The 125,393-nt window shown below is 35.1% G+C and overlaps 1 protein-coding gene across 3 annotated transcripts; it reads left to right on the plus strand.

Moving 5' to 3' along the window:
• Window positions 1-9,452: 9,452 nt before the first annotated feature.
• Window positions 9,453-97,323, plus strand: LOC149529685 (PPR containing protein). 3 transcript variants are annotated; one of them, XM_089808787.1, is made up of 10 exons: window positions 9,453-9,586; window positions 9,676-9,989; window positions 38,093-38,222; window positions 38,364-38,708; window positions 38,896-39,055; window positions 85,837-85,957; window positions 86,106-86,162; window positions 86,289-86,327; window positions 86,444-86,713; window positions 96,806-97,323. In XM_089808787.1, exons 2-10 carry the CDS (start codon window positions 9,777-9,779, stop codon window positions 96,905-96,907), a joined length of 1,437 nt encoding a protein of 478 aa, XP_089664913.1. In that variant the 5' UTR covers window positions 9,453-9,586; window positions 9,676-9,776; the 3' UTR covers window positions 96,908-97,323. The 3 variants fall into 3 exon arrangements, with proteins under 3 accessions (XP_089664913.1, XP_089664912.1, XP_089664914.1); XM_089808786.1 differs by having other exon boundaries at window positions 9,453-9,523; XM_089808788.1 differs by having other exon boundaries at window positions 9,453-9,523; window positions 86,289-86,362; window positions 96,806-97,299.
• Window positions 97,324-125,393: the final 28,070 nt, after the last annotated feature.

The raw sequence follows: 125,393 nt of genomic DNA on the forward strand, positions 1-125,393 counted from the left end.
AGCAAGAGCCGATCGCAGAAGAGAGCGCACCAAGGCATCAGTTGGAAAACCAATATTTATAAGCCAATGCATAAGCTAATTAACAACAATGGACTACTAACCTGATAAATATACAAAAAAACTAAAACTAAATTCAACTAGTGAGATCTATCAAGTATAATGTAACTCATGTGTTGACCCTCGACAAACAGTTGCGCCAAACTTTTGACAACTTTTTGATCTGTAATAAAAAAAATGAAGGCTACTGTAATTTCGTGACACTTAATGAATGACAACACCAACAGTCGAATAGGTACATTCATAAAAAACACAAGCATTAACAATAACAGATACTGCAGAAACCAATACATCCATTAATACACAGTCAAGAATAATAAATCAATTAGACAAGAATAGTAACTAGAAAAGACAAGTTTTCTTCTGGCTATTACAATGTTGGCAGCAGATTGAGGGATACATAGGATAGTTATAATTTGAGTTAAAGATGAGCCATCATTAATGAGTCAGCAACAGGGAGCTCAGCAGAGTCCTGCTGCTATTAATAGGGCTAAGCATAGCAGACCTGAAACATACGAAAGCAGTTGTTATGTAATTAAAAAGTTGACATGCTTTGGCTGGGTTGTAGTGCTTGCAGTTATGTTTATTAATGCCATTTGGAAAGTCTGTTTCTTATTGTGAAAAATACGCAGAATAAAAACTAATGGTTATAATAGTCATGTCAACTCTAGAAAAGGAATACATAAGAAAAGGCTCCAAATGAAAGCCTATATCATGAATCTAGATTTCAATTATAAGAAAAGCATGCCTACATGTTTCTAAGTTTCTAAACTATGTATAGTCAAATGTGTAGACTTCATTACAAATAAAGATAGATATAAAAGCAACATAGAGCATATTGGAAGCAAAAATTAGGCAAGTTTAGTAACTGTCTCAGTCAACTTTTTTCATAGGTTCAAATATTGTTGATGATTTAAAGCGTGGCCAAAAATATTCATACTACACAATTTTACCTTACTCAATATGGGCTTTGGCTTAACCATGACAAGTGACTTCGAAATTGTCTTTGTTACTAGTAGTCCTATGAGAGAAAAAGGTTAGAATTTGTAGGGAAATATATTAAAAACTATATCAAGACTATGTAAAATACAATGCACTAAATTCAATATATATTGTTTTGGCATCATTCATAATTAGATATCCAGCTTAATTAGATGCCATCATATTCCATACTTAATCCATTTTTCATTCATCAATATCTGAAGTCTTCATTATTTCACAACTGTATTTGCAATACATGCCTTGCATCATTCCATATTGTCATACACGCACTTATTACACTATGATGGATACTTGATATTGGACATATCTAACTTCATATTGGGAACAACAATTGTGTTACTCTAAGCAGCGAAATATTGTATTGCAGATATTACAAGAAAAATCAGACGAGATTAGAGGAAGATGAAGCAGAATCAGACACAACATTTTCTTGGTTTTGTGCAAAGCAGGGTTGTTTAGTGTTCATAACGGGCAAAATTCTTAGAAAGTGAGGGAGAGAAAAGATATCTCTACACATTCGAGACAATCTAGTAGCAAGGAATTTCAATTTACCTGCAATACCAAATGGTTAGAACAGTTACATATATACTTTTTACATATAGATTGTGTTAAATGTTAAAAGAAAAATATATAAGAAGATTGACATAATCCTAAAATAAGAGACGGATAATACATTAGGAGTGTAATTTGTAGTTACATTTAAAAGTTAGCTGTGTAACCATACAGTTAGCAAACCAGAAATGAAGAACCAGTATGAATTAATGTTCAACAACAGATCATTTTAAGAATTAATTTAATTTTTGAAGTATGTAATAGATTATCATTTTGTGACTGATGCAGACGGATGGGATGAGAAATTTAAGACCGAAAATAAAATAAAGAATTGTGACAAACATAATAACATCTTGAAACTGAGTTCAAATACTGGTTTTCATTAAATAGCAAAATATTAGACATTATGTTGTTGATAAGATGTTTTTTGTTTGTTCGCCAAGAGAGGAGACAAATTTCTAGTCATTGAATAGAGTTGTGTCAAAAACATGAACATAAGAGCTATGTGTTCGGAATGGCAAAGAGCAAAAAATAGTGTTTCTTATATAGTTCTAGGTGAGTAGATGAATCGAGCCTAACATCGTTCCTTATAACGTGTGTATTTATCACAAAATCTGATAGTATATCTCGGATGGAGGGGAAATATTGTTGCTGGTACATCTGCAAGGTCTCCAATGTGTTCAAGATGTTGATGTGGATCAAAGCCTTCAAGTGACAGAAAAAGTTAACTTCAGCGTGGCAGGTTCAATGGATCTGCAACAAATTGGAATATGGAGTTGTTAAGTGCAAAGAGTTGGAAGAAGAATCAAAATGTGATCAAACCAAAGGAAGAGAAAAATGAATTATCTTACACTGCTAGTTTCTCCCATAATGGAGATGATATTGTCATTCATTGCAATAGAGAAAGTCCCATGTATCTCAAATGTTCGAAGCAGGTAGACGACTGTTGACATATTTTGTTTGTAGGTGTGAAAAGGTATGTTTGCAAGCTGCGGCAAGTGTTGTTGAAGAATCTTCCCACTCATGGTACAGTCAACAATTTTATTTTCAGTTTCTATAGTACATTGTAGAAAGGGTCCATAAGCAAAATCTGTGTTTTTTCCACATGCAATACATTGACCATTTGTAGTGGTTGAGGATGGCGCCGACGAACTGGGCTGGTTGCATGTTATGCACAGCAGCTGGTAAGGTTGCAAATAAGCATTTTTTGCTGTCAAGGTACCAGTAACCTAGTATATGAAAGAAGATTCAGTTATGTTTTATATCATGACGTTCACTAAAACCATGTGCGCAACACATCAAAAAAAAATAATGAAGTAACAAATAATATAAAATATCATAGCAACATCACATTACCTATGCTCTTGACAAGTAATTTAGATATAAATTTTTAAAAGGTACCAGGACATATGCTATGGTGCCATTGAGATTGTTTCAATCCTAAGCCAAGTTGTAATCGTGGTAGCTTTGCATGTAGAAATATATGCCCTAAACGATATTTAAGTTCCACAAAAGAAATATGAGGCTCCCTTTGATCTAAACTTGATTGATGTTTTGTTTGTGTATACTGGATATCCCTTACTAGACACAGTTTCTTGACATCAGAATAATTTCACAAGAAAAGTCAATATCCTTCAATTAAAACTTGATTTGTGTTTTGTTTCGATACATTGTATCTGTTTTGTTCAGGTACCATATATGTTCTGTTACAACATCTAACAAAGAAGATTCATCAGACAAATATGGGGTCCTTTCCATTAATAATTTGGTTCTAATTTGTTGATGTATCTACTGAATATCTTTATTACATATTCTAGTACTCAAGATTGATAGGGGAAAATTGAGGTCATTTTGAACCTATTTTTTTTTTTATTCATCTGTCTACTACATATTCTTTACTACAAATAAAGTATAACATTTGACAATTCAAAGGAAAAGGAAGAGATCTCCCTCTTTAAAGCTTTGACTTATGTGTTGCTTTTGTATCTACAGGATATGCTCTAACATATACACTATCTTACATTTACTCAGTTTGAAACGGGATATATTTGATTACAATAGTTAACAGGTAGTGTTGAAAGGATGAATGATCTGGTGTGATGATTTCTCCATCATAATATCTCAAGAAAAGCTATCACAGACATAGTATATATTTGCTTAAAATAACTGCAGACAATTTAGAAGCATGACTGGGATGGCCTCACGAGTTATTGTTTAATGTGAAGATAATAATATTTATAAGAAAACAAGGGTAATGAATGTGGTATACAAATGTTTTCTTGTTATTTGATTCAATTAAATTCATATATCGTTCAATACTAATTTTGAAGATTTTAGGTTTATCGTGATTGGAAAATGGAGTTGACCCTCTGTGCCAAAGAAAGAGAAAACTAGATTAGTGTAAACCGAGTGATTCAAAAGTATGTCCAAGTATGATAGAAAAATATGGAGTGAAAATTGGGAACCAAAATATCAGTGAGTCAGCCTAAAAAGTAAGTCAAATGCCTACACTAGTGTCAAATGTGTATTTTTATGCCTAAAGCTGGAAAAAGTGTTGGATTTTTTTTTTTTTTTTTAATAATTACATTTAAGATGGCAGTTATCATTCTTGAAACAACAAACAAATATTGAAAAGAAATTAACTATGGCTAATGAGGTAGACTTGTGGTTTACTTAATGACGAACATATATACAGATTGCTAATACAAATAGGAAAGACTGAAACATATATTGCTTCCCAAGAAACATCTAACAGACTAAATATAATTGTTGGTTTACTTAAGATAGTTGCTATGATGGAATGCAGTATAATGCTATGTAAGATGTCTCCAATAGGGCAATACATCCAACCAGCATGATTAGTTAGAAATATATTCAATTTGGAACAAAATGATGGCATTCTTCTTCTTCATGTACACCTATCACGCAATGTAAATAAAAGTCACCTAGTCGTTGCCACCTCTCTGCAAGTACTATTGCCATCTATTTTCTTCATTGAAAACACATGTTCTTTCTTCATTAGGAGTGTAATCATTTCTATGAACCACTATTTCAAATACAAAATATAGTTTTTATGAAAGACTTTATGGAGGTTCTGTATCTTACTACTTTGGCTGTTTTCTATGTCCTTTATCATTTTGATGATGGGTTAGAGTGTAGGTTGAAAGGTTGATGGAAATATCTTCACATAGAAATCAAATTCAGAATTCACAAGTAACAAATTTCTTGGACTGTAAAAAAATTGATGAATTCAACTTTAAGTCTTACTTTACTATTTGAAAAACATCTAAATATCTAAGCTTCAAATTCCTTCAACTGAGGTAGAAGTAATGAAATTTGATAGAGATTAAAAATCAACGGAAATTGATTTGAATTAGGAGGCTGTAGAATTAAGTTATAGATCATTACATGGATATTAACACCCAGAAAAATATTCCATTTATGAAAGCAACCATGTATTTTGAGATCCTCACAAATAAAGTAATGAGATATGTTACAGCCATAACCTAACTTTGAAACAGATGGAACCATAACAGAACCATTAAAAGTAGCTAACCGCATTACGAGTAGATGCCAAAAAAAATGCTGACATAATGGCAAAGGAAAAACAAACAAGAAAAACCATTGTTCTTCAGTTTCTGTAACATCGTTCATTAAAAAGATGATTCATTAATTATCAGATAATGTGATGTTAAGTAAACTAATTGCATCATAACCAATCTATCTTTCACTACTACCTTTTTCTTGTGCACCAGTATGTCCAATAGTGATAGCATGTCGGCTTGGAAATAAGAGAATTAGCTTTAAAATAAGGGGCTAAAAGAAAACTTAAGGCTTTCAAGGAAAATGTAGTGGTATTAGAGAATGAAGATTTGTGGAGATCCTATCTTTTACATCTGTCGCTTTGAGCTAATGTTAGTCGGAGTGACTAACTATGAATAATGTTGAAGGAATTTTAGGGGGTAAAGAATTAAAATGTCACAGTTTAATTTGAATGCCCCCTTGAAATTGGACGAAATATACATCAATAGGCTTCTAATAAATCTGTTCTCCTTGGTTGGAAGCATTTTCAAAGTTTTCATCTCCCATAGAGGATGCTTATATACCTCAGCTTCTTTATACAGTTTCAAAGATTCACGAGTCTATAATCTGATAGACTCAACTCTTTTTGCTTATACTAGTATTCTCTCTGGATTTTATTTATTTATACAGATATCAAGCTTCTTTTCAATTACTTATTAAATATGCTCGGGCATGACATTGTTGTCAAATGTATATTTATTAAGGTAAATGCTTATTTCTATTACAGTTTCCTTTGACACAGTCTTTCTGTGTAGAGCTTTTAAAACTAGTATTGGTTTTTGATATATTTTAACCCTCATAGGAAATATTAGCAATTGTTTGAGTCATGTTCATTCTGAAGTCATAGATGGGAAATGCATTCAATTATGATTGCTCATGAGAAGGGGCTCCATTATGTCAATAGGCTTGATAAGTAAATTTATTTAAAGTTTCACTATAAAGATTGTTCTAGTAGAGATGTGTTTAAATGGATCTTATTTCAAATATAATAGATTAAAATGATGTATCTTAGCAAGTCACTTGTACGAACAAACTTTATGATGCAAGTTTTTATTCCAATGTTTTCAAGTAAGTTTAATAGCATTGTCAACCTTGGCATACTCCTTAGAATGGTAGATAATGATACCAAACTAATCGTCAAAATTATGATTTGAATAGAGAATATAAATCTAATAACCTTATGATAGAAACTCACCACTAAAGCTTTAATCCTGTAGGTGCAGAAACATCTCTCTGAATTTTGTATGAGAATGCAAAAAATAGTCCTAGGTTTATTACAGACCAATAAAATAATCAAAGGAATATCCACAGAATCCCTTTCAAGGCATAAATAAATAAAGTAAACTATAGGAGACAAGACATAAGTCTAAATCCTAACAAAGGAAAGAGAAAAGAACTTAAGGTGAAAATTAATTGTTTTAATTATGGAGAAATTAGAAAATTTTATTAATGTAATTGGTGAATCTGAATTGGAGAATTAATATTTAAAACTTAAGCAATTTGTTTTTAAAAATCTATGTTTAAGAAAATATATTAAAATAGGTATATTAATTAAATAATACTAAGAACAAAGCCAATTCAATCCACGTATCTAATACTAAAAATGATATTTAAATATTTAGTTTTCAAATAAAAATATAATCTATCAAAAAATTTACAAATATATAATCTAATTTTATTAAAACATTATTTTCCAAATCTTAAACTAAACTTACAACATATTCATTAAAACAACTTACACATAATAATAATAATAATTTTAAACTCTATCAATCTATTAGTTTTTAATTGGACTGAAGTAAAATATTTATTTTAAAATTATAAAAACAAAATTAAGCTTATATTTCTACCGAGTTTAGAATTGAAGTATAAAAAAAATTCTCCCTTTCAATCCAATTCCAAGAGAAACGTCCATGTTTAGTTCTAATAGATGCATCCACTTCTTAACATGAATAACATAAATAATCCATATGAAACTATCACCAATCATTTGAGCATTTTTTCCCACATTTAAATCTAGGTGTGTTCATGAATCTTATGCATAAGGAGACCCATTTAAATCTAGTTGTCTTCATGAATCTTATGCAAAAGAAAAGCCATCAGGGAAGGAAGTCAAATTTCTATTGCTGATGGATTCACAATATCCAATGAACCTTAGTGGCTAAACAAAGGCTTGTCGTCCCATACTAGTGTCTGAAATTTTCCATTGCATTTAGTGCTTGCAAATTGTTAGTAGTTTTGCCAATGAAATGATTAACAACCACTTTTGAGGATCCATTAAAAGCTGTAACGTATATGTTTTTGGACATAATCATCTCCAGCAGGTGGATTATATCCCTATTTAAGAGAAACCCAGGGTCATTGATGCGTAGACAGGTACCATGGAAAATAAACTTATGCATTCCACAATGTTTTTTGATGTCCCATATTGGCGATTCTTTATCCATTTTAAAACTCAAATTTCATTGTGCTAGGATAACACAATTTAATAAAAGGTTTTTATTTCCATGGGCAAAATTGTTGGAAGAGTGATGACCTTGGACTTTGCTTTTCTTGGAAGAAAATTCCAAGAAATTGAATAGAATTTGCAGCTTCATGTTGTCAAGAAAATTTCTGTCATATTTGTATGGCTTCCTTTTAATTTAATTTAAGTTTATTCTGATTTACTTTGATGTATTAATGTTAAGGCTACATAAACTGTCTCATTATCTGTGTAATAACTGTTGTATTTTATGAGCTCAAAACGAGCAATGTGCTTTACATCACATGCCCTCTGAACTGACTTCTTCTAGAATAATAGAATGTATGTTCTTATTATTCAATTGAATACTCTATATGTTTAGTTTCTTTTTACATAAACAGAATAAGTTCATAGTATATTGATGAAAAAATGGGGTTCTGAAGAAATTACCGTGTATGGACCTAGAGAAGAGTAGAAAGACATTAGTTCTAAATTTAATGGGAATCTTGGTTCATATAAGTCGTGACCCACTTCTAGGCTTCCTAGACTTAATTGGAATCTTGGTTCATATAAGCCATGACCCACTTAAAGGCTCGCTAGCAGTTGAGTGTAAATTTGATGGTTGAAAGAAGAAATAGAGATTTTGTGTTACAAAAAGGCTTGGTTTGGATGACTTCTTATATAGGAGCTCTGCAACATTTATGAAATGGTGATTTTCACTGGAAATAAGAAAAAATTCACTGATGGAATTCATGAAAACAATTTTACCCCAATGGAGGGATAATTTCAAATCCCTATTTTTAAAAATATGCAGTACCCTGATCTGAAAACCAAAGTATGTTAGTTCTAGAATATCCTTTTATCAAGAAAAAAGCATCCCTGTTGTCTGATGTCAGTTCTAGAGTGCCTTTCATATTTTTTGCACTAGCATTTAAAGTGCATCATAGCTTAAGGATTTTGCAAAGATTCTATTTACTTTTTATAATATTTTACAAATTGTTTGATACTGTATCTGATACTCTTATCTAATATAAAATTCTCAGGTTCTACTTGTACTTGATACCGGTAACTCCTATATCACTTCGGATCTCATATTGACATCTGGTAAGGTAAATCCATTGTCATACCTTCTTCTTATGCATGGATATGTATTAATTTTTGTTGTTTAATATGTTTACATATATTCATTTTTCATATAGAGTAATGAATGTCTTTGATAGATACCTTTACAAATTAAATACAGTTAATGCTTAATGCAATTTATGTTCTCTAAATAGTACATGCAAAACAAGAGATAGCAAGGAGTTTTAATCCAATTCTAATATTTGATTTCTGTACTGAAGACTAATCTTCTATAAATCATTTCATAGACTAATGATTATATATGGATGTAAGACTTAAATTTCCTTTCTGAAATGATTTTTGTCAATTGTAAAAATAATTTATGTGCTAAAAATCTATTTGATCTATTATTTATGTAATAGAATAGTACCAACTTTAATAGACTATTTTAGTTACGTAATACTATGTTTATTAACTAGAACTAGCACAAAACTGTTAATTTTTTCCTAGGATAGCTGCTACTACTATAATCTTAATTTCACACCCATAAAATGCTAATTGAAATGAATAAAACCCTCCAGAAGAAATGAACTACCTAATTAAAATGTTTTTAAATTACCTGAAATCACTTGCAATTTTGGAACTACAAAAAGATACTCCATAATGATTCCAAATTCAAAATTTTGTAAACTTTAATTTTTAAACATAAATATGTGAAGCGAAGTTATGTGCATGTAATCCGCGACAGGTAAAGTGAGGCCGAGGCTGGGGCGACGGCAGCTTTGGAGATCGGTAAACGCTGGCACGGTGCGGGTTTGGGGTTGGGGTTGGGTTTTAGCATCCATTCTATTTTAACACACACAGACTACGGTCTCTTGCTTTCCTGCTCTGCTCTTTTCTTTCTTATTCTTCTCTCTCTCGCTGCTTCCAATGACAATTATGGGTTTTTTTTTGCGCAGAATTACCAGCATAAAAACGGATCACGGTGGCTTCAAATGCGAACATACCCAATTCATATCCATCCTTCACGTCGTTGCTGTGCCAGGCCAAAATAGAGGAGATGGGAAGCCGGCTAGGTCCGGTCCATTCTCCTCATCCTTGCCATTATAATCTCAACACTGACGCTTTCATTCAAAATTCTTCCTTGCACGATCTTAACACCGTCACAGTGGAGGGCGGCCGGAGCGCCGACCTTGATGCCATCAGTGATGTCGACAGGGACGCTGTTACTGCTGATAGCTTAGACAATGACGACGACGACGACAATTCAGCTGTAATTATATAACCCTCAATCTCTTTTCCTCTATTCCACTCAATTAATTCACACCATTACACGGAGTTCACACATTTAAGTTGCTTTGTTCTATTTCCACTGACGGGCTTTGCCAAATGTGCATTGTTTAGTTAGGATTGGCGGTCTGAATTCATATAGGAGATACATTTTTTCTTTTCTTCAGTCGATCAATAAATATGCAGAAACATCTGTGTGGGAACTTGTGTTTACATCTGCAGATTGAGTTTCCCATTTGGGTTTCAGGTTGTGGATAGTCTTGTCTGGTCCATCTTTCTTACAGTAGTCTGATTTGCTTTTATCCTCTTATGCTTTTTTTTTGTCGTATTTAACTGCACATAGTCCTTAGTATTCCAATTGCAATGCTCTTGCGTATGATTGAAATTTGCAATAGAGAAGCAACAGTTAACTCTGCCACATTTTAAGAAATTGTATCTTGACAAAAAGTGTTTCTTTAGGACCTAATGAAAATAGATAAACGTTACTCATCCGAATAGTTACTGGAGTTTTGCAGACGTTGCTGTTATCTTAATTAAATGTTTTGCTAGCATTCTCAGACTATGGTAAGAGGAGGAGATATTAAACCCATGACAACCGTTTCAGTAATCTGCACGATCAAACTGTTTTCTTTCAAGGAGAAGAGGCAATTAAGAATCATTTGCCGCAACCTAGAAGTTTAAAGAAAAAATATTGTAGAGAGAGCCGCATGCAGGGATATCATATCGTAACTTCAAGGCAAGTTTAGTAGATTGAATTAATAACCAAGAGAGTTCCAGCGCTAAAGTTTTTAGCCATCATGGAGTAGAGAACCCCCAGAAAACTTAGATGTCTTGCAGGAAAGTTTAAGTTTTTTAGCACTAGAAGCCAGCTTCGGCAGAGGGATGTGCCCATGTGATATAATAGATAAAGCTAAAAGTTTTACAACGGATGATGAAAACTTATGTGTCAGTAGAATATTACAGGCCGCTGCTTTCATTGTTGCCATTCTTTACCAGCAGCCTGCCACTTGGTTCTATCGTGATCTTTACTCGCCAACTACCACTCGGTTCTGTCCTGAATTTCAGTAGATGAGGCTGTTAAGCTTTTTTATGTATCAGCTAGGAATTGAATTTGGGAACCTCCATTTGCTGCTTGGGTGCACTATCACTGACCTACAGATCCTAATGGTGAGCAGTCACTCTTTCATCCTGGTGTGGCTCATTTGCCAACACTCCTCGAGCTACGTTGGTACATGGGGATCCTAGCATGGCCTTACTGTGCTGACCTGGGCTCGAGTGACATCTGAAAAAATGACAGCATAAAGTTATAAAAAAAAACCTTTTTTGCACATATAACACCACAAAATTAAATATACTTGCAAAAGCATATCAAGGTGCTCAAACAACAAAATACAAACATTGAGAGAGTTTTGAGAATATTTAAATAGGTCGTAATGGATTGGAAATGGATTTATGAAAAGTTTGAAGGTTTGAATAATCAAATGAAGATTTTAGGGGAAAGTATTAAGGAGTATTGTTTCCATAATTGAAGTCTCCAAGGATCTCACAACCATGGAGATTGATAAACTTAAGTGGCATTTTATCATCTTCTGAAGAAAAAACGAAAATATTGAAGAAAACTTAGAGAAAACATTTGCATCTAAGGCTAGCTATATGAGTACAAAGAACAATTTTTTAAGAGACATGTATGTAGAAATGACACTTGTCCTAACAGGTAACATGAAGGAGAGTGTAGTAGCACCTTTGAAGGAAGGGTTTTGATTTCTGAGTTGACAATTCTAAGGAAATTAAGGTAGCAGTACAACTTCCTACACTAACCTTGAGAGGGGGTTATGCAAAACTTTTCAGATCTATATAACAGGTATAGAAACTTACTAGAAATAAACATAAGTAAGATGCATACCACAACATGGTGATTTACGTGGGAAAATCCTTTTGTGATAAAAAATCCACTCCCAAAGCTGTCCAATATATTATTCAGAATCCAACAACAGATTACAATATATATGCAAAGTGAGCTTCTTGTAGGAGCATGACCAATGACGATCCAGAGACATCTCAACAGCTATTGACTCTCAGAATGCATTACAATGCACAACCTTAATATAAAGTCCTCACAAACTAGGGTTGCCTTATAGGGAAAACAAAGCACGCAAAATATTCATCATCAGATTCGTGACCTAATGATGAATAGTCAAGATTTACAATGATAAATTATACATAAAACATAACTCCAGTGGCGCTGCTCTTGTAAACCCCTGTTGGGGTGTGTGGCACTTGGACCCATGCTGGGGTTGTGGGGGAGGTCAATTTGCAAGGTTGAGGCACCACTCTACTAACAATAACAATGTTAGAGGCAAATAGTTACGTCTGCTTCTGTCATTCTTTTCATTCCTTCTCAAGATCCCTCAGATGTTCATCCAATGAAAAATTATATATAAACATGGCTTTGGTGACACTGCCCTTGTAGACCCTTGCTAGGGCATGCAGCCCTTGGCCTCCCAGCTGGGGGGGGGTTGGGGGCGCAACAAACTTTTACTATTGCAAGGTTGAGGCACTTTTTTCCTAATAACAACTTTAGAGGCAAACAGTTACATCTGCTGCTCTCGTTCTTCTCAATTCCATCTCAAGTTTCCTCAAATGTTTATCTGTGGAAAGATTAGAGCATGCACAACTGCTAGACTAATGACCACTCATCATCAATTGACATCATTCTGTTCGAATTTTTGAAATTCTAGAACTTGCAGTTCAGTAGGATTGCTTCACGGTCCAGCTTGTTTAAGTCTTATGGCGGCCGCCAAACTTTTCTTGTTTGGAATGTGCAACATTCATATTTTTTAGAACTTCTCATTGTCTATTTTTATGGGCCTTATAAACTTTGAATTCAAGCTTTATCCTTTCTGCCTTGTGTTCGTGAATACCTGAGCAGTGCATTCAAGGTGTATTTCTAGCTGCTGTTTGCCAATTTGCTTCTCTGTTGGGTTGTTTAGTTTCTATTTTCAGGAGTTGCAGTTGCTTTTGTTTGGGCAGCTTAATTGCAGAAAGATGATGACTTGAAACATTTAGCCAGGGCTCTGGTACATTTTACTGCAGCATGGGAATGCTTTATTATCATTGATGTTGCTGTTTCCATGTGCACATAAAATGAATTCTTTAAGTGGATGCTTTGTTATTTTAAGGTTCCATTTTATTGTCCAGCTCGTATGCATAGCCACCAGCTACACTTATGGAATCTATTCTGTTATGTTACTCTAATAATTTATAAAGATTTAATTCTATTAAGTATGAACTTTCATTTTGTTGTCCTGCTCATCTGCATAGCTATCAAGTACACTTATGGAATTTTAAAATCCCAAACCCCTCAGCATAAGGTGTTATAAGAATAACATCAAGGAAATAGTGCTCCACTGCCATGCTCTCCTCTCTTTCTCCTCAGCCACTCTGTGTAGAGCACATAAAAAATGTAAAATGGAGGATGGGTAATGTGCTTGGGTATGTCAATATCAATGTATCAATCCATGTTAAATTTCAGTGCATGTTATGCATATTTTGCATCCTAGGGTTTGAAACAAGTTGTCTAGACTTTAATTTGACCTTCAGTCAAACTTGCAATTGTTAGTGTAAAAGTTGCATACACAAACTTCTGAAAGTACGGACTATAAAACTAATAAATTAAACTAGATTTTTTTAATTTAATGCACGCATTAATCATCTATGATGATCCGAGTAAACAGGCGGTGGCGTATCGACAAATGTCATTATCGCTTCGCCGCCCACCAGGCCATGAGGCTTTCCCAGGGGATGTTTTCTATTCGCACTCCCGTCTATCGGAAAGAGCCGCAAGGTTGGAAAATTTAGAGTACAAAAGGTGGCTGCCTCAGTGCTATAAATAACGTATAGATTGACATTCCAAATCAGCGGAAAGCACCTTATTTTTAGTTTGCCTCTATTAACAAAAATGCATTTTAAAAAACGTTGGCTGCCTCAATATAAGCAATATAAGTAACACCTAAATATAACCCAAAGGCAGTTGTTTGAAGAAACTAATAGTATCATTTTACTGCTAAATTAGTCCTCAAATTTCTGCCTAAACTATACTCATAAAAGCACTCAGCTGAGTTGAAAAAAAACACTTTGAGATGAAGTCTAATTTTTTGGGTGTGCTGTGCCCAGCAACACTGAGCGACAAAAATCTAACTCTCTCTCTTCTTGAAAAAGTTGCTGTCCATCAATCTCAAATTCATTAGTATTTCAGATATCCCTCGTGATAGGGACTTTGTCAAAATGTTTGCACCTGCTCATTCAAAGGAACATATTGAAGAATTACTTTTTTTTCTTGAACTTTATCTCTGAGAAATGACAATGAATATCTATGCGCATGGAATAATATCAAATATATCAGATAGCTTGATTCAAGATTGATTGTCACAGTAAACTATGCAACTTGTGAAGTACTCTGCTTCAGCTGAACTTAGCGCTACAACTATTTGTTTCATGTTGAAGAAGGATATCATTCTTGACCATATTCAGCAACAAAACTCTGAAACACTCTTCCCAGCTTTGGCATCACTCGTGTAGTCTAAATCCACAATGCCACGTAGCACAAACTCTCTCTCCAACACACTCAAACCATAATAAATTGCCTTCTTCAATCAAAATTTATCATACAACAGCTGTTTACAATGCAAGGGCGATATGATGAATGTCTCCATATATAGTAGCACAGTGTTCAATGGCTATTGTACGAAAACATTAATCGTAGGGCAATAATATATTCCTTTATATCGATAATGTCTCTTATTCACCTTTAATAATCTTATTTCAATAGTTCACCAATACTTTATGCTTCCCATCAAATTTCCAGTTTCCTAGTTATTGCATCTATTTATGTTAATAGATATTTTAGCTTAACTAATTCTAGGGGACTTGCCTGATAATTCCATGAAATTCTAGGTCCCCAAGCATTTACTTGCTTAATTGCTAGATGAATTCCCTATGCCATCCGACACGGGGTCTCACATTGATGTTGCATCTTCTTCCGTCTTTATGCATGTCTTTCTCATTTCTTCTCCGAGTTGCTCTTGATTTACAATTCTTTTTTCTTTGATGTGATTCTTGAAAAAGTTGCTCTCCATCAATCTCAACTTCATTATTAGTATTTCAAACATCTCTTGTGATAGGGACTTCGTCAAAATGTTTGCACCTGCTCAATGTTCCAAGTCTTTTTGGGATTTTTACTGTGTTTCCCTTGACTTGAGAAGACTTCTCTTATACCTTGTCACACGTTAAGATTTGAAAACTGATGCATGAGCCTAACATCTTTCATCTCAAATTTGGATGCCAACTTTCTCTTACACCTACTACGAGATTTTCGACCTCTCTTAACAAAAGATCATCTATATATCTATATATAGAACTTAAAAAACAAATCAAAATTTTCAAATAAGTAATAAAGATTAGCATCTGTGACAGTTTTAGTGAAGCACAAAATTTAGCAAGCACTCATTTGAGAGTAGCAAGAACACGGTATTTTCTTTAGCCCATAATACATGGCCATTTTCAGCCTGCATACATGTGTTTCCTAGCTATGCACCTGGTTTATAAAAATCTCTTCCTCTCTTAGAATACTGTTTTTAGTATTTACATCCATTTGATATAAAGCCCAACCAAAATTGAAGAAGGGAAAATCTGATCCTCCTAAGCCTTTGAGCAAGGTTCACAACCATGATGTGAGCTCTGTCAAGCTTCAAATCAGCCAAAAGGAGGGAAGTCTCCACTAAAACAAGAAGGAAGCTCCTATGAACTCAAAGAGTCCATCCACATAATGGTGAGAAGCATACCCTCCCATAGGAGAAATACCTAAAACCTTTATACATAATTTATAAAGGAAATAAATTCCCATGATACTTCAAACCCTCCCATAGGAGAAATACCTAAAACCTTTATACATAATTTATGAAGGAAATAAATTCCCATGCTACTTCAAACCCTCAAACTCTACCAATGGAGTCTCTGATCTTTTTCTCTCACCATTTTATGCCAAAAAGAGAAAAATGAAATAAAACATAATGGGTTCCCTTTATAAAAGAAAGAAACCATAACTCATTAAGGAATCAGAATTAACTCAATCCTAGCCCAATAGGTCAACTTAAAAGCCCAATTAATTATATTAAAGCCAAAAAGGCCAAAAAGGAACTCCAAAATGCATTAAACATATTTTACTTACTTAGAAACTGAATTTCATTTCTAAAAACTTATATAATGAACTAAAAATCATTAGAGGGACTTTAAGCTCCAATATTTACTCAAAGCAAAAGCACACTCTCTTGAATTTTCTCCTAGAAGTTTGGAATTCAACTAAAATTCACATAGATGCCAAACCAACTATATAGAAGCAAACTCACTCACATGAGCCACATGTTCACCAACTAGGCCATTGAGATTAGGCAAACTGCTCACCACATGGAAAGAGGTCTCAAGCTTCCAAATGATAGGGTGAGATGTCAAGTGATACCCATGCTATTCTCCTGCACATATATTCCACTGGCCATACACTTGAGAATCATGCACTCAAGAGACACACATTAAAATCAATGATTGAGATTATAGTTGAAATACTTGTAGTGGACATCTTTTTGCCAAGGCCCAAAAAAAACTTGGCAAAAGCTTAACAACTTCTCGACAAAAAACTCAACTTAAAAATTTGCTTAAATTTAATTGGAAATGCATTTTTTAATTTTGCAAAGTTCAATGAGTAGATGCATCTAATGAGTCAGTAATTGAGTAAACAAAAGAACAAGTTGAGTCTAGATATATTTAAATGCAAATTGGCTACAAAAGACGTCCTCATGTGGAATGCTGATGGTTGGTAGCCTAATCGTTTGAAGCCAAATTAAAATAGCAATTTTTTTGGTTGTAAAAATATGAGTAAATACAACATCAAAACAGTTTACATCTTCCTTTTCCCAGCTGTAGTAAAATTAGGTGGAGAGGTAGAGCGTCTAGTCCTTGGAGTCCATTATGGCTATGCCTCCTCACTTGGCAAGACTAGTTGTGGTTCAAACTCCATCTTGGAAAAGGTGGTGGAAAATCTTGTTCTACTTAGGACATGCCATTATTAAGTTTCTACAAACCTAGATGCAGCAAAAAGGAGATAGGAGAATGTTCCACCACTTGTTGAGGATAAGAGGATGTGGTGGGAGTTTTGGGGACAAGGGAGACTTGGTAAAGTGGGTATAAAAAAACATCAACTTCATTTGACACGATTTCCCCATCAAATTCAGACATTAGCTGATGTGCATTGTAATATTAATCATGCTATGATAGTATTTGAATTATGAATAAAACCATAGTCAATAATTGCTGATGCTAGAATGGATCATAGAGCATATAATAGCAAGAGTGCTTTGCTGCCAATAGACCACTTGTTTTTATTTTCAGAATATTTCGAGTGACACAAATCTGTCTTCAATTGATGACTTCACAAATTTGGACAGATAGGCAAATTAGGTTGAAAAGTTACTCCCACTGAAGCTACAAATGCAAGGCTAGGGAGGGTCTTGTACCTCCAAAACAACACACTAGAAAACTCTAATTTGAATTGGAATTGCAGATACACAAAAAATAGATAGCTCGATGACAATCAACAAAATGCCTAACCACCTCCTTATAAAGACCTCTAAGAAGAGTCTAGAACATTACAATAGGCTAGATTGATATCGTTTTATTACTTTAGCCCCTTTATTTTATTTTTTAATTAATCAATTACATAATTCCTTATATATTATTATAAGTTTTAGGACCACAATTAATTTAGTTTTATGTTCAATTTATTGGGGATTTTACAATCCTCCCGGCCTAGAGATTGCTTGTCTTCAAGCAATCAAAAACTTAATCTTGAGAAACTTGATAGGGGCGAATCATGAATATGTTACAAAGTAATTAGTAAATATTTGCTTGTTATTAACAGAGACCGAGAGGTTTATATATACAAAAGAATAAAATGGCATTTCCTTAGGAAAAGATCATAAAGAATACAAATATTCTATTCTAGCTAAAAGAAAGCTAAAAAAGCTAACAAATAAGTATAGCTAACTAAATATTAGAAACATTCTAATATTTACAATAGATTACAAATAGATTACCATCAACTAATAATAGACGTTTATCTATTATCATAATACCGTCCCTTAAATTGTTAATCTATCCACAACACCAAGCTGTCCTCTGAATTTGACAAACTTATTAGGACCAAGAGGCTTGGTGAGAATGTTTGCAGTCTGATTTGTGGTAGGAACATACTGCAAATCTATTGTACCATCTTCAACCAGTTGTCATATGTAGTGACAGTGAACATCCACATGCTTGGTTCGTTCATGGAAGACTGGATTTCGGGCTAACTTGATAACGCCTTTGTTATCAACAAACAGAGTAATCAGTCTTGCAACATCCGACGAAGCCAAACAACTTCACATCCTGCTTTAACAGTCCCTCTGTAATTGACCTCTGTAGAGAAGAGAGAAACTGTCTGCTGCTTCTTACTAGCCCATGTGACAACATCGGATCCCAAACCGAACACATTCAAAAGTTGACTTGTTATCGTCAATAGAGGTTGCCCAATTTGAATATGTGAACCCACTGAGTCAAGGATTAGAACTTTGAGAATAAAGAAGTCCATACTCTGAAGTGCTCTTCACATAACGAAGCACACGCTTTGCGGCCATCGAATGATTAGCCTTGGGAGCTATCATAAAGTGTGAGATGTAGCTGACTGCGAAGCTAATGCCAAGCATAGTAGTAAAGAGGTAAATGAGGCTGCCTACTAGTTGCCTGTATGTAGTATCATCAACGGGAGGAGAATTAGACTTGACTGATAACTTGAGACCTTTCTCCATGGGTGTAGATGCAAGTTTGCAATCCTGCATATGAAATTTGTCTAATAGAGCCATGGCATATTTGGACTAAGAGACGAATATACCAGGATACTATTGCCAAACCTCAACACCTAGGCAATAATGCATGAGCCCAAGGTCAGTCATATCAAAAGACTGGCATAAATTATGTTTGATTCCCTGAATCAAAGATGCTAAGTTGCAAGTGATGATCGAATCATCCACATAAATAACTAGAAGGATGATGCCACTGTTAGTAGTCTTGATGTAAAAATTTGAGTCTGAAGAACTCCTCATGAAGCCTTGATCACTGAGGTACTTATCAATTTTAATGTACCATGCCTGAGGGGCTTGCTTCAAGCCATAGAGAGCTTTTACCAATCTAAGAACCTGATGGTCTTTACCAACAACCTTGAAACTAGGAGGCTGTGTCATGTAGACCTCTTCATGTAGATCACCATTTAGGAAAGCACTCTTGATGTCCATCTGATGGATGTTCTAGCCAAATTGTGCTGCCATGGCTAGGAGTCTAGGACTAATCTGATTGTGCTCATCTTTGCAATAGGAGCAAACGTCTCCAAATAATCAATGCCTTGATGTTGAGAAAAGCCCTTTGCAACTAAACGAGCTTTGTACTTATCCAAAGTACCATTAGATTTGTAAAATAATTTGCAGCCAATGGGTTTCTTCCCTGGTGGAAGATACGGAAGTACCCAAGTTTTATTCTTCAACAAGCTCTGGTGTTCAGATGTCATGGCCTATTCCCACTTTGGAATTCCTTTAGCCTTGGAATATGTTTGAGGTTCAAACATATTATGAATGTCGGCCATGCGAGCAAAGTTAACAAACTCTGTAGGTTTACTCTTTTTCCAAGCAGTTCTCCCATCAATGAGCTCATCATCACAAAGATCAGCAAGTGTCCAACCCACCACTTAGGCCGGAAAGGAGAACGATCAACATCAGGAGATGTTTGGTGATCATGTTCCTCATCAAAAGAATTTGGATGAAACTCAGGTAAAGCATCTACAAATCGAGGTGATCCTATAGGAGAAGTTGGAGATCTCTATATGGTGATCACAACTCCCAAATCGTGAGCCTTCATAGGCTGGTTTGCTGGATTGGCAACAGGAGAAACAAGCATGAATGGTCCTCCCTGCTTATCAAAGACTGCATCACGATTGTATAGGAGACGAGATGTCTCAGTGTCGATCAAGCAGTAGGCTTTGTGAAGACTACTGTATCTAGCAAGCATGAGTTTTTTACTCTTGGCATCCAACTTGGTGTGTGATGCATCAAGGATCCAAACAAAAGCAAGGGAGCCGAAAACCTTCAAGTGACTGATTTTGGACTTGCGACCTAACCAGGTCTCTTCTAGAGTTTTACCTTTGACCACTACTATAGGTGACCAGTTCAAAAGATAAATTGCAGTGTTGACCTCTTTTACCCAAAACTGTTCGAGCATGGATCAAGCCATCTCGGTGATTGTTCTGTTCCAACGTTCAACTACACTAGTTGTTCAGTTGTGGTGTGTGGGGTGTGACGTTTGATGCAACGAGTATCCAAGAAGCGAGAGAAATCATTAGAACAAAATTCCCCCCCCCCCCTTGTTTGCTCTAAGAGTAATAATAGATTTCCCAGACTCTTTTTCAACTAAAGTTTTAAACTCCTGAAATACAAGAAATGCATCCAATTTCTTTTTAAGGAAATACACCCACATTTTTCTATTGAAATCATCAACAAATAATTGAAAATACCTGGACCCAAGAACAAAAGGAGTGGTCATAGGACCGCAAATATCAGCATGAACAAGCTGAAGTACCTGAGAAGCTTGCCATGAATTGCCACTGGTGAAAGGTGTGCGATGTTGCTTCCTAGCCTAGTATGCATCACAAACTCCAAGCTGCTGAGTTTGAATCTTTGGCAATCCAAGGACAAGCTCTTCCCGAGCAAGCTGTGAGAGAGATTGCACATCTAAGTGCCCATATCGCTGATGCCAAAGTGTGCTGACAAAAGACCGCCAAGCAGCCATAGCTAAAACCTGCGTATCACTAGAATTAGTAAGTCGAAAAAGACCATGATTCTCAAGACCCACTGCAACAATAGATTGAGTCACCCTATCAGTGATGGTACATTGATGTGAACTGAAGGTGACATCCAACTGTGGAGAATGTCGCAGCAATTGACTGATTGAGAGTACATTTAGTTCCATCCTTGGAATGTCGTACACATCGAGTTAAATGAGATTCCTCCCAGTAGACTATTTGAATGTTGCCTTTGTTGACAACAATGTACTCTTCTCCGCCACCAAAAATAACAGAATCTGTGTAAGGTTGGTAGTTAGTGAACCAATCTCTTCGATGGGTGAAGTGACGAGAGGCACTTGAATCAATGTACTAGGCAGACGACTTCACATGATCTGTAGGTCTTTTAGCCATGAAGGTGTAAAAGGTAGATTTCGTCTACTTAGCATTGTTCGCTTTGGGCCGTGAACCTGATTGCTTAGATTGGGCAACTAAGCACTTCCGGCATTCAATCTTTATGTGCCCAAATTTGTGGCAATAGTTGCATTGAATGTTCTTCTTCCGGGAGCCGTTTGAAGCTGCACTAGAAGATTTTTGCTCAGACGACTGTTGAAGCTTGCCTTTATCCTTCTGAAAGGATTTAGCATCAAAGGCTTGCTCTGTGGAGGTGGAGCTGGAACTGCTATCGAATTGTTGTTTCTACCAATCTTGCTGAAGTAGAAGTGTGCAAAGATTAATGAACTTCAATCAACACCAAAAGATGTGATGTTGAGAGTCTTGATAAAATGCTCATGAGACTTTGGTAAACCCCTAAGATTGATAACCACAATGCCCTCTTTCTCCATCTTGCGATTGATGGCAAGCAACTGATCATGGATTTCTTGAATCCTATTTAGGTGTGCCTAGAGCGAGGTGCACTCATCTATGATAATAAAAACAGAGTGTTCTTAAAGAAGAAAGCTCTACTTTTGTCAGAAGTCTCACGAAGACCTTTGAGATGTGTCCATATCTCGACAACTGTTTTGCCGGATGGAATTTGAGAGAGCTGATCATCAACCACGGATAATTTGAGAAGCATCACCACCTTTCTTGATTATTTAAATCCCATGTATCCTGATCAATACCAGGAGCAGTCGGATGCTTCGTAACACCTAAAACAATTTGATCGGTATTTTGATATTCAAAAAATGCTATGGTCCATTGCTTCCAAGCATAATTTCTACCATTGAATTTGGAGTTGTGCTCGAGCATAACTTTTGTCAGAGATGCCATGGCTCATTTTTCAATGAAAAATGTGAAAATTTGCGAAGACTCTTTCGAGGCAAAAAATGAAAGACCTAGAAAATTTGAAGGATGACCTAGAAGAGAGTTCAAAAAACCCAGAAAGAATATGTTGTCGATTTCTAGATTCGTTGGCACAAAAGTCAAGGCATGCCAATCGAGGCACCTAGAAAAATCTGACGACAACCCAGTTGAGCTCTCGAAAAACCGACCAAGAATTTGAAATCAAAAAATTTTTTGAGCTCAAAATTTAGGGTTTCAAAGAAAACCCTTGTTGACAGCAATGGAGGCAAAAAATTGCAGAAAAAGACGATTTCAGGTAGAAAATGTTCGATTTCTTTTACAAAGAATGGTTTTATGCCAAAACCAAGGTCACCGGGAGATGGGGAGACTTCGAGGTCTCTAGTATTGGTACTGGTACTGGTACGACAATTTTTCAAATAGGAGACGGGGGTACTTGGAGACGGCAATTTTTTTAAAAAAAAAAATTAAATTTTTAATAGTTTAAACTTAAAGAGTCTAATACTAAAAGTAAATACAAAATTTGAAAATAGTAGTGCTGTAAGACTAAAAGACTAAAGTAAATAATAATAGTGTTGTCACATTAAAAATTAAAATAGATTCATAGAGTCAAAGATTTCAAAACTCACATGATCACAATATTGTATCTCATAGACATTTGTTTTTCGAATATTGCATATGATCACCATCATATCAGATTGATAATCGCTGAGATTATCATTACATATTCAAATTTTAAATTAAAAAAAGTATAGTTTGATGCTGAATTGCCGATATGCAAACAAAAATGAACACTTTGTACAATAAACAAAAAACAGAAATATATCTAGTATTAGTATGTCAATGGTACTATCATCTACTCCACAAGGTTGTGATCATCCATCTCAAGATCTTCAACTATCATGCTCTCCAAAAAATCATCACTCTCCAACTCAGGTTCCTTTGATGGTAGTAGAACTGGGGGCAAATCATTAAGGCCATTTGGGTTAACCTCTTCTTCCACCATGGCTGCAACATCTCCATCATGTGCAGTTTGATCCCATTTTGCTGAGGGATCTTCCATATATGTAGGATCAACACGAGAGAGAAGGCGGAGTGTGCTATGAATGTACACCAAGTTCTCCGCTTTCTTTGATCCCAATGGGTTCTTCTTCAATGAATGAATAAAACCATAAGTGCTCCAATTCCTCTCAGAAGCTGAAGAACTAGCCATTTGTGACAACAATCTTATTGCAAATGATTGCAACTCAGGAGTATCACCTCGTGATAGAATCCAAAATAGTAGGAGATATAATAAATTATAATATAAATATCTTGGAAGTTCAATCGGATATTTGTAAACATAAATATCTATAGAAATATCTCAACATAAATATCTACATTTTTAATTTAAAAATTTAAAAATTTTTGGTTGTTCTTAGTGGTTTTAATTATTTCTCAAATATTTCTAATTATTGTTGGTTCACTTGGAATTTAGAATAAAAATAATTTTTTAAAAGCGTTTCTAATGTTTTTAAAGTTATTAATTTATTAAATAAAATATTTTAAATGATTTAATCATTTAAATTATCGGTGGTCTTAATTTTTGCATTAAAAACATTTAAATGAGAGCTAAAATATATAAAATAATATAATATTATATTTTACATTTATATTTTATTAGGAGACTTCGGAGAGACTTCACTTTTTGGATTAGGAGATGGGGAGACTTCAGGAGACTTCGTCATGAAGTCTCCAACCTTTTTTGAGGTCTCCGGAGATGCAAAAAGTCTTCGAGACGTGTCTCGGTCTCCGAGACACAACTTTTAGGGGGGAGACGGGTCTCCTGGTAACTATGGCCAAAACGTCACAGATTATGAAGAAATCAACACCAAAAAGTGGTGTTACTGGCACGTTTTTGAAGAAAAATGATAGAAAAACGCAGTTGTAAAAAATGTTTTAAAAAACGTAGGAGTTTTCTTCAGATGATGACCATGAAAAAACGACAACCTTTCTTGTGTATAGGTGTGATTTGTTCTTCGAAAACAAAACCAAACAAACCCTAGTTCGAAGCAAATATTCGAGACAAATAATGTCGAAAATAGCTTCTAATAATTTCAGAAAGGAAATTATTATTTTCGAAAAAAGCCCTTGCTCTGATACCATATTACAAAGTAATTAGTAAATATTTTCTTGTTATTAATAGAGATTGAGAGTTCTATATATAGAAAAGAATAAAGCTATGTTTTCTTAGGAAACGATCATAACAAATAGAAATATTCTATTCTAGCTAAAAGAAAGCTAAAAATGCTAACACATAACTACAACTAACTGAATATCAGAAACATTCTAATATTTACAATAGATTACAAATAGATTACCATTAACTAATAATAGACATTTATCTATTATCGTAATAGAATCTCCCTTAAGATCCTCTTCATCTTTGATTTAAACCAATTAAATCTTATCCTTGTAGTCAATCACAGCTTAACCCATCTTGTACCTATCTTCCTGAATCTATCTATCCATTAGTTGGCAAGAAAAGGTGTTCTTGGAGTACTCTACTAGCAAATGAGCTCTCCAATCCTCTAAAACCTGAGAAAAGGAGCATAGGGCGGGTATCCTCAATATCAAAGTCATATACCTAAATCTCATTGTGTCTCAAAATAGCGTCCATCCTCTTTGCTAAAATCTCTCTTAGATCCCTATTTGACAGTCCTCGTGGCACCGCCTTTTTGCTATCCACTTTGAATGAGTATTCCATCTTCTTGTGGTCTCCATTCATTGCATGCCCAAATTCAAATCCTTGTCATCCAAATCCAAAACAGAAAAGTCATTTTTCACTGTGTACTCCCCCATGGTGATCCCAAGTTGCAGGATTATATGAGTAATTGGTAGTAAGTTCCTTCTGCCACTTTTTCCTCAAATCCTTCATTCTCCAATGTGCGCAATCCCCTTTTGGTGACAAGTGATGAGTTGATGAAATTGATTGTGTCCCCACTAACAAGCATGACCTTAAATTGCTCCCCTGAAGTGTGCCATGAACCTGAAATACAGTGCATCGAAGTTCCAAAATGTGTAGCAATGGAACCTTTCTTCTGCACAATTGTGACAATCCTCTCTACATGATTAGTTTCTCCCTGTTGCACTTTGGGCTCTCTTGTTCTTTCTTTCTTGCTATTGGGTACCACCTTCATGTAACAGATCTTCCCTTTGCTAAGATTGATGACCCAATTCCCAAGGCTCCTTGCAAGTTTAAGAAAGCTTCTTCCTTTGGAGCTCTTGATGAGTGGCCTCATCTATCGGGGGCTTATTTTGAAATGGCTACTCATTCTTGTCCTCTTGCGGAAGAGTTGGCTTGGGATGTGTGTAACTTTTGGAAGATGTTGATGAGGTAACCATGTCACATGCCTTCTTGATTACCTCAATGAGTGTCTTGGGGTTAAAGCCCTTGACCCAATCCTTTAGGGGTTCTACGAATCCATCCACGAATAGTGATGGAGCCTTAAGTTTTGGAGAAATTCGAGCCTCCATTTGAGCATTCTTCTGCATCTTTTGTTCTATAATCTATTCTATATTTATATTCGCATATGTATATTAGGGGCAGAACTTGATGACTTTTTCATGCAGCAATGAAATAATGCTACAAGTCAATGTCTTTGCAAACCTGTTTTCTTCAACATGATATGAAGGTGAAGTAATAATACTATACTTAGAAATGGGTCGCATGAGCAATATGTCTGGAACTTTGAAGATTGAGATATACAACTCGGTTGAAAATCAACGTTTCCATTCACTGTCATCAGAATTGAGCATGAATGTTACCTCCTTTGTTACTACCATACAAATCAGAACGCAAGGAAATTAATGGCATCCCTGGCTTCACACATGTGCATTATCAATTCCTAAAGACTTGAAGACTTTTCAATACCTTCCCAAATCACAGATTGACATACCAATAATTTCTGAACAATGTTGTGGCTGCAGATTATAATCTGGAACTATAGAAAATGAAATGGACAGAAAGAGGAATGTTTAGCTTTCGCCTATCCTAAACTCAGACAGAAGTACACATTCAGCTCTCTACACAACTATGACAAAACATTGAAAGTCTGAACACTTGGAACCCAAGGATATATTGTTCCCCTTTAGAAACATGTTGGCATATAACACTTCCTGGCTGTAGTTGTGATGAATACAGAGCCTACAGGAGCCTACAGGAGTTGGCTTTGTGCCAAGGATTTGAATTTTATGAAGATGAAGGTGTGAAGTATTTATTAAAACCTATGTTAATGGTGTAATGACTCCACTGAGAAGGGAAGTATGAACAGCTCTGAACATCTGAAAGTATTGTCCGAAGCAAACAAACAATTTATATATTGCATATGTGTAAAGATATCCTACTGTTTGCAGAGCCAGCAGACATAGGGATTAAGCCATGACAAGATGTGAAAGTTGCCATCATATCAAAAGATGGAAGCAAGAGACACATGAACAGGAGTTGTGCTTCATTGTAATTATTGAAGACCCGGTCCAGTCAATCCATAGTCCTAAGATATTCACATACGATGATGACTTCTAAATTCTCAGTGTCAATAAATTCGACGATGCTCAGTGGAAGTGATTGTAGGATTCTTATGGAGAAATTCTACTGCCGACCTGAGACCATAGTGCCTGGAGATTAGCAAAGAAACCATTAACTCCTTGAATGCTTGTGCATGCGTGAATGGTGGGTGTTGCCAGTATGAGAAATATAACCAGAACAGTTGTAACCTGCCCCAATGGTTTCGTTCGAACCCCCCAGTCATTTACAGCATGCGCACTTACTGTCAAAGTCATCAAACTCAAAACATGTTCTACGGTCTTAATTCCGAATGCGAAAATGGCAGAAGCGGCACATTTATTAAATAACAAAATTTTAACAAGGCGTATACCATTGATAATGCGGGCAAAGATTATCATCGATTAATATAAACATTGCGGATGAAGTTCAGTTTTTTTGATTACTCAAGATGATCGGTGATTGATTGAGAATGAAAAATACAATAAAGTTAAAAGAAAAATTAAAATAAAAGAGGTGCGATTATTATTTTAAAAAGATAAGACTCTTCATTATGAAATGTAACATCCCTTTATAAAGATGTATAAGATGAAAGAATCCGGGGAATAAAAGAAGACATTCGGAAAACACATTCGACAAAAAGGACTTTAGTAATAAGGAGGTTAAATATGACTGTAATATAAATTCATTTATTTTTATAATAAATAAAAGGCCCTTTGTTTATATATATTAAAGGTATGGAGATTTAAACTGCAGTTGATTCATCCTTTATAATCAATTTTTAATCTTGTAAACAGTTTTGGTTAGATAAGTGGACAAGGTCATTTATGGCATTTTAAACTTGATCATCGCAGATATTGTGAAATATTTAATTGTTTCCGAATCTGTGTGCAGTTTCTCTCCCTACCATAGGAGTTAAAGTGCAATCTAGACTAGTTTAGAATTGCGTATATATATTTGGTCTGTCGTGTCTTGATTATTAAACTGTTAACATTTTAAGTGCATAGAACATTATAAATTTGTATGTTATAATCGTTATTGTAATTGAATTTGTTGCCCGAATAAGCTAAAGCACTAGTCTTTTTATCATTGAAGTATCAGATTTATATTTTAAGTAAGAAAATCTATAACTTCTTACAAACCTCAAATCCATTGTTAAAAACTGTCATGCCCAAAATATAAGGGCAACACACACACAACAGTTTTAAAAAAAAAAAGAAAAAAAGAACTGATTAACTAGTCTCTTCCAATAACTTAATAACTTGACTGACATTACAAATTGAATCATTTAACTTTAGGCTTAATGTCATTAAATAACGACTTTCAACTTCATTCTAAGATAATTACATCCCGATCCATAATCTATCCTAAACAAAACTTATCAATTACTAGAATACTAACATTAAGAGAAATTAGGACTCTAAAAGATCAATTAAATTTAACTATCCAACTCATGCTAACTACGTTTTAAAACTTTAATAAAAAATCTAAACTAACCTTTAATATACATACAATAGAGATAAACTTTATTATCAATTATACTATCTACATTTTAATTTAGAATTATCTCCAACGTATTCATAACATTCTAATTTATATTATTCTATCATTTACAATTAAAAATTGAAGACTAGGATTGATTCGAATAAATCTATAAGTTAAACTAAACTTTATTTAAAACTATAATAAATTTAAGTCCAACATTAATAATGCCAATATTAAAATTGATCTGACTGACTCACAATTATATAAAACTAATTAATAACATAGAATAAAATACAACTATAACAGTAGAGGTAACTAAATTAAAACTAACTAATTTAGTAACACTAAACTAAATCCTACTTTTAATCTAACTAACCTTATCACTCAATATCATAAAATTTTAAAATTAATGCTAGCACTAAGTAATACTATATATATCTTACATAACAAAACTTAAAACAAAACACACTACCTTAACAATAATTAACATGTCCTACTAATTAAGTCGAGCACATTAATTTAATTATAAAAAGGACATGTTCAAACTACTAACTGACAGTAATTACATTACAAAATAAGCAACTAACACTAAACTAAATATCCCAAAGCTGATTACACACATAAACCCTATACCCTACCTACTTCCCTATACTCTTGGCCACTTGGCCCCCCTCCCCGTCCCACATCCCAAGGAGCTTGGGCGGTCTCCAAGGCACTTAGTGCTGTCAAGTCTGCCAGGTGCGCACTTATCCCCTCTTCCCTGACGTGCAAGCAACTTTCATAAAGCAAGCGCATAGAAATGGAGGAGTTTGGGGGGGGGGGTATGTGGAGTTATAAAGTTTTTTTTCTAAAACATGGTACATCTTTTATTACAATAATAGATAAGACGTCTATTATTAGTTAATGGTTATCTTGTAAATATCTTAAGCTTTAGTTTGCTTTCGTTTTTTGCTTTCTCTGGAATAGAATGTTTCTATTCTTTACGATCGTTTCTTAAGGAAACATCGTCTCATTCTTTTGTATAAATTGACCTTTCGGTCTCTGTTATTAAAAGGCAAGTATTTACCAATTACCTCGTAATATGGTATCAGAGCCAATACTTGAATTTTTTTGAAAAAATTATAATTTCATTCGAAATTATTTGCTAAATTTTTTTGAAATAATTCCTAAGGTTTTTCTCAAACAGCTCGTCTAGGGTTTCTGATTTTTGAGAAATTCATCCGTGTAGCTAGGTTTCTATTTTGAAAATCACAGAAGTTTCTTTTTTTAAAAGTCTGCAAATCACGGGAAGAATTTCATCTGCAACTCCGTTTTTTTTCAAAGAGACCCGTCTGCTACAAAACATTTGAAAATCATTGCCGTTTTTTTTAGAAATCGCGGATTTTCTTTGGCGACAAATTGCAGTTTTTTGCATTAGTTATAGTAGATCCGTGGCCTGTACTCGCGACTGGTTGACATTTTAACTCTGCAACCCGTGAGATTTTTTTTGACTGCAAACTCGTACTCACGGCTTTGCGTTTTTTAAAATGCCTGCTCCTGTCACATCCGCCACCGTTTGGAGGTCACACTCTGTGTCTAGTGTCGTCTCAACTTGAAGTCACGATCTGGGAAATAGATCTATCTTTTTTTTTTCTTCACAAAAATCAACATTTTTTTCTGCAAATCCGACCTCCCTGGTCGCTGACTGTTATTCTGCTCGAAACCCTAATTTTTTGACTTCGAAAAAATATTTTGTTTACAGATCCTTGGTGGGTTTTTCGAGAGCTCAACTGGGTTGTCATCTGTTTTTTCTGGGTGCCTCGATTTTTGAGCCAACGGATTCAGAAAACGACAGCAGATTCCTTCTGGGTTTTTCGAGCTCTCTTTTGGATCATTCTCTGATTCTTTTGGGTCTTCCGTATTTTTGCCTCGAAGAACGTGCCTTCACAAATTTTCACAGTTTTTCATTGAAAAACGTGCCATGGCATCTATGACATATTCTGCTCGAACATAATTCCAAATTCAATGGTCGCAATTATGGAACTTGGAAGCAACGCATCATCGCAATCTTCGAATATCGAAACACCGATCAACTTGTTCTGGGTGTTAAGCAACGTCCGACTTCTCCGGGTCTTGATCAAGATACATGGGATTTGAACAATCGAGAGGCAGTAATGCTTCTCAAACTATCCGTAGCCGATGACCAGCTTTCTCAGATTCCATCCGGCAAGACAGCTACCGAAATCTGGACACATCTAAAAGGTCTTCATGAGACTTCCGACAAGAGCAGAGCCTTCTTTTTGAAAAACACTCTGTTTTCTATTGTCATGGATGAGCGCACCTCGCTCCAGGCACACCTGAATCGGATTCGGGAAATCCGTGATCAGTTACTTGCCATTGATCGCAAGATGCAGGAAGAGGATATTGTGGTAATCACTCTTCGGAGTTTACCAAAATCCTATGAGCATTTTATCGAGACTCTCAACATCACATCTACTAGTGTTGATCTAAAGTTCACTGATCTCTGCACCTTGCTGCTTCAGCAAGATTGGTGGAAACAACAGTTCGGTAGCAGCTCCAGTTCCACCTCCATTGAGCAAGCCTTTGCTGCGAAATCCTTTCAGAAGGATAAGGGCAAGTTTCAACAACCATCTCAGCAGAAGTCTTCTACTCCAGCATCCGATGGTACCAAAAAGAAGAACATTCAATGCAACTACTGCCACAAGTATGGTCACATGAAGGTTGAATGTCGAAAACGCTTAGCTGCCCAGTCTAAGCAATTAGGTTCGCAACCCAAAGCGAACAGTGCAGAGCACACTGAGGCGGAATCTGCCTTTTACGCCTTCATGGCTAAAAGACCCACAGATCATGTGCAGTCATTTGCCTGGTACATTGATTCAGGTGCCTCTCGACATTTCACTCATCGTAGAGATTGGTTTATTGACTACTAGCCTTATTTAGATTCTGTTATCTTTGGTGTTGGAGAAGAGTACACGGTTGTTGGTAAAGGCAACATTCAAATTCAGTCTGTTGGGAGGAAGCTCATATTTCTTGATGTGTACTACGTTTCAGGGATGGAACTAAATCTACTCTTGGTCAGTCAGTTGCTGCGACATTCTCCACACTTGGCAGTCACCTTCAGTTCACATCAGTGCACCATCACTGATCGGGTGACTAAGTCTACTGTTGCAGTTGGTCTTGAGGATCATGGTCTTTTCAGACTTACTGATTTTGGTGATTCTCAGGACTTAGCTATGGTTGCTCGACGATCTTCCATCAGCACACTTTGGCATCAGCGATATGGGCACTTAAATGTGCATTATCTCTCACAACTTGCTCGGGATGAGCTTGTTCTTGGTTTGCCAGAGATTCAAACGCAACACCTTGGAGTTTGTGACGCATGTCTGGCTGGGAAGCAACATCGCACACCTTTCCCCAGTGGCGATTCTTGGCGAGCTTCTCAAGTACTTCAGCTTGTTCATGCTGATATCTGCGGCCCTATGGCCACTCCTTCTGTTCTTGGGTACAGGTATTTTCTGTTGTTTGTAGATGATTTCAGTAGAAAAATGTGGGTGTATTACCTTAAAAAGAAATCTGATGCATTTACTGTATTTCAGAAGTTTAAACCCTTAGTTGAAAAAGAGTCTGGGAAATCTATTATTACTCTTAGATTAGACAATGGGGGGGAATTTTGTTCTAATGTTTTCTCCAGCTTCTTGGATACACATGGCATCCAATGCCAGTTCACCACACCCCACACGCCTCAACAGAACAGTGTAGTTGAACATCGAAATAGGACAATCACCGAGATGGCTCGTTCCATGCTCGAACACAGACATGTTCCGAAGTGTTTTTGGGCAAAAGCAGTTAACATTGCAGTTTATCTGTTGAACCGGTCACCCACAGTGGCGGTCAAAGGTAAAACTCCGGAAGAAGCCTGGTCAGGTCGCAAGCCCAGAATCAATCACCTGAAGGTTTTTGGCTCTCTTGCTTTTTGTTTGGATCCCTGATGCTTCACGCACCAAGTTGGATGCCAAGAGTCAGAAATTGATGCTTGCTGGATATGGCAGTCTTCACAAAGCCTACCGCCTTATTGATGTTGAGACATCTCGTCTCATATACATCCGCGATGTAGTCTTTGATGAGCAGCGAGGACCATTCATGCTTGTTTCTCCTGTTCTTGATCCAGCAGACCAGCCTATGCAGGTTCATGATTTGGGAGTTCGGCTTCCATTAGGTCCACCTGATGGGAGGGCTCCAGTAGCTCCTACAGCTCCAGTCCTGCCAGTGATACCTGTACAGACACCTCCGGCTTCTCCTGCAGGATCACTTCGTTTTGAAGATGCTTCACCTGAGTTTGATCCAGATTCTTCTGATGAGGATCCTGCTGATCAAGCATCTCCTAGTACTACTGTTGGTCATTCTCCTCTCCGGCCTAAGTGGTGGGCTAAGACACTTGCTGATCTTCATGATGATGACCTCATTGATGGGAGAACTGCTCGGAAAAAGAGCAAAACTACAGATTCTGTTAACTTTGCTCTTATGGCCAACATTCACAGTGTGTTTGAACCTCAAACATATTCCGAGGCTAAAGGAATTCCAGAGTGGGAACAGGCCATGCAATCTGAACACCAGAGCCTGCTGAAGAACAACACTTGGGTCCTTTGTGATCTTCCCCCAGGGAAGAAACCCATTAGCTGCAAATGTGTCTACAAAATCAAATACAAATCAGATGGTACTTTGGATAAGTACAAAGCTCGTTTAGTGGCAAAGGGCTTTTCTCAGCGTCAGGGCATTGATTATGAGGAGACCTTTGCTCCTACTGCAAAGATGAGCACCATCAGATTAGTCCTAGCCATGGCAACACAGTTTGGCTGGAAGGTCCATCAGATGGACATAAAGAGTACTTTCCTGAATGGTGATCTCCATGAAGAGGTCTACATGACGCAGCCTCCTGGTTTCAAGGTTGTTGGTAAAGACCATCAGGTTCTCAGATTGGTAAAAGCTCTCTATGGTTTGAAGCAGGCCCCTCGGGCATGGTACATCAAGATTGATACGTACCTCAGTGATCAAGGCTTCAAGAGGAGTTCTTCAGAGTCAAATCTGTACATCAAGACTACTGACAGTGACATCATCCTTCTGGTTATCTATGTGGATGATCTGATCATCACTGGCAGTTCGGCATCTTTGATTCAAGGAATCAAACAACACTCATGCCAGTCTTTTGATATGACTGACCTTGGGCTCATGCATTATTGCTTAGGTGTTGAAGTTTGGCAACAGTCTTCTGGTATATTCATCTCTCAATCCAAATATGCCAGGGCCTTGTTAGACAAATTCCGAATGCAGATTGCAAATCTGCATCTACACCTATGGAGAAAGGTCTCAAGTTATCAGCCAAGTTTGATTCTCCTTCCGTTGATGATACTACGTATAGGCAATTAGTAGGCAACCTCATCTACCTATCTGCTACTAGGCCTGATATCAGCTTCGCAGTCAGCTATATTTCACGCTTTATGACAGCTCTTAAGGCTGATCATTGGATGGCAGCAAAGCGTGTGCTTCGTTATGTGAAGGGCACTTCTGATTATGGACTTTTGTATTCTCGGAGTTCTAATCCTAAACTCAGTGGGTTCACAGATTCAAATTGGGCAGGCTCTGTTGATGATAAAAAATCAACATCTGGATATGTGTTCAGTTTGGGATCCGGTGCAGTCACATGGACCAGCAAGAAGCAGCAGGCAGTTTCTCTCTCTTCTACAGAGGCTGAATACAGAGGGACTGTTAAGGCAGGATGTGAAGTTGTCTGGCTTCGTCGGATGCTTGGGGATATGCAGATGTCACCAGCAGGACCGACTACTCTGTTTGTTGATAACAAAGGCGTTATCAAGTTAGCACGGAATCCAGTCTTCCATGAACGAACCAAGCATGTGGATGTTCATTGTCATTACATACGACAGTTGGTTGAAGACGGGATTATAGATCTGCAGTATGTTCCTACCACAGATCATACTGCAGACATTCTCACCAAGCCTCTTGGTCCTAATAAGTTTGTCAAATTCAGAGGACAGCTTGGTGTGTTAGATAGATTAACTATTAAGGGAGGGTATTACAATAATAGATAAGATGTCTATTATTAGTTAATGGTTATCTTGTAAATATCTTAAGCTTTAGTTTGCTTTCATTTTTTGCTTTCTCTGGAATAGAATGTTTCTATTCTTTACGATCGTTTCCTAAGGAAACATCGTCTCATTATTTTGTATAAATTGACCTTTCGGTCTCTGTTATTAAAAGGCAAGTATTTACCAATTACCTCGTAATATCTTTCTCCCTAGATGCCCACATAATAAAGCTGACCTCACACTCCAACTTCTCATCACACCTGTGTTGCACCGGCCTGGATGGAGAAGTTACTAATTTTTTTGTGTTTGGTTGAGTGAAGGCTCAGGCCCCCAAATGACTATGACAGTCTGCCCCACGTGATCCAAGATTTGGGTTTGAGACAAATTTAAATCTTCATTTGGCATGATTTCTTTCAAGGTAATTTATTGCAAAAAGTTTTATTGGTGGAGTCCATGGACAGGATGCTAAAAATATATATATATATATATATATATATATATGTTTTAGTATTAAAGAACTTGCTAACACCAAAGCTATTTATTATTATATTTAAAAGATTTGCTAAATAGATTTTTAAAAAAAGGGAACCAATATAGAATATGCTCTGTTGTTTAGTGAATTAATTTTTTTGTTTGTCATACAAATTCCAGAGAGCAAAATGCTCTTGTAGGTGCTTTTTTTTTTTCCCCTCTATTTTTTTTTGTTGAATTCCCAAAAGTGTTTAGTTTTAACGAGGGGGGGGGGGGGGGTATGTAAATATATATCTATAATTTTGTGTCATCATCTTTTTTTTGAATACAATGAGGTATATATATATTTTTGTATCTAATTGGTTTTGCCACTTATATAGTTTATCAAGGAAGGTGGTAGATTTGTTTTCCTCAATTTAGGATTATTTACTTTCTCCTAATGCATATAACATTGAATTGAAAACTTCAATGTATTCAATTACCTTTCCTTAACATGAATAAACTTAAACATTGCATAATTGAACATCACCATGTGATCTAATTCCACATTTCACATATCCATAAACTGAAATAACATAAGATACAATGCAAGGGGTTTCTCAATCTTTTCTCTTATATTAATCAACCTGGTTCAAGGCTACATCGGGAAAGAACCAGTAACATCTTTGCTAAATACATCACAATTTAAATATATTTTTACAAAAAGTTACAATTCAATTGAATTCTCTTCTAGGTCCTTCACAAGGGATTCTTTTCCAATATCTTCAATGCATCAAGGGAATCATGGAGAGACAAGAACTAATATGGAGGTAAAACAACATAATATGATGAACAATTCAAGCATGCATTTCCAACTCGGTTTTGCACAATAGGTTCAACATTGAACCAAAATAAGGGGGGAGGTGGATTTTCTCAATAGGAGACGTCAATCACCATACCATAACATAGCCCTTTCGGGGCTAAAATTCAAGAACTTCCGTTCTTTTACAAATGCCCTTTCGAGGCCAATGCAACAAGGATTTACATTCCTTCTTTTCTACAAGAATTCAAATTTTCATACAAGGTATGTGATGACAAGTAGGGGCCCATACACCTTACCCTCTTTCCCTCTTCTCACCATGAGAGGAGATTCTACACTATTGAGGTCCAACTAAGGCCCTTCTTCCCTATCTAAGGGTGAGTAATGCCAAAACAATCCCCATGAAATCCCCTCAAAATTTCAAAGCAAAGCATAAAAAAGACATCCAAGAACAAGTTAAGATTCCTCCCAAAACACCCTCAACACACATACAAGCAATACAAAGATCATCACAATGCCTCATGCATGAATCAAGCATGAACAATTAGAAGAAACATGATCAAAAGAGTGAAAAACCCCCTACCTTCACAAAAAGTTATGGTAAAATGACAAGTTGAGAAGAGCTTATCCTCCCTCTCTTTCAATCTTCAACTTCTCTTTAAAAACTAGAGATAGGGTAACAAACCCAAAATTTCTCCAAAATGCCTCTAAATATGACCCTAACTCAGCTAGGCTTCAGGTAACCCCAAGGTGGAGTTTGAGTCACCAACTCATGGAGGAGACAAATCAATTTCGCAATCAGCCAAAAGTAGGGTTTTTGAGTGACCCCAAAAGTCAACCAAGGAGGCTAAGGGGGTGGAAAGTACTCCCAACCCCTACCCTTACCCCTAGGGCACTTAAATTTAATGTTTTTAGGTCTTAAAGACTTAATAGAACCCAACAAAAGCTAGGAGAGTATTAAGACTATATAACAACCTTCAAAGAAAGATAATACAAAAGAGTACAAATTGGCAAGGGGTATAGTTCCGTCTTTCCATTAGGTTTTTCGGCTATCTGTCCTGCACACTCATTGCACACATCAGTAGTCCAAGAAATCACAAGCATTATGTAAATTACGTATAAGAAAAAACATACAAATTAAAACATCCATTTTTCTAATAATCAATTGTTTATCTAATTCTACTCATATTTTCGACCATTTAAAATTGCATAATCAAAGTGTTAGTTTTGCATTCATTTACTTCATCATTATACATGTTCATACAGCATTAAATGACGAAATCAAGTATCTGAAAATAAAGCATCACACATCATAAAATAGCATAATAATGTTCAGTGCATCAAATAATGTCCCGACATATCGAGTCATGAGTATCAAAATGATAAAGTATCAACTAAGCTACGATGGGTTGGTGCGAGGCCTCACAAAAACCTTGTACAAAACATTCATTTCAAACTATCACATAACTCCATATTAATCGAGTCCAAAGACCTTGCCAGCCGAAGAATTCACCAAAGCTTAAATTTACTCTAGAAAAGCCTTGAATCAAGCAGTCAGCGTTTGAGGTGAGGATCTACCCACCGGCGTGTAGTGGAGTCTAAACTGCTGGGGAATCAAGATGGTTCTTGTTTGTTGGCCAGAATTGATTGTGGAATCCCATTGGAGAAGTGACAGGCTCTTGGATTTTCAATCTGTGGTTTTGGGAACCAATAGATTGGTGACTCTTCTAGGGAGAGTTGCTCACAGTAAGTATTGTGAAGTGACCTAGAGTTTTAGATTTCATAGACTAGAATCTTGTTTCAATTCTGAAGCTGTGATTGTCTTTTTTATTATTCCCTAGATAGCCTTGTGAAGACAATAGGCTCAGTTTTGAGATTTCGTTTTGCAGATATAATGGAAAATTCCTTTTCAAATATGTATTTAGTGAAACATTTTTTGAAATGTAAGTCCCTTGGGACAAGAATGAACTAGATATTGACATGGATGAAAACTTTGTATACTTTCAGTTAGTAGATGATAACTGGTCATCGATAATGGTGGTTGGCAATGGTTGTTCACGGGCTTTGAGAATGTTGTATTAGAAGTAGTAATGTTTTTTGATAGCTACTTTCTTCACTTCTCATATTCATTGGTTGATTTTTGGGAAAAGTATCCCCTTACCTTATTTTCTTTGTATTTTTGAACAAAATTGTGTATTTTCTCAAGTCTGTTGCTAGATGGTTACAATATTTTTCATTTCCACTTAATGGCACAGGACTAATTTGATGGTCTGTCAGTGATGTCTTGCTGTTAGTCTCACATATGTGATTCTATGTTATAACCGTCTTAACTCTTAAGTGATGCCGAGTGTGTATCACAAGCCTACCTGGAATCCTTGTTGTCACATTTTTTCAATTTATTTAGTTGCTGAAGCTGAGCGTAGATGATAGGCACCTTACAATGCTATGAATAATGAGAACTACTGCTTGTCAGGACTGTGTGCACCAGTCATATGGAAGTTCGTTGCAGCTACAGGGTGTTGGTGGTGTAGAACCGGAGCATTCTTTGTCCCTTGAAAATGAAGATTCCCCAAGGTCACCCTATGGTATCCTGACAATTAATGGTAATTTTACTTTTCTTTATCAAGTTGGTGTATTAGAGATAAGATACTTCAATAAAGCTTTGCATATGTTGGTTTTCAATTCACTTTAGTTGTACTTTTCGTTTTGTATAATTGTTTCCATTTCTGCTTGACTTGGATCAGATGTTATACCTATTGAATCTGCAAGAGCACGATTTTTACAACTCATTCTGGATTATTTTCTCCGACCTCATGTTATTCAAGTCCCTGATTCACCAGAGTCTGCTTACGGTAGTCCCAATGGGAAGGATAAGCAAAAGAAAAGAAAGTCAAGAGAGGCACAAGTTGAAGGTGATCCACGGTATGTCTTGCCATTAGCTTATGTTGCAAACCTCTATGAAACTCTTGTGAATGAAGTTAATATGAGGCTTGCCACCTTGGATGGTATTCGTGAAAAGTCAATGGGTGTGGCACTTGAAGCAGCTGGTGGTCTGTATAGAAGACTTGTAAAAAAGTTTCCTCGGAAAGGTACTGTTTGTTAGTTGTATATTCTCTTCTTGCTATTGAACTGTGCTTATGCGCATTTTTAATGGATTAATGGTTAGGGGGTTTCTTTTCTTTACATCTATATGGATTTATTAACTTTATGTGGTCTTCAAACAATTTATCAAAGCTTCTTCTTTGATTTGTAATATACATTTTGAATCCATTCTAGGGCCATGTACCTTTAAACGAAGAGAGATGGCATCCGCCTTAGAAGCCAGGACAAAGTTTCCAGAACTGGTTACAAGAGAAGAGAAACGTGTACGTTTTGTAGTGGTTCATGGATTGGAGCTTGTAGAGCAGCCAGACATGCCTCCGGAAGATGCTGATTGGTAATCAACTTGTATTCATTTTCCCCATGTTTAAATTGATAAGATTTGGGAATGACATCAATCGATGGGTCGTGGATAATATCATTTGTGAATTTCATTTTAGATTTGGAATGATAATAGAGTTTGTAAGGCGCTAATGGACATGCTAATTATTGGAAATGTATTGTTAGTGTTTACTTAATGTGAGTTGTTAACAAAACTCATGTAGCTATTTGTGATTATTTGTTTGTTTGTTGAGTTGTTAAAACAGTTCTAATAATTGGCGAGTTGTTCCTATAATGTAGGAACTAAAACATCTATAAATATGTAATCCATTGAATGAGAAATAGAGAAGTACCGATTATCTTACATAATATTATTTTTAGCTTCTTTCATCTCTGTCCCATATTTCTAGTATGGTATCAATTTTACATAATATTATTTGAGCTTCTTTCATCTCTGTCCCATATTTTTAATATGGTATCAGTCTTACATAATACTATTGTAGCTTTTTTCATCACTGTCCCAGATTTCTATCTGGTATCAGACTGCACACATTGTTCCTTGGACCTGCACAATAGATTCATGTGAGATTGTCAGTAGTTTTGATTGTCTAGTCCATGGTCTGCTAGTATAGATCTTCATCAATTGACCAATGCCTGGATCACTACATTAAGTATTAAATTTCATGTATTTGAGAGGAGGTTTAATAGAATTCACGATTATTCCTGTATGGATTACTGAGACTTCAAGATAATAAAGCCATTTGAATTCTTTGGAGAGTTTTTACATTGTTCTGTGAAGTACTGGCAGCTCCAATTTCTGGGGTTCAACATAGTCAATGCTGTCATTGTGCTTGATTTGGAGCCCTTTCTACTGGTGAGCCATTTCTATGGTATGCACAATTAAATATTGCAGAGTACAGTTGTTTCAAATAAAATGATATTCAATAGCTGTGAAATTGCTCCACGGAAATATAGATCGTTGTAAGTGCATCATCCAAGTGACAGGGAGCATTGATAGAGTTGTGTTATATTTTCCTGAATTATCTAATCGTCCAGAGCTCGCAGATCAAATCTTGTGGTTTCTCTAACAGCTGCGCTGTCTTTTCACGCACAACAATTGAGAATCTTTCTAGCGAGGAAGGAAAAATATGTTTTTTTATCATTCTTCACCTCTGCACACTGTCAATTTAAATCTGCACTTAAAATGATTATGCATCTATTTTGGGTCAGTTCTACTTGAAGGGTCAATATCAAACCAATTTAAAGGCAAATTTGGCATTTTCTGAAAAATAGAGGTAACAGTGGCAGTTAAGTGTAGAGATTTGTATTTTGTTTGTGACTTAAACAGAGTGGCAAGAGATGGTAAGAGATGTTGTGAAGCCCTTGCTTGTGTGGCAACTCAAAGGTTTAATTTTGGGTGACAGGGCAGATAATGTTATGATTAGGTGGTTGGTGCAGTGATGGGTGCCCATTGTTGTCTTGGTTATATTGATGAGTATCTTATAGATTGTTGGTTTTTGGGTCTTGACAACATAATATCGTTCTTTCACCATTTCCTGTAATTGGTTGCCTTAAAGTGCAATTCTACTTTGGTATCCAATGAAATGATGTCATGGATGATGTTTTATAGAAAGACAATCATTAACACATATGGAGGATAAGAGTTGAGTGATTGTAAGTTAGATAGATTTTACTTTATTGTCAAAGTTATTTTATTGTATCATTTTGTTTTAGAATTGGGTCTGTTAATTCTTGTGTCAAAAAGTCAATAATTATAAAAAAACATTTGGCAATTGGATTGCATGATTGCTGGTACCCGACACTCTTAAAAAGTTCATATCAAGGTGGGGATGAATATTCCATCCTCACAATTGACAAAATAAGCCTCAAAAGCCAAATATGCTAAGCAAGTGGCAAACTGATTGTTGGTAGGAGGCAACAAAGGAAGGACTCTCAATGTCCTCTTGTCAGTCACCAATGATGGGGTCGCTCATTAGCTTTGGTGGTATTTTATTTTTATTGTTAGTGTTCATGTAATGTGAGTTAACAAAAATCACATAGCTACTAGTGATTATTTGTTGAGGTTTGTTTGTTTGTTGAGTTGTTCAAACAACACTAACAATTAGTGAGTTGTTCTTATAATGCAGGGACTAAAGCTCCTATAAGTATGTAATCCATTCAGTGAGAAATAGTGAAGCTCCGATTATCTTGCATCATATTATTTTAGCTTTGGTTGATTCATCTCTATTCCATATTTCTAATACTGATCTCTATAAATCATATTTTATTATAAGTAAATTATAATATAATGCTGGTCGAAGTATGATAGAGTTCATTTTTGAACTATGTTATTGGGATTGCACCTTGGACCCTCCAATCAGGTCCGGGTGTGAACCTGGTTTGGGTTTGCACAATGGTCTATGTGCAGTCTGTACAAGTTTTGTGCTTTTACCTATGGGTTTGTGGGGTACTGATCATTGCGGACCCATGCGGACGCGCAAGTCCAAGCGCGGACCCTGTGTGGACCACATACAGAGTGATAGGTCCAAGCACGAACTGTGCAAGGACTCGATGGTACCTAGCTCAAACTTGGGTGCACTTTGTGATAACTGCCAAGGACCCAGGGCCAAAAAGGTAGTGAGTAGGCCCAAAAACATATTAAACTATTTAAAAATAAATATTTTTATCCTCCAAACCTTAAAATGACCCTAATATGGAGGGCTACGAACACATTTCATTCCACATTTGCTCTGTCCATCTTACAAGTTTGAAGTGAGGTGATTATATTGGAAGGAGATCAATTGTGAAGTTGCAAATACTTTCCAAAGAGCAGATTTAAGTGGTTTTTTGATAGATTGTTTCAAGTTTTTGAAAAGTTATAAATTTATTTTAAGTTTTTGTAGAAGTTTTTCCCCTCCATTTTTGTTATAGATTGCAACATTGAGTAGTCAAAGCTCAGTGTGTGGGTCTCAAAAATTTAAGATTGATAAAAGGCTCCTCTTTGGAAATACACTACAAGAATTTCTCAATGCCTTGGAGGTGGGGGGCTTATGTGGAGATGTAATTTTTGCAATGCAAAATATAAAAGCTCTTACTACCGATTAACTCTTCATTTTATGGGCCCTTTGGGTAAAGGGATTATATGTGTGAGAGACCGATGGGGGGATAAGAAGGGGCTGCCACTTGGACAAATAACAATGTTCATTAAAGAACAAGAAGATGTTGATAGGTTAGTTGCAAAAGGAAAACATAGTGGTTATAGTTCCGGTTAGAAAAACCCAACACCACCACCACCACCCACTCAACATGCCTCTAGACAACCCTTATTGTCTATACCTTCTAGGGAGGAGGATGAAGATGTAGATGAACCACAAGTCAACACTTGCAAGAGAGGCCCACTAGATTAAGCACTTCAAATGAAGCAAGAGAAGCTGATGAAAAAATTGCACATTGCCGTTATGTGAATGGTCTTCCATTTAACGTAGTAAGGTCACTCTATTGGAGGGAGATGGTGACAGAAATAAATAATGCACTTGTTGGTTAACAAGGTCTTGGATTTGAAAAGGTGCCCACCACCTTATTGTATAAACTTAGAACCCCAGTTGAAACCATTTAAAGATTCTTGGGTCAAAACAAGTGTATCTATCGTCTTTGATGGATGGAAAGATTGTAAAAACCATCCTTTGATCATTATTATTGCCGTGACCCCAAGGGGGCAATGTTTTTGAATGCGGTTTACTGTGGAGGGGAAGTAAAAGATGCAAAGTTTATTTCCCGGATTCTCATTGATTCCATAGAGGTGGTAGGTAGTGATAATGTTGTCCAAGTAATTACAGATAATGCAATTCTTTTTAGGGCAGCAAGTGCTTTGGTAGAGGCTAGATATGATCACATCTTTTGGACTCCATTCACTGTACACTCTTAATTTGGTGATGCAAACAATTGGCAAACAAGTAGACTAGGTGAAAATTTTTATGGGGGTGAGAAAATTCAGATGTTTGTGACAAATCACCGTATGTCACAAGCAATTTTCGTAACTTTCTCTAAATTAGAACTATTGAAGGTAAATTTTTAAATTTTAATTTATTTAGTTTCATTTATCATTATGTCATGTTTTGCAGTATTGACTTAAATAATTTGTGTTGTTTACATATTTTAAATGTGTTACTGACTTACTATTAACATATTGTTAGGTGGCTGAAATTCGTTTAGCCTCCCACACAATTGTCTTGAGACGACTTGTGAAGGTAAAGAAGGCATTGCCACAAATGGTGATTAGCAACCAATGTGGCACTTGGAAGTAATCCAGTGCAACAAGGGCCCAAAAAGTGAAAGCAATGATATTAGATGATGATTGGTGGGGTTGTGTGGAGTATGTCTTCAAAGTCACTAAGCCAATCATGTACATGCTTCGCTTTGCTAACATTGATGATCCATGTCTTGGGAATGTTTGTGATGCCATGGATACCATGTTTGAGAGGATGAAAGTGGTAAATTATAAATTTTATTTATAATACGTTCCTCTTTTATTGTTTATTGAGAGATATCTAAATTTTTAATTACCATAATTTACATCAAGATAAGTTGCATGAACATCATTTGATATCCTTGGTGATATAAAGAAGAGAGAGTGATGGAAGCAATAGTTATCCATTGTTGGAACAACATGACTACACCTCTTCACCTCCTCGCCTATGCCCTCTCTCCCAAATACTATAGTGTAGAGTTACTTGTTGTTCCTTGTAGAGTACCACCATATAGAGATGCTGAGGTTGCTAGTGGGTACAAGAGGGCACTTAGCAGGATCTTTAGTGATCCGAAGGTGGGGGTAGTAGTTAGGAGAGAAATTGGATTATTCATCTCAGGAAAAGATCTTCTCCCTTGTGCTATAAATGACCAGAATAGGATGGATGTGATTACATGGTGGTACCTCTATGGTCCAGATCATGTGTACCTCCAACCTCTTGCCATTAAGATCCTCTTATAAGTAAGTTTCTTTATTTTTATTTCACTTTTTTGGTAACTTGCATTATAGAATTTAACACTTGAAAATCTTTACTTTATCTTGTATTTTTATTTTTTATTTTGTTTGTTTTCTCTCCACGTTGCTAGCTCTTATGTTGCTGAGCAGAATTGGAGTACCTCTTTATCCACTCAGTTAAGTGTAACCAGTTGGCTGCCAAACAAACCGAGGACTGGATGTTTATTCACACCAATTTGCGTCTCGTGGCATGCAAGGATCCAAAATATAAAAAAGGGGCAAAGAAGTTGTGGGATGTAGCACCTGAGTCTATTGACTTGGATATGACTGTTTAGGATCTTGTTATAGCCACTTTCTTGATGTGGATGATGATGTGTTCATGGCACTTGTTGGATTCAGTGCTAGCAAGACCAATTTAGGTGATAATGAGGATATACTAGCAGCTAGGGAAAATAAAAAATCCCTATGATTTCTTTGATAATCTGATGATCTAGTGCTAGCAAGATCAATTCCGGTGATAATGAGGATATACTAGCAGCTAGGGAAAATAAAAAATCTCAATGATTTTTTTGATACTTTGATTGATGTTTGATCAAAACTTTGATCAATGATTATTAATGAACGTTAAACTGTGAATCATGCTTTAACTTTAAGAATTTTATGAACTATATTTTATTTCAGTTATTTAATGCAATGATTTTCATAATGATAGAAATGATACAATTGCGTTGTAATGTTTATCTTCGGTTTTTGGCATTGATCAATGATCAAGCATCATGCTATGAAATGATTTAGTTCTAAAGTTTTGTATATTCTCTTATTTTTTGTTTGTATATATATACAGTGTTACACCGATGTGGGGGGACATCGGGAAGAGTTTTTGGGTGCGGGAAAAACGGGCCTCAATTTGGGGACGGCAGGGGAACAGTGACAGGGTGCAGAGGGGGGGGGGAGGTTGCATAGTATACATATATGATTGAAAATGCTAATTATGAAATGATACTTCAATATAACATATCAAATATAGTTGAATATAGAAAATTAAAATGCGATTCACGAACCATTAGTTCAAAATTGAAACTTCATAACCATTGAACTTAGTAAAATTGTAAATACTAAATCTTTTAAACATAATAATGATAATGATAAATGAAAGATATAAACCATTGATAGCGCGGTGAACCATGTAAGTCAACCATTGACTATCAAATAATCAAATGACAAAGATGAAAGATTCGAAATTTATTGTTCAAATATGAATTAAAAAAGTTCCCATGCTTGAAAAAATAATAAAAAAAAGCAAATAAGTTTTTTTTTTTTTTTTTTTTTTGACTTTTCATGCAACATGTTGGCTGCACCCCTCACACACCTTGGGCACACCTCAGGCGCATCCCCACACCCCAAACACACTTGTGTCCTCATGTCCCACCTAGGTGCTTCCACTGTGTGGCTATTGTGCGATCACTTTTTGGCCATGGTGGGGGTACTTGAGTGTGCGATGTACGTACACACACTTGATGCATGGGGTTTTTAACTTGGGTGTGCGCACCTGGGTTACACTGTACACACACACACACAAACCCCTATGAATCCTAATGGGAAAAAAATTCCTTAAACCCATGAATCAGGTTTGTACCTAGACCCATACCATAACTTAGCTTTTGAAGCTTTGGCATCTTGTATTGCCCCTAGGTTTGGGATTATCCACCACCCTGCACTCAATTTTCTTTTTGTGTCATTTAAGGAAACAACCTTTTTGCATGTCGTGTCCTCTCAAGTGAAGTCTAATGAAGATCTTATCCTATTAGTTCAGTTTTTGTTAAGTTAATGGGGTGGTGCATGATGGAGCCCTTAATTTCTTTAAAATTTGGGCCTCCATTTGTGCATCATTTCTACACTTCCTATCTTATATCTTATCATTAATATTAGATTCAAATATATCTTCTCATGTCTTTGTGTTACAACCTCGTTGTGAGTTTCACACAATCCGTAAAAAAAGTCATGGGTCTCTTTACTTTAATGAATTGCGGAAAAAACAAACTCACATTACTAAACGAGATTACCCTTTTGTGAACTTTTTCACCCAACTTTCATCTCAATTGTAGAAGAGATCCATTCCTGTAGCTTCTTTTCACCTTTGCAAAAATAATTACTCTATCATTACTTGCTCTAATTTTTTTTGTTTCACTGATATTATTGAACACATCATATGCTCACCAGTAGACACCACATCAAATACTTAGATTAAAGAAGCTTTTTATATACCAAATTTTGCATTCATACCTGTTGGGTGGATATTTTGCAACCAACAGTTTTGGGTAAAAATCTAGTCGCAAAATAGGAAAACCAGCCACAGCGTGTGAGACAAAATCTCTCCTACCTTAAAGGGAAGACTCCTCCTCTCACCATTTCTTAGATCAACTCAAGGTAAGAAAGAAGTCGAGAGATTTTATAAAATGGGTGTTACCAATATCCTTTCTTCTTATCTTTCAAGAAAGAATCCACTTACTCATGGGGCGAGTAATGGGTAGGGTGAATCTCTACCTACACTTCTATCAAAAGTTGGAAACATTGATACCAATAAACTTTCACTAACTCAAAGGCTAGCTGAAAATGTACCGGTTTGGCTCTAAGTCTAGTCGTACTTTTATATGGAAACACTTTACAATTAGGGCACAAAGGCTCCTAAAAGTAAGAATAACTAGCTATTTTGCAAATTAAGAAGAAAATATAAGCTACAGGCAAAGCTTCTAGCTATACACTTTCACAATTGCTCTTGGTCAAAGCTCTGGCTTCAATTGCTTCTTAACTCTTTTCTATTCAATTCACGTGATACAATTATCAATAACACCAGATAACATGAATCAAAGACAACTTGGATGAACTATAGACAAAGCTTACAATTCACACAAATAACAATCTCACTTAATCAAAGTTAAGTCTCAAATGCTCCTTTGTATTCACTCTCTCTCAAAATAGTGCTTACACAAACAAAGTTATGCTGACACAATTTCTCCAAAGTTCTCTTGCATAAAAGATAATGATAATTTTACAATGAGGAGGCACTCCTTTATATAGGCAGAGAAGTTGAGAAAAAGGTGGAGGAAAAAGTGGGAGCAACTCGACCAACTTTGACCTAGTCTAACTACAAAAAAATAAAGGTTTACATGCGACTGCACATGCAACTCGCATTACATCCTTTTACATACATGTAACTCGCATTACTTGTAATTATGCTTTTTCATGTAATGCGTACTTTACAACTACAAACATGAAAGAAGAAGAAGAAGAAAGACAAAACAATTGAAACAATCCTAGGGATTGTTCTGAAGGGCCTTGTACTTGGCAATGCAATCCCAAATGATCACAGGATCGGAAGTTCCTGTACTTTGTACTGCTGTATTCACCTTGATAACCATGGCGTTGCGTCTTTTGATAACCTTTGACTTTGATGAATTGTCTACTGTCATTGAAAACTTGATGTGATCAAGCTTTTCTTGTTCAAGTTGTCGTGAAGTCTCCTTTGTAGATCAACACAAATTGGATTCTTTGACAATTTAAAAACCTTCTTGACGATGTCCGGATGTACACTTGGAACAACTTTCCTTCAGCGTCTTTAACTCTTAAAAAAAAAAAAAAAAGTGCTTGGTGCATGGGAATGCGTGTAATGGAGATTGCTGATTTCCAAGACGTGACTTAGGGTCTTCAAGACGTTATTGCATGAAAAATGATTACATGTAAGTGCAACATGTAACAAGGGATGGAAGAATGAGATGGAATGCAAAGGCGGATGGTGAATGAACTTTTACATGTAAGTGCGGGTGATGGGATGAGGTGCAAAGCATGGAAAGATTTAGAAACATGTATTTGCTCATGGAGGCGTGAATGCATATGCCAGGCGAAAATGTAATGAAGGCGAGTTTAACAAGTTTTATAGTCACTTTTGGGGAAAAGGAGAAATTGAAGTACATGGGAGATGAAAATGACATCTTTTTTGATTTTTCAAAATGTGACTTTTAAACAAAATTGGACCTTATGGATGCAATTACACGTAACACATTTCGTGTAATAGTGTCGTGTGAATGGAAGCGAAAAGTGAGATGGGTGAAAAGTGAAATGAAAAATGGGATTACATGCATATGCGGATAGCGAATGAGATGAAAAACATGTAATCACATTTCGTTGAGTGAGAGATGAAGTGTTGTGACATGGAAACATAATGTGGAATATGACGATGCTTTCGCATGTAATGAAGCAAAAACAAGTTCTTGGGAAAGAACTTACAATTTTTCCAAGTGGAGGAAACCAGCAAGCAAGCACAAAACACAAAACACAAAAAAAATAATGTCCCTTTGGAAAATAACTCAAGCATGCCAAGATGCAATGCACTTCAAAGCTCAAATTCGAAATTGGAACTTGGTAAAGAACAAAAAACAAAGCAAAAATGCACTTTCGATGACAAAGATTTTCACAAATGGCAACCATCTAGTGATTCCATGCATAAAATCAGCAAGATAAACATGAATTAAATTGCAAGAAGGAAAAAGTCCACTTACATGAAGATTTAAGTGCCAAATATGAAGGAAAAAGATGCTCCAATGTTTGAAAAATTCTTTAAAATTAGTGAAGACCTTTTCCAACCTTGCAAACTCGAATGGGAGAGGGTAGCAAACAAGGAGAAATTGTTGCAAGATGCCAAAACGTGCCCTAAAACTTCTCCAAATTCCAACGTTTTTAAAGATGAAAGATTGCAATACGTTTTTTGGAAGAAATGTGTCTCACCGAGAATCCCAAGTTAAACATTTTGGTGTTTAAACACAAAAATATGAATCAATATACAATGTAATCACTCAAAAAGAGCAAATCGATTCATCTCCATGCAAAAACGTTGATGAAAAATGGAGATTTTTGGAGTTTTTACAAAACTGTGCCCTAGATTTGGCCTTCCAAAAACGATTTTCAGCACATTAAACTCATCTTTGATGCAAGAAAACTCATCACCAAGCCAAAATGCCTTGAATGCAAAAGATTTCGTGCAAATCCATGAAGAAAATCTTGAGTTATGGCCAAAATCGGATTCTTGGGAAGCAAGTGCACATTTCCTTCTTAGAATCAAACTTTTTCATGGACATTACACATTTTAAAATATGCTCTCCTCCAAAATCGGACTTTTTGAAGTCATATGCATGTTTTAAAATATGCCTTTAAGTGAAATCACACTTTTTGAAGTGCATAGCATGTTTTAAAATGTGCTCATGGGTAAAATCGGACCTTTTGAGTTCACTTGCACATTTTAAAGTGTATCTCACCTTTTTGATGCTTAGGCATAAAAACTTTACTTTTCATGTCATAGCATCAAAAAGGTCCACTTATGGTGAACACTTAATGCAATGACATGAAAAGTGTCCTCCAAAGTGAATTTTATATGCATTGGCATGAAAAGTGTCCACTTTTCATAGTTTTTACATGCAATTGCATATAAAAAGTCCACTTTTAAAGCCTTTTAGTCATATAATTCACTTAAAATTTATAAAAATGTCACCAAATGGGTCAAAAATAATATTCATTTATCATATTATTAAATATAATACATAAACATCATTTTAAAGTGACATTTAAATAAATATTTGATTTTTAAAACCAAAAATTTAAAATGAAACTATATAGTTATATAGTTACTTTAAGTGGAAAATTAAAAAGTAACTCAAAATTATAACATAAAGTGCATTATAGTCACTTTAAGTTATAAATTTAAAGTAAAAGTAACTTTAAAACATAACAAAAAGTGAGTATAATGTTATATTTTTCAAAAAGTGAAAGTCAAATTCAAAATATAACATCATATTTTTAATTCGTGTAGTTGCACCTAAAATGTCCACTTTTGAGGCACTAAAATGGGCATAACTCTTGACTGGCAACTCTGATTGACCTCTAGGTTAGACCAAATCGAAGGGAAAAATGAAAGGCATGACATGAGCAAAACCAAAGGACTAAAAACAAGCAAACGCAAACTCAAAAGAAAAGAATGGACTGTGAAGGCTTCAAAAATCAAGCAAAGGCTCGACAGAAAGCAAAACGGAAAAGACTTGACGAAGGCCTTCAGTAAAAGGATTCATTATATCAATTGGTACTAATTGGTTGATCAATACTAACCAATTAAATAATGAACTAAACTTAAAGAAATGCGAAACTAAGCTGGAAAAAGTTTCATACTGTTACCTACATTTTGTGGTGACAAAATGCAGGACAACAATACCCACCGGAATACACCAAACTCTTCAGACCAAATGCAACTATGGGTGCCCATGACTTGCTTCAAATCTCTCGAACTTACATAGAATGTTAACAACCATTGGAAATTTTTGCATTGCTACAAACAATATCCAATCAAGGGTCAAACAAAAGTACGGTGTGAAGGCTCAAGTTGATATGCAACATGTAGCATAGTTCATGGCTAAAGTGAACCATGCCATTATGAAGTATTAAAAATGAATATAATATAAGTCAAGTGCAATCTAAAAAAGGGATATTTAAATAATTTAAAAGATATATGATTAATATTAATTATATGCGAATAGGTGCAATTCATGTATGTCTTTTCATTTGAAAAATCATGATTTTAAATTACAAAGGGATATAAGTAGCGGAAGGGTATTGAAGCATAAGATATAGAGCAAGAAATAACAAAACACATCGAGAAATATTCATGAGAGATATATTTACTTGTAAGGAGAAATGTAAAATATTAAAGTATGGCTTTATTATAAATTTATACATTATATTTCAATAATAAATAATAAATTCCTTTTGCCCATATTTATTCAAAGTAGAGAGATTAAAATTATGATTAAGATTCATCCTTTATGATCAGTAAGAAGATTATTGAATTCTTCTGACAAGGTTTTTTGCATTGGACTTTTCTGCATTCTTTGTTCAACAATCAGAGATATTGTGAAATAAATAGGTGTTTCCTTGCCCCTGTCTAATTGGACTTCCACTGAAGAAGATAAGACCTTTTTGGAATAACATTGGATTGCATATAAGGTTTGTCTTTTGTAGTACTTAGGAGTAGTTGATGATATTTTAATCAAAAATTATCTCATAAAGTTGTACGTAATAATCTTCATCGTGGTTGACTTTGTTGCTTGAATAAGAAAAGGCACTGGTCTTTTGAATCATTGAAGTACAATTACTAGATTTATAATTGAAGTTAGTAATCTATATACTTCCTTTTTGAAAGCACCGAATTAATCATTGATAAACATTATACGAAACATTCAAACTATTTCAAGCAATCACAGAGTATTGATCGAGTTTGAGGATTTTGCCAGCCAAAGGACTCACAAGTTTGAATTTGCAATAAAAGCTTTGAACCAGGTGATTAGGTTGAAGTAAAGGTTCACCCGCCTTGGTGTAGTGAAGCCTAAAGTGCAGGGGAATTTGAATTATTCCCATTCGTTGGTCAGAACTGATTGTGGAATCTTGTTGGAGAATTGGCAAGCTCTTGAATTTCTAGTCTGTGGTTTTGGGAACCAACAATGCAAGAGAAAATAATTTAATAATATATTCAAAAAGGACAACTTTAAGTTTTATTATTAAAAGGATTGTTTTAAAAGAGAGACCAAAATTGATGTAAGGAATGGGGATCAAAAGGTAATGTATTTTATATAGATTCTCCCACTCACTTTTCAAAATAAGAGCTTTGTTCGAGCTTGACTCCCTGCCTTGAGTGGCGAGAAGGGTTGGAAAGAGGAGAAGTTGTTTGTTAGTTTTCTCCATGATTCTATGTAACTTTGTCAAAGTGGAGTCTTCATTATAGTTCTAGAAAGCTACTTTAGTTTCCATAGTTGTTCATAGTTTCTTTCCCTAGCTATGAGCATTTTGGAGCAAGTTCTTTGGAGTAAAGTGGAGTTGATTATGGCACATTTTACCAAAAATTAAGCAAGAAACTTTTAATAAGGCTTAAAATTTAATCTAGACAAAAGAAAACACCATTTTTTTAATAATACAATTAATATGTATAATTTTTAATATTCATAAAAAGAATTTAAAATATCAATACTAATGTTTGAACATATCTATTTGAAAACATAATAATATCTATGCTTTTATCATTATGCCAACATTTCAAAAACCTAAAAGTTCTATAAATTTTGCTTAATTCAAAATCTTTAAAGGTAGAAGTGATAAAAATGAAAATTTGTTTGATAAAATTTAAAAAAATTAAAATTGAAGATTGTTTAAAAATGTCATGCTTATGCAAAACAACATCATGCAACTATTCTCCATTCATATCCAAATAAAACAAAGTCCCTTATCTTCCTCCATGTGGCAACCATATGGTGACAACTGAGGAGAAACCATGGTTAACATATTTTTTAATGGCAGGTAAGGCTCGGCCAAATTCGGTAAGCCATGGAGGCTAGTCTAGCTTGGTCAAATACGAGGACTAGAAGGACATGTGTCCTACGTCAGAATTGGGGAGGGTGACTAGTCCAGTCGGTCGGGATGATAGGTGGCACTAGTGTTGGGATTTGGATGAATAAGTCTAGTTTGCCTCTTTTCTCTATTACACAAAGAGGCAAAAACATAGAGGATTCTTTGGGTAAATCTGATATTTTAGTAAACCCTAATATTTCTCTTTTTAGTTGCTTGAGGTCCTTTAATAGTGATGAGAGAAATGACAAAGAGATTGATAGAATTCAAGGCTCCCCTGTCGAGAGCTAAACTCCCTTGTTGGCTTTGCTTAGGGGAGGCAGATACATTTTGAGATTGAACCTTGAGGGAGCCCTACTCTTATAATGAGCCCATTCTAGGTGCAGATCCAACTTAGGTTCAAATTTTTCGCCTATCTTTGATCGGTTCTGCTCAAACCCACCGAACGGGCTCTGTTCCTTTTTCTCACTCTATAGGTTTTCAAATTAGCCTTTACTGAAAAGGCTTAATCATATGGATAGCCAAGCCCTCAACAAGGACTTAACGCCTTGGGTAGACGATAACAACTTTTTAGTTCGATTGGTTGTCTGTCACAAGAAAGGTGAATTCAGTCTTGTGGAAGAGTAGGTAAAACTAGTCTTGTTGGTTCTTTGTTGTGAGACAAAATGGAACAGGGCCCTTTTTAGCTTTGACCACGCCAATCTACTACGCCCAGTCAAAGCATCATATATAGAGGCAACAACATTGGCAACAAAGAACACAAAGGCTAGGGCAAAGGCATAATTCACAGAGACTACAAAGACAAAGTTGTTGATCGAGTAAAGTATCCTCACATGTGATCCGACTCTAGTATGTAATATAAAAACTGCTTGATCGGATGAACGCAATGGTTATCAACATGCTTTGGAAGATCCTTGGCTAGAGGAGAGTGAGGTTTCCCTCCCTTAATGCCTTCTTCATTTCCTAATTTTCCTGAGCTCCACGATCTCCTGGTCCGGTTCTAGGCCGAGAATAGTTGAGCGACATAAACTACGCGATCTGCCTTTGCTATGGCTCAATAAAGCCTCATTACTAACTAACTACTCCATTGAGCCAGACCCAAGCTATACAATTCAAACTGTCCGAAACCATCAATGTGAGTATGACGTAGGCTCTGACAAAGAAATTACTAGATAGTTATCTTGAGATCATTTTTTCTACTATTTTTTCATTGTACAAAACAAAACCCAGCAAAATTGTCCTAAACCCATAAGAAATAAGAAATAATATCTTAAAAATAGATTTTATAAATATTCCTATCAAAACCTTGGAATTTTACAATTTGTTTCTCATGCAAATTAATTCTATGGCACTAACAAAAACATTAGTTCCTTGCCTTATATAAGGCAATGACTAATAAAATTTGAAGAGAAAAGTAGAAAAATAAAGAATAATAATATATTTTTCCACAAAGATAATACAAGGAGGAGCTGAGGAATGGAGAGGGTAACCAATGCATATATTTTCAATCCCATTTCTCATGAGATTGAATTTTGTTTATCATTTTTGCCCTACAACAAAAACACTTTGGAAAAGAATGGGTTTAAGAATAACAACCTTCCTATTCATTTTAACAATTGCAACCAAGAATTATGATTGCGCTAGACATTGTTAAGTTCTTCTAGTTTCGATGATTTGGTTGTGTGGGATTTCCAGTATATTTATATTTCACTTTGGTGTGAACTTTTTCAGTTTTTAGTAATATAAATGTTTGTGGGATATTTTATTTTTAGTGAGTTTTTGATATAAGGGGAATATTATTAGATGGAATTTTATCATTTTTTTGGCCATACCACTCTTCAGACTCAGTTGATTTGTTGTAGATTTTACATAACACTAAGGTGGTGGTATACTTAATACCTTATACTACCTTGGCCACAACTTTCTTGAAGTTTTATTTGCTTGCATGAAGCACCTACTGTATGTTGAGAAGGTGGTGATAAAATTGAGGAAGGATATATGTTAATTTTTGCTGGCTATACTTTTTTAAGGGGCACCTTAATGTGTATAACAAGCCACTGTTAGAATAATTAGATATTTCCTAATTCACTCTAGTTTGTTTAAGCTAAACTTTAGGTATCTAATAATTAATTCTTTTATTAATTATTATGATGCAACCTAGGTTAGACCTTTTTAGGGTTTCGATCTCCTTTATAAGGACGATCTCTCTTTGTAATTATTTAATTAATTCGCTTTTGATTATAGAAATTTCTCTTTTTGCTCATCAAGAATGTCTCATCTATGGATCCGAGAATTCCAGCTTCCATAGCTTTTGCTTTTCTCTTTCTGTGATAGGTGTTTGCATGCAGGTGATTCCTACGAGTTGTGGGGTTGATCTTTCATCCACTTCAACATGGTATCAGAGCTCTAGATCTTCATGTTCCTGTTTTGTTTTTGAGAGGTTTGGCATTGGTTTTCAGCAAAGTTACCGTAAATGCCACCCCTTGACTTGTGACACGCATATTTGCTGTATCAGATACAAATATAGATATGGTGCGACACAAATATGGTGGGAACAATGTGTCCATCCATTTTTAAAAACATGTTGTATTTTCAGTAGTGCTAGAATCACAGGATGCAATTTCAGATAAAATCGAGCCGACTTCATAAATAAGTTTTTAAAAATAGACTAAGTTTTTGAAAATAGATTGAGCCGAATATAGAAAAGCTTACAATTAACTACATATTTAGGGAAGAAATAAAATAAAAATTAGTATAAATAAACCCCAAAGCCGTTGAATGATACAACACTCAATCGACGCTTGTTTTGGCCTCCATCGATTTGTTGATCTGTTTTGGAGACTACAAAGATTTGTTTGGAGCTTTTCTTAGCAGTGTTGGGCATACGTCTGGTGGCTTCGTCAATCCTTGGTGCCTTCATTGATCCTTGGGGCAGCTTGGTTCATTCGTTTTTGCTGTAGTGTTTGGAGTCGACTGCGGGTAAATTATAATGTTATATTATTTTAGGCTAATATTATATATGGTAGATTTTTGTGAACGTTTGTGTTAAATTTATTCATTTGATTTTAGGTTTTCTTTTTAAATATTATATGATGTAGATAATCGTAGTTCACATTTTATTATTATAAACATTGAAATTATATATTAAAATTATAAATACTAAATTAATTATAAAATTGAATAAAGTATTAAATATATATGAAAAATTAATAGTTTAATATTAATCTTATTTAGTTTAAAAAAAATTAAATTTATATTAAATTTACAACTATTAAAGTTTAACTTCATATTTTTATTTTTATTTAGATTTTCAAGAGTTTATAAAAATCATTAAATAGTAATAAACTACCAAGTAAGAATGGTCCTTAAATAAAATTATTTGAAATTTTAATTTGTTTAAATTTAATATTATTTAATTTTCTAAAATGAGTTTATATATTAAAATTAAAATTATAAGAAACTTCAAGTTAACTTTTATTTTTATTTTTATTTAACTTTTTTATTCTATACAATTAAAATTGTTTTAGTAGTCATCGTTGAAATATGAAGTATATAATTTTGATGGACTTAGTAATATAAATCTAAATAATTTATTAAATTAAATTTATTTTGAATTAATAAATACTTTAGATTTAAGTTTTAAAGTAATATATTTTTAAATGAGATTTTAAATGAAATTTATTGAACATATATTATAGACTATTTAAGTTGCATTGCATTATATTATTAAATAAATTTATAAATTATAATTATACTTATTGTTGTATAAGCACAATCTAAAATTGTTTTTGTTTTATAATTTTTTTGCAAGAAGTTAATAATGGCATTGTCTTCATGTAACATTAGAGCTTTAGAAAATGACAAGTGGATCAAATCAAATCTTAGATATCCATTATGGAAACATGTAACCATCCTTGAAAAATTTCAAGGTGGTGGAGGTTTTAAATGGAGGTGTCATGAGTGTCTAATTGATTATAATGGTTCTTATACTAGGGTTCATGGCACTTTTGTCACATAAACGGTACAGGATGTGAAGTGTGCCCTGGTTCGAAGGTTGATGGTCAACCAAGGAAGGGATTGTCAAGTGAGAAGATTGCAAAGTATCAACAAGAAGAGGATGAAGCTAATTATCAAGTCCAAATGTCAACTCAAAGGTCAAGTCAAAATAGACCTTTGCATCCAACTTCTGGAACATCTACTGGTCAAAAGAGGAGCATTTTAGGACCTCTTGAAAAAGCATTTAATTTGCAAAGTCGAGAGAATACAAATCAGAATATTGCACATTGTCTATATGCGAATGGAATTTCATTTAATGTGGTTCGCTCCCCATATTGGCAAGAGATGGTTAGGTCTATTAATGAAGCCCCAAAAGGATACAAAAGCCTTGCGTACAAGAAGGTTCGCACTACCCTTTTGGCTAAAGAAAAAGATATTATTGATAGGCAGTTGCAAGTGATCCGAGATTCATGGAAAATTTCAGGGGTTTCTATCATTTGTGAGGGATGGAAGGATGCTAGAAATAAGCCACTAATCAATGTAGTTGCAATGAGCTCGAAGGGGGCAATGCTTTTGAGAGCAGTGGAATGCAAGGCTGAAGAGAAAGATACACAATTTATTGCCAACATTCTAATTGAAGCAACTGAATCTATGGGGCCAAAAATTGTTATCCAAGTGATCACAGATAATGTAAAAGTATGTAGAGCAGCTGGGTTAGTCGTGGAAGCAAGATATCCAAACATTCGGTGGACCCCTTGTGTAGTTCATTCTTTGAACTTGATTTTACAAAAAATTGGCAAAATTCATTGGATACAAAATATTTATGAAGAAGCCAAAGAAATTCAAATGTTTATTAGTAATTGTCACATGTCACAGGCCATTTACAGACAATTTGCGAAGCTAGAGCTATCTAAGGTAAATTTTTTGTACTAAAAATATTCAAATTTTTTTAATTAAATGTCTTTTATTTATTAAAATATATGTAAGTTTAATATATTTTTAAAAATCGTTATTATTTCATTGAAGGTAGTTGAGACACGCTTTGCTACACTCTACATTGTTCTTAAAAGGCTTGCAGATGTCAAGCAAGCCTTGAAAAGTATGGTGATTAGTGACATTTGGACAGTATGGAGACAATTAGAAACAAATAGAGCAAATAATGTCACAACTTTAATTCTTAATGAAGATTGGTGGGCTCAAATAGATTATTTACTATCTTTCACTATGCCAATATTAGGTGACATCTATGATTGCATAGACACAATGGTGGAGCAAGTTAGAGATATTTTTACAGCAAAAGAGCAAGATCCATCTCAAATTTTTTATAAGCAAATATATGAGATAATCAAGAAGAGATGGGATAAAATGACAACTCCTTTGCAACTTTTGGCATATGCTTTAAACCCCAAGTACTACCATGCTGATATGTTAGCATTGCCAAATAGGACAGCCCCAAATATGGATGTTGAGGTCGTTGAAGGATATAAAAAAGCTTTCAAGAAAATGTTTACAGATCCTAGTGTAACATACGAATTTTCATAACCAATTTTAATCTCAAATTAATCTAATTTCACAAGTAACTGATTTCATTTCGCACGACAATGAATTCTACCAACTGATTATAACTATTAATGTTTGGTAGCTTCTGTGGGATAACTCTAAGGTTATTCATATAATTATAAATGAGATATAATTTTATGTGAGATATAAACTTATTATATGGGAGAATATATATATATATAGTTAAGTTTATATAAAATAGTTATTTGATTAGTGAATAGACATGTCCCATGAAGGGACATGTCTATTCATGACCTATGTTCAATATAAATGAGAGGATGTTGCATATGGAAAACATATATCTGATTACAAGGCAATGCCATTACATATTGCAGCAATTCCATAAATTCAACATGGTATCAGAGCAGGTATATGTAATGGCATTGCTTTGTAATCAGGTATATGTTTTCCATATGCAACATCCTCTCATTTATAATGTTGAATTTATGGAATTGCTGCAATATGTAATGGCATTGCCTTGTAATCAGGTATATGTTTTCCATATGCAACATCCTCTCATTTATATTGAACATAGGTCATGAATAGACATGTCCCTTCATGGGACATGTCTATTCACTAATCAAATTACTATTTTATATAATTTGATTAGTGAATAGACATGTCCCATGAAGGGACATGTCTATTCATGACCTATGTTCAATATAAATGAGAGGATGTTGCATATGGAAAACATATACCTGATTACAAGGCAATGCCATTACATATTGCAGCAATTCCATAAATTCAACATGGTATCAGAGCAGGTTCGATTATAACATATGATGTTCAATTCTATGACATATAAATATGATTGGAGAGATAAATAAATTTGTAGACCGTCTCTTGTAGGCCAACTATTTTAGATAGGCCATTCAACCTCCCGGCTGGGTTTTTGTTTTATAGAGGAAGTGCAATGATAGAATTTATATTCAAGGTTTTTCAACGAACAATGAAAAATTATTGAGAAAGCACTTACAAACATGCACTCTAGATTCCATATACAATTAGCTGCTTGACTATGCGTGGATTATAGCGAGTTTATGTAGACATGACAGAGCACTAAATTTATTTCAGTTGCAAAAAGAGACTATTACTCATAATTTTCTGCTTCTTGGCTGCCGTTTTAGTTTGGGCTAACATTGTTGTGGAAACTGAATGGCAGAGATATACATTTTTGAGAATAATACTACAGTAAGCATCATGAGCTTTAGCAAGTGTATAATGGATATGAAATCTCATCTGCTGGCAGACGTTTTCCAAAACCAGGATATCGTGTTTGTGAAGGAGTAGGGCATGGTGGTAAAAATTGTTTAATAAGCACTTGAATAGGGCCTATTGTTATCTAATATGCAGAATAAGCTGCACTAAATCCTGAACTAATTTGGCAATTGTTCGTTGCAAATGAATGCTCTCTATGTGGAAATGAAAGAAAAAATAAAAAAATATTAAATCTAATTTGCAGCAGTCAGAAAATTAACATTCTGATCAATGGTCCAAAGATTAGGTGCTTTCTTATTTCCATGAAAGAAATCCAACTACCACCGCCTACCACCACAGGCTAAAAAAATGTGATCGAAGATTTTCAACATGGAATATTAAAAGGTAAAATAAGGTATGAGTGTAGTTTTAATTTCTATAGGTCATTATATTTTATATAAAATTAAGCATTATGCTATCTTATTTCTATTATTGAAAATAGAAAATGAAGAGTTATGTTGTTAAGCATGAGTTAAAATTACTTACATTGGAATTAATGATAACATCCTTGCTTATGTTTCTATAAGAACTATTTGTCTTGAGTAGAAAATCCACCAATTATTTATTTCTTATGAATACACTTGAATATAGATTGGGAAATTTGTCAACTTAGATTACTATGTAGCATTAATAAGAAAATGATATGTTAAAATATAGATTAAGGTAGATCTATATTACATTGAAATGATCTTATTATGGAGAATTATTATTCTTGAGTATTTTATTCAACTACTGAAGTCTCTCTCTTATATATACATATCAGAGCTTTATCAATTCTCATTTTATAAATGTGACATTCTTATTGTAGATTATTGAATATTAATCTATATAAAGTATAAATCTATGCATTTATAGAATTGAGAGTTATAAATCATGATAAATATATTAATAAGATATATTGTTGTTAGTATCAAGAATAAGATAAAACTACTAATATTCTTATTTGATTTTTCTATGAGTTATTTGCCTTGATCTTTTCCTCTGAGAATGTTCTTGCAAGAAAAAGAGGGAGATTAAGATTCAGAGGGAGAAGACTGAGGATACTATTTAGTTAACCTTCAGTCAACCTGATCTTATTGATTAAGAGGGAGTAAACCATGCTGAGATGGTTTCTATAATGTTCAATAAGTTGTCACAATTATGAGGACTATGACTATGTATGGGCCTATCCCCTGTGTGCATCATGAGGAAGTGACGACTTCGAAATGATAATCACTTATATTTGGAGAAATTGTTGTAAGGTGACGATCTTACAATAACTTGTATTATGAGATAAAATAAATTGAGTAAATGGTGAATGTCTTGTATCTCAACATTCTGGGAGGCCATTACTCTTAGAGTACTTGGTGAATATCATTGATATTCTGGGAGGCCAATACTCTTGATATCAAATGTGATATCAAAAAATGTTTATAGTAAGTGGTGAATATCACTGATATTCTGGGAGGCCAATACTTTTGATATCAAATGTGATATCTAAACGTTTTGAGTAAGTGGTGAATATCATTAATATTCTGGGAGGCCAATACTGTTGATATCAAATGTGATATGTCGATATTCTGGGAGATCAAGACTCTTGATATCGAATGTGATATCATACCCTGGTTTGAGTAATTGATGAATATCATATGTTGATATTCTGGAAATCAATACTCTTGATATTGTATGTGATATTAAATTGTGAAAAACTTTTGAGATATCCTTATATTACCAATGGTGTAATATTTGTCTTGTGTTTATCCTCCCTTGCTAAGAGGGAGTGTTAATGTTTGGTAGCTTCTGTCAGATAACTCTATTATAGTTATTCATATAATTATAAATGAGATATAATTTTATGTGAGATATAAACTTATTATTTGATTATTGAATAGACATGTCCCATGAAGGGACATGTCTATTCATGACCTATGTTCAATATAAATGAGAGGATGTTGCATATGGAAAACATATACCTGATTACAAGGCAATGCTATTACATATTGCAGCAATTCCATAAATTCAACAATAACTGAAAGAAACTTTTTAAATCAATCTTACAAATTCATTTGATTTCACGAGAAACAAAAGGAGATATTAATGTATTGCTAACAACTAACTACTTCTAAATATTCTATTGAAAATAAAGTAAAGGTTATAAATTGAAATGCTGATTCAACATAAGAGTAAAGGTTTTCTCCATCTTGAAATGAAATTATCTATCTATTCTTTTAGAGGTAAAAAGTGAAAGGAACATACAATATAACAAAGAATCTCTTTAACTTGTTGTCCAAGCCTCGGCATTGGTGAGAGGAGAAGCATTAACATAGGCTTAACCTCCCAACCGCGGACCATTACTTTATCCCACACATTTTAAACTAATAGAATGACCCTCCCTACCCCGGGATCGGGCTTGGGATGTTCATAAGCCCAGCCATCTGAGTAATCAGGTGGGTTGAAGTCCCAACAGTTATTCTCCAAAATAATTGAAGCATTTGGACAATCAACAAAGATCACATGTTCGACACATCTGCCTAATTTCTACCCTTGCCAAGGATTTCAAATTGGGTGTACAAATCGGATCTCCACCACTCGACTTGACAACTTATGTTATATCTGAGCTATTGTAGTTTTGTTTATTATTATTCCTTTGTACTGATTCCATTGTTGTTTATGCAGACTCTCTACACCTCCTCACCTTCTCAGGCTACCATGCTGGTCATTCCTAGGTGCACACGAGCTGTAATCTCTATATTTGCTTTACACCTCTTCACCTATAATGGCATTATTGCTGGTGAGTTCCTTGGTGTTGGATTCCATGATATTATTTCATTTCTATGTGATATAAATGAAAGGAATAAATTCTGGGCTGAGATAATTATTCAAGCATGAATGACTCACTATCATGATTATATAACATCATTGATATAATTGACAGATTCCATGTCCTAAAATCTGATTAATGTTCCCTTGGTTTGATCTGTAATAGACAATAGTATTATGGAATTGGTGCAACATCATGAACGATATATGAGCAAGATTGACAGCATTTGAACTTGGTCTGTACTTGAATCACAACCGACTTGGAACTAAGAGAGAATATAAAGAAATAAAGGAACATAGATTGGCAGCCTTACGTGACACTTCTGTTCTGATTCGGGTTCATTGTGGTTGGAAAAATGGACTCCGCTCCTTGCTCAGTATCCCACATATATGGAAAGTGAAGGTAATACAGAGAAAAATGGAATGCAAAGGTTTTTAGTTGGGTTTTACTTTGCGCAGATGTAGAGAATAGAGAGCTTGAAAGCAGAGAAGGAAGAAAAGACAAAAGACAAGTTGAGACACGATCATGAGACTCTATAAAAGAATTTGTTTGGTGCTTCATCTGCCATTGGTTACAAGAGACCTTTTGAATGCAAATCGATTTGGATTTTTAAAAGAAAGAAGAAAATAGAGGGAAAGAATAAGAAGTTATAAAGTTTGGTTTTATTATTTATTATTATTGTTCATTTTTAAATACGTTCATGTGTATGTATTGATAAAGTGGCATCATTAGATTATAGCTTATAATTTATTGGTGTCACCTTATTTTTATATACATATGTTCGTATTTAAGTGTGAATAATAATGATTAAATAATGAATTCATTAATAATTTCTTCAAGGTATGAATTATAGTTTAAATTTTTTATTGATTATTATATTGTTCCTTTAATAGCTCATGCCATTCCATAATGCAACATGCTGTCAAATCCTAGTATCCTTGGCAGGGTAGTCTTAGGTCAAACTTGTTGATTTAGATGACTGGACTATTCGACCATCCCCTTCCGATGATCCTGTCTAGCGATGCTTCTCCTCTCTTAAGTCTTCTTCTTGCAATCATTCAAACAAACATTCTTGCCAAGACATCAATTCAATATATATTAATTGTTAATTGAAAACTATTGTCTATCATCTAGTGACGGTAGAAATTTCATCAACGTATAAATAACTAACTCATTTCCCATGGTTAGGAAAAAAAATAATTTGATACAACGACAATAATTAACTAACTCACTTCACATGATCAAGAAGAAATATATTGATGCAACGGCCATAATTAACTAACTCACTTCACATGATCAAGAAGAATTAAATTGATGCAACGGTTATAATTAACTAACTCACTTCACATGATCAAGAAGAATTAAATTGATGCAACGACTATAATTAACTAACTTACTTCACATGATAATATTTCGTTAAACCAACAGCTATGATTAAAATAAAAATTTAGGGCAAAAATTTGGTATGTAACATATCCACCCCCTTAGATTTTTCATCCTCCTCGAAAATAATAGCAAATTTAAGTAGTACTTAGTCAGTTATATGGAAAGAAAAGAAATATTCAGTTTTCAATCTCAGAGAAAAGGTAGGGATATCTTTGAAAAATATCATGATAATCCTCTTAGGTGGCATTATCTTCAGTAGACTAGTCCCACTGGACCTTGCATTGCTTTACTTCTCGATTTCGTAAGCGTAGCTTACGTACCTCGAGTATTCTGAGTGGTCTTACCTCTACCACTCCTGGGCTCTCACACTTGCAGTAATTTCCAATCAATTATATGTTCATGGCGGGTAGTATACTTTTTAAGATAAGACACATGGAAGACGTTATGCATCCTGGCAGGGGTTGGTGGTAAAGCAATCCTGTAAGCCACTGGGTTAACAACCTCCAAAACTTCAAAGGGTCCTACATATCTCAGAGCTAACTTAGCATTCTGGCCAAACTTAATGGTACTTTTCTGAGGTTTAACCCTTAATAACACTTTGTACCCTACTAAGAATTCTCTGGGTGTTCTTTTGGCATCAACATAACTCTTCTATCTGTTGTTTGCTTCCTTTAACCTCTGACGAATCTGGAGTACCTGTTCCTCCATCTCTTGAAGCATTTCAGGTCCGACAATGACTCTATCTTCCAATCGATTCCAACTTACTGGAGTTCTGCACTTACGATCATACAAAGCCTCAATGGGAGCCATTTTAATGGTGGATTGATAAGAGTTATTATATGCAAATTCTACCAAGGGTAAGTATGTTTCCCATTAGTACTGTCAGTCCATATAGTATACTCTGAGGAGATCTTCTAATACTTGATTTACTCGTTCTGTATGACCATCTGTCTCAAGATGATAAGTTGAACTAATATTCAATTTGGTGCCCAAAGCTGTAAATAATGTCTGCCAAAATCTGGAAGTTATCCTAGCATCCCTATCTAAAATAATTTTCTTTGGAATTTTGTGCAAACTAAAAATCTCTTTTACGAACTTTTGAGAAATCTCGGGTGCTCCATTAGATAAATTCCCTGGTATGAAATGAGCAACTTTAGTCAAATTGTCGACCATGACCAAAATAGTGTTGTGTCAATTCTAGGTCATAGGTAACCTTGTACAAAATCCATGGATATTACGTGCCACTTCCACTCGAGTACTTCATTTTGGTGCAACAGACTTGCTGGGTACCGATGTTCTGCCTTTCCTCTCTGACATTCTAAGCATCCTGCTACAAACTCAATTATTTCCCTTTTCATCCCCTTCCAAAAATATAAAGGTTTTATATCAGACAACATTTTCATTACTCTCGGATGTCCTGAATACGGGGCAGAGTGAAATTCACCTAAAATTTGTCTTCGGAGTTCAGGGTCATTTGGTACGTAGATTCTGTGGTGGTATCTTAATAATCCATCCTCTTCTAAGCTAAACTCTGAATACTTAGGATCTTGCGGGTCTCTGATAAGAGCCAAGCTGATTTCTGTATAGAACTCATCATGCTCTAGGTATTGTAAAATTTGGTCCTTCAATTTGAAGTTTATGGTAGTTATTACCGAAATGTGCCTTCTCCGGCATAGGGCATCAACCACCTTGTTTTCCTTACCTTTAATGTAGCTTATGTCGAACTCATAACCTGCTAAAAATTCCCGCCATCTCCTTTGTCTAGCATTAAGATTTGGTTGGGTGAAAATATACTTTAAACTGTGATGATCAAATCTAAGCTCGAAAGGTTTTCCGATTAAGTAATGTCTCCACATTTGCAAGGCATGCACTATTGCTGCTAATTCAAGGTCATGGGGTGCGTAATTTTGGTCATAATTTTTCAGTTTTCTAGATTCATAAGCAATGACTCGTTCATCCTCCATTAACACACCCCCTAAACCTTCTCCGGATGCATCTGTTATAACTACAGATTGTTTTTGTGGATCAGGTACCCTCAAAATAGGTGCAGTGGTCAATTTTTCCTTTAGAAACTCGAAAGCTGATTGACACTTCTCTGTCCAAATAAATTTCTTTCCCTTTCTTTGAAGTAAAGTGATCGGATAGGCTATCCTTGAGAAATCTCTGACAAACTTTTTGTAGAACCCAGCTAACCCCATAAAGCTCCTAACTTCGGATACATTTCTAGGTATGGACCATTCCTTAATCGCATTTATCTTAGATGGATCTACTACTATACCTTGAGCTAATATAATGTGCCCTAGATATTGAATTTCCTTTTGGTAAAAAACACAGATAGTTTCCCATATAGCTTGTGTTCTCTTAGTCTTTGCAGAACTATTTCTAAGTGCCTCTGATGTTCTTCTTCGGTCTTAGAATATATTAAAATGTGGCATTGGTTAATCTGAAAGTCAATACTGTAAACTCATAATACCTATACCTAGTTCTGAACGCAGTTTTATGTATATCCTCATCTTTAATTCGCAACTGATGATATATTGAACTTAAATCAATTTTTGGAAATACAATTGCACCCTTCATTTGGTCAAAAAGATCATCTATCCTCGGCAATGGGTACCGATTTTTGATGGTGACTTTATTAAGCATCCTATAATCTATATATAGTCTCATAGTTCCATCCTTTTTCCTTACAAACAATATTGAGACTCCCCATGGTGAGACACTAGGTTGAATCATCTTCTTATCTAGCATATCTTGTAGTTGGATTTGTAACTCCATTAACTCTGTGGTTGTCATTCTATATGGGGCTCTGGATATGGGTTCCGCTCTTGGTATCAAGTCTATGGTAAAATCAAATGCTCGGGAAGGGGGTAGTCTAGGAAGTTCCTAAGGAAACACATCTTGATAATTCTTCAAATAGGGGTATTTTTCTTCGAAGGATTCTTTCAACTTTTGTCTGATTTCTCCATCTTCACAAATGTAATCATCCCCATATGTGCTTGTTTTAGACTCCCTTGTATCCTCAATCCTAACTGCGAAAATTTCACTGTCTTTCCTCCCACATCTCTTAAGTTGCATTGCAGAAATCTGTTTTGATCTAATTTCATGTTTAATCCTTGATATGCTTGTTGGTCTACCATGATCATCCATACAGTTTACAGTTTTGGCAAGACAATCTATTTTGGCCTTATGTTCATTGAGCCAATTAATTTCTATGATAATGTCGTATGACCCCAGCGGTGCTACATATAAGTTCAATTTCATTGAGAAATTTAGAAAGTCAACCTGAGCTTCAAATAGGCATTGCTCTACCTTAGCCCTTGACTGGTTTGCATACTCGACTGTCCATGGTTTTGCCATAAAACTAGATCTTTTCGGGAACCTACATAAAAACTTAGGTGATATAAAACATTCAGATGCTCCAGTATCAATTAATATGGACACAAGGTTCTCGTAAATCTTATCCGGAGTTTCGATGGGGCCTATTTGCTGCCCTGCTTGTCTATTATTCAGGGCTGCATGAATCCTTTGTTGAAAGGCTTGTTGCTGCTGCAACAAAGGTGGTTGTTGTGTTGGCTGATGTTAGGTTTAATGGGGCACTGTTTTATAAAATGATCCGCTCCGCAGTTAAAACATCCTCCCGTTGGTCCCTTCTTCTCATTATTCTGGTTGTTCTTATTCGTATAATAATTACTTTTGACATCTCTTGCTCCATTGCTCTTTACCTCAGGTTTGTTGCTTTTGTAGTCCTTAAATTGCTTTTCTGAGACCTAAAGTTAGTATTGTCTGAATTCCAATTTGTCTTCCTTTTGTTGTCTCGGATAGAGTCGTCCTTTCTAATCTTGTGTTGTTGTCGAACAACCTTTTCTAGGGCCTCTTCCATGGTTCGGGGAGCAAGAACATTAACAACTCCTATCCTATTGTTCAACCCCATGATGAATTTTCTCACCTTTAGATTAGTGTCTTGCTGATAAGGTGACACGTATTTAAGTAATCGTGTGAACCCCTCCCAGTACTTATGCACTGAAATGTCCCCTTGTTTTAAGTTTTGAAAATCTAAAAGCTTCTGATCATAAAAGGTCTGAGGTAGCCAACATCTTCGAAATATGCTCACGAATTTCTCCTAGGTGATTTCAGTGGTTCTAATGTTTTGCTTGACCTTAGTGTTCCCCACCAAGTTGCAACTTCTCCGGTGAAATGATATATTCCCCAAATTGCCTTTGAGGTCTCAGAGAAATTCCTAATCTCAAAATATTGCTCCATCTCAATTAACCATGCTTCTGCTTCCTCCTCGGACTCCAAACTGGAAAACTTAGGTGGTTTTATTTTCTTTATGTCTGTTGATAAATCACCTACTATTTCTTTCTTCTTTTGTTTTTCTGATCGCTTGGGAGAGGCGTTTTTGTCACGTTTAGGGACTTCTGTCTCTACTCTAAAAGTGAATGGGGTTTGCACCTCCTCACAGTTCTGCCCTATTTGGACTGCCATTTCACTCATCCTTCTTTCCATGGTTTCTAACTTTAATTGTGTTTCTTGCAAGATTTGGAGTAGCAATTCATTGGAAGATTGAGGGTTCTCGTGTATTATATTTTGGTTTTCTGTGTTCCCGCTGTTATTCATTTTTATGTTTAGGATTCCCACCTATTAATTTGCAATTGTGTTATTTATGCGGAAAGAAGAAGTCTAATAGAGAAAAAGTCTTATATCACATGTTTTCAAATAACTTAATTTTATTTTCATTGCTCCACTAAGCAATCTTATTTACAAAATTTCCTCTATTGAGGAAGTCTACATTCACATAGCATTTTAATCTTGCTTTGCAACATTACGTTTTGGTTCAGATTGGTACATATCTCGCACCATCCAAGATCTATGAAACTGTAAAAGAGGGCTGCTTTGCTGAGCATTCCAGCTTTGTATCAACTTGTTTCTATATGCCGCCTTTCTGACAGGAGTCCACCTGACTCTTTCCTTCTTCATCCATTGAATTGCCTGATTCAGGGTTTCGTTATCTCGGGGTACATAACAACAAGTGTAGTCATATTTAGTCATGTTTCTAATGAGATAGGGAAAGATGGGGTGCCGAGTTTTCTTGCGGGGGGGTTTTACGTACGAACATCCTGTAGTCAATTCAGATTTCTATCAGGGTTCAAGAAGGTAGGGTGCCCTAGGTTTAGTGTCGAACCCAACGCTCTGATACCATATGTAACATACAAATTTTCATAACCAATTTTAATCTCAAATTAATCTAATTTCACAAGTAATTGATTTCATTTTGCACTACAATGAATTCTACCAACTGATTATAACTGAAAGAAACTCTTTTTAATCAATCTTACATATTCAGTTGATTTCACGAGAAACAAAAGGAGATATTAATGTATTGCTAACAACTAACTACTTCTAAATATTCTATTAAAAATAAAGTAACGGCTATTTATATCAATTGAAATGCTTATTCAACATAGAAGTAAAGGTTTTCTCCATATTGAAATGAAATTATCTATCTATTCTTTTAGAGGTAAAAAGTGAAAGGAACATATAGTAATAACAAAGAATCTCTTTAACTCGTTGTCGAGGCCTCAGCATTGGTGAAAGGAGAAGCATTGACATAGGCTTAACCTCCCAACTGCAGACCATTACTTATGCCCACACATCCTAAATTAATAGAACAACCCTCCCTACCTTGGGATCGGGCTTGGGATGTTCATAAGCTCAACCATCTAAGTAATCAGGTGGGGTGAAGTCCCAATAGTTATTCTCCAAAATAATTGAAGTATCTGGACAATCAACAAAGATCACATGTTTGGCACATCTCCCTAATTTCTACCCTAGCCAAGGATTTCAAATTGGATCTACAAACTCGATCTCCACCACTCGATTTGACGACTTATGTCATATCTGGAACATGCATGAGCTATTGTAGTTTTGTTTATTATTATTCCTTTGTACTGATTTCATTCTTGTTTATGCAAACTCACTACACCTCCTCACCTTCTCAGGCTACCATGCCAGTGATTCCTAGGTGCACACGAGTTGTAATCTCTATGTTTGCTTTACACCTCTTCACCTATAATGGCATAATTGCCGGTAAATTCCTCGATGTTGGATTCCATGATATTCATTTCTATGTGATATAAATGAAAGGAATAAATTCTGGGTTGAGATAATAAGGCAAGCATGAATGATTCACTATCATGATTATATAACATCATTGATATAATTGACAGATTCCATGTCCTAAAATCTAATTAATGTTCCCTTGGTTCGGTCTGTAATAGACAACAACATTATGAAATCTATGCACAAAGGGTTATATGACTGGTGTAACATCATGAACGATATACGAGAGAGATTGACAGCATTTGAACTTGATCTGTATTTGAATCACAACCGACTTGGAACTAAGAGAGAATATAAAGAAATAGAGGAACATAGATTGGCAGCCTTATGTGACACTTCTGTTCTGATTCGGGTTCACTATGGTTGGAAAAATGGACTTCGCTCCTTGCACAGTATCTTGTGGATATGGAAAGTGAAGGCAATACAGAGAAAAACAGAATGCAAAGGCTTTCAGTTGGGTTTTACTTTACACAGATGTAGAGAACAGAGAGCTCGAAAGCAGAGAAGGAAGAAAAGAAAAAAAGACGAGTTGAGAGATGATCATGAGACTCTATAAAAGAATTTGTTTGGCTCTTCATCTGCCATCGGTTACAAGAGACTTTTCAAATACAAATCGATTTAGATTTTTAAAAGAAGGAAGAAAATAGAGGGAAAGAATAAGAAGTTGAAAAGTTTGGTTTTATTATTTATTATTGTTGTTAATTTTTGAATATGTTCATGTGTATGTATTGATAAAGTGGCATCATTAGATTATATTTCAACCTTTATCAATCAATCCTTATCATAAAAGGATGCGGTAGAGATATTTGGTGTTCTTTATGCACTTATTCTGATAATCAAACTTTTGTATACCATAAATAAAACCTAGAATTTCGGGTTCCATCACAACAAAGTGTTGATGTTCACTTCATGAATAGTCCTATGTTTGACATGGATGCAACATTGTCTTATGACAATCAGTTGTTTGAGGTTGATGTTGATCACTCACTTGAGTGGAGTTGGGCTCAGTTTTCATCATCTATTAAGATTCAGTTTTGTGTTGCGACAATTAGTAACGTTCCTGTATTCACAGATTTTGATGTGGCTACACCTATGGTTGATATAGTTGGCATGAGTGCATATGGTTCTCCCGTAGCTACATCTCTTCAAGAGATTGTTGATCTAAATTCCAGTCTAGTTTATATTATACTGGTGTGAACTAGGATGAAGATATTTCTTGTGGGGGATTCTTTTGATGATATTCTAACTCCTACATCATTAGCACAAGTTTTGAGTGCTATACTGCAGGTTATATTGTTGGTCCTGATGATGTTAGTGGTATGCAGTTGGTTCAATGTTAACAAGGGTGTCATGTACTACATTTGGGATCCAGGTGGAGTTTGGAGTTCACTGTTATTGTTGGATTGCTTGAGGGCAAGCAATCTCGGGAAGGGAGGACTATAATGTCCCCATTGGTTGCCAACATCAAAATTTTAGGGATTAGCTTAATATTGGATCCTTGTAAGCTAATGAGAATGGTTATGTCTTCTGAGGATTGATTCATCTCCAACATTGAGCGATTTATGGATTTGGCCTTCGTTCGATGTCATTTGGACTCCATTTGCCATACTATGTATAGAAAATTACGAGTAGCAGAGATGGACCCTTTCTATTTTTAAAAAGTGTATTTGGTCACATGGGGAATTATGAGGAGAGGTTCCTATTTTAGATGGCATGGCAATCAAACAAGTATTTCAAGAGATATTAAAGTACAAGTGATTTAAGTGATTTATTTAAATATTTTAATGTTATAAAGTTATAAAGTTACTTAAGTGACTAAAAGACGAAATTGGCTTTTAATCCCACATTGCCTAGTTTTCTGTGTCTTCCCTCATATCGAGGTTATAAAAATGTGGAGCTACATTGGGATTGACACAACGAATATATGTTATTAAACAAATCCTAAAAGGTTGCTTATTGTGATTAGATACTTCTTAAGGATGAAACCCCTTAAGGAAATTTAGTGAGACTGGACGCAAACCCAGTAACTCACCTTAAGCTTTTAGACTGGAGTTAACAACAACAGATAGAAATCAATAAAGAAGGGTTTCTGAAGATTTACAACAGTTAGTAAGGTACAAATAGTTGAAGTTGATAATTCCTAAAGCCGAGCATTGGTATATGACAAGTTCAGAAGTTGGGCAGGCAGATTAGACGTCCATAATCCATCAGCATAGCAGAGGGATGTAAGCGTACAATTGGCTGAGAGGAATTTCCTGAATCAGGTCACCTCCAACAATGCGTATTATAGTCAGCATGTACACATCATAACCTTTGAAAAGCATAAGGGACGACAGTGTTAGTAGCCAAAATATTGGTTACAACATCTGCATCTGCACTTATAGAGAGGTCATGGGTCATAGACATTCTGCTAAAGCTGATACCAGTAAATCACGATGAGTGTTGGAGCATTTGGGAGTTGACAGTTCCAGAACTGTAGCCATCGGAGGCATGCCATGGACCACAACACAAACTTGCAGTTGTCTGCGACTAACCAGGTTTCAGTTATCATTCTTCGTGTTTACAAACTTGAGTAGGGCTGCGTACACCACTTCCAGTTTAATAGAAATACTCAAGTCCATACCTGTAGTCTTCTTGCATATCTGAAATAAAGATAATTTGTTATTAATTGAATTGTGATTGCACATTCAATACAACTTAGTCTTTTCTTTGAGATCATTGCTATTGTAATTGATTTGGAAATGATGTGTTAATATGTGGGGAATAATTATTTACCTAAATATGATGCAATAATCACAACAGTAGTATCGACAGGTTCATTATTCAGTTTGCATGCAAACTATTTGATTAAATTTCAAGGGTCAGAAATTGATTTCTTTAGTCAGATTAAGGGCTAGAATAATACAGTGGTATCAGAGCTTAATTCCAAGATTACATTCCAATTGTTTGACAAAATATCTCAAGTCAAGATTTAATTCATTTTGATCATATTAAGACCAGATCATTATGCGTCAACACTGCATCAACATATCTTGTCAGCCCTTCAGGCTCTGTTTGGACCTACCTTAGCATTTTTACTCATATCTCGAGCATATGGACTTCGTTTTCCGAAAATGAGATATTGCTAGAAAACTGGTTTTGAGCCTGTCACAGTGGTACACGTGATTTTAAGTTTTGATGCTTTTTTGATGGCTTTTTCTGCTGTCAAAGTTTGGAGTTCCTTTTTGCACTCTGGGAGACATATCTTGAGCATTCGATCTTCGATTTGGGAATTCTTTATATTGTTGGAAAGGTATTTTTGAGCTCTTTCCAGTGATGCTGGTTGTTTTTCTAGATTCTACTCCAGACACATATTATTCAGTCTTTTGCATTTTTGCATTTTGATGGATATCTTGGTTGTTTTAGGTCTGGGGATTGATTGCGTTGCTTTAGATGATTCGTCATGATTTGTACTATCTATTATATTAGTCTTATGTCTCTTCTGGTCTCTATTTGGACATCATTTGTATGCATTCTTGCAAATGCATTGAGATAAAGTGCCATATTGCATTTGTATTTTGTTTCAGTTGTTTTGCCTTGTTTTGTCTTTTGCTTCGAGAAGTGTCATTTGAAGACACTCATGCAGATTATTGTATTCTTGGGATTCCCCATATCTTGTGCCTTATTGTACATGCACTACTCCGATTAAAGTGCCATGGGGGGTTGATGTTTTGTCTTTGTTTTCCATCTTCGTTTGTCCATAGAGTATTCCTTCTGTGACATTAGCCACATGATGTGTCTGAGATTGATCACCTCAGTACAGTACACACATATGTACTCTATTGTGCATCTTGAATGTGGTTTCTGGACATGTAGTTCTTTTGACCCACTTTTCTAGTTGCCTGTCACCTCACCCTTGTCTGCATGGGGGGGTTCTTCTGTTGTTTCTCATGCTTCCTTGGTTCGATGGAGTGAGCTATGTATTCAATATTTTTTCCTATGTACTAGGTGGATGCGGTGGCTGGGTACCTATCCATCTCGGTGAGATGGATCATTTACTAGATAGACACTCTTCTTTTTATTCCTACTTTGGTTGCAACCTTCCATGTTGGATAGATCAACTTTTTTAGGCTTTGGTATTTTATGCCATCTATATCTTCGAGTTCAGTTGTTTGCCTTTGTGTGCCTCCTGATTTGGTGTAGATTATAGTCTTCTCTACCTAGTAAGGTTCTATTTCAATGAAGGTTCTTTAGATCAACAGTTACTTTTGACATAGCTTTGCAATTTCTACATGTTTTAGTGGTGTTCTTCATGATCATCTTTTGTTCCTATCTTCTGGGACATTCTCTAGTTTGGAGGCTTTTCAGTCCTTCACTAGTTCTTTTGAGCATGTTTTTCATCTCTTTTTGGAATAGGGCCTTTTCCATGTGGTTTTCTCTATTTCTCCTCTTTTTAGAGATTTGGTTGTGCTTGGGTACCTCATCAAGCTTTGTTGCCGGGACCCAAATTTACTTTTAGTAGTAGTTTCTAGGTTTTTAGCTACTCCCTAAGTTTATCTTGAGGGTGGGTATTAGAGTAATTAGATATTTCCTAATTAACTCTAGTTTGCATATGCTAAACTTTAGGCATCTAATAATTATTTCTTTTATTAATTATTATGATGCAACCTAGGTTAGACCTTTTTAGGGTTTCAATCTCTTTCATAAGGACAATCTCTCTTTGTAATTATTTAATTAATTCACTTTTGATCATAGTAATTTCTCTTTTTGCTCATCAAGAATGTGTCTTCTATGGATGTGGGAATTCCAGCCTTCATAGCTTTTGCTTCTCTCTTTTTGTGACAGGTGTTTGCATGAAGGTGATTCTTGGGAGCTTTGGGGTTGATTTTTCATCAACTTCAATAGCCACTTCTTTATAGAAGCTCTCAGATATCGATGCGTGGCCCTAGGGCCTGGCTTCCGCATCCGATACGGACGGATGCGGAAGCCTCCGGGTGCCCTGCGGGTGCTGCTCGGAAGCCACCCGTAGGCATCCGGATGCGGGTGGAAGCTGAGTACCCGCATCCGGATGCCTGCGGGTGGCTTCCGGGCAGCACCCGCAGGGAATCTGGGAGCATAAAATCATAAACATTCGTTCAAAGTATTGAAGCACAAATTTTAACCGTTTTCGACTATTTCATTGTATAAAACGTTGTTCAACTTCATCGCAAAAACATTTTAATGGGTTTCGCTGCTAAAATATGTGAGAGTTGATCGTTCAAGGAGGCACAAAAGAAGCTGAGCTAGGTCGCACAACTTTTCTTTTCCTTCGCGCCACGTGACTTCATAATTTAGGCACACGACTCCATTTCTTTTGCCTTTTTGCAATCTTCTTTTCTACATGCAACTCTACATTTGAATTATTAGGTTCTGTTTTAGGTTTTCTTACGTGTCATTCCCATTTCATATCCGTATTATTATTATGTTTTTGGTTTACTTATGTTTAATATTAAGTAAGTATTATTAAAAAATTAAATATATATATATATATTTTATGTTCGATTTTACTTCACATTTCTTTCCTTGTATCATTTTCATGTATGTATTATTATTTTTCTGGTTTATTTTTTATTTTCAGAATATTTAGACTGTCAAAAATCTTATATTAATAATATTTAACAATATTACTAAAAAATAAATCATTTATTTAGATATAGTTTACATTTAATAAATAATTCAATCTTTTTATAATTATTTCAAATCTATTTAGCAAAGTAAAATTACTTTCACCTGAGCTAAATCAGTTGCATTTCTTTGTATATATATATACGTTTCCTCTCGCATCCGCATCCTTAAAAAAAAAAAAATCCCCGCATCCCGTATCCGCTTCCGGAATCTGCATCCGAAACGGTAACTTAGTAGAAGCTTGTAGTTGCTTGCTAGGTTTGGAAGAAATCGGAGGGGGGGGGGGGGGGGGGGGGGTGGTCAGGGGTTAATATTTATATTGGTAGGTTATTAATATATGATAATAGTAGTGGATTGTTGTGTAATTACTAATAACCCTTGTATTTCTACTGTTAAATTTTTCAGTTTCATGTCAAATATATTTTGTTGAACAGTTGGTGTGCAAAGTCTGAACTGGATTTTCTAATCATTATTGTCCCAAACGATTCCATCAAACATTTGACACGCTTAATTAAGAACATTACTTCATCATGCTGTCATAAAAAAACATACTGGCAACATATATTAAGTCTGAAATCATTGAACAAGAAACATAGGCATTAAACCAAACAGTTGGCATTTAATAGATGATGGTGGCGTTCAAGGCATCACACCGAGCATTTTGACAAACACTTGACCAGCATCTGCATAAACTTCAGAACTCGGACATGCAAATCTAAATAATTGCAATGAAAATTATCTGCAAACATATACTCTAAAACCATTTAACATATAATAACAGAAACTAGTTTTTGCACACAGCTTGCTAGAAATTCAATAATGATGTAGCCGCCTAGAATGAATAAAATGTGATAATGTCTAATGGAAGCCCAGAGAATGTCTAATGCTGGAATGAAACCCTTTCCAAGCATTCTTGGACCCTCCTTGATTCACATGACACCCTCAATGGCTCTCATGACAATGGGTAAGTACAACGGCTGCCCTTAATTATGTCTTACGCTGAACCTTGTGGCTGGAAACTATCAATTCGACCTGCTCATCATAGCTGAAGCTAATTCTCTAAATAATTATGGATCTTAAACAACAATCCCTTCACCATTAAATTCAATCATGGCCTCTTGCTGAAGCCATAGCATTGGAACAATCATTGAGTATTTGACCAACTTAAAGTGCTGATAAAACATTGAAGAATTTACAATTCTTCAAGCTCAGAACTTAAAACCTTTGAACCAAATTTCCCTTCACCCAAACACAACAAAATAAAAATCCAGAATGAATCCATTTCCTTTTGCCTTTGGCTTTTATAATTCCCAAGTAATAAATCGATAATGAGGCTTCATGAATACACTTATCATAACTTCAACTGTATTTGCTTTTGGTGCTTTTAACATTTAATTATATTCCCTCCTTTTGATGCACACCTTAAGATATACAACATACTTTGTTAGACACTTATATCTCCCTTTTGAATAACTCTTTATCACTATAAAGTATTCTTTTAAAATATCTAAAGCTCCCTTTCAAATAAGACCAGTTATTTTTATCAATGATATGCATTGAATAATTAATTATTATTTTAGTATAATAAATTTATAATGTTATAACACCATCATTAATCATTATTTCTCAATTATGACTTAATCTGAGACTCAACCCTTGTATCCACTATGCATCCAACCGTCTTACTAAAAATAGTAAGGGTCCATCTCTATGAATCCTTTACTTGCTATAATTAGTAAATCACTGTATCCCTGATCAACAAAGATGCCAAGGGTCATCACTGCAACTTAGGCTGGTCGAAGTTTCCTGCCAATTGTAGAAAATAAGTGACTTACTATAAATAGTAAGTGTACAAAATTGACCCAAATGAAGAACAGATCTGAACATTCCTGACTGATGAAGTGGGAAAATAGCCTTTAGACCTTCTATCCAAATGAGGGTTAAATAATAGACTAATCGCATGAACTATGATGCTCATGAAAAATGGAGAGCTTACAATCTGCCCTACCTAAGATTGCTTGACCCCAAGCAATCACAATTGCTGGGAAACTTCACTGAACTAGATATCCAAAGGAAAACTGAGAAACGTCCCAGACTGAAACATAACTACACCACCAACATAACAACCATTGCACAGAAATGAACCACCACCCAACTACCCAACTCTGCACACTGAAATTGTGGTTTTGAAACAATTCATGTACATGACAATCGAAATTGAACCTGCAAGTAATCCACACCATGTACACACTACAATACTCCTGAGTGACCTAAACTGGAACCTCGATGGATGTGTAGGCCTCCACAAGACACTGAAGATTGTCCAACCAAATATATCTGGATCCTAAATCCTGAATATATGTTTACCTAGGATTATAAAGGCTGGTATAATCCCAGAACCTTTTCACATCGACACATCATTAAATCCTAGACCACATGTGAATCAAAGAAAAAATGACGAGTACTCCTCACTGTGTAATTACAGTGAGGGGTTCCATCTCTGTCAATTAATCATCGCTGACAACTCTAGAATCAAAAGGTGGCTCTAAACTTGACTCCAAATAGCTAACTGGGTAGATGCCTTGCCAAGATTCCCCGCATACTGAATAACATATTCTCTGTCATGAAACAAGTGGAGTTATTCTAATTTAAATACCTCCAAAGCACTCTGGATGAACCTCAAATCACAAATATGAGTATTGGGCCCAACCCCATACTATCTCTTGGCTCTCCTCAAATTCTGCTCTGTAAAGAAGGTACTCAACATACTTACGTGTCAGTCAAAGTGAGATAAGGTTGAATAGACTTCCTCTCCACTACCATCAACTTATCCCTCTAACTTTGTGACTCAACAATCTGTTGATCAAAATCAACTGCATGGAATGAAATAATAGATTTTGCTTCCAGAAAAGGGAAACAACCCAACATGAGAACCAATTGACCAACTAGATGATACTCTGCATATGTCTCATGAAGATGTAGTGTCGAAAATTGTCACACAACTTATTGACAAATCCCCTTCTACATCACAAGAACTACCCAAAATATGCCCTGCATCTACTGTCAACAAACTACCCTTAGGAGAACTTGGCGTAACATGGTTTTGTACTGCTTTCTTCTGATGCACTCAACCCATCCATAGCAACTGCGCCTATAACTATGATGGATATAGCCACATCCTCAACACATCCATCACTACCACCTGTGGGTATAAGGTCATCATCAACTACTACTGTAGAAGTTTGTAGTATAACTGTAACTAGTAAAGACTATTCGACTCAACTCCACGGTAAGTTCCTCAACCTGTGACTGTGACTATTGAAGGACCAACTTGGTTCTCTCCAATGAGTCCGTAGTCACCTCAAGCTTATGAGTGAGCTTGTCAACCTCACCCTTTAGTGCATCATAGAAAACATAACCCCACCCGAGAAAATAGTCTCTGTCCCTAAGTTGCTGTAGGTAATTTTGTCTCATTATTCCAAGACCAGTATCACAATGCTCATTTGTCACAAGAGCGGTCCAACCATAAGTTGCCAATGTATGCCAAGAAACATCAAAATGCCAATCATACTGTCAACCACCTTTAGTTCCCCATCCTACTGATGTGCACTCTCAAACGTATTACTCATAGATCTGCACTGTAATATGAGGTTGTATCCACATCACTCTCCTCATGATAAGCAACATCATATGTGCAATCATTAGTGCACACATCATCAACTAAGGTACTTCTGCTGTGTACCTCAATGGATGACACGAAAGGCACTATAGAAATTGCTAATTTGATGGTATCTCCACACACTTCCAGTCCTAATGTAATTGCAATCCCTACAAATCCCTATCCTCGGACTTAATACCAAACAAAAGATTTTCTGATTTATTTACTAAGGTCTGATTTGAAAAATCAAACTCATCATGGCATGAGTCCACATCACATAAAGCATTATTAGTACCCAATTCTTGAGTAGTATCATATGGGAACTCACTGGTACCATCTTGCACATGTGTCTCCACTGCTATCCCATGCCGATGTAAAGTATCACTACTGCTACCGTCAAGGGTTGGTGTCATTTCCTTGGCTTCCTCATGATCACACACTCCTATCACATGAGAATGACAGGACTTCATGTGAATCCACATCACATAAAGCATCATTAGTACCCAATTCTTGAGTACTATCATGTGGGAACTCACTGGTACCATCTTGCACATGTGTCATCATTGGTATCCCATGCTGATGTAAAGTATCACTACTGCCACTGTCAATGGTTGGTGTCATATCCTTGGCTTCCTCATGATCAGGGTCCAGACACTCCTATCACATAAGAATAACAGGACTTCATGTGATTGTCATCGAAAAAATCAGTAATGACAACATGACTGTTGAAAATCTCCTTTGTTATGTGTAATCAGAACACTAGTGGCTGCTCCACTAGGTGAAGGATCAACTTACATATCCATCTTTCGATCTTCCGCCTTTATTAGAGTTTCATAAGTATGAATAACATCGCAAGAAACCTTATCTTCATGTGGCTGTTTGAATGCAACTGTTTTATCTCTGAACATCACTAGCTTCCCCCCAATCTGAAAGTCGTCATAAGGTGTGTTGTGCCCAACATCTACCTTAATGAGAGTCTGATTCTAAATCTGCATGGGATCAATTGCATGATGGTCACTAGCTGATGAAAGTTCATTGTAAAGATTTTTAGATGTCCTACCTGTAGAGACCTCTTGTTTCTCTTCTATTTGGTTTTGTGATGTAGACCCCTTAAAAATGGATGTCATATATACCAGGCTAATCTTCCATCCATCCTTTTTAAATTTTGCTTAATCTTCTCTAAATTTTTCACTATGGCATTTGATTGCTTCTTGGAAATAATTAAACTATTTAATTGGTTTCCTTTTTGAATTGATTTCCTAGATTTTGCCATAACTGAAACAACTGCAAAAGTTCTGGTTACTCAAAATAAATTGCCTGAGCTCAATGATTTTCAACCCCATCATGATGACAGGAAACCACTTTGATACCATTGTAATATACCTTGCATTTCTACGGTTAAATTTTGAGTTTTATGTCAAATGTATTTCGTTGAATAGTTGTTGTGTAAAGTTTGAACTCGATTTTTTGATCTTTCTTGTGCCAAGGAATTCCATCAAACACTTGACATGCTTAATTGAGAATGTTACTTCATTATGTTGTCATGAAAAACATACTGGCAACATATATAGAATTTGAAATTATTGAAAAAGAGACATAGGCATTAAACCGAAACAGTTGGCATTCAATAAATGATGGTGATGTTCAAGGCATCACACCACACATTTGACAAACCCTTGACCAACATCTGCATAAACTTCAGAATTCTGATTTGCAAAATTAAATAATTACAATGAAAGTTATTTGCAAACATCTACTCTAAAACCATTTAACATATAATAATGGAACCTGGGTTTTCACACATAGCTTACTGTAATTTCAATAGTGATGTAGCTGCTGAGAATGAATATGAGAAACTCAACACTAAGGATGCTGGAAGCCCAGAGAATATCTAACGCTAAAATGGAACCCTTTCCAAGCACTCTTAGATCCTCAATGGCTCACATAGCAGCCGGTAATTACAACGGCTGCCCTTAATTATGTCTCAAGCTGAACGTTGTGGTTGGAAACTATCAATTACACCTGCTCATTATACCTGAAGTTAATTCTGAAAATAATTATGGATTCTAAACACCAGTCACTTCACCATGAATTCAGTCATGGCCTTTCGTTGAAGACATAGCATTGACACAATTCATTGAGCATTTAAGCAACTCAAAGTGCTGATAAAACTTGGAAGAATATACAATTTCTTCAAGCTCAGAACTTGAAACCCTTGTTTTAAATTTCTCTTCACCCAAACACAATAAAACAATGATCCTTAACGAATCCATTTCTTTTTGCCTTTGGCTTTTATAATTCCCAAGTAACAAAAACGATAATGAGGCTTCATGAATACACTTAGCATAACTTACAAGTGTATTTGCTTTTGGTGCATTTGAAATATAACATTTAGTTATATTCCCCTCTTTTTGATACACACTTTAAAATATAAAATATACTTTATTAAACACTTATCTCCCTTTTAAATAACACTTTATCATTTATTGTGAAATATACTTTTAAAACATTTTGATTTCCTTTTAAATGAAGTCCACTTAATTTATCAATGGTATGCACTTAATAATTAATTCTTATTAAAGTATGACTTTAATAATTATAATGTAACAACTCCATCAATAATCATTATTTCACATTTTTGACTTAACCTGAGAGTTAACCATTGTATTCACTGTGCATCCAACTGCCTTACAAAAAATAGCAAGGGTCCATCTCTATCTACCCCTGACCTGCTATAATCAATAAATCTCTGAGTGCATGATCAACAAAGAATCAAAGATGTCAAGGGTCATTATTGCAACTAAGGCCGGTTCAGGTGGCCTCCCATGTGTAGAAATGCTTGAGAAATGACTTATATAAATAGAAGTGTACCAAAGTGACCCAAACAAAGAGCAAACCTGACATCTCTGACCTTTGGAGTGCAAAAATAGCCACTGACACTGCCAACAAAGACCCTCTATCCATCTAATTACCGTACAAGGGTTAAATAATAGACTAATCCCACGAGTAATGGTGCTCACGAAAAATGGGGACATTATATATGGGCTGGATGAGATGTATCATAACTTTCTCCATAAAACACAACTCAAAATTACCCAAGGAATTGGGTGTTTGCTTGTCATAGCCCATAATAGCATCTCCCAAAAGCCCCAGTTAGTTTCTAAATATGACAAACACAGTATCAATGAGTGCCTTTGTGAGTATGTTGCAATGCAATCATCATTCCCTACAATCAGAGATCCAACATCTCCACTAGAATGCAATGTTAAATATAATGTTAATGAATCTCAACATCCTTTGTTTATGCATGCCCAAATGGGTTATTAGAAATTTGAAAAGTAGCCTGGCCACAGTTGAAGATTAGTGGTGGTTATGTCTGTGGAAAATGAAGTCTACATGACTATTCTTGTATGCATGCTGCATCTTATACTGCACTCACTGCTCCTGCATCATCAATAGTTAGTAATGAAATCATGTTTAGCTTGTCATGTAACTAAATAAGTAGACCTAATCAAAGCTAATTACACAGCCAAAGTAGAACTTTGTATACCCTTTGACTCCATATTGATAGAACATACCAAGAATTCATTATTAACTCTAAAGTTCTTGATCACAATTGAGTAGTACCCTAAATGTACCTCAGTATTTGCTTGCTCGTATCCTAATATCTTGTTTGGCTCTTATATGAATTTGCACATGCATGATCATAAAGGAAATAGTTTGAGCCAAGTGTAGAAGACTCCCACAAGTTGCCTATACAATGTTAGTATCAACATGAGGTCTTATACATTTGGTACTGATATGTGGTAAGTGAAGATAAATTGTTTAAGGCAATCCACTTCAACAAATGAAGGGCATACGTAGGATGTGAAATAAATGTCTAATGTTCTAAGTACAATGCTTGCATCCAAAGCAAGTAAAGAAACAAACCTGAGTTAGGCACCCCCAAAGTATTCATTGATTATTTTGGACCTTTCATACAACATTTGGACATAACATGAAATCTCAAGCTCTCTCTTACCTTAAGGTCTGTATGTAAAAACCATTGTTCTGGGACTCTGTGAGTCCAAGGCAAAGGTGGCCTTTCCGAGGCAAATGGCCTCTGGATTTGGACTTGGCCAAGTCTTGTGGACTCGCTCAGTCCCGAGCCCAGGACTCTCCCGATTTTTTTATGTCTAATTTTTTTTTTAAAAATTACCAAAAAAAAAAAACAAAAATAAAGATTTTTCTGGAAGGTGTTTTTTTTCAGTGTATATTAATTCTGAAAATGATATTGTGGGGCTCACTGCCAATATTGGTTACTATCTGGGTTTCATTATGAAGAAGTCGCTTTCAGCATTGTAGAGTTCAGTAATGTACATATATTTTCAGATTTACATATATTTGTGTTAGAATTCTATAATGATGTATATGAGTTTTTCTTGTTTTTTTTAGACTTATGTGTTCATGAATGTTAGAATTCTCTGGTGTTGCACATAAAGTTATAAACTTTTAGACTTACGTGTATATGTGTTTCTGGCTATGTCCTTGATCATTTTCTTGGCAAAAATTTGTAAGCAAACTATAATTTTTATTAAAAGATTTTTCCTGTTAAAGGTTGTGTTTCACGAAACAAATTGATAGACATACTTGAGAGCCTTCTTGTTTTCTACAATGCGCACATAAGCTGTAACAAACATATTTCTCAATATCTAAGTCTTCCATGACTTTTCTTAGGCGTATTCGTAGGAGGGCATAGGCTACTATGAACCTAGCTGATATTTTGATATATGTTTTCAACTTTTGATTCTATGGATTTCATATATTGTAGACATTTGACAGTGATACTATGTTTAACTTTATATTATGTTATTCAGTTTTTTTCCTTCAGAAATTTGCTGTTATACTTATGCAATCTATGCAAAATTGTGTATGAGTGTTAAGTAACTTTTATTTATCTCAATTATTGTGTATTTGATGTTAATTGACTAAATGATGCATGAATTTTTTTTCAAATCATTAAAAATCTTTGAATTTCATGGGTTTTTTGATTTTCCGAGTCCTTGCCGAGTCCTGGCCAAGTACGGTCACCGAGTCCAAGTCCAAGTCTGATTTTGACTTTCCGAGCCAGAGGCGAGTCTGAGTCTTGTAACTATGGTAAAAACCCCAATTGGTCTCCAACTGATATGCTGATGGAAATTGAATGATTGCTTTTGCAATTTTGATGTTTTTTCTATTTTTGTGTTTTTCTGTATATATATGTTTTTTTTGGGAATATAAATGATTGCAAGCAAAATCCTGAAAGTAAATGATGACTTGAATTGAAAGAACAAACTCCTCTAATTGAAATACTTCTTTGCAAATGGAATATTGAGATTTACATAAGTTCGTTAAAATGTATGATTTGTATGTGCAATGAAAGATTGGCCTGCACTCCAAATGCTGGGTGGTCTGATGTTGCTCCAGAAGTCATTCACGTTTTCTATTCCCAAATCACAGGCCCAATGAAGTTGCCGAAGGGTCTCTTTGGAATCACAAAGGTTCTGGAAATAAAGCGCACCCTTATTAATTTGAATGCTGGCATGAAGGACTTTCTGCAGGCAGATATATGGAGTGCAGTCTTGTGAATCCTAGTCGCAGGCTTGTATGTTTTGATCGTAGCCTTGGTCTGGTAAACGTCAGCCCTCAAACAATTCACACAGGCTCTCATTTTGCAGGTGCTGTTCCAAGAAATAGAAAATTGCTGCTGGATAATGAATGGCAGCCAGTAAACTCTCAATCGACCTCAAATTGGGACACAGGTTTCAGAATTGGCAATTAATCTCACTTTATTTCAAGCACTGATTTTCAGAAAACTCTCTCCTTAGACACAGCTAAAACAGGAGGAAAAGCAAATTGTTTACCTCAACAATTTGCAAAGCAACTCCGAATTATTTTCCAGAACTCCAAAACCCTCAGCCAGATGATTACGAAATAAAATAATATTCAAGGATCAAACTCACAGGATGAATTTTACAATGCCTCCGAACAGATTGAACTTCCACAATGAATTCAACACTATCAGACTCTGCATAAAATCTGCTATACCTCAGCAGCAGATGAAGTACTCCTCTTAAAATTCAGACCCTTATACTTCAGCAAAGGTAGAAGATCACCAAACTCAGAAAATACTCATAGGACTACAAAAGCAAATAGATAATCAAATCGTCAGATGCTTTTCCATCAAAATGAGCTCATATTTATAACCCTTGTTGGCACAAAGTTTCCCAAATGCGACTTCACTTAAGAAGCTTCACCAACACAACATTATTTTATAACATTATTATAGTAAAGTGTTATTATAATAAGGAAACTTCTAATGAAAAATTAATAAATAGGAGCTCACACAATTAATAGTCCAATCCACTGCAGGCGATGACCAACTGCCAACACCACCCGCGCTGGCAAATATGGCAACCACCTGATTTAGACTCACTAAAAGTAGTAAGACTACCGCTGATACCCCCAAATCACCCTGTCAGCTCACAAGGGTCGCTATAATGAACTGACCTGAACATCTGCAGAAGCTTGCTAAAAATGGGGACATTACATCATAAAACAACTCCAGTAGTGTTAGCCATGTTTTGTATGGCTAGCTAGCAACATTTTTGGAACATAGTGAAAATGATGAAATGAGTCAATAAGAAGACTTGTTTTGTGTGGCTAGCTAGCAACATTTTGGAAAAGTTATAAAAATGATGAAATGAGTCAATTAGAAGTCTTGTTTTGTGGGGCTAGTTAGCAACATTTTGGGAAAGTTACAAAAACGATAAAGTGAGCCAATTGGAGACAAACAGTTGCGCTTTTTTTTTAACCACAAGACGTCCCTTTGTCTGGCACCCTTGTATCAATATCAATTTACTATGGTATTCTTTTAGAAGTTAATAAAGCATAGAATAATTTCTGTTAGTCTTATATGAAAAAATCAATTTGCTTCAGGTACAAGCGTTTGACAGGAAGGCATGAAGCAACTATTTGTGAAAGAGATTATAAGTTTTACTCAGCCAGGCATAAGTATAGGCGCACTCACAATTCTATTTCTTCCCTATCTGGGTTGACTGTACGTGTATCCTTAACTTTTATATGCCAAATGTTTGAGCTCTTGCATTATATTTCTCATATCTACTCTATTGGAGCTTTGAAAATTTGAGGAGGTGTGAAGGATCTGGCTAATTGTTTCTTATGGACACCTGCTACTATTGTTCCAGGTATTTTCTAATTCAGATAATTCTTCGACAATTGGCAGCTCCGGTCTTCGTTCGACTGTAAGCCTATGTTTTTATTGCTCTAAGTTTAAATAGAACCACTTGTATTTCCTGCTTTGAGTTTATATAGAACTGCAATGGTATGCATTTTTAAGTGCTGACATCAGGATACTTGAGTTCTTGCAGTACACAAACGATGCTCTGAATCTCACATCCCGGTCACCTGTATGTATCATCTGGTTTCTCCTATGTCACCAAGAGTGGGTACAAGTTGTAGGTTGGAATTTGATTTAGTTGTCATAAGTTATACTACTTATTTACCGATTTATTGTATGTAACAGTCTCAACCTCAGATGCAGCACCAGCCCCAGCCATTGCAGTGTATACCACATCAAGTTCAAAACCAGCAGCTACATCAATCCCAACACCAATCCCTTCAGACCCAGCAGGCGGCTCACTTATCCCATCCTTCTCATGCACAACATTGCATCCATACTTCACACTTGGATGACATGCCCCATGTGCAACATGCTTCACTGGCACCTCAGCATATGTCTCGAAGCATGCAACCATCATCTGGTTTGAATGTTGGAAATAAGATGCTTGTTTTGGTAAGTGCACTTTTAATACTTTTGTCTTTTCTTTATCAGTAAGTTATGATAATCTTTTCCAATTTGTTGCATTTTCTTGCTTTTACATTTTTCAATATTAAAATTGTTTGACCCCTGTTTAATAAATTGACAACTTCTATTTGTTGCAAACTAAGTTGCTAGTCACAGTTCCGGTTTGGGTTCAGCATTGTGGGCGTTACATTCAACTTTTTGTTGGGTATGGGTTTGCTTTGGGTTAGATATCTATAATGATGTATATGAGTTTTATAATATTCCCTATGATCCCCTCTTCAATGCTTGATATTCTATATATATATATCCAGTATTTCATAGAGACGTGTCCTTTCATTAATACTAATTATATTTAATAAGGTAGTTATATTATATATTATTATATCAATTATATATGATTATCTTTTTAATAAATTATAACAACATTATTTTAATATATAACAAAGATATAATATCATACACTATTGTCATACAAGTATATATTAATTATCTATAGCATGGCATTTAAATATCTAATTATATATAGATACATAATAATATTCATATATATATGTATGTATGTATGTATAATTAATATTTATAATTATATTATTATAATATATAACAATTTATATTTGCATCTTAGTATAATTATAATATGTTATATAAATTATCGATTATTAATATTATACTCTTTGTATATAATACTTATTTATTAGTTAATTTATATGCCAAAATGGGGATATCACACATGTCCCTTGAAGGGACACGTCTCTCTATGTTTCATCCTCAATATAAAGAGAGAGATCGCTGCCCTTGGAAAGCGCATACCAAACATTATGGCAGTGTTAATACATTAGCAGTAAATCTGAAAAATAACAAGGTATCAAAGCCTAGTTACACGCTACAAATGTAAGAAGACAATAATACTTGGGGATTTAGCAATGCAAACTATGTTCTATCGATATATTGGGAAGATGATCAGGTGTTGATTAATTGTCATCGAATAGTGGACCAGCCACATGCCATGGTTGGACTCTAAATCGCAGACATGCTGATTAGGATGTCATGGTGGCAGCAATAGGGATGCCTAATATAAATGGTCTATCCTTTGTGTATCATGTAAACTTTTGGTATCATGCGTGTGACTGCATAATATAATGGGTCTATCCTTTGTGTACATCATGAGGAAATGGCGACTTCCAAATGATCATCATTTGTATTTGCAGAAATTATTGAAAGGCGACGATCTTACAATAATTAATTTTCTATTACGATGGATATCTTACGATTTCTATGCAGATCATGATAGATTATACTCTGCATGGTAGATGTTTTTATGGTAAGCATTATGAGAATGCGTGCACATGCCTTATAAACATTTTTTGAGTACCTGGTGAATGCTACACAAATTGATATTTCCTAGAGGGGCATTACACAAAGTACTTGGTGAATATCATTTGACTTAATGTTTTGGAAGACCATTACTCATAGTACTTAGTGAATATCTTGTATCTCAACATCTTGGGAGGCCATTGATCAAAGAGTATCTGGAGAATATCATTGATATTCTGGGAGACCAATACTCATGATATCAGATGTGATATCAAAACTTATTGAGTAATTGGTGAATATTGAATTTCGAATTTTGGGAGACCAATACTCATGATATCAGATGTGATATCAATTTTTTTTTGAGTATTTGGTGAATATCAAATGTCGATATTCTGGGAGATTAATACTAATGATATCAAATGTGATTTCAAAACTTTGAGTACTTGGTGAATATCAAATGTTGATATTCTGGGAGACCAATACTCATGATATCAGATGTGATATCAAACCTTATTGAGTAATGGGTGAATATCATGTCTTGGTATTTTGGAAGACCAATACTCATGATATCAAAATGTTGAATATCTTCTGATCAAATATATCCTTACAATTGTGTCATTCTTAATATTACCAATAGCCTTAGATCTGTGTTTATCCTCCCTAGCTAAGAGGGAGTGTTAATGTTTGGTAGCTTCAGTTGGATAAACTCATGAGACTAAACTATATATATATATATATATATATATTTTAGTGTGTGTAGTTAACTAATTAATATGAATAGACATGTCGCTTGAAGGGACATGTCTCTATGTTTCATTCTTAGTATAAAGAGAGAGATTGCTGCCCTTGGAAAGCACATACGAAATATTATGGCAGTATTAATACTTTTTTGCAGCAGATCTGAAAAATAACACCTAAGCCCAGAGGCAGCCCACTTGTCCCCCTTTCCCTTGTCACAACCATGAGGTGGTGTGCATAGAAGGTGGTCTCGTTGCTGTTCTCCCAATCATAATTACTACACTTTCGTTAATGTGATAAATTACAATAATTAGGAAATATAAATAACGCTTTATGCATACTTTTTATATTAAAACCTTACACCAGTAATATACCTATCATTACTAAAGAAGATAATTATCATTAAATTATTAATTTATATTAATGCATATAAGACCATAGAAATGTCTTTTTACATAATTCGTTATAGTGCCTCTATAAGACACAAAGTTGAAACAATAATAATCACTGATATTAGTATCAAATGATACTTGTGCCAAGATATGGATTGGCTAAAACTACTCTTTATATTTCCCTTTTGTCTATTTTCCTTATTCTTTGCCCTTGCTTATATTACCAATGTGAATGCCTTCTTATTCTGTTTGTTTGGGCTGGGGAGCCACATGTAAAGGACATGACTCCCTTAACTTCTTAAATATGTCATTCCAAAACGGATAAAATTATGGTTGCTGCTTAATGACAATCTAGAATCCACTTACCTTAATCAATGTTGGGCACTTAGTATGTTCAAGTAATTGGTTTGCTATGTTTGTTTTCTCTCTTTACTTGATCTTGCATGATATTATACAAGATGTAATCTTCCATTGATGCTTGCATATTATTGTCTCTTTATGCAAGTCCACTCATTCTTATTGGTTGTGCATATGATTGATTTCTAGTCTTTGATCTTTCTTGAATGCAACGACAATATTTTCCTTTTGAATATTGAATCTCAGTAGCAACCTTTCATTACAGTTAAAGATCTTATTCAAATTCTGTAATATTTATTTTCTGCATTAAATTATAGAATGTTTCTCAGTGGAATTGTACCCTTTTTGCAATTGGTTTGCCCTGGTTCGACCTTGGCTCAGCTTGGAGGAACCAACTTGCTTGGGTTTGAACCCAGGTGGAACCATAGGCAAACTGTGACTAGGACCAAGGACCGGCTCAAAATTTGCTTGGTCTGAAGGGCCAGGGGCTGAACTGGGTAACTTATCTTAAAGGCATTGCTAGGGTCTAAAAGCTTGATTTTAAAGGAAGCAAGAACACTAGAAAGAAAAAACTAAAGAAAATTAAATTGAATGCCAATTGTAGAGAGTACTTCCAGATTACCAACACATTTAGAATATTGGATGTCTAGCAGGCCTTGATGCTGTTATTTCATTAGAGAGGAATCTTGGACAAGATTCTGAATATGTCATTATAAAGAAACTTGTGTTTCAAAATCCTTTTCTTTTCTGTTTTGTTTAGTGTTCCCAAACTTGCCACGTGTTGGGCGAGTCCGGTGAGTTGAGTCAGCTCTGACGAGTTTTGACAACTCAGCTGCTTGGCTCGCTGGGTTTTGATCCATGACTCACCTACCTCTGTAAGTGGGCAAAACTCGCCCAACTCGCTGAGTCTGCACATGCATAACTCAGCTGGGTCCGAGCATATGCTTGCAAGTTTACTTTGCCATTCAACACTTGGCAAAGGCACAAGAGGATTTATACAACTATAACATTTAAATATAAGTTACAACTTATACTTCAAGTTATATTTGTATAAATACTGTCAGGGTGTTTGAGATAGGTTTCAGTTTCATAGGTGTTAAGATGCAAAATCTAGTTTTTGGGTTTATCTAAAAAATTTCAGACTTCGCCAGATTCCAAGATTCAACATGTCTTCAACACTCTAACCCTTGATGATTTATTTTGGCTTTCTAGGGTCAAATTGAAGCCAGAACAAGGATTGTCTAAGGGGTTTTTCTCATTTCATCCAAAAATCCCTTTGGTTTCATTTCCATATTTTTGACAGACTTAGCAAGAATTTACATTTTACGCATATGATGGATTTAGCATTTATGTTCCTTGTTTATATATGTGATGGAAAATAAGCTTCTATTTGATGACATTATAGTGTCTTTAAGTTATATTCAATAAAGGGTGCATGAACAAATTTTAAATTGTTAAAAATCTATAAATTTCAAGGATTTTTCTATTTTACTGAGTCATTGGCAAGTCTGAGCCAAGTCACAAGTGGAGTCAGCCTTGCTGAGTCGGAGTTTGGGAACTATGGTTTTGTTTTTGTTTTGGAATTATGTTTTTGACTTCGTTTGCATTTCTCTTGCTACATCTATAAATTCAAATGTGATTTTCTTGTTTGTTTATGTTTTTTTTTTTACTGTATATTTTTTGTGCATTGCAACTTTTGCTGACAATTTCATGAAAACCTGAAAATTCTTTACATCTTTTCTTTGAATTTGATCGTAAATTTGCATGGTTTGTTTTGCTACTTAGGAAATATGGAAAGTTTTTTGATTAGGATAGTTTCTTGCAGCCATGCTGCAAGCACACAAGTTATATACGCTGTAGAGTTGTCATGCTTCTTTCTTTCTTTTGTAGTTTATAATAAAGATTAAGAAAATATGTACCCATTAGGACTTTCTAGGATGCTCCAGGCAAAGAAGGGAAGGAAGAGCTCCAGAGGACATCGTGTTGAAGAAGTTGAAATGTGTTAAAGTAATTAAGATCTTTTTTGCAAATGTAGAATCATGGCCATTGTTATTGATGATCTTCAAATGCAGATATGAATCTCATATAAATATGAGAGGAGACATATCTCTTCAAGAGACATGTCCCTATAGTTAATCATCATTTATGATCTTCAAATGCAGATATGAATCTCATATAAATATGAGAGGAGACATGTCTCTTCAAGAGACATGTCCCTATAGTTAATCATCATTTAGTTCATATGTATAACTCAGCTTTAAGCATATATATAATATCAATATATTAACCATATATGTAATATATTATTATATTATTGTATAATTATATAATAATATATATTTTATATATAAGATATATAATGCATAATATATAATATATATGATATTACATATATAATATATAATATATAATATATATGAGATAATTATCTTAAAGATAATTTACCATCAACGAGGTATCTCATGATAAAATCAATCCGATAGAAGCTACAATAAAGTCATGTCCTGTAGAGACATGAAACAATATTCATATAAATCATAAATACAAATACTCAATGTCATGAGTATATCACTTCGACTGATGCTATACTTCTACACTCCCTCTTAACAAGGGAGAAGTAAAAAAAAAACATTTTATGAGATATCAATATCAAGGATATCTATACACAACATATTCTCTGACTTTAACACTTTGAAATAGTGACTTGTCAAATAACTACACTCACAATGTTATGAACACTATCATAACATATATTATGATCTCTAATTGTCTGAAACAATATCTAGAGTAATCATAATGCTTTCGTTATCAATGACTTCCGGCATATTTAAAACAAAATTGTCATAATAATAGGCCTATCGTTTGCAAGATCGTCACCTTACAAAGATTATGTGCTGTCTGTTCATTATCATGGTGTCCGGCAAAATCCGGCCCAAAGAACCATGATAATAGGTCTACCATTTATAAGATCGTCATCTTATAATGGTTACCTTTTGTTTATATGTCAATGAAAATTCGTCACCTTTCATTACATATCATATGTGAAATAGTAACCACCATGAATGCAGTCATAGGGTGGTACAAAGTGTTTTCACCTCATATTTCTCTCATAGAGGAGAGCACATTATAAAGAATTTCTCTTAGAACTCCTCATAGAGAAAATATCATCCACAAAGGATTGCATCTCAAAATTTCTCCCTTTGAACATCGATCCTTGGAAGTCAGGTCCTCTTGTTACTTCCTCAGAAACTCTCTTTACCCAAGGATGCCTGTCGAACTCATCACTCCCTCATGATATGCGTAAGAGTAGGCCCATCGACATCATGCAATTACTCACATGTATTTTCCTAGACTTCCTCTAAATATAAATCTAAAAAGATCTTGCATTGCCTACGAAGAAGTGTCATACTCCCTCTTAATGTAGAAGAATCTCATAATCTCAATTATTAAAGAGGAAAGCCTTATTTTATCCATCTTGATCATCAGGGTCTTCAGAGTTACTATCATTAGGTTGAGTCTACCCAATATCTGGTAGCATGTGTGAAGTACCAACTTTCTTTTCCTGTAAGAACATCCTCAGACATAACGGAAAAGATCAAGGCAAATAACCCTTATAGTATGTATAGAATTACAAATAAGAGAGAGACTACAAATTAGATAAATGCAAAAGATAAGAATACTTACCTGCATGCGAAGATTCATAAATTGTCTTCTTAGATTATTTGAGAATAAAACATCTCCCCTCTAATGAAGGTTCAAGTGAGAATGTAACATTGACTATTATTCCTCCCACAATATAAAATTTCCACTCATTCTTATATTGTTTTGCATCAAATATGATAACTTCTTTCTTGAAAATCCAAACATTCATTTAGCTTGATAGTAGAAACAAACACAAACTCGTCCACAATACGCCAATATCTTGATTGAGTATGATTGTACCACTTGAATGACTCTACAACTCATACATCAAGTATCATTTATCATAGATGATTCAAATGAACTCACCACTTTCATATGATGTACACAAGGGTAGGCCCATTAAGATCACATAGTTGCACGAATTATAGTCCTCTTGACTATTACAATTATCGATCATTGAAGATTCTATGACGACATGGTTTAGTCCCTCTGAATCAATATGGTCGAGATCACAGAAGGTTGACGAAACAATATCCTCCATCCACTGCCTCTCTTTCAAGGTTGCAGCTGATGAGATGTCAAATGTTTGGCTCCCTCTTAATCTCAATCTCCTCCTTTCTGTAATAACATTCTCGGAGGAAAAGATCAAGGCACATAGCTCTTATAGTACGTATTAAAAATAAGAGAGAGACCTAGATTATATTCAATATAAGATCTATCCAACAAAATGTAGATAATTTAGAAACTAATGTGATACTCTTTCACTTTTAGAATGATCCCTACTATTCCAATATAGTAAATATCCAATTAATTTTATACATGTATACTATAATCTATATTTCTAGCATATAATTTTCTTATATGATCAATATCTCATTTTATATTCACCTATATTTATAAGGAAATGTATATACCTTATAATCCCCATATATATATAATCCTTTTAAAATTATGTATGAACCTTTACATCTTTATATATAAATGAACATAAGTTCATAAAACTGAAATAGATTCATAAACGTACCTTTTGAATTATTAATAAAGTGAAGAAAGGTTCTATCTGTATGAATTACCTTTTAGCTATGTGTGGCGTCCAGTAATCTTCCACCCTTAACTTATGTCCCAAGAGGCTCTCTTATCTAAGCCTTAGTGGCAGCCTGTGATTGCTGACATGATCCTGCACTAACATATCTAATGATCATGAGTCAAAGGGTGCAGTAAATGTCTTACTTCTAGTCACTGCTCACCGCTTGGTGTGCATGGAATATGTGAATCTTTGATCCGTCGAATCTCCTGTCTCCTTTTGATGCATTTTGGCTTCCACGCCTTACTTATTTGATGATAACAATTAGTTTCGAGTAACAAATAACATTCCAATTATATACATAAAAACAAAATCTATTGTGCGAATATCTAAATTGCCCCCAATCTTTTCCATATTCATTACTTGGTGTGCATTATTTACTTTCATTTCTTCTTTAGAACCAAGCACTGTTTGCTTTGTAGATTTGCCCTTTTGTTGTCCAAGACTGTCATTTTCATAGGTAGTGGCAATGCCAATATTCATATTAGATGTGCTATGTTTTTCGATCTTCCTTGGTAGTTGAATAGTCTCAAATTACATTCGTATAGAATCTGTATGTGCCAAGAGGGCATGCCCTTGTAATAACTTGGTTTTATTTGTGTGCATCACATTCGGTTTAACAGACTCAAGATTTTATCCATAAACCCATTCTTTGATCATTCTTCCAATTTTCGCATTCTACGAGACATAATTCATACGGAGATATTACATGAAGTTGTTCGAGTGTAATGTTTGTGATTCGCAGTCTACATACATGTCTATGCAGGAGGCTAAAGAATTAATAATATCTTATGCCATCTAAATGAATACCAATCGATATTACATATTAATCCATATCCCATGTCAATCCTATATTTACGGTGGTTGTCCATGCTGTCTCAGCAGCCACATGAAGACTCTTCGTATATCGACAGTGACATTCACATCCTCTGCTAACTATCGACCCTGTGTGTGAAATTAGAATGCTTTGATTTGAAAGGAGCTTGTGATGCGAGAAGGTATGGTTGTTTCACAAAGTCTCTCAACCACCCATTGTAATTGATAAGGTCAATAAATCAGAGATCGATGACATCACCAATCTTAGCAGCGGAAGTAACAAGAATAGCGAGTGACAAAATAACATGAGAAGGCACATAGAGGAGTAGCAACCATCTTTGTATAAAGGTGGTGGAGAGCTCAAGAAAGATCCACCAAAGCCATCGCCACGACGGGTTTCACCAAATCTGTCAGTCAGTATAGCAAATATGCCAAGATATTCCAAATAGGGCGCTCAGAACTTAGTTGCTGCAGCTTCAAAGGCCTTCTTTAACACCTTGTCCATTGCCAACATCGACCCCAATGACACGACCAAATGCAAGGTGGTTCAATGTTCTACAGGAGGGAGTTGGCGCCTGTGAAGTCCGACTCCTGTTAAGCTTTAATTCCGTTCACATGAGTTCTTCTCCACTTCACAGGACCGGAATTAATTATTTTTTAGGTTGTGTCACAATAACTATATTATCATCTACATTTGCAGTTAGCTCTGATATCATGTTAAAGTAACTAAGATTGTTTCTGCAAATGTAGAATCATGGCCATTGTTATTGGTCGTTTCAAGCGACTTATCCCTATAGTTAATCATCATTTAGTTAATAAATAATTATATGTATAACTCACCTTTAAGCATATATATAATATTAATTTATTAATGATATATTTAATATATTGTTATATTATTATATAATTATATATAATATATAATGCATAATATATATAATATATATTATATATACAAGATATTTATCTTAAAGATAATTTACCATCAACAAGGTATCTTATGATAAAATCAATCCGACAGAAGCTACAACAATGTCGTGTCCCATAGAGACATGAAACAATATTCATATAAATCATGAATACAAATACTCAATGCAATGAGTATATCACTTCGACTGATGCTATACTTCAACAAAATGCTGTGTTTTAGAATTCAAGTACCATTTATGCTTAGGAACACCAAGCTCTACGTTGATCAGGGATGCTTGTTAGCAATGTTCATAGTATCTCCAATTGTTTCCCAAAGTTTTTGGTTTCAAAAGAGAAAGTGTTTTATCATTTATTAGAGTCACGAGTAGGCTAAGCTTTACTGTGACTGAAATCTACCCATGTATACTTAATGTACAGCTGGAAGTGGGAGATTGAGCAACTTATTTGGGAAACCTTTATAATTTTGTGTTCCTGTGTATGATGCAATGGATGAATTTCTGATTTTTCTCATTCTATTTCTTTTCCTTGAAGAAGGAAACCAAAATAGGCAGAGTTTCATGCTTTATGCCCGTTGTTTTGAAAGTATGAATCAATGGAATTAATACAATGATCAACTGTAATTGATACTTGAACTGAGACAAAAAAGATCCTTCTCAATGTTCTAGAGGATCTATATTTTTGTTTCCTGAACATGTCTGCCTCTGCATGACTCATTGAAGTGATTGTTAGATACAAATTTTTGTTTTCAGAATCTATTCTAGTTATAAGCTATGCTTGGCCTTTTCTGACACTTTTTGTGTTACCCAGCCGACAGGACCTGCAAAGTATTGTGATCAATGTGGCTCACCATATTTAAGGGAGAGCTCGAAGTACTGTTCAGAATGCGGAGCCAAGAGGATAGGCATATAAACCCTGGAGTCAATTGATTTGGCTATTGTAATTATGTATTGTGACATGCTGCTTTGAATTTTGGAGTGAAGTTTGTCTAGAGAATGAGTAAGATATAGATGTTCGTGCATTAGAGGATTAGTTATCATATAGATTTATTTATTCAATGTAGTTACCCACAAAATATCCGAGACACATCAGTTGTAAAGATAATGAAATCAGGGGGCTTAAATTCTTTTGTGAGTAACCTCATGGGGAAATCAAATGGTTGTGAAGTCTGGGTGGTCTAATATCAATAATCAAGCAAGTTTGATCATATGAAATATTAGATGTTTTCATACTTAATATGGGGGTCTGATATTAATAATCAAGCAAGTTTGATCATATGAAATTTTAGATGTTTTCATACTTAATACAGATTCAGTTCTCTTGGAGCATGGATTTTTCACTTTACCATGTATATGTCCTACTCACGTAGTTTATTTATGACATTTTTTTAGAGTGCAATGTAAGGCAGCATTGGAGAATAAAATAAAAAACGAGTGGAATCCAATATTGAAGTTCAACTTCGGGATTTCCATTTTTCCTTGTAATGCGCATCAATCTGAGAGGCAAGCTTTGACCATATTGCCTACAATGTCCAAATCGGGTTTAGATTCTATTTGTTCTAGGCTTTTAGGAAGTATACATTGTTTGAGTAATCATCCATCACCTTTGGCATTTTTGAAATGTTCTATAATTTTATTGAAAGGAGTGGTCTGATTGAACTGGATCCCTACAGATACCTGGTGGACAACTCTCTTATTACGAAAATTCGGATTTATTATTTACTGAAGTAAACATGACACTATGATTTATGAAGATGAATAACATCAGAACGATGATTAGGAAAGATGCAAAATTACAATATAAGAGATAATAATTCCTATGTTTTTTACACGGTATTCTCTCAAAGTAGATGAATGTGCTGTATTTCTTCATGTCCTTTTCTAACTACCTACATATGCATATTTATTACACAATATTGCTTAAGAAAATAACTGCTATGGAAATTGAAGAGTGGCTCTTCCGTTGGTGGCTTTTCACTATCTGTTGGTCATGGTTGAGCCTATCAAAATTTATGGTGAAATTGCATGTGGCTTTTCACTATCCGTTTGCCATGGTTGAGCCTATCAAAATTTATGGTCAAATTGCATCTGTCCTAAAATAGAAGGGAACAAAAGGTACTGCTAAGACATTGTACTATAGTCGATCTCTTGTGCCATTGAAATTGTTGTTTTGACATGGTGGAGTTAGAATATTAATCTGTGTTATCATATACCATAAAGTGGAATTTGGTAGTACCATAGAGTGCGCAATATTTAATTGAACTCGATGTTATCATCAACTGCAAGTTTGGATTCTCAACATTATATTAATGATCCTGTTGGAGCTTCCACTTGAATTTCTTTTGGCATAGATTGATTTTATGTTTTCAATGTATTCCTAAAATTAGATCTCACACTTCAATCTCTTAGGGCCCATTCGGCAACGAGAATGAGTGTAATAGACATGTAAATTCTTCAAATTTCAAATTCTGTGTTTGGGTGCACCAAATTGAAATTGCAAATAGGAATACGTATTCTAATTTTGGTCGAAAAATGAGCATTTGCAATTTCACCTAAATAGGTGGAATTGGAATACGCATTCCTATTCCAATTTTATTTATTTTAGAAAACATATTTTTTTGGGTTTGTGAATTTCTCCCATCAAATTCTGATCGAACCAAACAAGAGTTGGAATATGTATCCCCATTTTCTATTCCAGAATAACGATTCTGATACCCATATTTCTATTCCTCCAACCAAACAGAGCCTTATGGCTTTGCATTACTTCCATGTTTTCAATGCATTCAATTGTTGTGGCTTCTATATTGTGCTTTAGCATATAGGTTTTTCATTTGTAGTCTAACCATTTAACACAATGATGAATCTTATAATGGAATTAGGTTGGAGTTTCATCTTTTATTGCGATGGCTATGTATTTGAAAACCAAAGTGATTGTCATGTTAAATGGAAACAACATTGCTTTTCTTTTGTGGAACATCTATTGGTCATTTATCTATGTTATATCCGCCTATGGTATTTGCTCCATATTTTTCAAATATTTCACTAAATTTTAAGCAACAATTTATATCAAACTTGTTTCTATTTATGCAACAAATTATGCTGAAATTAATAATAGAGATATGGAATTAAATATGAAGATGAATTATTACAATATTATTTTGAGAACAAATGTGATGTCTTCATAATATAATTTCACAAATTTGTCTATTTGTGAACTTGTCATGAATCCAACTTTAAAGATAAATTGGATTTTCGTTCAATCCACCAAGAAATCTTGAAGGTTTTTACCCCAAGATTTTAAAACTAAAAAACAAAACTTCCAAATGTTCCCCAAGAGAAAATAATGATCAAGCATAAATCAAACATCCTCAAAATGAAGCCCAAGTTTATTTTTAAAAATCATCCAATAAAGCTCTCGAAATTCCCTTTGTTTGTCTTTAGGTTTTCCCTCTTAATTTTTAAAATGCAAACTTTGAGAGAAATAGTTATAAAGTGACATCTAGTAATACTTTAATTAAACTAAATTAACTAATATCAAGTCATCCTTCAAATATTTCATTTGCTTTCTATAACATATTGAATTAATTGTTACTATAATAAATATGAGACATTATAGTCTTCTCTTCCTCGAGATTACTTGCCCTCAATTAATTTGCACCCTCAATTAATTTGCACCCTCATGTCAAAACAAAATATTGGGATGTTATAACAACCTTAATAAAAAACAATTTTAAAAATGTTGCTTCACCAATTCATTGCACTACTGTGATGCAAAATCACCATAGTTGTGAAACAACTCGCCCACCAAGAGCCCACTTAAGTAGAGCACAAAACCTACAAATATAAGAATCCCAAATCACTACGCTGTCATAATTGTCAAATATAAGGAAATAGAAATATATCAAGGCGGAACAACTCTTCAACTCCCAAAGTTATCTCATAGAAATACTCAAAATCAAATAGTTTGAAGTTTAAGATCGACACCAATAGAGGGAGGAACTAGTACAAGAATAAACAATTTGAAACACCACTAAATGTATGTGAGTTAGGAGTAAGAAAGTAGCTAGAAGTTTGTAATAACCCCCTATTGATATGTTAATACTACAAATATATTTAATAACTATTACATTAGATATTAACATATACATTCGAATCACTAACTTGTTTGGATAAATGACATTGCCTATACTAATTAATAATAATATTAGATGTCTTTATATTAATGAAATTAGAATAATTAGCAATAGATATTAAGAAAACATAATAATAAGTAATTCTAATACATTGATTTAATAATATGAAATATTAATAATATTCATTAAATGATTGGACAAATAAATTATGAAATTAACCACTAAATATTAAGGAACAAGAGCTCTGAAAGAGCTGGAGTCCCTACTTTTTGAAAGAAGGGGACAATTGATTTTTATTTCTCTGGTTAGAGCGTAGTGATTGAATGTGAAAGGGGGAACCCGATCTTTTGTTGCCATCGCTACTGCCATGGGTGACGATTCATGAACTTGAAACTTATATTTGATTTCTAGAAACTTCTTGCTTCGCTGTAGAAGAATGGTTTGTGGTATGAGTTTGCTAGTAGAGCTCACAAGGAAGGCTTTAATTTTTATTTGGCAAATTGTTTTATAGAGGATGTCTTTTTTCAAAGTGTACAAAAATAGAGCTTGCCATGTAGTTGTCCAAAAAAAACAAGCTTATTGTTTCAATTATATTTATTACTATATATTATTAGAACTTACAATTATTACTATATAATAAAAAGAAAAGTTAGATATATATATATTTAATAAATAAATTTTTAAATTCAATTATACTTAATTTTTTATGAATTTTTTTATAAATGTTTATGAAGTAAAATATTTAAAATAATTTACATTCAAAATTATACCAAAATTTTATCAATATACTTAAAAAAATGTATGAAAAAAAGTATATGCATAGTAAAAAAAATATCTTCTATAAAATAATTCGCCAAGTAAAAAATGCATCCTCTTATAAAGTAATTGGCTATACATGGTGTTATAAACAAAATAATTCCCCAAGTAAAAAGATGGTGTGCTTTACATATTATCTACTCAATATATAAACAGTGAATTAAAAATGTTATGTAAGATGCATTTTTTTGTAGAAGGCACAGAGTAAGTTGGGTAAGACAACGTACTGGCAAGTAGCGCATACAGAGGGGTGAGGGGCTAGGTGCAAATAAGTTGCACCGTAGCTGGTGCCGTATTTTATTGGATGCACTCCTTGGTGAATTTTAGATTTGCAACCCTTTCATTTGTGTTTAAAGGAGTAAGAACCCTCCTTTTGAAAAACACATATAATATCAAAGTGCTATTACAAAGTTGGGTTCTAATTGTAAGGTTTTAGTTCATACCAGTATACTATAATATAGAAAATCTAAATTCATAAATCTAATAAATTTTTTAACATGGTATTAGAGCCTAGTTTAAGAGGATCCAGATTAGATATATTTATTCAGTGCACTTAAACATTATTAGACCTTATCAAAATGATAAGCAGAATGATGATTGAAGATAGACTCAAAGGTGCTTCAAATTTTGAAGAATGGAAATTGCATATAACAATGATACTAAGAAAATAAAAGTTAACAATGATCATAGAAAATCCTCCTAAAAATAAGAAGACTGATGAATGAGAAATTGACAACACCAAAGGAATGGAATTATTAGTAGACAGAGTAAAAGATCATCTACTGCCTATTATCACAAAATTAGACTTTGCATATGACATGTTCAAAACTCTAGAAGACATGTTCGAGATCAACAACACTAGCATGATTCTCACTCTGAAATATCAATCCAATAATCTAAAAATGAAGAAAGGAAAGACCATCACAACATACTTTATGAGGATAACATAGTTAAGAAACTAACTATTAAGAGTTGGTCACAACGATGATAGCAAAGAGTTAATTATGGTATTATTAAATGGGTTGCCCTTTTCATGGGAAAACTTTAGACAAGTAATAGATGCTCGTCCTGAACCCCTCACATTCGATCAACTAATAGCTGATTGCATCAAGAAGAGTGTAATCGAAAAACTAGAGGAATTGACATAGAATCCACAAAGGAAGACATTCAAGCTCTCACCACAAACTTAAAAAAGAAAAGTGAAAGAATGATAAACAACCATTCAAGAAACAAAAAGATCTTTCTCATGTACAATGTTTTAGATGTGACAAATATGGTCACACTGTAGCAAGATGCCCAGACAAACTCAAACATCAAGCTTCTTTTGCTGAAATAAGTAATTTAAACTTGGATTCAAAGAATCTTGCATTCTAAAAGAACCTCAAAGATTTTGTAGAATTCTAGATTAAGAGGAAATTCTTTATTATCTGCACCAAACCTCTAGCATAATAAAATTGGATCACTTCTGAAGTAACCTTTGTATGTTGTAATTAATGAGAAGAGTCTTAGGATATTTATTGTACTATTGAATTACTTATTAATAAAAGTTATTTCATATGGGCCCTGTGTACATCATGAGGAAGTGATGACTTCCAAATGATTATCACTTGTATTTGTAGGAGTTATTGAAAGGTGACAATCTTACAATAACTTAATTTTCTATAATGATGGATATCTTACAATGTCTATGTAGATCATGATAGATTATGGTGAATGTTTATATGGTACACATTATGAGAATGCGTGTGTAAATACCTTATGACCATTTTGAGTAGATTGTTAATGTTATGTAAATTGATGTTCATTAGGCCATTACACATAGTACTTGGTGATAGTCAAATGAGTCGATATTTAGGAGGCCATTACTCACAGTACTTGGTGAATACCTTGCAACTCTATATTCAGAAGGCCATTACTCAAAGTCACCTAGTGAATGTTAAGTGAGTTGACATCTAATGCCAAATGAGTTGTCATTCTAGCATGTCAAAGGAGTTGACATTTGAGAAACCACAATGTCAAATGAGTTGACTTCCATTTTCAATATTACGTTGAGGTAATATGTGTATGAATCGTTTTATCCTCCCTAGCTAAGAGGGAGTGTTAATGTTTTATAATGTCTGCCAGATAAAACATAGTGTAAACCTAAAAGACATCTCTTTGATTAAATGATATTTATAATTATGTAGATTTATTATATATATAATAATCTATAATTATATATAATTCTTCTTTGTATTATATTATGTTTGATCGGGCATATTAACTCCTTGCTTGCTTAGCATGCACTTTCTCCTCAATCTCTTTGGGGTCCTTGTCACAAACATCAAGTCACTAACTATCCAATGTCAAGTCACATGACTGCGTGGCAGGTGACTTTCTCAGCCTCCATTATACCTTGTTATCCTCCAACAGTCGTCCGCACATATTGGGGTATATTTTCATTATGATCTTATTAATGAGTAGTGTTAAAGACGATAAATGTTAAGGCCAATGGGGTGTATTTTATTGGATATGCCCCTTGGTGAATTTTATATTCACAACCCTTTCATTTGTATTTAAATGAGTAAGGACCCTTTTTTCGAAAAACACATATAATATCAAAGTGCTATTACAAAGTGGGGTTCTAATTGTAAGGTTTGAGTTCATACCAAGATACTATAATTTAGAAAATCTAAATTTATAAATCTAATAAAAGATTTAACATTAAGAAGGGATCGTGGTATACTAAGAGCAACCGTGTCAGAAGAAAGTGCAAAAATTCAGGGAATAATACTGCACGTCGAAGTTAATGAATTAAAGGAGCAATACAACTTATTAAGGGAACTATTTAAAACTAAACAAATTGAGACCTCACGTGACATCCACGTAATCAACACACAACTAGTATTGAAAGGAGTATCGAGGAAAGCCAACATCCATATATAAACACAAACTATAATTAAGATTGATATTAAAGAGATAGCATTAAAAAAGGTTTTAAGTTTGAGGGTACATGTTGAGCGCTCCAGAACAAATAAGGTAATATGTAGTTCAAGTTACCTTTATACTATATATATGTATATATAGATTCATTTATATAATGTGGTGTTATAATTATATAGAAACTAATATTAATTCAAGGTAATGATATTTATGATCATTCATTTTTAAATATTTGAAGTAATAGAATAAAATTCTTATCAACTAGGGATTTAACCATCTTTATATAAATGGCTTCGTGCCAATGTAGGGCTTGGGATCGTCTCTAAATAAATCACTAAGTTGAGAATCTGATAGTGCCAGCGTGTAAGATTTGTTCCCTTGTATAAATGACTTTAAGTGCTAGTGCGAGGGGTTACTATAACTCACATATAAATAGCTAGATGATAATAATAACTCAGTGTGCTAGGGCATTAGTTGGCATAATTTGTATAAATGGCTATCATGCTAGTGCAAGAGATCAATACAACCCTTGTATAAATGGCTAGATAAGCTTATGGCCAGAATATTTTGATGATGTCAACATATGCATATGTGAGTAGTCTTCGATAGAGGATGTCTCGTCCATGAAGAACCTTAAGGGGTACACTATAGAGAAGACAATCAAATAACTAAGGGTTAGGAAACCCAATCTTGAGATGACTTTAAGGTTGGGATTAAAATAGAGAGTAGAATAACATATTTAATCTTGTTATTATATAATTTCTAACATTTATTTTGTAGTTAATTATTGTCCCAAACTAACCAAAATAGTGGGGATATTACAAAATCTATCTCCTATGATCAAATCATAATTACCATAATCTCCTATGATCAAATCACAATTACCATCTATCCTCAACCACAAACAACTGATCTATTGAACCATAAAAATCATCCAACTCACTTGTAAATCAAAATTTAAAATTTGGGACATTACAGTCTTCTCTTCCCCAAGATTTCTTTCCCTCAATCAATTTGCACCTCCATGTCAAAACTAAATATTTTATCCATTGTGCTACTCTAATGCAAAATCACCATAATCTAAGTTGTGAAATAAATCACCAAGAACCCACTTAAGTAAAGCACCAAATCTACAAATATAAGGATCCCAAATCACTATGCTACCACAATTGTCAAATATGAGGAGATATAAGTATACTAATGAACTATCAACACTGAATTACTCTTCACCTCCCAATGTTATCTCATAGAAATACTCAAAATTAAACAATCTAAAGATTAAGATCAACACAAATAGAGAGGAGAAACTAGTACAATAGTAAACAATTTGAAACACCACTGGTTGTATAGGAGTTACAAGTAATAAAGTAGCTAGAAGTCCATCTCCTATGATCAAATCACATTTACCACCTATACTCAACTAAGAAAAACTGAGCTATTGAACAACATAAATCATCCAACTATCTTATAAATCATAATACAAACCCATGTATAAGATTCTCATAAAGTGGGAAACAATATTAAATCTAGAAATAAATCCATCACTCCTGTGACCAAAACTCATCACTCAAAACTACATTTGAGTCCCTAATGCTGCAATTGATCTTGTTCTCATAGCTCCACAAAGACCTTCCTCATTAAACTATAAAAGTGGATTATCACATATCCAATGTGCACTCAATAGAGGGTTATCCACAATTTGAAAAGAATCCCCTCTCTCCAACTTAGGCCAACTATCTTTTTGTCTTAATTTTAAAAATGCCTATTTAGGACATGTTTTAAAGTCAAAAAATTACTAAATTTGGTGAAGCTCATCAATCACCTATTTGACTTATACCATTTCCTTTATTTTCCTTCTCACTGAATTGTTCACTGACAATAAAATCATTTTATGTTTCTATAAGATCCATCTTTGTATTCTCCAATATCTCTTTATTATTGTTAAGATCCTTGATAAGCTTATTTACCTTGTCCTTGTTTCCCTTCACTTTCTCACTCTATAGTTCAACAACATTTAAAATAATATCCTTATCTGAAAGTAAATTCAAATAATTAGATTTCATTGAACCAACATACATTTTTGCTCTCATCAAGTTTGTAAAATAAGAATCACCTTTCCATGCCCTTTTTTGTCATTGAAATTGAGGCTTCCAACAAAGGTCTTCAATGATCTTGTGAGTGCTATCATAATGTACTAAGGTTGCAACTACCATATCTTAAGTCACCTTCAATTGGCTCTTCAAATTATGTGATTCAAGTTGACCATGACAAAAACCAACCTTATGTTGAATTTTGATGGGGACACAACCCAAGCACAGAATGGACACAACAGGAAAAGGAAATTGTATTAACTGTGAAAATAAGCTAGTACATTCAGTACAGAGAAAATAGACTTCATAACATGCCCTATGGGCTTACAATAACATAAATCTGGAGATAATTTCTCCTTTTAGTACCTCCTCTCAAACTCCACTCCGAACTGCCTTTTACAATGCTAGAAATGTCCTTAAATAGACCCTGGAGGGTTAAGGACTAGGAATACATTCTAGAAAGTGCTAGTAGGCATCCACCGACCAAGTAGAAGGCTCCAGAAGCCGTGTTAGAAGTTGGTGCAAATCAAGAAGAATCCAAAAATGGTAACCGAACTTTTGGGAGGCATAACTTTTGAACCGTAGCTCCGATTGACGAATCGTTTACATTTCTGAAAAGCTCTCGAAGCGCTCTATAGCCCAATGGATCAGCTTCGCTTGTCCCCTATTTTTTGGCCCTTTCTGAGGTCATTTAATGCACCTAACCTAACTTTGAAGCATTCTTAGGAGGTCTCCAAAACTCGAAAAACTACAATAACTTTCAAACCTTGGGGCCTTTTGACCTGATTCTTTTTCTGGAATGCTCTAAATTACAATTACATTCATCTGGCCAATTTACACCTCCTAGTTCACCAAAATGATGGCTCAATTACATACTCTTATTTTTTTGACATTTACACGTATCCCAAGGTGTTCAAATACTCTATCTTAGAACACTGATAGTGGAACTGTGAGAGTTGGAACCTTTATTTGACCCAAATGGGTATCCAAAAATGAAAACACATGAAACATAAACTAAGTCTAAGTACATTTTTTTTTGGGTGACACAGGATTGCCCTTATACCTCTGGATGCTCCTGCATCAGACACCCAGGGTAGATTGAAGAGTGACCCTATCACTTTATGAATGGTAGAGGAAATTCCAAATGGGAAACCTCAGCTGCTGAAATCCAGGTTGAGTCCTCTATCGGCCGTCCTTTCCACTTGACCAAATACTCTTCATACTGCCTGTTTCTGGTACTTCTACCCACATGATGATCTAGAATGTCTTCTATCTCCTTCTTAGAAGTAGGAATTGGACATTGCTCTAACACCAGCTCCTCATCTGCAACATCATCATGATACTCTGTTAAGTCTACAATGTTGAAAATAGGAGAAATGTGAACACCATCTGGCAGCTCCACCTCATATGCATTTCCTAGGTCATGTTTCTTTAGAAATTTTTAGGGGCCAAATTTCTTCATTTTCAGCTTGTTGTAAGTACCGGCTGGAAATCTTTCTTTTCGTAAGTGTACCATGACTAGATCCCCTACTTGGAATTCCTTATGTCTTCTCCTTTGATTAGCCCTAGCTTTATACTCTTGATTCATCTTGGTAATGTGTGCTTGAACCTCCTCATGTAGACGCTTGATATGTTCAACAAATTCTTCAGCTTCAGCACTTGTCCTCTCCCCTTGCTCTATCTTCCACAATTCTGGTGCAGTCCTTGGGCTACTTCCTTATATAATTTGGAATGGTGATTTTCCAGTACTCCTATTTATAGAGTTATTGTAAGAAAACTCTGCTTGTGGTAGAATCAAATCCCATCCCTTGGGCTTATCCCCAACTAAACATCTGAGCAAATTGCCCAGACTTCTCTTTACCACTTCTGTTTGGCCGTTAGTCTGTGGGTGATGTGTGGAACTGAATTTCAAGTCTATTCTCAACTTCTTCCACAATGTCCTCCAGAAATACCCCACAAATTTAGTATCTCTGTCAGAAACTATACTCCTTGGAAGACCATGTAGTCTTACCACCTCTCTGAAAAACAAGTCTGCAATATGGACAACATCATTAGTTTTGTGGCATGGAATGAAATGTGCCATTTTGGAGAACCTATCAACCACCACAAATACTGAGTCATTACTGCGTTGTGTCCTTGGCAATCCAAGAACAAAATCCATACTTATGTCCTCCCATGGCCTTGATGGAACAGGCAATTGCTGATATAGTCCAGTATTGTGACTAAATCCCTTGGCAACTTGACAAACCTGGCAACTCTGTACAAACTTCTTCACATCCTATGAAATCTGAGGCCAAAAATAATGTTCTCTAAGAATGGAAATGGTCTTATCTCGACCAAAATGTCCTGCCATCCCTTCGCTGTGTTTCTCCTTAATCAGATTTTCCCTCATGGAACTCCTTGGAATGCACAATTGACTACCCTTGAACAACATGCCATCCTGAATCAATTAGTCTAACCACTTGGTTCTATCTACAACAATAGGCTCTTTACAAGCTTTCCATGCTTTAGCAAAATCAGGATCCTCAGGGTACAAATTCTTGAGTTCTTCAAACCCAACTACTTCAACCTGCATTACTGTAAGCAACAACTGTCTCCTACTTAGTGCATCTGTAACACTGTTAGATTTTCCACTTCTATGCTTCAACACAAATGTATAACTCTGCAAGAACTCTACCCACTTCATATGCCTCTGATTCAATTTACCTTGGCTATTTAGGTACTGTAATGCCTGATGATCAGTATACAAAAAAAATTCCTTTGGCAATAAATAATGCCTCCATTTTTTTAAGGCCTGAACTATTGCATAGAACTCTTGATCATAAACATAATACTTCTTCTTTGCATCATTCAATTTTTCACTAAAATATGCAATAGGCTTACCTTCTTGGCTTAATACAGCCCCAATAGCACTACCACTAGCATCACAATCCACCTGGAACACCTTTCTAAAATTTGGAAGTGCCAACACAGGTTGTTCTGTCACCATCTTCTCTAGCAATTCAAAACTTCTCGCAGCTGCTACAGTCCATTTGAACTCTTTTCTATCCCCTCTGATTGTGTCAGTTAGGGGTGCACATATGCCACTAAAATTCTTAATAAACTTCTTGTAAAAAATAACCAGACCATGAAATGATCTTACCTCAGTAGCAGACCTTGGAGTAGGCCATTCCAAGATGGCTTTTACCTTCTCTAGATCCATTTTGAGACCTTCAGGTGATATAACAAACCCCAAATAGACTAACTCCCTTTTTGCAAAGATCCACTTCTTCAAATTAATTAACAGTTTCTCTTCCCTTAACCTTTCAAGGACACTACGAATATGCAATAAATGTTCTTCCAAAGTCTTGCTGAAAATTAAAATATCATCCAAATAGACAATAACAATTTTTTCCAAGAACTTCTTAAGTACCTCATTCATAAGCCGCATGAAGGTGCTTGGGACGTTTGTCAATCCAAAGGGCATGACTAACCACTCATAAAGACCCTCCTTGGTCTTGAAGGCTATTTTCCACTCATCTCTTTCTCGTATTCGTATCTGATGATAGCCACTCTTGAGATCTATCTTTGTGAAGTACTGAGCTCCACTCAAGCAGTCAATAAGATCATCCATCCTTGGCAAAGGAAATCGATATTTGATGGTTATCCTATTTATAACTTGAGAATCTGTACCTATTTATAGCTTGAGAATCTGTACACATCCTTCACTCTCCATCCTTTTTTGGTGCCAATACTGCAGGTACTGTACATGGACTTAGGCTCTCCTGAATCAAGCCTTTCCTCAACAGCTCCTAAACCTGTCTGTTTAGCTCCTCTATTTCAGTAGGAGTCATCCTGTGAGCAGCCTTGTTAGGAAAACTTGCTCCTAGAATTAGATCTATCTGATGACTGATTTGCCTTATTGGTGGTAATCCTTCTGGAACATTATCAGAGATAATATCTCCAAATTCACCTAGTAAATCTGAAACTTCAATTGTTATTTCACTTCCAGGGTGAGTCCTCTATCGGCCATCCTTTCCACTTGACCAAATACTCTTCATACTACCTGTTTCTGGTACTTCTACCCACACGTTGATCTAGAATGTCTTCTATCTCCTCCCTCTTAGAAGCAGGAATTGGACATTGCTCTAACACTAGCTCCTCATCTGCACCATCATCATGATACTTTGTTAAGTCTGCAATGTTGAAAATAGGAGAAATGTGAACACCATTTGGCAGCTTCACCTCATATGCATTTCCAAAGTCATGTTCCTTTAGAATTTTTCAGGGGCCAAATTTCTTCATTTTCAGCTTGTTGTAAGTACCGGCTAGAAATCTTTCTTTTCGTAAGTGTACCATGACTAGATCCCTTACTTGGAATTCTTTATGTCTTCTCCTTTGATCAGCCCTAGCTTTATACTCTTGATTCATCTTGGTAATGTGTGCTTGAACCTCCTCATGTAGACGCTTGATATGTTCAGCAAATTCTTCAGCTTCAACACTTGTCCTCTCCCCTTGCTCTATCTTCCTCAATTCTGATGCAGTCCTTGGGCTACTTCCATATATAATTTGGAATGGTGATTTTCCAGTACTCCTATCTATAGAGTTATTGTACGAAAACTCTTCTTGTGGTAGAATCAAATCCCATCCCTTGGGCTTATCCCCAACTAAACATCTTAGCAAATTGCCCAGACTTCTCTTTACCACTTCTGTTTGGCCATCAGTCTGTGGGTGATGTGTGGAACTGAATTTCAAGTCTATTCTCAACTTCTTCCACAATGTCCTCCAGAAATACCCCACAAATTTAGTATCTCTGTCAGAAACTATACTCCTTGGAAGACCATGTAGCCTTACCACCTCTCTGAAAAACAAGTCTGCAATATGGACAACATCATGAGTTTTGTGGCATGGAATGAAATGTACCATTTTGGAGAACCTATCAACCACCATAAATACTGAGTCATTACTGCGTTTTGTCCTTGGCAATCCAAGAACAAAATCCATACTTATGTCCTCCCATGGCCTTGATGGAACATGCAATGGATGATAGTCCAGTATTATGACTAAATCCCTTGGCAACTTGACAAACCTGGCAACTCTGTACAAACTTCTTCACATCCTGTGAAATCTAAGGTCAAAAATAATGTTCTCTAAGAATGGCAATGGTCTTATCTTGAACAAAATGTCCTGCCATCCCTCCGCTGTGTTTCTCCTTAATCAAATTTTCCTTCATGGAACTCATTGGAATGCACAATTGACTACCCTTGAACAACATGCCATTCTGAATCAATTAGTCTAACCACTTGGTTCTATCTACAGCAATAGGCTCTTTACAAGATTTCCATGCTTCAGCAAAATTAGGATCCTCAGGGTACAAATTCTTGAGTTCATGAAACCAAACTACTTCAACTTGCATTACTGTAAGCATCAACTGTCTCCTACTTAGTGCATCTGCAACCCTGTTAGATTTTCCACTTCTATGCTTCAACAAAAATGTACAACTCTGCAAGAACTCTACCCACTTCATATGCCTTTGATTCAATTTACCTTGGCTATTTAGGTACTATAATGCCTGATGATCAGTATACAAAAAAAATTCCTTTGGCAATAAATAATGCCTCCATTTCTTTAAGGCCTGAACTATTGCATAGAACTCTTGATCATAAACAGAATACTTCTTCTTTGCATCATTCAATTTTTCACTAAAATATGCAATAGGCTTACCTTCTTGGCTTAATACAACCCGAATAGCGCTGCCACTAGCATCACAATCCACTTGGAACACCTTTCTAAAATCTAGAAGTGCCAACATAGGTTGTTCTGTCACCTTCTTCTTCAACAATTCAAAACTTCTCGTAGCTGCTGCAGTCCATTTGAACTCTTTTCTATCCCCTCTGATTGTGTCTGTTAGGGGTGCACATATGCCACTAAAATTCTTAATAAACTTCCTATAAAAACTAACCAGACCATAAAATGATCTTACCTCAGTAGCAGACCTTGGAGTAGGCCATTCCAAGATGGGTTTTACCTTCTTTGGATCTATTTTGAGACCTTCAGGTGATATAACAAACCCCAAATAGACTAACTCCCTTTTTGCAAAGATACACTTCTTCAAATTAATTAACAGTTTCTCTTCCCTTAACCTTTCAAGGACATTACGAATATGCAATAAATGTTCTTCCAAAGTCTTGCTGAAAATTAAATATCATCCAAATAGACAATAACAAATTTTCCCAAGAACTTCTTAAGTACCTCATTCATAAGCCGCATGAAGGTGCTTGGGGCGTTTGTCAATCCAAAGGGCATGACTAACCACTCATAAAGACCCTCATTGGTCTTGAAGGCTATTTTCCACTCATCTCCTTCTCGTATCCGTATCTGATGATAGCCACTCTTGAGATCTATCTTTGTGAAGTACTGAGCTCCACTCAAGTAGTCCATAAGATCATCCATCCTTGGCAAAGGAAACCGGTATTTGATGGTTATCCTATTTATAGCTCGAGAATCTGTACACATCCTCCACTCTCCATCCTTTTTTGGTGCCAATACTGCAGGTACTGCACATGGACTTAGGCCCTCCCGAATCAAGCCTTTCCTCAACAGCTCCTGAACCTGTTTGTTTAGCTCCTCTGTTTCAGTAGGAGTCATCCTATGAGCAGCCTTGTTAGGCAAATTTTCTCCTAGAATCAGATCTATCTAATGATTGATTTGCCTTACTGGTGGTAATCCTTCTGAAAAATTATCAGAGATAATATCTCCAAATTCACCTAGTAAATCTGAAACTTCAAGTGGTATTTCACTACTACCTTCTTTATCTTTCCTAGGAATCAAAGCATAGCACATACACTGATGTTTCATTCCATCTAAAAACTTCCTTCCATCAACAAGACAAATCCTAGCACTGCTATATACCTTTTCACCTTCCTTTTTCATGGGCTTCAGTTTGTGGCGAACTCCATCCTTTGTTAGAGAATGTGTGTTTGCATGACCATCATGTACTGCATGTCTATCAAACTGCCATGGTCTACCCAACAATAGATGTTAAACATCCATTGGAATAACATCACAGAGAACTTCATCATGGTAACTCTCAATTTTGAATTTCACAAGACATTTTTCACTTACCAGGACCTTATGATCATCTTTCACCCAAGCAATCTGATAGGGCTGAGGATGTCTCTCCCTCTTGAGCTTCAGCTTAGAGACCATTTCTTCTAATACCAAGTTATCAGTGCTACCACCATCAATGATCACATCACAACATTTATTCTCACACTTGCATTTAGTACGGAACAAACTCCTCCTTTTTCTTGGTTCAATCTCACCACTTAGTAGGACCCTTTCATTCACCAAGGTCTCTCCTCTTTCTGCATCCTTTGAATGTGATGATTGTGCATCCTCATCCACATGAGCAACCCTAGCTTGCCCCTCAGCTCTCCTATCTGTCCCTCCTTGTCGTTGAGGGCATTCAAAGGTACGATGACCTTCTTCATTACAATGGAAATAGGTATCATGGAAGCCTCCTCTTCCTTGTCCATGTCCTCTACCTCTTCCTCTTTGATTTCCAAAGTCTTGATCACGGGAGCGGTTGAAACCCTCATTCCTCTGGTTCCTGCTAGTACCCACATCTTCATTTTTCTTTTGGGTTTCATTTTGACCTGCAGATGACCTACCACTTCCCCTTCCTCCTTGACCATGCCCTCTTTGTCTCCCTTCAAACCTCTTATTCAGCTTCTCTTCAACTCGTAGGGAAAATTGGTATGCCTCTTCAACACTGGTCATTCTTACCAGACTTAATTCCTCCTGGATGCTAGGTCGCAACCCACTGATATAACGAGAAACCTTCTCATTTGCTTCTGCATGCCCTGCTCTAATCAAAAGTTGATAAAACTCCTCTGTATATTCTTGGACTAATCTTCTTGCTTGCTTTAGCCCATGCATCTTCTTAAACAAATCAAGCTTGTAGTCCATAAGAATGAACTGCTTCTTCAATTTGTCCACCATGCGATCCCACCTTGTGATTTTCTCCTTTCCTCTTCTATTTCTTTCCAATTGAACCTCTTGCCACCAAATTTTGGCATGGCCTTTCAGTTTGGCCTTTGCAAACTTAACCCTATCTGGGTCCTTGATATCCTCATACTCAAAGTATTCTTCCAGTTCATTGATCCAGTCGATCAACTCATCTGGTTTTAGATTTCTTGAAAATACACCCACATTAATTGTAGGTCTTTTCCCAAATTTAGTAATGGCCCTAAAAAGCCTTTCCTCTTCTTGATTCAGAACTTCCCCATTAAATTACCCTTCTGGTCCAATTTCTTCTTCTTCATTGTCATCCTCATTGTCGTCACTTGCAACAACATTTGTTCCTCTATGGAGCTCCTCCTGCAATGCTTGTACCTGCCTTTGGAGGGCTCTAACCTCCTCAGGATTAACAACTCTGGCCCTTCCACCACACTCTTTTTCATGGAGGCATCTTCTTAACTCAAACCCACAACCACACAGTCCTGGTGCAAACTGCCTCACAGTCGGTGCTCTGTCTACACACTCAGGAAATCCTGGCTCTGATACCACTTGATGGAGACACAACCCAAGCATAGAATGGACACAACAAGAAAAGGGAAATTGTATTAATTGTGAAAATAAGCTAGTACATTTAGTACAGAGAAAATAGACTTCATAACATGCCCTGTGGGCTTACAATAACATAAATCTGAAGATAATTTCTCCTTTTATTACCTCCTCTCAAACTCCACTTCGAACTGCCTTTTACAATGCTATAAATGTCCTTAAATAGACCTCGAAGGGTTAAGGACTAAGAATACATTCTAGAAAGTGCTAGTAGGCATCCACCGACCAAGGAGAAGGCTCGAGAAGCCGCGTTAGAAGTTGGTGCAAACCTAGAAGAATCCAAAAATGGTAACCGAACTTCTGGGAGGTATAACTTTTGAACCGTAGCTCCAATTGATGAACTGTTTACATTTCTAGAAAGCTCTCGAAGCGCTCTATAGCCCTATGGACCAGCTTCACTCATCCCCCATTTTTTGGCCCTTTTCAAGGCCATGTAATGCCCCTAACCTGACTTTGAAGCATTCTTAGGAGGTCTCCAAAACTCAAAAAATTGCGATAACTTTCAAACCGTGGGGCCTTTTGACCTGATTCTTTTTCTAGAATGCTCTAAATTACAATTAAATTCATCTAGCCAATTTACACCTCCTAGTTCACCAAAATGATGGCTCAATTACATACTCCTATTTTTTTGGCATTTACACATATCCCAAGGTGTTCAAATACTCTATCTTAGAACATTGATAGTGGAACTGTGAGAGTTGGAACCTTTATTTGACCCAAATGGGTATCTAGAAATGTAAACACATGAAATAGAAACTAAGTCTAAGTACATTTTTTTTTGGGTGACACAGGATTGCCCTTATACCTCTGGATGCTCCTGCATCAAATTTTGTAATTTTTCATACCATACAATGAATTTTCTAAATTATCTTCACTTGTAGTACCACTAGAAAAGACATTTGACTTACTAGTTGGGGCCTTGTATTCCTTAAGTATGAATGGTGGGACAATACTAATGTCAATCAACTAAGTACTAATGGAGCCCATACTTCTTGCGATTCACTATTGTTAAGCCCTAAATCCATGTGCCATATGAATACCTCTTGTATAAATGCCTCATATATTTCTTCTTTATTAGGTTAGTTTGATTGCATTGTTAAAGCTATTATTATGAAATCATGTTCAAGGTTGTCTTTTTCATAAGAATATGCACTTTCTTCATTAGAATCATCCCAAATTCTAACTCATTCTCATCTTGTATCATATCATCTTCGATAGGAGCAATATACATAATTTCATAACAAGTTTCAATGTGATCATCGTGGAGAAATAGAGGAATCTCACACTAAGATTTTTCAAGAGGCCTCATCTCTTTGTCTATACCAATCTCAAGATCACCCACAAAAATCTTAAGAGTACTTCTCACGTAAAGCAATCTGTTCATCCTTCTCTCTCCTAGTGTGCCCATATTCTTTTGCCAATTTACCTTCCTTTCTAACCCCACAATTATGACAAGGTGTTTGAATATTGTAACATCTGAAAAAAATATTCTCTCTTCTCATTTGATTCTTGCACTTTTTGGGGCTCTTAGTATCCACAAACTCAAGGAGATTAGTTTTTCTTTAGTCCTCGCTTCCTTTTTAATTTCTCCCTACAATGTTGGTTCAAATGTGTCCCAATCACCTACTTTATTGACATCTTTGACATTCTTTTCTTCAATTGTTTGTTTGAAACTTCGTTCACTTGTAGGCTGATTAGTGACTACTGGAAGTTCCTCATACAATTTTTTGTAAGCTTCTTGTGCAAATAGATCATGATCTATCTAATGATACTGTTTCTTTGGAAAGTTAATCTTGTAATGTAGCCTTGGATATGAGTCCATGTAATCAACAAAGATCTCTCCTAACATATTATTGTGTTTGGGAAAAATCTTTCATGAACTTTCCCAAAATAGGAATCCTTCCCACTAAAGTTTAATTTGTTGTCCACAATTACAATCTAATGACTTTACCCATTAAGATGGAAGGTTTGATTCTTTGATACTGCTACATAATATTCCCTTACAATATTTTCTCTATATTTTTCTAAATATCTTCATAGAAATTTTAAGCAAATAATTTCCATCAAAATGACTTCTATTTATGCAATAAATTATGCTACAAGTCAAAGAGACTTGAAATTAAATATGAAGATGAATCATTACAATCTTATTTAAAAAATAATGAAATACCTCTCTTATTGCAAGATGTCTTTAGACTGTTACTTCACAAATTCCTCCAATTGTGAATTTCATTGCAAATCCACCTCCAAAGGCTAATTGGATTTCCATCTAATCCATATAGAAAACCTAAAGGTTTCCATCATTAGATTTGAAAAGTGAAAGCAAAAGCTTTCCAATATTCTCCAATAGAAAATAATTAAACATAAACCAACCATCCCCAAAATGAAGCTCAAACTATTTTTTCAAAACTCCCAATAAGAAACTTGAAGTTTCCTTTTTCTTGTCTCTACATTTTCCTCTTGTTAAATTTTAAATTGATCTTTGTTGGAAATAGTAAAAAAAGTGACAATGAATAATACTTTAATTTAATTAATTGTAAGTCATCATTTAAATATTTTATTGTTTTATAAACCTTGATAAAAATTAATTTAATTAATTTACTTCAATAGATTGAGAACATTACAATCTATTTATTCTATATTGTCTAGGTCTACATATAATCCTAAGACCCATATGATGTTCATAGTCGAAGCCATTGCATGCATGCATGAACAAGTGTATCTATATGATTAACATTTTTATAATATAAAGTTGGGAATTGATATGTTGTTGATGAAATGTGTATTACCATTAAGAATAACTCTAACAAGTCTCTGACAATTTTAACACCCTGCTAAACAAGCTGGAATAGGGTAAGGCCAAGACTATAAGGATATAAAAGTGAAAGAGGACCAAGGTCTGAGCAAGTGAACAAGGGCTCATTCTAAGAAGAATGAGGGTGTGGAAGTAGAAAGTTGGATTACATGATAGCCTTTGTAGAAAACATGAACATCCTAGTAGACCAAGCATCAGATCTTCTAAAGACACTATACCTGTCTTGGGGCTGCCTTTTTGCTTTCTTTTTGCTATTTTTTTCATGCATAGTTGTAACATGGCCTCTTGTTTTTAGCTTGTCTAGTCTGTTCTTTTTTAGGCTATGAGGTCTTCTATTTTTTGAGCTTCTCTGCTCTTGTTTTTATGATTCTTTGTACAAGGTTTCCGATCCTTTTAAACCTATTTTTATCTAATCAAAACTCTAACAAGTTTCAAAATAGGCATAACTTGAGAAATTTAATGAGGTTCAATTTGAACATTTGTTGATAAGTATGAAGATAAATTATGCAAGTTTCCACAATGTCCCCAAAGGACTACCATTGAATACCTCTAAGAAACTGTATGGCTCAAAATTAGTCTATCCCCAATTGAAATGTGTTTTTATTGTTAGGCTAGGTATCTCAAGAAATTCCACTTTGCAAATATTAAAAAGCCACCCTAGAATTAGAATAATTCTTTCCATTCACCATACATCCCCTTTAATTTCAAGTAGATTGAGCTATATTGAATATTTACAATTGATACCAAAAATATCACCCACCATTGCCCTACTAAAATCCTCTTGTAATGTCATTTTCCATGAGGAAAATTGAGGAGAGAGTTGATCCTTTACTAACCTAACCATAACCCAAAATTCTTTCCATGAAGTGAGAAACAAAACTATAAACTTATGGTGTGTAATCTTATGGTTTGTAAGATCTTTGAATATTCTCTTGAGCCTGAACAAATTGATGATTAAGAAATGGAATGGAACTACTGGTAAGTCATCAATTATGAAGGCAAAAATATTTTCATTTATGGAAACAATATTAGATGGTAAGACCACTTGAATGTGTATTCAATTTTGGTTTTGGTTTGATGAGAAAAATTCCAAGGTATAGTTCAAGAATTTTTTTAAAAGATGAATTATTTTGATCAACGAGCTTTACAGATTAAGTATTATTGGCCAAAATTTTGGATACTAAGAGAATGGAGTCTCTATGTGATTTTAGTATGTTCTTTGGACTTAGTTATCATATGTTTTGGTTGATAAATGTGAAGGTGTCCTTATATCATAGTACATGATAAGAGACATAGCTTGGGAATTTTTGTGTAAGGAATTGAATTGACTTGTCAATTCAATTACTTGACAATGTAAGGGTGCCATCCTAGATGTTTTACCTCAGTTAGCAAGATTTGATAATTAGTTTTGGAGGACTATTACATGTTACATCATTAAGGCTAGCTAGATAATATAATTAGAAAGGTGTATAAAATAAGTGTAATTGAATCAAATGTATGATATTGACATGTAAATGACATGTGAGCTTTATTGATGATGTTATGATGCTATTTTGATGTTTAGATGCCATCAATTATTCCATGGGCATAATCAAATGTAAGATATACAAATGACTAATAAGATATCGATACAATCATTTTGGTATTGTATCTATTAATTTTTGTATAGATATAATATATTTATACAGTAGTGAGCTCCTTTGTAATACAAATCCTAACAAGGCTAAGTTCTCTAATAAGGTCTAGTCCTCTCACAAGGACTAATTTACTAAATATATGTGATGACTCCTAACATAGTAAAATCTCATAACATAGAACTTTTAGATTAGTGCATTTTTGTGGTTACCCTCCCCATTGGGGGTTTCCCTTGGCCAAGGTTTCCTTGATAATAAATCATGGTGTGTGAGTTTCTTATTGTTGTGTACCTTAATTTTTAGTTTATTCATTTGTGTAGCACATATTTAAGTTTTGAACTATATAGTTGGAGTAAAAGTGTGGCAATACTAATTCACCCCCACTCAGTATTGCCTATTTATAAAAATTGGTATTAGAGCTTGGTTACCTAGAAGAAAATAACTTGAGGAAGGTCTTAATGGATATTAATGATTTGCAAAGCAAATTTTAAGAAGCACTGAAAGATTTAGATCAAGAAAGTGAAGAAAAGGAAAGATTAAAAATGAAACTCAGAGATACACAAGATTACATCAAGAATCTTAAGGATCATATTGATATCTTAAGGGAAATAAGGAAAGATCCAACATAATATATCAAGAACCTATTATGCCCTGCATACTCATCCCTATGTTTTGTGAGTAAAAATTCGGGTCCCATTTTTTTCTTTTGTCTTGTCTCATTTGAAATAAGTCCCTTTGTGTTTTTGTTTCATTTTTTGATTTTCAAGTTCCCACATCCTTGTTTAGGGTGCCAATCCATTTTGTGTAGGAGAAGAAATTAAGGGTCACTAGCCTTGTGTCGATGGTCTATAGATGATGAGAAAAGTAATTTTTGGGCCTATTAGGAATCCGTTCCCTTGTGTCTTCCATGACGGGAAAGGAATTCTATGTTCTCAAATTGGACATGTGGCAACAATTATTAATGAAGAACAAGTACCATTAACACACCCTTTAAATGTCGTAATTGACACATTATGTAAGATGCTAAAATAGATTAATTGTCACTTTATTTAATAATCATGATTATGCATTGCAAGCAGAAGTTTTCTTTTGGGTTGTCACTACGGCTGTGAGTGATCATTTCTTAAGTATGCAAGTGCTTTGGCAAGTTACACTAGCTCTAGTTCATAGTAAAAAAAGCCGGGTTCTCGCGCTATGGTACCTCTGCAAATTAGTATTTCACATTGGTATTTTCCCTTCTCTTTTATTTTTATGTTTTTGTGCCTACTTTTCTCTAGTTTTTTATCGCCCAACCTTTCTATTATTTGTCCCTTTAATGCCCTTTTGTTTTCTTGCTTTACCTCCTTGGGTACATTTCTTTTGGTCGTTGTTCAACTTTTCTTTATTATAAATTTTTTTTTTTTTCTATTTGTCCATCTTGGGTGGATGTTGAGGTTTCTTCAATGAAATAACCTTGGTAGCTTGAGTGTTGACCATTGGTTGTTGGCTTGAATTTTTGGTACAAAAGAATTCCACCAGAGAAAGGGTTTCTTGGTTATGTTTTTTCTATTTCTAAGTTGTGTGTTGGTGGTGCAAGTTTACTTCTTTTAGTTTTTTCTAGGTATTTTCCCTCCCAAGAGAGTGGTTTACATCTTGGGTGCCCTCTAGTGTCCATTTTTGTCCTTGATTTTGCATGGAGTTAGATCCCACAGGTTGGGCTAGTCCATTTGGATTGACCAAGAGGCTATAGGCATGCTCCCAAGGGTGTATTTTTAGTGTCTTTGTCACTAAAAGCTAGAGCATAGGGATGGGTGATGGCTCAAGAAGTCCTGGTGTTGCACCATTTTTTAGTCTTTGGTCTGGGCATTGTATTACTTACGCTAGAGTTTTGTTTCTTGGAACCCCTTTCCAATCATGCATCCTCCCTTTTGGTCTTTCTCCCCATTTTCTTTCCCGAAACCCAATTTCATCCTCGAGTCCATTTTGGGTCCACTGAGTCTATTTCTCATCTTATGGGTGTTGGAAAGTAGCATCTTTGACTTACAATGTAAAATGTTAACGACTAAATTTAAGTGTTGGACAGACATTTGTGCTCGTCTTCCTAAAACTATCTTTCAAGTACCAAATAAAGCACATGCCTAATTCTGGAGCTCTTTTAAATTCCTTGTGCATTGATAGTACCTTGTTAGGCATGTTTTGAGTGCTAGATAAGGTGCATACTAGATAACATGCATTCTAATACATGTGCTAAGGTTAGGGCAAGAGGGTTTGATGTTGGATGCAACCATTACAATGTTAGTGCACTAGATCCATTCACAAATCCATAGTTAAGTACACTTGGGCCAGAGTAGTATTGGGATGGGTAACCTCTTAGGAAGTCCTGATGTTGCACCCTTTTCTTACTTTTTAGAGGCTCTGGTTCTATCATTTTTATATTCACATTGCCATTTTGGTTCTCAAGGCTCATTTTCAATCATGCATCCCCATTCTTTATCCATACCCCAGTTTTATTCCATTTTGGGTTCTTGAGCCTACTTTTCATCTCCTAGGTGTAACGAAGTTTCTCCCCCAACCTTGTAATAGAGAAAAGTCAATAACTCATTCCCAGCCCTAGATAGGGAGTTGTGTCTTTCTTCCTGTTGGCGCCTTCTGAGTGCTAGATGAGGCACATTCTTAATGCTGAAGTGCTTTTTACTTGCTCATTCATTCTGAGTGCAAGATAAGGTACATTTTGAGTGCTCGATATCGTACATTCTGAGTGCTAGATAAGAGATATTAAACATGATCATACAATGACATTCCTCAAAAAAGTATTCTCCATATGGTTTAAACTGTTGATATAATAATTGATTCTTATATTGATGAAAAGCTTATAAGATTGGGAAATTGATTCAAGAACTTACAAGGGTTGTAACTTTTGACTTGCATATCCATTCTTCTTGAAATTTTCCATGTGGCTTCATCAAGAGAAGTTGGTTTTATAGAAACTCATGTTTGGCTTCATTATTAGTTGTTTGCCTAGAAACTCATGCCTTTCTTCCTATTGGTGCCTTCTGAGTGCCAGATGAGGCGTGTTCTTAATGTCGGAGCACTCTTTACTTGCTTATGCATTATGAGTGCTCTATAAGGTGCATTTTGAGTGCTCAATAATGTGTTTCCTAGATGATGTACATTACAATGCATGCACTAAGCTCAGGGTTTAGGAGTTAGATGTTGGGTGTGATCATACGAGCATTACTGCACCATATCCCATTAGAATTGCATAGTTAAGCATGCTTGGGCCGGATTAGTACTAGGATGGGTGACCTCTCAGGAAGTTTTAGTGTTGCACTCTTTTTGAGTCTTTGTTATGGGCATCATATTACTTATGCTAGAGTCTTGTTTCTCAAAACCCCAGTTCAATCATGCATCCTCCCTTTTGGTCTTCCTCCCCATTTTGCATCTTGAAATTAGATTCTGTCCTTGGGTCCATTTTGGGTCCCTCAAATCTATTACTCATCTTGCGAGTGTTGGAAGTGGCATCTTTGACATAAAAAAATTAAAAGTCAATAACTTACTTTGAGTGCTAGAAGGACATTTATGCTCGTCTTCCTAACTTCACCTTTCGAGTACCAAATAAGGAAAATTCATAATTCTGGAGCTCTTTTTACTTTGTCATGCATTGATAGTACCTTATAAGGCACATTATAAGTGATAGATATGGTGCATCCAAGATAAGATGCATTCTAATGCACGTGCTAAGGTAAGGGAAAGAGGGCTTGATGTTGGGTGTGATCATACCAACGTTAGAGCATCGGATCCCATCATAACTTTGCAGTTAAGTGTGCTTGGGCTGGAGTACTACTGGGAATGGTGACCTCTTGGGAAGCTCAGATGTTGCACCCTTTTTTACTTTTTGGAACCTCTGGTTTAGTCATTGTTATATTCACACTTCCATTTTGGTTCTCAAGGCTCATTTTTCAATCACACATCCCCATTCTCTGTCATGTACCCTGATTTATGTCCATTTTGGGTCCCCGAGCCTACTTCTCATCTCCTAGGTGTAATGGAGCTGTTTCCACAACCTTGCAATGGTGAAAAGTCATTGACTCATTCCTAGCCTTAGATAGGCACTTGTATCTTTCTTCCTATTGACACCTTCTGAGTGCTAGATGAGGCTTATTCTTAATGCCAAAGTGCTTTTTACTTGCTCATTCATTCTTAGTGCTCAATAAGGTACATTTTTAGTGCTAGATAAGAGATGCTAAACATGACCATAAAATGATGTTCCTCAAAAAAGTATTCTCCATATGGATGAAACCATTGATATAATAATTGGTTCTTATAATGAGGAAAAGCTTATAAGATTGGGAAATTGATTCAAGAACTTATGAGTCTCATAACTTTTGACCCGCATCTCCATTCTCAAAATTTTCCACATGACTTTTGTTAGGATTAAACCATGGACAAAAATAACAATTACATGCAAATATAACCAATATCAAAAAATAATAGATCACACAGAAAAGAACACAAGACACCAAGATTTAACGTGGTTCACCCAAACTCTGGGCTACATCCACCAAATAGAAAGTCCAATATTTTTATGATCCATTGATTACAACCTGATTACAATCCGTAATCCCTTACAACTCAATAGCGCTGCAAGAAACAATTTTTGCATCATCTTATGAAACAATCCGTAACCCTAAACTCTTTTATACAAGTATTTTTATTGCTTAATGGTTATAATTAATAATTACATATTGGCCAAAAATTCAGATAAAATAGGGCCTTAATTTTTTTTCGAGAGCCCCAAACAATTTATGAAGTATGTACAATACTTTCCTAATCAGTCACCACAAACTAACAATTCTCACTTGGGGACTGATCAGGGTCCACACTAAACAACAATCTCCCACTTGGAGACTGATCCTGTAGCCATGCTGCTACTCCATGAGGCTCCCACTTGATCAAACCACCCTAGACTCTGTTGTTCTTTCATTGATGTTCAGTCTAGAAGACCAACTAAAGTTGAAGAGGAGTTCAACTTCTCCCTTGTTGCTACCTTTGTAAACATATCTGCTAGATTGTCATCTGTATGTATCTTGTCTAGCTTTAATTGTCCATCCTCTAAAACTGACTGAATGAAATGGTACCACAACTATATGTGTTTGGTCTTTGAATGCAGAGCTGAATTCTTTGCAAGATGAATGAAACTCTGACTATTTTTAAAGAAATAATTATCCTTTTGAGGGTGTCCCAATTCTTTCAAGAAGAATTGAAGCCATATCATCTCCTTGGCTACCTTTATAGTAGCTACATACTCTGCCTCTGTAGTGGATAAAGAATTAACCTTTTGTAACATAGCAACCCAGCTCATGGCTGCCCCACCAACAGTTAAGACATAACCTGTAGTACTCTGCCTGGTATCAATATTCCCTACCAAATTTGAGTCAGCATAGCCCTATAAATCAGTAGTAGAGCCCTCAAAGTGTAAACACTTATTAAATGTTCCTCTCAAATAGAATCCATTTAATTACATTCCAATGCTCAATTCTTGGATGACTCATATACCTGCTAACAACTCCCACTACATGTGCAACATCTAGCCTGGTACATATCATAGCATACATCAAGCTTCCTATAGCTAAAGCATAGGGTATCTTGGACATCTTATACTCTTCTTGTGTCTTGGGACACATCTCTTTAGTCAACTTCAAATGACGAGATAAAGATGTGCTGATAGCTTTATCATTCTCCATAGAGAAATGTTGCAACACCTTCTCAACATAATCAACTTGTAATAGGGTCAATTTTTTGTTCTTCCTATCTTTGCAAATCTTCATGCCAAGGATTTGTTTTTCTACCCCCAAATCCTTCATAGCAAATGCATGTGCTAATTGGCATTTTAACCCCTTAATATGATCCAGGTTAGACCCAACTACAAGCATATCATCAACATATAAGCATAAAATAATGTAGCTATTGTCATCCAACCTCTTAAAATAAATACAGTGATTTGAATGACACCTATTGTATCCATGCTCATGCATAAAATTGTCAAATTTTAGATACCATTGCCAAGGCACTTGCTTCAATCCATATAAATTTTCTTTAATTTGCACATGAAGTTCTCCTTACCTTTTACCTCAAATTCCCATTACTGAGCCATATATATCTCTTCATCCAAATCACCATGAAGGAAGGTTGTTTTAATATCAAGCTGCTCCAAATGTAAATCTTTAGTAGCCACAAGACTTAAAACAGTACGGATAGAAGTCATTTTAACAACAAGAGAAAATATCTTATCAAAATTGATTCCTTTTTTCTAGGCAAATCATTTTACAACTAACTTGGCTTTAAATCATTTCTTACCTCCTTCCTCTTCTTTTAACCTGTAAACCCACTAATTTTGTAAAGC

The sequence above is a fragment of the Cupressus sempervirens genome, chromosome 11, assembly GCF_028749045.1.
Source record: "Cupressus sempervirens isolate cs-2001-9-10 chromosome 11, ASM2874904v1, whole genome shotgun sequence".
NCBI classification, from domain to species: Eukaryota; Viridiplantae; Streptophyta; class Pinopsida; order Cupressales; family Cupressaceae; genus Cupressus; species Cupressus sempervirens.

Coding starts and splice junctions, on each gene's coding strand:
- LOC149529685 (XM_089808787.1), top strand. CDS start 9,777: ATGGGAAGCCGGCTAGGTCCGGTCCATTCTCCTCATCCTTGCCATTAT. Junction 38,709..38,895: donor AAAAAAGTTTCCTCGGAAAG/GTACTGTTTGTT, acceptor AATCCATTCTAG/GGCCATGTACCTTTAAACGA. Junction 86,163..86,288: donor GCTCCGGTCTTCGTTCGACT/GTAAGCCTATGT, acceptor GAGTTCTTGCAG/TACACAAACGATGCTCTGAA.